Source organism: Babylonia areolata, chromosome 24, assembly GCF_041734735.1.
Source record: "Babylonia areolata isolate BAREFJ2019XMU chromosome 24, ASM4173473v1, whole genome shotgun sequence".
NCBI lineage: Eukaryota > Metazoa > Mollusca > Gastropoda > Neogastropoda > Buccinidae > Babylonia > Babylonia areolata.
The window spans coordinates 338180-480000 of record NC_134899.1 but is presented as its reverse complement, the minus strand read 5'-3'; the positions used below and the strand labels follow the sequence as shown (position 1 = coordinate 480000).

Below are 141821 nucleotides of genomic sequence, written 5' to 3'. Positions count from 1 at the left end.
CAACATGTCCAGGGCCAAGTTAAGGTGGAGGGTGGGATGGGGTGGGGGGTGGCAACATGTCCAGGGCCAAGTTAAGGTGGAGGGTGGGATTGGGCCAGGGAGAGCGTCGCTACACGGACTTCGCCATTTTTTTTTCATGCCTGTAAATGCATTTGTTTTCCTTTCAAAATGGATTTTTCTGAAGGATTTTGCTGGGTACAACCATTTTGTTGTCATGGGTTCTTTTACGTGCGCTAAATGCATGAAACACATGGGACCTCAGTTATTATCTCAACCCAATGACTAGCATCCAGACCACCAATCAAGGACAATTGGAGGGGAGAAAATATGCCGTGTGTGGGATTGATTCTCGCTCTTCCAATGCGGACATATCACCGATAGTCCACTACTCCACTGGGTCGGTTAGTATGTGACGTCAGCGGCTGTATGTGTCAGACGTAATGACCTCAGTGGCTGTATGTGTCAGACGTTATGACCTCAGTGGCTGTATGTGTCAGACGTTATGACCTCAGTGGTTGTGACGTCAGTGGCTGTATGTGTCAGACGTTATGACCTCAGCAGTTTGACTTGTGCTGATTATCTGTGGACTAACGAGTGTTGCCGGCTGTTCTGAGTGCACCTGTTCAGCTTCAATAGTTATCACACGGAAACAAAAACGTTCTGCCGAGAATAGAATAGAGTTCAGTCCAGACCAACACAACAGCACACAGTACCAAGCCAAGCCAACCGCCAATCGTGTTACCATGAGCACCACATTACCATGCACTGTCTGCAGGGAACTGCGCAATCTGCCAGCCGTCCTGCCCTTCAGACGCTACTGGAATTACAACAACTGGATCTATTCCCTGGCTTCTGACGTCACGGAGTACCTGCTGGGAGACACTTGGAAGGTACGTGATTCTGCACACAGTCACTTCAGTTATCACGTGTTTCTGCACACAGTCACTTCAGTTATCACGTGTTTACACAGTCACTTCAGTTATTACGTGTTTCTGCACACAGTCACTTCAGTTATCACGTGTTTCTGCACACAGTCACTTCAGTTATCACGTGTTTCTGCACACAGTCACTCCAGTTATCACGTGTTTCTCTACACAGTCACTTCAGTTATCACGTGTTTCTACACACAGTCACTTCAGTTATCACGTGTTTCTGTACATAGTCACTTCAGTTATCATGTGTTTCTCTACACAGTCACTTCAGTTACCAAGTGTTTCTGAACACAGCCACTTCAGTTAGCACGTGTTTCTGCACACAGTCACTTCAGTCATCACGTGTTCAGTTATCACGTGTTTCTGCACACAGTCACTTCAGTTATCATGTGTTTCTCTACAGTCACTTCAGTTATCACGTGTTTCTGCACATTTACTTCAGTTATCACGCGTTTTTCTACACAGTCACTTAAGTTATCACGTGTTTCTCTACAGTCACTTCAGTTTTCACGTGTTTCTGCACACAGTCACTTCAGTTATCATGCGTTTTTCTACACAGTCACTTAAGTTATCACGTGTTTCTCTACAGTCACTTCAGTTTTCACGTGTTTCTGCACACAGTCACTTCAGTTATCATGCGTTTTTCTACACAGTCACTTAAGTTATCACGTGTTTCTCTACAGTCACTTCAGTTTTCACGTGTTTCTGTACACAGTCACTTCAGTTATCACGTGTTTTCCTACACAGTCACTTCAGTTTTCACGTGTTTCTGCACATAATCAATTCAGTTTTCACGTGTTTCTGCACACAGTCACTTCAGTCATCACGTGTTCAGTTATCACGTGTTTCTGCACACAGTCACTTCAGTTATCACGTGTTTCTGCACACAGTCACTTCAATTATCACGTGTTTCTGCACACAGTCACTTCAGTTGTCACGTGTTTCTGCTCACAGTCACTTCAGTCATCACGTGTTCAGTTATCACGTGTTTCTGCGCACAGTCACTTCAATTATCACGTGTTTCTGCACACAGTCACTTCAGTTTTCACGTGGTTCTGTACACAGTCACTTCAGTTATCACGAGTTCAATTATCACTTGTTTCTGCACATTTACTTCAGTTATCACGCGTTTCTCTACACAGTCACTTCAGTTATCACGTGTTTTCCTACACAGTCACTTCAGTTATCAGGTGTTCAGTTATCGCGTTTCTCTACAGAGTCACTTCAGTTATCACATGTGTCTGCACACAGTCACTTCAGTTATCACGTGTTTCTCTACACAGTCACTTCAGTTTTCGCGTGTTTCTCTACACAGTCACTTCTGTTATCACGTGTTTCTGCTCACAGTCACTTCAGTTATCACGTGTTTCTCTACACAGTCACTTCAGTTATCGCGTGTTTCTCTATACAGTCACTTCAGTTATCACGTGTTCAGTTATCACGTGTTTGTCCTAAACTTTACTTCAGTTATTGCGTCACAACCACTGAGGTCATAACGTCTGACACATACAGCCACTGACGTCACAGTAACTTCACTTATTGCGTGTTTCTGCTAACCGTCACTTCAGCTATCATGTTTTTCTGCTAAAAGTCACTTCAGTTATCACGTGTTTCTGCACACAGTCATTTCAATTGTCACGTGTTTCTGCACACAGTCACTTCAGTTACCACGTGTTTCTGCACACACTCACTTCAGTTATCAAATGTTTCTGCACACACTCACTTCAGTTAGCACGTGTTTCTGCACACACTCACTTCAGTTATCACGTTTTTCTGCACACACTCACTTCAGTTATCACGTGTTTTTCCACACACTCACTTCAGTTATCACGTTTTTCTGCACACACTCACTTCAGTTATCACGTGTTTTTCCACACAGTTACTTCAGTTATCACGTGTTTTTGCACTCAGTCACTTCAGTTATCACGTGTTTCTGCACACACTCACTTCAGTTATCAAATGTTTCTGCACACACTCACTTCAGTTAGCACGTGTTTCTGCACACACTCACTTCAGTTATCACGTGTTTCTGCACACACTCACTTCAGTTAGCACGTGTTTCTGCACACACTCACTTCAGTTATCACGTGTTTCTGCACACACTCACTTCAGTTATCACGTGTTTCAGCACTCAGTCACTTCAGTAAGAGTAGGAGAAAAAAGGAGAAACCTTTAATTTTGTCACATTGTCTTTCAGAAACTGTTGAAGGAGCGACTTTTGGCACCACTGGGAATGGGGGACTCGGCCGTGCTGTGGGAGGACGTCAATGTGACGTCACCAAGGATGGCACGTCCCTACCAGAGAATCCGCGGCTCACAAATGGAGGTGGACAAAAGTCTTTTCGAGTGAGACATAGTTTTCTTCAACTGTCTGTCAGACATTGTAACTGTTCTTCAACTGTCTGTCAGACATTGTCACTGTACTTTTTCTTCAACTGCCTGTCAGACATTGTCACTATTCTTCAACTATCTGTCAGACATTGTCACTATTCTTCAACTGTCTGTCAGACATTGTCACTGTTCTTTTTCTTCAACTCTCTGTCAGACATTGTCACTGTTCTTTTTCTTCAACTGTCTGTCAGACATTGTCACTGTTCTTCAACTATCTGTCAGACATTGTCACTGTTCTTCAACTATCTGTCAGACATTGTCACTGTTCTTCAACTATCTGTCAGACATTGTCACTGTACTTTTTCTTCAACTGTCTGTCAGACATTGTCACTGTTCTTCAACTATCTGTCAGACATTATCACTGTTCTTCAACTGTCTGTCAGACATTGTCACTGTTCTTTTTCTTCAACTCTCTGTCAGACATTGTCACTGTTCTTTTTCTTCAACTGTGTCAGACATTGTCACTGTACTTTTTCTTCAACTGTCTGTCAGACATTGTCACTGTTCTTTTTCTTCAACTGTGTCAGACATTGTCACTGTTCTTTTTCTTCAACTGTCTGTCAGACATTGTCACTGTTCTTTTTCTTCAACTGTGTCAGACATTGTCACTGTTCTTTTTCTTCAACTGTCTGTCAGACATTGTCACTGTTCTTCGACTGTCTGTCAGATATTGTCACTGTTCTTTTTCTTCAACTGTCTTTCAGACATTGTCACTGTTCTTCAACTGTCTGTCAGACATTGTCACTGTTCTTTTTCTTCAACTCTCTGTCAGACATTGTCACTGTACTTTTTCTTCAACTGTCTGTCAGACATTGTCACTGTTCTTCAACTATCTGTCAGACATTGTCACTGTTCTTCAACTGTCTGTCAGACATTGTCACTGTTCTTTTTCTTCAACTCTCTGTCAGACATTGTCACTGTTCTTTTTCTTCAACTGTGTCAGACATTGTCACTGTACTTTTTCTTCAACTGTCTGTCAGACATTGTCACTGTTCTTTTTCTTCAACTGTGTCAGACATTGTCACTGTTCTTTTTCTTCAACTGTCTTTCAGACATTGTCACTGTTCTTCAACTGTCTGTCAGACATTGTCACTGTTCTTTTTCTTCAACTCTCTGTCAGACATTGTCACTGTTCTTTTTCTTCAACTGTCTGTCAGACATTGTCACTGTTCTTCAACTGTCTGTCAGACATAGTCACTGTTCTTCAACTGTCTGTCAGACATTGTCACTGTTCTTCAACTGTCTGTCAGACATTGTCACTGTTCTTCAACTGTCTGTCAGACATTGTCACCATTCTTCAACTATCTGTCAGACATTGTCACTGTTCTTCAACTGTCTGTCAGACATAGTCACCATTCTTCAACTATCTGTCAGACATTGTCACTGTTCTTCAACTGTCTGTCAGACATTGTCACTGTTCTTTTTCTTCAACTCTGTCAGACATTGTCACTGTTCTTTTTCTTCAACTGTCTGTCAGACATTGTCACTGTTCTTTTTCTTCAACTGTCTGTCAGACATTGTCACTGTTCTTCAACTGTCTGTCAGACATTGTCACTGTTCTTTTTCTTCAACTGTCTGTCAGACATTGTCACTGTTCTTCAACTGTCTGTCAGACATTGTCACTGTTCTTTTTCTTCAACTGTCTGTCAGACATTGTCACTGTTCTTCAACTGTCTGTCAGACATTGTCACTGTTCTTCAACTATCTGTCAGACATTGTCACTGTTCTTCAACTATCTGTCAGACATTGTCACTGTTCTTCAACTGTCTGTCAGACATTGTCACTGTTCTTCAATTGTCTGACAGACATTGTCACTGTTCTTTTTCTTCAACTATCTGTCAGACATTGTCACTGTTCTTTTTCTTGAACTGTCTGTCAGACATTGTCACTGTTCTTTTTCTTCAACTATCTGTCAGACATTGTCACTGTTCCTTTTCTTCAACTGTCTGTCAGACATTGTCACTGTTCTTCAACTGTCTGTCAGACATTGTCACTGTTCTTTTTCTTCAACTGTCTGTCAGACATTGTCACTGTTCTTCAACTGTCTGTCAGACATTGTCACTGTTCTTCAACTGTCTGTCAGACATTGTCACTGTTCTTCAACTATCTGTCAGACATTGTCACTGTTCTTCAACTGTCTGTCAGACATTGTCACTGTTCTTCAACTCTCTGTCAGACATTGTCACCATTCTTCAACTGTCTGTCGGACATTGTCACTGTTCTTTTTCTTCAACTCTCTGTCAGACATTGTCACTGTTCTTTTTCTTCAACTGTGTCAGACATTGTCACTGTTCTTTTTCTTCAACTGTCTGTCAGACATTGTCACTGTTCTTTTTCTTCAACTGTGTCAGACATTGTCACTGTTCTTTTTCTTCAACTCTCTGTCAGACATTGTCACTGTTCTTCAACTATCTGTCAGACATTGTCACTGTTCTTTTTCTTCAACTGTGTCAGACATTGTCACTGTTCTTTTTCTTCAACTCTCTGTCAGACATTGTCACTGTTCTTCAACTGTGTCAGACATTGTCACTGTTCTTTTTCTTCAACTCTCTGTCAGACATTGTCACTGTTCTTCAACTGTCTGTCAGACATTGTCACTGTTCTTTTTCTTCAACTCTCTGTCAGACATTGTCACTGTTCTTTTTCTTCAACTGTCTGTCAGACATTGTCACTGTTCTTCAACTGTCTGTCAGACATTGTCACTGTTCTTTTACTTCAACTGTCTGTCAGACATTGTCACTGTTCTTTTTCTTCAACTGTCTGTCAGACATTGTCACTGTTCTTTTTCTTCAACTGTCTGTCAGACATTGTCACTGTTCTTCAACTATCTGTCAGACATTGTCACTGTTCTTTTTCTTCAAGTGCCTGTCAGACATTGTCACTGTTCTTCAGAATTTACCCAGAGGACAACCCTTTCGTTGCCACGGGTTCTTTTTCAGTGCTCCAATAGGCCAAGTGCATGCCTCGGTTTATGGTCTCATCCAAATGACCAGCCATTCAGTTTGAGCTTCCATTCAAACTTTGGGAGAAGGGACGAGACCGGGACCCGAACCCCACGGACACTGTATTGGCAGATTAGCGTCTTACCCATTGTGCCACCTCCCTGCCTGGTGAACTGATGATACCCGAATGACATCCATGCTCGGTCTGAAGTGTCACCTGTCTTCATTTCTTTCCAGACCGCTTCTCGTCACTGCCAGCTGTTCCCTGAGGGGCGGGCCCTTTAACTGAACAATGACACACACTGCTGACAGCAAATCGACAGTCCTAGCACCTGGTGCCATGAATACTTCCTGCACTTTAATCTCACTGAAACTAAACAGCTAGTTGTTGTTTACAGTTTGAAAAAATCCTAGTACCGATGAAATGGTCATCAAGGGAGAGTTGTCGAACAGGTCAATACTATCAAGTACCTTGGGGGTAATTCTGGACAAGTTGTCGTGGAGTGAAACTGATCGTGTTGGACTTTTTAATATTTCACATACCAAAGACAAAAACACCTAAACATGATAATCGCCATCGTACTGCGGTTGTCATGTTGTCACTGCTGCTGTTGTCATTGCTGTGGTCGTCATGTTGCCATTGCTGCGGTCGTCATGTTGTTGTCACTGCTGTGGTTGTCATGTTGTCACGGTGTGGTTGCCATGTCTCAATGTGGATGTCATGTAACGATGCGATTATCACGTCATGTTGTTATGGTGCCATTGTCATGCCACTACTATGGTTGTCATGTTGCCTCGGTATGGGTGTCCTGTCAGTGATAATGAAGATGACAAAGTGTGAAAAGTGTGGGTGTCCTGTCAGTGAGTAGTGAAGATGACAAAGTGTGGGTGTCCTGTCAGTGATAGTGAAGATGACAGTGTAGGTGTCCTGTCAGTGATAGTGAAGATGACAAAGTGTGGGTGTCCTGTCAGTGATAGTGAAGATGACAAAGTGTGGGTGTCCTCTCAGTGATAGTGAAGATGACAAAGTGTGGGTGTCCTGTCAGTGATAGTGTAGATGACAAAGTGTGGGTGTCCTGTCAGTGAGTAGTGAAGATGACAAAGTGTGGGTGTCCTGTCAGTGATAGTGTAGATGACAAAGTGTGGGTGTCCTGTCAGTGAGTAGTGAAGATGACAAAGTGTGGGTGTCCTGTCAGTGATAGTGAAGATGACAAAGTGTGGGTGTCAAGTCAGTGATAGTGTAGATGACAAAGTGTGGGTGTCCTCTCAGTGATAGTGAAGATGACAGTATAGGTGTCCTGTCAGTGATAGTGAAGATGACAGTGTGGGTGTCCTGTCAGTGATAGTGAAGATGACATGTCAGTGATAGTGAGGATGACAGAGTGTGGGTGTCCTGTCAGTGATAGTGAAGATGACAGAGTGTGGGTGTCCTGTCAGTAATAGTGAAGATGACAGAGTGTGGGTGTCCTGTCAGTGATAGTGAAGATGACAGTGTGGGTGTCCTGTCAGTGATAGTGAAGATGACATGTCAGTGATAGTGAGGATGACAGAGTGTGGGTGTCCTGTCAGTGATAGTGAGGATGACAGAGTGTGGGTGTCCTGTCAGTGATAGTGAAGATGACAGAGTGTGGGTGTCCTGTCAGTGAGTAGTGAAGATGACAAAGTGTGGGTGTCCTGTCAGTGATAGTGAAGATGACAAAATGTGGGTGTCCTGTCAGTGAGTACTGAAGATGACAGAGTGTGGGTGTCCTGTCAGTGATAGTGAAGATGACAGAGTGTGGGTGTCCTGTCAGTGATAGTGAAGATGACAGAGTGTGGGTGTCCTGTCAGTGATAGTGAAGATGACAAAGTGTAGATGACAAAGTGTGGGTGTCCTGTCAGTGATAGTGAAGATGATAGAGTGTGGGTGTCCTGTCAGTGATAGTGAAGATGACAGAGTGTGGGTGTCCTGTCAGTGATAGTGAAGATGACAAAGTGTGGGTGTCCTGTCAGTGATAGTGAAGATGACAGAGTGTGGGTGTCCTGTCAGTGATAGTGAAGATGACAAAGTGTGGGTGTCCTGTCAGTGATAGTGTAGATGACAGAGTGTGGGTGTCCTGTCAGTGATAGTGTAGATGACAGAGTGTGGGTGTCCTGTCAGTGAGTAATGAAGATGACAGTGTAGGTGTCCTGTCAGTGATAGTGAAGATGACATGTCAGTGATAGTGAAGATGACAGAGTGTGGGTGTCCTGTCAGTGATAGTGAAGATGACAGAGTGTGGGTGTCCTGTCAGTGATAGTGAAGATGACAGAGTGTGGGTGTCCTGTCAGTGATAGTGAAGATGACAGAGTGTGGGTGTCCTGTCAGTAATAGTGAAGATGACAGAGTGTGGGTGTCCTGTCAGTGAGTAGTGAAGATGACAGAGTGTGGGTGTCCTGTCAGTGATAGTGTAGATGACAGAGTGTGGGTGTCCTGTCAGTGAGTAGTGAAGATGACAAAGTGTGGGTGTCCTGTCAGTGATAGTGAAGATGACAAAGTGTGGGTGTCCTGTCAGTGATAGTGTAGATGACAAAGTGTGGGTGTCCTGTCAGTGATAGTGAAGATGACAAAGTGTGGGTGTCGCTGACAGTTTACGGCAGGGCAAGGCGAGCGGCAGCCTGGCAGTGTCAGCAGACGACATGACTCGCTGGATGGACTTCCTGCTGTCTGGGGGCCTGCTGCCCTCTGGGGCCAGGCTCCTCGACTCGCAGCTCCTGCAGGACATGATGACGCCACACATCCCCGTGAAGGGGGGCTACAAGGACGTGCCTGTGGGGGACACCTTCTCTGGATATGGCTTTGGCTGGTTCCTCGGGACATATCGGGGTGAGCTATTGTGTGCGTGCGTGTGTGTGTGTTTGTGTGTGTGTGAACCGTGCAATAGCGTGTATCTCCTTTGGTGTGCCTGCAGGCTCTGTCCAAGGCCCCGCCGTGTTCGTTCTGTACACCTCTGACGTCAGTTTTGGTCATTCTGTTTTGAACATCTGTTTCTGACGTCAGTTTTGGTCGTTCTGTTTTGTACACCTCTTTCTGACGTCAGTTCTGGTCATTGTTTTGTACACCTCTTCATGACGTCAGTTCTGGTCATTCTGTGTTGTACATCTCTTCATGACGTCATTTCTGCGCATGGATGGTTAGTCTCCAAATAATTTGTAACTTTGTCTTTCATATAAAAACCGCGCTAATAGAGAGAAAAAAGGCGTTATCCAACTGAGTATTTATTACTGATATTCATTCTCAATACATCACTTCCTTGTATATTCTTACAAGGATCTGGTTAAAAACGTAGAATGAAATGACATTTACTGTGATATAAAATTCCAGATATGTCTCCTGAGCGACGAAGGGGCCCAGAAACTATCAGTTCATTCTGACGATGGTCAGTAGGTTGTTGGATGCTTTCTCCACATTTTTCGCACGGCCACGTTTTCCCTGCAATAATGAAGACTCACTTCCACTTCTTTTTCCTGTCCATCTGTGTGTGTGTGTGTGTGTGTGTGTGTGTGTGTGTGTGCTTGGGTGCATGCAGACCTATTATGACTGTATGTGTATGCGCGCAGATAAAGCCAAGGTGACCCACACGGGCGGCTGGTTCGGCTACGAGAGTATCGTGACGCTATTTCCGGATGACGACGTGGGTGTGTACGTCACCACGAACGGTCCGGGGACTGACGCCGGAAGTGACGCGTTCCGAGCCATTACCTACTTGCTGAGCGACATGGCCCTGGGTTACTCCCCCTGGCTAAACCAGACGACGGCCTGTGCCCTGGGGGCGGAGCGAGGCCGGGAGGAGAGACGGCGGAGCAAGGACAGGGGAGGTGACCCCGGGGACATGCAGGGGCAGGTCAGGAAGAAGGACGACAGGATCCAGCACCCTCACAGGATGACGGGCACCTACAGCAACCCGCTGTTCGGGGAAGTGGTCATCAGCCGCACGGCGGACCACTACGGGCTGGGGCTGAGCTTCCAGAGGCTGCAGGGCTTCCTGATGCCCGGCCTGACGGACTGGACCTTTGAGGTGATGTACACCGGCACCACCGCCTTCTACTCCCAGGCTGACTTTGACGTGGCCAGGTCCACGTTGTCCTTCAGCGACCTCCATACGACAGACGGACAGTACAGATCTCTGGTCCTGAGGGCACCGCCCCCCAACGATTTTGACAGGCTGAGGTTCACACGACTGGAGGAAAGCCGATAGAACCCATCGCGTGTCGTGTTGCTGCCGAAGGTGCTGTGTGTCTTGGAAATGGTAACTGATGACTCGGTTCTAGCTGAAGTGGAATATGAAAAATGAACCAAAACGTAGATCTTTGAGGTACCCATTTCTCCTAGCTGGAGCATTGTACAATGGGATCTGCTTGTTCTGTTCACAGTGTCAGGACACTCCAGCTGCTTTTAGACAGTCACTGATGGACTGACCCCAAAGTGACTACAGTTCTGTGTTCCCCTTACCCCCCTTTGCTGTTGGAAACTGGCTCCTTGTTGGAAACCAGTACCTGTTTTCCTGTGTTCTGATGGTGCCGATTGATACAGGGGCAAACCCCTTACCTTCTCTGCAAGCTCCTGGTCGGGAACCAGCACCTGCCATCACCACTCGGACCAGTGGCCTTGTTGCGACTGGACTTGAGAGGACCCAGTCAATGTTATCTCTGCTAGTCAGACCAATAAAGAATTGCATATGAAAGACTTGTCATTTTGCATCTCTCTCTCTCTCTGTATCTATCTCTATCTATCTGCAAACATACACCCAACATGCGGGGACGAGGCACAGACACAAGCTCTCAGCCAATGCTGACACTGAAGGTAAAATCATTTAATAAGCGCTGTCCAGTTTACATTGAAATCACGTGGTGGATAAAACCAAGAAGCAATTGTAATCACATATACACTTATACTGTGCATGGTAAGTTAATGCAACACGGACATCGTTACAATGACAAGCAACAGTCTGTTACCTGACTGATGGGGACTCGCTTTCACTCCACACACACACACACACACACACACACACACCACAGTGACTTATACACCCAGCGCACGCACGCACGCGCGCACACAGGAGAGGAAAAAAGGGGATATAATGCAGCATGCTGTGTGAAGGTGACGTCACGAAAACCATTTCCTGCTGGACACAATGGAAGGAGATATGACGCAGCATGTTGTGTGAAGGTGACGTCACGAAGACCATTTCCTGCTGGACACAATGGAAGGAGATATGACGCAGCATGTTGTGTGAAGGTGACGTCACGAACATCATTTCCTGCTGGGCACAATGGAAGGAGATATGACGCAGCATGCTGTGTGAAGGTGACGTCACGAAGACCATTTCCTGCTGGACACAATAGGAGATATGACGCAGCATGCTGTGTGAAGGTGACGTCACGAACATCATTTCCTGCTGGGCACAATGGAAGGAGATATGACGCAGCATGCTGTGTGAAGGTGACGTCACGAAGACCATTTCCTGCTTGGCACAATGGAAGGATACAGTATAACTCGGATATATGCAACTCGCTTAAAAGAAAACTCGGCTATATGCAAGCGATTTTGGGGGTCCCGGCTGAGAGCCTTCTTTTTTTCACTTGTAAAAACTCGGTTAAAAGCAACTCGCATATATGCAAATTCGCTTATATACAAGTACTTTTACGGTCCCACCCGCCCATTTAACTCGCTTAAATGCAAACAATGAAATCTTTATTCTGCACAGCACGATATACGACATTGACGTCATTTTGTGTTGCGTCAAATAATAGTACAGGTCACACCTACCTTCTGAGGGAGTAGTAATTAAAGTGTCGAGCGCAATAATAATAACACAACCCCCACAACAAGATAATATTCCATATGAAATTATTATCAATATGTAGCCTGACTGAGATAGTCAGCTCCATGGTTTTCATGTCCTGGAATCACTCTCACGGTGAAAGAATAAGGTTGTAGTTGCAAACAATCAAAAACAAAAAAACAACAACACACACACACACACACACAAAAGAGAGAGAACCCGGTTTAAATGTTAACTGCGCACGTCAAAAGTATGAACAGAGTTATTCCCCGTTTACAGGCTCGTATCAAAAGCTTCCGGCAGCAGAATCTGACAGACACGTGCTGGTGTGCTGGACGTCTTGCTCTTTATTTGAAAGGTACAACACCACTGCAGTGGCATTATAATCTCAACATATTATTAGCAAAACATATGATGCACGTGTATTTGTTAAATACTCATTCTCAGGTTTACAATGTGATGTTTTAGACGGGTCTTTTGCTTCCACGGCTCTCGATCAAATGTTAGGCACATTCCACTACAGCCCCATGCCAAAAATGTCGCAACTTTTAACATGGCGGCGATGTGGCTGAAACAAACGCTTTCAGATGTCAGCTTGAAAATGGCACTTTGCAAGTTACTTTTGGCTTCAAATCTAGTTAAAGGGAAAGTACTCTCATCTAGCTTTCTGCTTGTAGCAGACGTTTCTGCTGTCGTCTGGTAGATCAAGCGCAGATCTAATTTTGCGAAGATGGCGAAAGGCGACAGAAAAATGACAGTCGACGAGAAAAACCTTATCGCGAAGTTATTTCACGATGGTTTTCGGGCACAACGCATTGCGGACATTATAAACAGAAGCAAAGGTATATCATGTCTTTTGAAAGAAAATCGAGAAACAGGATCGGTGGAAAAGAGGAAAGCCGGAGGGAGGCCTCCAAAAATGAGAAAAAATGGCGCCCGAAAACTTGCTCGCTTTGTGTGTTATAACAAAATTCAAGCATTAAAGAATATCCTAGCCACTTTTAACTCGGGTATTGAGCAGGATGAACTTTGAGGAGTATATTGAAACCCTAGATAACCATTTGTGACCCTCTGTGTGCAAACTATTTGGCGCAAACCGATGGGTATTCAAGGAGGACAATGACAGCATTCACAAGTCACGGCAAACAGAAGAATAGAAACGGAGCAACAGCATTCCCATTCTGCTATGGCCAGTACAGTCCCCAGATCTAAGTCCAATCGAGAACATTTGGCTGCTTTTGAAAAACAGACTGAAAAGTCGCGTTCATCCTATCGGGTGTGTTGATGATCTGCGGCGTGAGCTACAAAGTGCGTGAGATCAAGTGCCTGTGGCATACGTACGCCGGTTGTTTGAGTCAATACCAAGACGTCTTCGACAAGTCCTGATTCAGAAGGGCCACATCACCAAATATTAGCCATTTCCATTCGCTGACTCAAGTAAGAGAGCATTTATTGCCATCCCGTCAGTGCACTCCACAGTGTAACGCGACTAAGAGTTGCGACATTTTTGGCATGGTGCTGTACATACCAGCATTCTACTTACATGCATTTACACACAAACACACACACACACACACACACACACACTTGGGTGACTTGGTATTTTACTGCGTTTCATGACTGGAGTCACAGACGGAAATGTAACATTCAAGATTGCCTCGGAGTTTTGTCTGCAGTGTGGATGTGCTATATATAGCGCACGCCCGAGGAGGGTGGGGAGAGAGAGAGAGAGAGAGAGAGTTTCAACTTGAGCTGTTGGGCTGTATAGTTTACATTTACATTTGTTTCAGTGAAATACCCAGTTTGAACATGGAGCGAAACACCCTCAGCATGAAACGGAAGATGGAATTGATTCACCAGTTTGAACAGTCTTCAGGAATGATCAAACATCAAAAGCTTGCAGACAACTTTGGCGTCTCTCTCAGTACTGTTTCCAGAACTCTTAAAGAAAAAGAAAAGATAAAGGACTCCTATTTCACTGGACAAATCAATCAGAAATCGAAGAGAGCAAGAGTTGCTTGGCACCCAGAAATTGAGAAGAAGCTGTTAGACTGGTTTGCCCAAACGCGTGCGTCTGGCGTCCCAGTGACAGGTCCAGCAATGATGGAGAGAGCACAGATAATTGCACATCAGCTAGGAGAAGAAGAGTGGAGGTGTACCTCAGGCTGGCTCCACCGCTTCAAGAAGCGTCACAACATTGAGTTCAAGAAAGTATCAGGAGAGAGCCAGTCAGTCGACAAACAGATCACCGAACAGTGGCTAGATGAAATTTTGAAACCTATTTTGATGAAATACACACCCCAGAACGTCTTCAATGCAGATGAAACGGCAGTTTTTTGGAGGGCAGTGCCTGATAAGACGCTTGCTTTTCGAGAAGACAAATGCAAAGGGAAAAAACGATCAAAAGAACGAATCACAGTATTGGTGTGTGCAAACGCAGACGGAACTGAAAAACTACCACTGCTCACCATAGGCAAGTTTAAACAACCCCGTTGTTTTAAACGCATACAAAAACTTCCAGTTGAGTATCGATCAAATGCGAATGCCTGGATGACTACAAAAATCTTCAAGCACTGGTTGCAAGAATTTGATCGGAAGATGGCATTGGAAAACCGCGAGGTTTTGCTTGTCATAGACAATTGCACAGCACACCCCAAACCAGAAACACTGTCGCTGAAAGAAACAGAAGTGATTTTTCTGCCACCCAACACTTCTGTTCTGCAGCCTCTTGACCAGGGCGTCATCAAAAACCTGAAGGTACATTACAGGTCACTGATTCTACTAAGTCTGATGAGTCACGTCGACTCCGGTGCCAGTGAAGAGTTCAGTGTCTCGCTTTTGGACGCCGTATGCATGCTGGAGACTGCCTGGAATAAAGTCCTTCCCACAACCATCATGAACTGTTTCCACAAAGCTGGATTCACGACCGAGAAGGACAACGTCACTGAAGGCGTCAAACAGTCAGAGACACCTGACAACACCACCGGCGAAATCTTGGCTGCAGACATTGAACCGTTGCTCGCACGACTGTACAGTGAGTATGCGATTTCTGCATTCGATTACGTGGACATTGACATGGACGTTGGCACAACTGAACCTCTTGCAACAGAAAATGTTCCACCATCGGCGTCATCAGGAGCAGGAACAGCGGATTGGGGAGGAACAGAATCAGATGATGACTGTGGAGACACACAGCCTCGTGTCTTGGAAAAAAATGCAAAAGCCGTGATGAAATCCATCAGGCTGTACTTGATGCAAACATCATGCACCGACAGTGTCGCAGAGTCTTTTCGTGTGTTTGCTGGTGAACTTGAAAAGAACATGGAATGCCAAAAGAAACAATCCACGATCACATCCTTTTTTGAAAAAGAACGTCGGAAAACCTACATGGGATGTGATGATGTGAAACCTGATGAGCGACACAATCCAGACAGTTTCAGTTTCAGTTTCAGTAGCTCAAGGAGGCGTCACTGCGTTCGGACAAAACCATATACGCTACACCACATCTGCCAAGCAGATGCCTGACCAGCAGCGTAACCCAACGCGCTTAGTCAGGCCTTGAGAAAAAACAACAACAAAAAAACAACAACGGGGGAATAAATAATAGATAAGCTTACATAAATAAATAAATAATAAATTATAATATAGAAAAAGGTAGTAGTAATAATAATAGTAATACTAATAAAATGATAATAAAAAAAATAAATAAATAAGACAACAATGGTGATAAATAAGCGAATAAATGTAAAACATGAAGACACACATTCACACATACACCCACACATGCATAACAGAAATGCACCAAACATGCAGTTTCACAGATATGAAAGCACAGTCAAATACATATAAACGTACATGAGCTCCAACACACACACACACACACATTACCTTGCACCCCCTCTACCCCCCTCCTCCACACACTCATTTCTAGTCTACGTATCGCAGCTTCCACGGCACACACACACACACACACACACAACACAAACACACAGAGATGAACACTTACTTGTACAAGCACACACACATACGCCCATATCTCCCACCCCCAACCCCACACACATATATACAAAGATGTATATATATATATATACACGTTCCAATATCATGTTGCTCCCACAGTGTAGGCATGCACACACTCACATACCTCATCCTCTACCCCACCTCCCTCCGCACTCCCACCTCCCCTCACACACACACACAAACACACGTACACAGATCTCTCCTGACACTTGTGTACACTTACACTCTCGCGCATTCACAAACGCACTCAAAAGCACAGACCCACACATACACACAAACACACACATACACATACCTCATCCTCTACCCCACCTCCCTCCGCACCCCCACCTCCCCCTCACACACACACACACACACACGCACGTGCACAGAACTCTACTGACACTTGTGTACACTTACACTCTCGCGCATGCACAAACGCACTCAAAAATACAGACCCACACATGCACACAAACACACACATACACACACGCACAGAGGCTGCCACTGATTGGCCGCAAGAGGGATGGGAAAAGATCTCTGATGCCAAGAACGTGGCGTCTAGTGTGTTGCTCAGTCTATTGTATTTGGAAAAGCCCACAGAGACTCTGTTCCGTTTTGAAGAAATTTGCGCAATGTTGGTTTGGAAATGATGCCGATATTTGTTTGATTTGCAAAGCATCGTGCTCTACCTTTCATGTTAGACTTGCGGCCGCTCCCTCTCTCTGCTTTTATTTCTTTGAGGCGATCGATGGTGTGATGGCCTTGTACCTGTTCTTTTTGGTATTCTTTGACTTTTCTGAGGATTTCCGATTTTCCTAGATGTAGGCCGCTCGTTGGTGTTGCGTTACCAGCAAGTCTGTCAGCTCGCTCATTTCCCTTAACACCTGCATGTCCCGGGCAGTATGACCATGTGAGTTTTTTAATCTGAAAGTTGCGCATTGCCTTATGCCACTCTGGGCTTCCCATTCCGTTTTCAATTTTCTGTATGAAGTTCATTGAGTAATCCAGACAGTGAACAGAAAAGCCCCCAGATGGACATGGAGGGAGACAGCGTACACAGTTACAGTTCTGAAGGACACACTGATGAAGATGATCGCTTTTTTCAGATGTGCTGAAGCAGTTCAGCTGAAGAAAACACCCTTCTGTCAGACGACCTTGAAGAAAACATCGAAGAAGATACTGAAGAGTATCGTCAGGATGACACACTTCTATCCGACAACCTTCAAGAAAATATCGAAGACGTCACTGAAGGGTATTGTCAGGATCATAGCTTGTACACAGGAAGCACAGAACGCTCTGAATGAACAAGTTCTGAAAATGAGAATCCACGTGATGTCGAAAGATCTGAACTGTTCCGACAGATCCAACATGAACTCAATGGTGCAAGTTTTGATAAAATACTTTGCACATCTGCCTTGTACAGTGATGTCGTGTCAAAGTATAAAATAACAGGTGATGCACATTTCTTTGAAGCAAGACGCCTTAACTTGGTTCCCGAAAGATTCACAACCACTGACGCCTCTGAAAATCTATGGGGATGGAAATTGCCTCCCTCGCTGTGCGTCAATGATGGCGTTTGGACATCAGGATAATCACGTCGAACTGAGGACAAGAATCGTCATGGAATTAGCACTGAACCTGGATACATACCTGGACGATGAATTTCTCAAGTCAGGCCATGAATGCGAGGACTACTTGCCAACAATCTATGCTATGTACAGTGGCAATCACTTCAGAGGCAAGCATGTGTCCAAAACGGAACTACGCGGAATGCTGTGCAAGGAGATTGAAGAAATTTCCAAACCAGCGTGGTATATATATAGGGCATATGGGAAATCCACGCCGTTGCAAGTATCCTGCAGCGGAAATTTCAGTCCATTTACCCATTGTATGGAGGGGCTACAGTACGAGAACATCTCCATCGCATGGTTGTGCCTAGACTGTCGACAGATGTGCCCGTGGAAGACATCCCCACCGCTCCAACAGCCATCATGTGGACATCCCTCGGCGGCACACAACAAACTCCGAAAGAATGGAAGATGAACCATTTTGTTGTGTGTGTGTGCCACAGGATGCCGTGTAGCATTCTTTGATGCGCTTCTGATCACCCTTTTTTTCGTCATTGTCTTTAAGTCTGCGTAAGAATGATGCGCCGGTTAAAAAAAAAAAAAGTGCATGATTGAAGAAATGAGAGAGAGAAAAAAAAAGTTTTCTTGATGATGCCAGCTAAGTAACGTTCCCCTTGTTTGTTTGTTTGTCCTTTTGGCCACAGTTTGTCCTTTTGGCCACAGTTTGTCCTTTTGGCTGGCCAGTTAAGTTCATCCTAAGTTTGTTGTTGTTATTGTTGTTGTTTTGTTTTCTTTACTTTTGTTCTGTTTTTGGTTTTTATTATTATAATTACTATTATTTGCGGGAATTTTTATTTTCCAATTGAACATGTGGATGAGAGAAATCTATTCAAACAAGTCTTGGGTTGCTAAATTCAGTAAAAATTATGCTTCTGTGGCAATGCAATTCATCAAAAATCATTTCTGTTCATTTAAATAGTGCTGATTCCAGAAACTTATTTTCTCCCCCCACACCTCCACCCCCCTTGTTTTAAGTTTTGTCCTGTTTTCATAATACGTTGTGCTTCCAGGTTGGTGCCATGATGTAACAGTATTATTGGAAGATTAATAGTTTTGTGTTGTGTTGCCGTGTGGTACAGTCAGTATCCAACAAATAATTTTCAGTTTATATAAAAGCAATATTTCTGTTCATTTTCTCGTTGGTGCTTGTGTGCGTGCATGCTCGCGCGCGTGCACGTGTGTGCGTGTGTGTGTGTGAGGGGATGCTTGAATGGATACACTGACACAAACTTTTGCCAAGTGGAACATTAACGCATCACAATAGATCCAACGAGTGCAAGGCTTTTTTTAAATTTATTTATTTATTTTTTTAACATCATGTATGCTGACAAACAACACTGTCGTTTACCATACAAAATAAAGCACAAAGTTTTTATGGCAACATGCAGTTTAGTGGAAGAGTTAAAAATGAAAAAAAAAAAATGAAAAAAAAAACTCGGATATATGCAAATTTATTTGCTTAGAAGCGAGTTTCGGATATATGCAAGTCTGACGCTCAGATTTGCATACAAGCGAGTTTTCGTATATATGCAACTCGGATATATGCAAGCGATTTTGCCGGTCCCGAGCACTTGCATATATCCGAGTTCCACTGTATATGACGCACCATGTTGTGTGAAGGTGACGTCACGAAGACCATTTCCTGCTGGGCACAATGGAAGGAGATATGACGCAGCATGTTGTGTGAAGGTGACGTCACGAACATCATTTCCTGCTGGGCACAATGGAAGGAGACATGACGCAGTATGCTGTGTGAAGGTGACGTCACGAAGACCATTTCCTGCTGGGCACAATGGAAGGAGGGAAGGGGGCCTTAAGACGAAACGGGCGAAGGGAAAAAGACATGACAAAGAAAGCTTCAAGAAGTGGAAGAAGCCAAAGAAGAAGAAAGTAGGAAAGAATGAAGAAAAATAGAAAAGAAAAAGGTTTACACCAGTGATTAGACAATAATAACAAGAACCACAAAGGCTGGACACAAAGATCAATCCCTTGGTGCCAAAACCGGTCATCTTCACACCAAAAACTGGTCATCTTCACACCAGTTTCACACCAAAAACTGGTCATCTTCACACCAAAACGACCATCAATGAGTACCAGTAAAGCAGAGAGAGAGAGAGAGAGAGAGAGATCCATTACTTGATGCAAGTAAAATAATCTTCACAAGGAGTCATCACAGGGTGAGCAACGCCTGAACTTGGTACAACACTGGAATGAACACGACACATCGTGGAAATGGAAATGTCAGTCCACACATACACACTGTATCATTGGATGCACACGGTTTGGTTTTCTTTTCACATCCAGTTATACCCGTGACTGACGTTTTAGCAAAAACCAAGCAGCTGAATAGACAATCCCGAAGAATATCGCATCAAGTCTTCTAGGAGTTAAATGAACTGTTTGTTACTCTTCCTTAATCAAAACGGGATAATCAATGAACAAAAAGATCTAACCAAATAACAACCCCTCCCCCCAAAAAAACAGTGTGGGTGCCAGGACGCAGCCCTGCTTCACTCCATTTACCACAGGGAATGGATCCGACATGTCAGTATTTTCCTATACTCTCGCCTGCATGCCATCGTGTAATGACGCAATCAGCTGGATTAGGCTCTCTGGGCAGCCGAACTTTAGGAGGATCTTCCACAGACCATGGAGGTTCACCGTGTCGAAGGCCTTAGTCAGGTCTACAAAGACTATGTGGAGCTCCTTGTTCTGTTCACGGCACTTCTCTTGCATCTGGCGTACAGCAAACACCATGTCACATGTTCCCCTGCCTGAGCGGAAGCCACACTGTGCTTCAGGGATGACTGTGTTGGAGACATGGTCAACCAGTTTGTTTAGTATGATGCGGGCGAAGATCTTGCCGGCGTATGTGCGTAATTGTGTGTGTGTGTTTGTGTGTGTGTGTGTGTGTGTGTGTGTGTGTGAAGTCAAGTTTTTATTTCATGATGGTAAACTGAATAAGTACAATTGCTTTTTTTATATTTTTTTTACATCAAGCCATCAATGAAAAAAAGGGAAAAAAAGAACAAAAATATATAGGAGAGAGAGAGAGAGAGAGAGAGAGAGAGGTTACTGACAGTAACAAACGACAAACACGGTCAGAATACAAGGGAAACGACAAACAGACCAGTTCACAGAACGCCAGTGCCTCCCCCCCAACTTGCAATCAAGATCGATGACACAGAGATCAAGTCAGTCGACAAGTTTTGCTACCTGGGCAGCACCCTATGCAGCAACGGAGCCCTTGATGCAGAAGTGACGGTGCGCATCGCTAAGGCCAGCTCCGCCTTTGGCAGACTCAACAACAGGCTGTGGAACAACAAAGGCATCAGGCTCAGCACCAAAATCAAAACCTACAGAGCTGTTGTGCTGACCACCTTGTTGTACTGCTGTGAAACATGGACGACGTATTGCCATCACATTCAACAACTTGAGCAGTTTCACCAGAGATGCCTACAAATGATCCTCGGCATAAAGCGGCAAGACAGGGTCTCCATCCTCCAGGTCCTAGAGAGGAGCGGCCTGCCCAGCATGGAAAGCCTGCTGATCCAGTACCAGCTACGCTGGACAGGACACGTTGTCTGCATGACAGACAGCAGGCTCCCGAAGATGGTCTTGTATGGCCAGCTGAAGGAAGGCCACCGCAAACTTGGAAGACCCTGCAAACGCTTCAAGGACACCTTGAAGACAAACCTCAAAGCCTGTGACATAGACATCGCTTCCTGGGAAACTGATGTCCTTGACCGCTCTCGCTGTAAGATGCTGTGCTCTAGTGGCATAAAGACGTTTGAAAACAAGAGAACGCTGGCCATTAAGGAGAAGCGTGAGCGAAGGAAGCACGGCTCAACTTCTGGAGATGTTTTCGCTTGCAACAACTGTGGGAAGTGCTGCGCATCCAGAATCGGCCTCTTCTCCCATATGAAGACACACACCGACAGATAAGCCTGCCTGCCTACCCATCCGTCGGTCCGACGGGAGACTCCATCATGGTGGTGTGGTGATGGTGGTGTGGTGGTAGTGTAGTGATGGTGTGGTGGTGGTGGTGTGGTGATGGTGTGGTGGTGATGGTGGTGGTGGTGGTGGTGTGGTGGTGATGGTGATGATGGTGTAGTGATGGTGTGATGATGGTGTGGTGATGGTAATAATAATAATTATTATATTTATATAGCGCTGAATGTTGTGCAGAGACAAATCAAAGTGCTTTTGCACCAGTCATTCAAACGCATGCATGACTCTAAAACTAGAGAAAGAAAGAAACAAACAAAAAACTGAAGACAAGGCAGAGGCAGGGAAGGGAGGCTATTTTGGGATGAGGTGGGTTTTAAGGTCAGACTTGAAGGAGCTGAGTGTGGAGACCTGACGAAGCGAAAGAGGAAGTTCATTCCAAATGCAAGGTCCAGAGACAGAGAAAGAACGGCGTCCAACAGTGGAGTGTTTGAATCTGGGTATTCGTAAACAGAGGGGATCCGAAGCCGATCGTAGAGAGTGAGATGGAGTGTAGAGGTGAAAGCAGCCACAGATATAGGAAGGGGCAGAGTTGTGAATGCATTTATAACATGGAGTGCTGATCCTGTATTTTATTATGTGTGAGACAGGGAGCCAATGGAGAGTTTTGTACGCACTGAAGGGACTGAATGGATGAAGCAGGCAAACCAGACAATAGAGTGTTACAGTAGTCAAGGTGAGAGAGAATGAGAGAAACGACAAGTCTAGATGTTGCGTCAGTGGATAGATATTTCCGAACGGAACTGATGCGCCGCAACTGACAGTAGCAGGATTGACATGTCTGACAAATAAATTTTTGCAATGGTGGTGGTGGTGATGGTGGTGGTGGTGGTGATGGTGTGGGGATGGTGTGGTGGTGTGGTGATGGTGGTGGTGGTGATGGTGTGTTGATGTGGTGGTGATGGTGTGGTGTGTTGGTGATGGTGGTGTGGTGATTGGTGTGGTGGTGGTGGTGTGGTGGTGATGGTGATTGTAGTGTGGTGTCGGTGTGGTGTGGTGGTGGTGTGGTGTTGGTGGTGGTGTGTGAAGATGGTGTTGGTGTGGTGTTGGTGTGTGAGATGGTGTCGGTGTTGTTGGTGTGGTGGTGTTGGTGTGGTACTGGTGCTGGTGGTGATGTGGTGTTGGTGGTACTGATGTTGGTGGTGGTGGTGGTGTGGTGTTGTTGGTGTGGTGGTGTTGGTGTGGTACTGGTGCTGGTGGTGATGTGGTGTTGGTGGTACTGATGTTGGTGGTGGTGGTGGTGTGGTGTTGGTGGTGGGGTGGTGCTGATGTTGGTGGTACTGGTGTTTGTGGTGGTGTAGTGTTGGTTTTGGTGGTACTGGTGTTGGTGGTGGTGTGGTGTTGGTGGTACCGGTGTTGGTGGTGGTGTGATAGTGATGTTGTTTTTGGTGTTGGTGGTGGTGTTGGTGGTGCTAGTGATGGTGGTGTTGGTGGTAACAGTGTTGGTGGTGGTGTGGTGTTGGTGGTACTGGCATTGGTGGTGGTGTTTGTGGTGTGGTGGTGATGGTGGTGGTGTGGTGGTGGTGTGATGGTGGTGGTGGTGAAGGTGTGGTGAAGGTGTGGTGGTGGTGTCGTGATGTTGATGGTGTTGTGGTGTGGTGATGGTGACGTTGATGATGGTGTGGTGGTGGTGGTGTGGTGGTGATGGTAATGGTGTAGTGGTGGTGGTGTGGTTATGGTGACGTTGATATTGATGGTGTGGTGATGGTGTGGTGGTGGTGGTGTGGTGATGGTAATGGTGTGGTGGTGGTGGCGTGGTGATGGTGGTGGTGTGGTGGTGATGGTGTGGTGGCGATGGTGTGGTGATGGTGGTGGTGTGGTGGTGATGGTGGTGGTGTGGTGGCGTGGTGATGGTGGTGCTGTGGTGGTGGTGCTGTGGTGGTGATGGTGATGGTAGTGTGGAGGTGGTGGTGTGGTGATAGTAGTGGTGGTGTGGTGGTTATGGTAATGGTGTGGTGGTTGTGTTGTGATGGTGGTGTGGTGTGATGATGGTGATGGTGTGGTGGTGGTGTTGCTGTGGTGGTGGTGATGGTGGTGGTGGTGGTGGTGTGGTGGTGGAGGATTCAGATCGCCATGTAGAAGATCCAGTAGAAGATGTTGAAGACCAGGAAGACACTGGGGAAGAGGACCCGGGACACTATGTCCAGTGTGTGGGCAGTGTGCCTGCTGACCGTCAGCTTGGGGAACAGCCGTTTCTTCCCTCTGTCCTTCTCCCCTCCATCGTTCTCCCCCTGCTGGGACATAACAAACTATGTCGCTGTTTGTCCTGACCTGTTGATAACAAACTATGTCGCTGTTTGTCCTGACCTGTTGATAACAATTATGTCACTGTTTGTCCTGACCTGTTGATAACAACTATGTCACTGTTTGTCCTGACCTGTTGATAACAACTATGTCACTGTTTGTCCTGACCTGTTGATAACAACTATGTCACTGTTTGTCCTGACCTGTTGATAACAATTATGTCACTGTTTGTCCTGACCTGTTGATAACAATTATGTCACTGTTTGTCCTGACCTGTTGATAACAACTATGTCACTGTTTGTCCTAACATGTTGATAACAACTATGTCACTGTTTGTCCTGACCTGTTGATAACAACTATGTCACTGTTTGTCCTGACCTGTTGATAACAACTATGTCACTGTTTGTCCTGACCTGTTGATAACAACTATGTCACTGTTTGTCCTAACATGTTGATAACAACTATGTCACTGTTTGTCCTGACCTGTTGATAACAATTATGTCACTGTTTGTCCTGACCTGTGGGAGCATCAGGATATTGGAACGTATATTATATATATATATATATCTTTGTATATATGTGTGTGGGGTTGGGGGTGGGAGATATGGGCGTGTGTGTGTGTGCTTGTACAAGTAAGTGTTCATCTGTGTGTGTGAGTGTGTGTGCGTGTGCGTGTTTGTGTCTGTGTGTGTGTGTGTGTGTGTGTGTGTGTGCCGTGGAAGCTGCGATACATAGACTAGAAACTCTGAGTGTGTGGAGGAGGGGGTAGAGGAGGTGCAGGGAAATTTGTGGTGTCTGTGTGTGTGTGTGTGTGTGTGTGTTGGAGCTCATGTACGTTTATATGTATTTGACTGTGCTTTCATATCTACGAAACTGCGTTTTGGGGGCATATCTGTTATGCATGTGTGGGTCTATGTGTTAATGTGTGTCTTCATGTTTTATATTTATTTGCTTATTTATCATCATTGTTGTCTTATTTATTTATTTATTTATTTATTATTATTATTATTTTATCATTATTTTCATTACTACTACCTTTTTTTTTCTTTTTTTTTTTTTCTCAAGGCCTGACTAAGCGCGTTTGGTTACGCTGCTGGTCAGGCATCTGCTTGGCAGATGTGGTGTAGCGTATATGGATTTGTCCGAACGCAATGACGCCTCCTTGAGCTACTGATACTGATACTGTTGATAACGACTATGTCACTGTTTGTCCTGACCTGTTGACCTGATAACAACTATGTCACTGTTTGTCCTGATCTGTTGACTTGATAACAACTATGTCACTGTTTGTCCTGACCTGTTGACTTGATAACAACTATGTCACTGTTTGTCCTGACCTGTTGACTTGATAACAACTATGTCACTGTTTGTCCTGACCTTTTGACTTGATAACAACTATGTCACTGTTTGTCCTGACCTGTTGACTTGATAACAACTATGTCATTGTTTGTCCTGACCTGTTGACTTGATAACAACTATGTCACTGTTTGTCCTGACCTGTTGATAACAACTATGTCACTGTTTGTCCTGACCTGTTGATAACAACTATGTCACTGTTTGTCCTGACCTTTTGACTTGATAACAACTATGTCACTGTTTGTCCTGACCTGTTGATAACAACTATGTCACTGTTTGTCCTGACCTGTTGACTTGATAACTATGTCACTGTTTGTCCTGACCTGTTGACTTGATAACAACTATGTCACTGTTTGTCCTGACCTGTTGACTGATAACAACTATGTCACTGTTTGTCCTGACCTTTTGACTTGATAACAACTATGTCACTGTTTGTCCTGACCTGTTGACTGATAACAACTATGTCACTGTTTGTCCTGACCTTTTGACTTGATAACAACTATGTCACTGTTTGTCCTGACCTTTTGACTTGATAACAACTATGTCACTGTTTGTCCTGACCTGTTGATAACAACTATGTCACTGTTTGTCCTGACCTGTTGACTTGATAACAACTATGTCACTGTTTGTCCTGACCTGTTGACTTGATAACAACTATGTCACTGTTTGTCCTGACCTGTTGACTTGATAACAACTATGTCACTGTTTGTCCTGACCTGTTGACTTGATAACAGCTTATATCACTTTGTGACCTGACCTGCTGATTTGATAACAACTTTCTGCCACTTTGTTGATTGTGCAGGTATATTTGTAACGCTGTATTGTGTGTGCGTCGAATGTATGTATGTATGTATTGTACGTACAAGTTTGTATGCGCATATACATGTTCATTGCGCATGATTGTGAGTTGAGGGCTGAGTGTGTTTCGTATGCGTGTGTGCGTGGACTGTAAAGCGCTTTGTGCAATGAGGAAAGCGCTGATAAATGTCCTGTCAATATTATTATTATCATTGTAACCTGAACTGGTGACTTGATATTAACTTTCTGTACACACACACACACACACACACACACACACATTAGGAAAAACAAATAAAACTGCACGCAGGAAAAAATACAAAAAAAAAAGGGCGGCGCTATGGTATATCGACGCGCTCTCCCTGGGGAGAGCAGCCCAAATTTCACACAGAAAAATCTGTCGTGATAAAAAGAAATACAAATACACACACACGCACGCACTCCTGAACCCTGACCAGCACCAAACCACCCCCACACTCACCTCCTGCTCGCTCTCTGGCCCGCCGCTCCCTGCTTCCCCCTCCACCCCCGGGCCAACCTGAAGCCACGTGCGCTTTGTCTGTCGCCGCCTCTCCACGCGCGCCAGCACGTTGACGTAAGCGAACTCTATGAGGGCGGAGAAGACGAAGATGAGGCACATGGCCATCCACACGTCCAACGCCTTGATATAGGACACCCGGGGTAGATCAGACCGCGCACTGACGCTCTGTGTCGTCATCGTCAGCACTGGGTGGGGGAACAGTGTTCAGCCACTTAGTTTGTGGAGAAATGGTGAACAACCAGTTAGTTTATGTCAGAACAGTGATCAGTCAGTTAGTTTGTGGAGAAATAGTGAACAGTTTATGTCAGAACAGTGATCAGTCAGCTAGTTTGTGGAGAAATAGTGAACAAACAGTTTATGTCAGAACAGTGATCAGCCAGTTAGTTTGTGGAGAAATAGTGAACAAACAGTTTATGTCAGAACAGTGATCAGCCAGTTAGTTTATGGCAGAACAGTGAACAGCTAGTTAGTTTGTGGGAGAACAGTGAACAACCAGTTTGTGGGAGAACAGTGATCAGCCAGTTTGTGGGAGAACAGTGATCAGCCAGTTTGTGGGAGAACAGTGATCAGCCAGTTAGTTTGTGGGAGAACAGTGATCAACCAGTTTGTGGGAGAACAGTGATCAGCCAGTTAGTTTGTGGGAGAACAGTGATCAGCCAGTTAGTTTGTGGGAGAACAGTGATCAACCAGTTAGTTTGTGGGAGAACAGTGATCAACCAGTTTGTGGGAGAACAGTGATCAACCAGTTAGTTTGTGGGAGAACAGTGATCAACCAGTTTGTGGGAGAACAGTGATCAACCAGTTTGTGGGAGAACAGTGATCAGCCAGTTTGTGGGAGAACAGTGATCAGCCAGTTTGTGGGAGAACAGTGATCAACCAGTTAGTTTGTGGGAGAACAGTGATCAGCCAGTTAGTTTGTGGGAGAACAGTGATCAGCCAGTTTGTGGGAGAACAGTGATCAGCCAGTTTGTGGGAGAACAGTGATCAACCAGTTAGTTTGTGGGAGAACAGTGATCAGCCAGTTTGTGGGAGAACAGTGATCAGCCAGTTTGTGGGAGAACAGTGATCAGCCAGTTAGTTTATGGGAGAACAGTGATCAGCCAGTTTGTGGGAGAACAGTGATCAGCCAGTTAGTTTGTGGGAGAACAGTGATCAGCCAGTTTGTGGGAGAACAGTGATCAGCCAGTTTGTGGGAGAACAGTGATCAGCCAGTTTGTGGGAGAACAGTGATCAACCAGTTAGTTTGTGGGAGAACAGTGATCAACCAGTTTGTGGGAGAACAGTGATCAGCCAGTTTGTGGGGGAACAGTGATCAGCCAGTTTGTGGGAGAACAGTGATCAACCAGTTAGTTTGTGGGAGAACAGTGATCAACCAGTTTGTGGGAGAACAGTGATCAGCCAGTTTGTGGGAGAACAGTGATCAGCCAGTTTGTGGGAGAACAGTGATAGTCAGTTTGTGGGAGAACAGTGATCAGCCAGTTTGTGGGAGAACAGTGATCAGCCAGTTAGTTTGTGGGAGAACAGTGATCAGCCAGTTTGTGGGAGAACAGTGATCAGCCAGTTTGTGGGAGAACAGTGATCAGCCAGTTAGTTTGTGGGGGAACAGTGATCAGTCAGTTTGTGGGAGAACAGTGATCAGCCAGTTAGTTTGTGGGAGAACAGTGATCAGCCAGTTTGTGGGAGAACAGTGATCAGCCAGTTAGTTTGTGGGAGAACAGTGATCAGTCAGTTTGTGGGAGAACAGTGATCAGCCAGTTTGTGGGAGAACAGTGATCAGTCAGTTTGTGGGAGAACAGTGATCAGCCAGTTTGTGGGAGAACAGTGATCAACCAGTTAGTTTGTGGGAGAACAGTGATCAACCAGTTAGTTTGTGGGAGAACAGTGATCAACCAGTTAGTTTGTGGGAGAACAGTGATCAACCAGTTAGTTTGTGGAGAAATAGTGAATAACCAGTTAGTTTATGTCAGAACAGTGATCAGCCAGTTAGTTTGTGGGAGAACAGGGATCAACCAGTTAGTTTGTGGGGGAACAGTGTGGGAAATCCCCCACCCCCACCCCACCCACACCCACATGCATACACATACACCCCCACTCCCTCCCCACCACCCCCACTGACCAGTCAGCAGCCCCAGGGAGATCCTGGCGGGCACAGCGTCAATGTCCAGCCAGAAGGACATCCCCAACACCCCTTCACCCTACACCCCCATCCCCACACACACTGACCAGTCAACAGCCCCAGGGAGATCCTGGCGGGCACAGCGTCAATGTCCAGCCAGAAGGACATCCCCAACACCCCTTCACCCTACACCCCCATCCCACACACACTGACCAGTCAACAGCCCCAGGGAAATCCTGGCGGGCACAGCGTCAATGTCCAGCCAGAAGGACATCCCCAACACCCCTTCACCCTACACCCCCCATCCCCACACACACTGACCAGTCAACAGCCCCAGGGAAATCCTGGCGGGCACAGCGTCAATGTCCAGCCAGAAGGACATCCCCAACACCCCTTCACCCTACACCCCCTACACCTCCCCCTCCCCCCACACACTGACCAGTCAGCAGCCCCAGGTAGATCCTGGCGGGCACAGCGTCAATGTCCAGCCAGAAGGACATCCCCCCACACCCCTTCACCCTACACCCCCCTCCCCCCACACACTGACCAGTCAGCAGCCCCAGGGAGATCCTAGCGGGCACGGCGTCAATGTCCAGCCAGAAGGACACCCAGGACAGGATGACCACCAGCAGTGAGGGGATGTACACCTGGGACATGAAGTACCCGTAGTTCCGCACCAGGGTGAACTCCACCCGGATACACGTGTAGTTGGCTGTCACACACATCGTCATCATCATCGTCAACGTCATCATCATAGTCAACATAAACATCACACAATACAACACAATGTGGAGTGGAAGTAAACAATGTGTGTATGACCAGTGTGTTTACAACTAAGCTGATGATGCTTTCATATACCGCTAGTTAATCCTTTGGCACGAGTGTGTGTGTGTGTGTGTGTGTGTGTGTGTGTGTGTTTCTGTATATAAATCTCTCTCTCTCTCTCTCTCTCTCTCTCTCTCTCTGGGGACGTGAACTGAGCGCTGATGTGCGCAAGTCGCACTTCAGTTTGTCTCGCAACTTTTACAAATTACAAAGTAATTCGTCTGATCTGTGCGTTAAGAATTTGCAAGGTCATCAGTAAAGTACTATGCCTTCGGCACCTCTAGTATTCCGGTCGTCATGTGGCTGCTTTGCTGCCACATTTCAAGTCTTCATGGCGAAGAGGGCCGCAAAAAAGTTGGCCCTGAGAATCGCCATGCTGTCACCCCGGTGCAGAGCAGACGGTGTTGTCCTTGGTTTGCTCCTCACTCTGATGCTTTGGGGCGGACTTCTTTTGTAATGCGGTGACGTGGAGAGAACCCCGGGCCCAGGTCGGACAGCGTGAAGCAGACCAGACTGGCCAGCAGCAGTGGACGATGGACCAGCACGGACCCAGGCAGCGGACAGGACGGCGCCGACAGCGGACAGACGACCTACCTACCTCTGAACAAGCCAGCCTGATGGACGTCATGACGATGCTGCACTCCATGAAATCGGACATGAACTGTAAGTTTGCTGACATGGAACAGGGAACCAGGGAGATCGGTGAACAAAATGCTACTCTTCAGCAGGGTGCAAAAGATCTTGTGGATGACAAGAAAATCAGAACTTGTTAAAGAAAAACTCTGAAAAACTCTGAATTGATGGCAAGTGTCAATGAACTAGAGAAGAAGACAGACAATTTAGAGGGGAGGTCAAAAAGGAACAGTTTGATTTTCTATGGCTTTTCCAGGGATCAAAATAAGACAAACGAGCAATGTGAGGGTAAAGCACATGACGTTATCACCGACCAGTTAGAGATAGGAAAGGACATTGTGTTTGATCGCGTTCACCGCTTGAGTGCTAAACCTGATTCCCCGGACACTGCACGTTGTTGTTTCTACAAGGACAAAGTGTAAACCTGATTCCCCGGACACTGCACGTTGTTGTTTGTACAAAGACAAAGTGTAAACCTGATTCCCCGGACACTGCACGTTGTTGTTTCTACAAGGACAAAGTGTAAACCTGATTCCCCGGACACTGCGCGTTGTTGTTTCTACAAAGACAAGGTTCTCGTCTTGAAGGCGAAAAACAAACTCAAGGGCAGCAATGTGTTCACTGGAGAAGATTTCTCCAACCGTGTTAGAGAGATCAGACGTAGGCTGTCACCTTTTCTGAAGAATGCCAGAGAGAACGGGAAGAAAGCCGTCATGATCTTTGACCATCTTGTCATTGACGGGAAAAAGTTCTTTCTGGAGGATTTTGAATCCAGTTCGGTTATGAGCTAGGAAATCGGCCGCCTCATTTCGAGACAGATTTTTCGCCGTGGCAATGATGGTGAAGGCGGTCGGACTGAATCGGCACCGGGTCGTATTTCATCCGCAACCGAGCACACGTTGTCAGATCAGTCTTGCGTGACCGAGCGGTCAACGTGCAACATGCACGGGATGAACGGATGTGTGTCAGGAACGAAACAGCATTTTCTTTTTTGACATGGAATGTCAATGACTTTCTGTCCAAACTTGTTGACCAAGATTTCATTTCATATCTTTTTGATTTTGATTTTGTTTGTTTAATTAAAACATTTATGGAAAGCTGTGAAATTAATGTCTTTAATGGATTTAAAGTTTTCAACTGATCAGCGGTGAAACTCTCCGAAAAAGGGAGAGGATTGGGAGGAACAGTGTGCCTGGTTAGAAATGAATTTATTCCCTTTGTTAAGAGTGTTGATGTAAACAAGTATGTTAATGTTTGTGCATTCACTATTGATAAAGCGTTGTTCCGGCTGGATAAATATGTGTTATATATGTGTTCTTATGTTCTTAAGGCTCGTCTTTTTGCACTTATTTTGATGTTGATAATGGTATCAGTTTGCTCGAGGAATGTTTGATTGATTGTACGATGACAAAAGATGTGCATATAATACTGTGTGGTGACCTGAACAGCAGAACTTCAAATATTTCTCAGGATTACTCTGGAAATAATATTATTGAAACGCAATGTAAAAGTCATTCTTACACTAATGAACGATGCTCCCAAGACAATTATTTGAACAACTATGGCAAATCTTTGTTGAACTTTTGCACTACATTGTGTATTCTGAATGGTTTATGTAAAGGTGACCTTCAAGGTCTGATTCAGGTTGTAGTGTGACTGATTATTTTATATTTTTTAATGATTTACTATCACTTGTTTTTGATTCGTGTGAACTGTGTGTGGATGAAAGAATTGATTCTGATCATATGCCTGTTATAACTCGTGCAATATTTCCAAATGTGAACAAAATAATTGTTAATGGTCTAGAAAGTGAAGGTTGGATGATAGAAAAGATAATATGGAACGATGATTGCGCAGACGTATTTCATGAAACGTTAAATAGTGAAGATATTCATAAAAAGTTAGATTGAGCTATAAATGTTATCGATACAGATATTGACAGTGCTTTGAGCTTGTTTAATGAGTGTATCAAAGAGAGTACTGAGTGTATGAAAAAGAATATATGTGTTAAAAAATGCAGACCACAAGATGATTGGTTGGACCAGGAATGTGTGTTAGCAAAATGAATGCACAAGATGATTGGTTGGACCAGGAATGTGTGTTAGCAAAATGAATGTCAGGAGGTTACTGAGAAGAAGTCGTAGATCATTAAAGAAAGAACACCAACAAGAATATGTAGTCGCCCGGCGTGAATATAAAAATGTACATAAGAGAAAAAGAAAACAGTTTAATGATACTTTGCTTGATAAACTTGTTTCATCTGTAAAGAATCAGAAAGAATTTTGGAGTACTGTACATAAGATTTCTTTTAAAAGGAAACAACCAATAAGTAATATCACAACTGACGAGTGGTTCCAGGATTTTAGATCCTTGTTAGAAACAGATATTAGTAACGAAATGAGCTATGAAGATTTGACTGATGACAACAGTACTGAATACATGAATCGTCCTATTTCAAAAGAGGAAGTTTTACTAGCTATGAAAAAAATTGAAACCTTGTAAAGCAGCGGGCCCAGATGGTATTGTTGGGGAACTACTAAAGAACTCAAATCATCAGATTGTAGATTTTTTCGTTAAATTATTTAATGCTCTTCTAGACAATGGTGGGTTTCCGGAAAACTGAACAGAATCGATATTTTGCCGTTGTTTAAGAAAGGTGATGCTAACAATCCAAACAATTACAGAGGTATTTCTCTTAGTGATGTAAGTAGTAAAATCTTTAGTTCTATCATTAACAGTAGATTGCAAGAGTGGATAGAAGAAAATAATATTACTGGTGAGTTCCAAGCAGGTTTTAAGAAAGGATATTGAACTGTGGACCATATGTTTACCCTATTAGCACTTGTCCAAAAACAATTTTCCTACAACCGCAAACTTGCTTTTTCTCTACACGACCATTCTGCTGTCATATTCTTGCTTAATATTGCAAAACCTACCAGAACCAAAAAATCCGTTACTCGTCGCAACCTGAATTCCATCAACATTAACACTTTTTCTTCTCAAGCTGCTGAACGCCTTTCCAAAATTTCTTCCCGCACCAATGTCTCTACACATTATATTACAACACTGTCCTCTCTCAACTGCTGGGTGAACATGCACCCTCCACTACCCGCATACTCCCTGATAGACCTTCCGCCCCGTGGTACACACAAGACATTCGACTTGCAAATCGCAAACGTCGCCAATTGGAACGGCGATGGCGATCAACAAGACTGAAAGTCCACAATCAAATCTTCCGAAAACAAATAAATAAAGTCAAACATATGATCTCATCAGCGAAGACAAACTTCTTTTCTTCTGAAGTTCTCGATGCCACATCCACTTAATCTCTTTACTCTATCATGTCAAATCTTCTCGGTACTGCAAAAAAGACTCTTCCTTCTGCCTACACTTTATCTGAACTCCCCAATGTCTTCTCTTTCTTTTTTGACAAAGTCCAGAATATTCTACCATCTTAGACCAAATGCCTTTCCAACCTACTCATCCTGATCCTCAATTCAATGACACTCCTCTCCATTCCTTTAATCCATTAACTGACAATAAAATCCTGTGAGCTCGATCCTGTACCAGCCTCTGTCTTTTCCCAGTGTGTCTCACAGCTTCTCCCCACAATCACCAACATTGTCAACTCATCCCTTCTCACTGGAACGTTTCCATCCACTTTCAAAACTGCAATCATCCGGCCTCTCCTGAAGAAATCCAACCTTGACGCAAACATTTTGAAAAACTATCGACCAGTTTCTAATCTTCCATTCCTGTCCAAACTCCTTGAAAAAGCTGTCCTGAAGCAGCTCAACAATCACCTTTGTTTCAACAATCTCATCCACCCATTTCAGTCTGCCTATCGTGCTGACCACAGCACCAAAACCACTCTCCTCCACATCCTGAATAACCTACTGCTAGCGTCCGACTCAGGACAGATCTCCCTTCTCACTCTTCTCGACTTGTCAGCCGCCTTTGACATGATAGACTATTCAACCCTTCTTTCCCGTCTTCATTTTACATTTGGTATCAACGGCACTGTTCTAAACTGGTTCAAATCTTATTTCACTGATCGATTCCAGTCTGTCATTTTGATAATTTCCAGTCTGAACCCGTTAAAATTGAACATGGAGTCCCACAGGGATCTGTTTAAGGCCCAGTGCTCTTCACACTGTACACTGCTCCTCTCGCTGAAATTATCAACCGCCATAATGTCAGTCATCATTCTTATGCTGATGACACTCAACTCCTGAAGAGTGATACGCCTGAAAAACTGTCGTCGCTCTTGCAAGAAACATCCAACTGCTTCCTGGATATTCAAAACCGGATGACTCTAAATAAGTTACAATTGAACGCGGACAAAACTGAAGCAATGATCATAGGAACTAAACAAAAACTCTTCCATCACAACTGATACAATCAAACTTGGCAGTACATCCATCCTTCTTTCCAGTTCAGTCAGGAACCTCGGCGTTGCCCTTGACAACACACTGTCCATGCAAAAATTTATCAGTCAGACATGTCAAACCTGCTACTGTCAACTGCGGCGCAACAGTTCCACCCGGAAATATCTGTCCATTGACGCAAATCTAGACTTGTCGTTTCTCTCATTCTCTCTCGCCTTGACTACTGTAACTTTCTATTGTCTGGTTTGCCTGCTTCATCCATTCAGTTCCTTCAGCGCATACAAAACTCTGCTGCCCGACTCGTCCTCAGAAAGAAAAGATCTGAGCACACCACTCCTCTTTTGCAACATCTCCACTGGCTCCCTGTCTCACATCGAATAAAGTACAAGATCAGCACTCTATGCTACAAATGTATTCACAAATCAGCCCCTTCCTATCTCTGTGGCTGCCTTCACCTCTACACACCATCTCGCTCACTACGATCAGCTTCGGATCCACTCCATTTACGCATACCCAGATTCAAACCCTCGACTGTTGGCCGCCGTTCTTTTTCTGTCTCTAGACCTTGCGATTGGAATGAACTTCCTCTTTCGCTTCGTCAAGTCTCCACACTCAGCTCTTTCAAGTTTGGCCTTAAAACCCACCTCTTCCCAAAATAGCCTCCCTTCCCTGCCTCTTCCTTGTCTTCAGTTTCTCCAGTTTTAGAGTTATGCGTGCGTGAGAATGACTGGTGCGAAAGCGCTTAGATTTGTCTATGCACAAGATTCAGCACTATATAAATACCATTATTATTATTATTAGTTTCCTTGCAAATATCTTGCCAGTAGGGCAAAAAATGCGTTGTTGTGTATTATGCGGAAGCTTCATATTCTTATAGCAATTCTTTTGAGCTATTTTTCAAACTATTTGATTCACAGGTTCAGCCAATTCTACAATATGGTTCCGAATTATGGAGGTTAGAGAAAGCTTCAGTTCACTGCGAGTCTGTTCATTTATTTGCAATTAAAAAGTATTTATGTGTAGATATGCGAACACCGAATGATCTAGTTTATGGTGAGACAGACAGATATCCCATATATGTAAATTATGTAGTTAGTTGTATTCGTTACTGGCTTAAGTTAATTCAGATGGATGCTTTTAGATTACCTTATAAAGCGTATAGAATGTTGTATGACTTGGATATGAATGGAAAGAAAAACTGGGTTTCAAATGTCTGCATTTGTTTGTATGAGAATGGTTTTGGTGATGTCTGGGAAAATCCAGGTGTTGGCAATATGAATGGTTTTATAAGTTTATTTCGTCAACGTTTGATTGATTGCAGGTGGCAGAACTGGAACCATCACATTAATACAAGTGAACGATTTAGTTTGTATAGAACATTCTGTTGTAATCATGATCTTAAATATTATTTGAAAATGAACATAGACAGTTGAAATATGTAACAACAAGATTTCGGTTTGGTATTTCTGACTTGAAAGTGCATCGGTCCATTGTGCAGAACGGCAAAAGAGGATGATGTACACTTTGTTCTCTGTTGTCCAAAACTTAATGAGATTAGAGTTAAATTTATCCATCCTAAGTATTACAGACATCCTAATTTGTTCAGACTGAGTTTATTGATGTCATGCACAAAACCTGATGCTATACGTAATCTTTCCTTGTTTTGTTTTTTTAATAAATAATTTATTTCATTTATTTATTTATCTATTTATTTATTTTATTTTCATTATTATTATTATTTATTCATTTTTAAAAAAAAATCATTATTATGTATTTATTTATTTATTTTATTTTATTTCATTTTATCTATTTATTTATTTATTTTTTTAAAATCATTTATTTATTTATTTTTCTCAAGGCCTGACAAAGCGCGTTGGGTTACGCTGCTGGTCAGGCATCTGCTTGGCAGATGTGGTGTAGCATATATGGATTTGTCCGAACGCAGTGACGCCTCTTTGAGCAACTGAAACTGAAGCTGAAACTCTTTGTTCTTGTACAAGGCGTACAGGTTCAGAGAAACACTCATTTCATAGTCGTATTTCCTTTGTTTATTTCTCAGCAAATTATGTTATTGTCTTTTGTTGCTGTTCAAATAAATACCTCTTCATGAGGGGCTATGGCCTATATGAATAAACCGTTCGTTCTCTCTCTCTCTCTCTCTCTCTCTCTCTCTCTCTCTCTCTCTCTGTGTGTGTGTGTGTGTGTGTGTGTGTGTGTGTGTGTGTGTGTATGTGTGTGTGTGTGTGTGTGTGTGTGTTCGTTCGTTTTTTACTTTGACGTCTTTTCACTGTAAGCGATATTAGACGAGGGTAGGAAAAAAATCGAGTGGGGTGGGGTGGGGGTGGAGGGGGGGGGGGGGAGAGAAATTTCTGTGTACGCATGCGAGTAAGTGAAATTGTGTGCGCGTGCGTGCGGTGTGTGTGTGTGTGTGTGTGTGTTACATATAGAAAATGATTGATTTAAGTTTTGTTATAAAAAAAAGCAAAACAAAAAAAAGTAAAAAAAGAGCATAACAATATAACATATTTCCAATGAAAAACTAACAACTATAACAGCGAACCAACTGGACTATTTAACAAGGAGCTGAAAAAGTCATACATAATCAACGGACTGCTGAAGATTGTCAACACTGAAGATGATTTCAGTTTAGGGGTGTGAGACTTAACATATCGCAAGTTGGTATATGATCGGCTGTTACGTGAGCACCACATTGCAAGAAACATTACTGACATATTTGGTCTTAAAACAATTCATTTTCCATCTGCAGATTTGAGAAATGATTTGCCTCGTATGAAAATCATTATGGTAATGTTTTCCCATGAAACCATACATTTTCTGTATATTCCTATGTAACTCCAAGTTACCGGTGTGTTTTTCTTCAAGCTGAAATTTTGACCATTGGACTTTTTCTACCATGGTGTAACATTCCTGTAGTGAAAGTGAAATATTTAAATCTCCTTCATGGAACTTCAAGCTCCTTTTTTAGCCAAAATGTCAACTTTTTCATAAAAGTAAAAGCCGCAATGAGAAGGAATCCAGCAAAAGGTTATGTAAGAGCCTCTTAGTAAGAGTTCGTGAATCAAATGGTAGATTTCAATAATGAGTTCATACCTAACCGTTTCTTTTATAAGTTCAATACCATAAAGAACTGATTTAGAATCAACACAAAACAGAATCTGAAATATAGTTTTCGGAAAGGATACCATGAAATTTAACGCCATTAGAATTGCTGTGAGTTCAGCTCTGAAGATGGACTTATTTTCTCCAAGATGAAATGAGTTTTGAAAGTTAAGGTCTGGAATAACGAAAGCAGCACCAGCTCTATCATTTACAACAGAGCCGTCTGTAAATATATTTAGATGATTAAGGTATTTCTCTTCCAAATGAATTCGTACTTGCGATGTAAGTAGATTTATGTTGTCATCTTTGGTCAGATCAGTATGATCGATATCAAATTGCGCTCTTTGGAGTTCCCATACAGGTGTAGGTGGTGATACCACATACCTTTTAGCAAAATGTGGGGTTTTATTCACGCCGGAATTTGTTAAAATATTTGACGTGTATGTTCCCAGTGTGGTATGAGAGGATATAGATCTAACTCTCTTTGGAAAATCGCGGTCGGATTTGAGAGTTATTTCTGATTCCAAATCATTAAATTTTTCATCCGTTAAACTTCTCAAGACAAATTTACTATACGCAAGTTCCCTTTGATCCTCCAATGGTAATACTCCCGCTGCACTGTACGTTTTCTTACTGGAAGCATGGACTGGTGTGTGTGTGTGTGTGTGTGTGCAACATTCACAAAGTCATGCTGACCCAGGACATTTGTTCCCACATTGTGCAAAAGAGAAGGTGGCATGACATTGAGCGAGTTGAGAGGGCTGCCATGTGTGTGGTGATTTCCATCCGGACAGTTTCAGTTTCAGTTTCACTTTCTCAAGGAGGCGTCACTGCGTTCGGACAAATCCATACACGCTACACCACATCTGTTGAGCAGATGCCTGACCAGCAGCATAACCCAACGCGCTTAGTCAGGCCTTGAGTGCATGCTTACATATTTGTGTACCTATGAAAGTGGATTTCATTTTACGTAATTTCGCCAGAGGACAACACTCTCGTTGCCATGGGTTCTTTTTCAGTCCGGACAGCTTTTGATCACTGGTGACTGGCGTTATTCTCATGACAGCACTGTGCCACGTCCCAGTCTGCAGTTCTCAAACACTGCCGACAGCCTGACCAGTGACACACTCCACTTCTGCTTTTGACGCCACTAACATGGACTGCATGGCAACCGTTCCCCTGTGTCCGGTTTTCTTTGTGGAGGAGGAAGGTGGCAGCAGTGATCAAACAGGTGTCAGATCCCGCTTCTACTGACAACAATGTATTCTTTAGTGATCACACACACACACACACACACACACACACAAATCCACAAACACACACACAACACACACAAATCCACAAACACACACACACACATACACACACACACACACACCACACACATCCACACACTTGCACGTGCGCACACATTCCCCTGTCAATATTTTGGCTCTCACCTCCAATGTAGACTTTGGTACAGTCCATGGTTTCATATTTCGTCAGTTGGAACTGGGGCAAGAACATGTTCCGTCTCCTTTGCACCGGGTCTGTCAGCCAGTAGAAGACCACGTTCTCTGTGGAGTAGCTGTCTGCAAGAGAACAGATGACTGACGTCACTGAAAGGAGTAGCTGTCTGGTAGAGAACAGATGACTGACGTCACTGAAAGGAGTAGCTGTCTGCTAGAGAACCCGCCTCACCAGTCCCGCAAGGGAGCGGTGGGAGTGCCGGTTTAGTCACCGGCAACCCGACCCTGAACAGGTTGTACTGGGTTACAGGTTACCAGTAGCAGATCTAATGACTGACCTGACAATAGAGAACCCTGCTAGAGAACAGATGACTGACGTCACTGAAAGGAGTAACTGTTTGCAAGAGAACAGATCACTGACGTCACTGAAATGTGTAGCTGTCTGCTAGAAAACAGATGACTGACGTCACTGAAAGGTGTTGCTGTCTGCTAGATAACAGATGACTGACGTCACTGAAAGGAGTAGCTGTCTGCAAGAGAACAGATGACTGACGTCACTGAAAGGTGTAGCTGTCTGCTAGAGAACAGATGACTGACGTCACTGAAAGGAGTAGCTGTCTGCTAGATAACAGATGACTGACGTCACTGAAAGGAGTAGCTGTCTGCAAGAGAACAGATGACTGACGTCACTGAAAGGAGTAGCTGTCTGCTAGATAACAGATGACTGACGTCACTGAAAGGAGTAGCTGTCTGCAAGAGAACAGATGACTGACGTCACTGAAAGGTGTAGCTGTCTGCTAGAGAACAGATGACTGACGTCACTAAAAGGAGTAGCTGTCTCCTGGTGTGTGTCCATCGAGATCGATGATGACCATCTTTGTCATCCAGCTGGGGGATGGGGGGAGGGTGGTGGTGGTGGTGGTGGGGGGGGGGGGGGGGGTGCTCATGAATCTATCTGTGAATGCGCAGATGGCTGAATAGTCCAATCTGCGCACAAAGTGTTCGCTGACAGTTGGGGCAGACAAAGACAGGCATATCATTGTCAGGGAGCTTGTTTGCCCGTGACTTTCTGGCCTGCCTCTTCTGAACAGCTGCAGCAGTCCTGTTGGCCTCGCACAACTTGGCGCCTTTGTGCACAGCAGTGCGCCATTTGTCACGGTCCACTGGAGAGTCCTCCCATGAAGCGCTTCTTCTGACCTCCGTGTGATCTCTTCCCTTGTTGCAGCTCGCCATAGAAGAGCCTTTGGGCAGCCGATGGTCTGGCATGCGCACCACGTGTCCAGCCCAGCGAAGCTGGGACTGCATCAGGATGGTGAAGATGCTGGGAAGGGTGGCTTTTCCAAGCACCTCCGTGTCTGGGGTCCTGTCTTGCCACTTGATGTTCAGTAGCTTCCTGAGGCATGTTGTGTGGAAGTGGTTCAGCTTCTTGGCGTGTCGTTGGTACACTGTCCAAGTTTTGCAGGCGTACAGTAGTGTGGGGAGAACTACTGCTCTGTAGACCTTTAGCTTGGTCTCAAGACCAATGCCTCTTCTGTTCCAGACATTTGCATAGGGTCTACTAACGGTTGTGCTTGCTCTTGCAATCCTGACGTTCACTTCATCGTCGATGGTCGCATTTCGTGACAGTGTGCTGCCAAGGTATGTGAGCCGCTCCACCGCACCGAGTCTCTGACTGTTGACTGTGATGTTGGGCTCAACGTGGGGTTTCCCTGGGGCTGGCTGATGGAGAAATTCAGTTTTCCTTGTGCTGATGGTAAGGCCGAAGTTCCTGCTGGCAGTGGCAAACTTGTCGACGCTGAGTTGCATGTCAGCTTCAGATCCAGTGTTGAGGGCACAATCATCAGTAAACAAAAAGTCTCTGATGATGTCTGTGTGGCCTTCGTTTTTGCTTGAAGCCTTCTGAGGCTTGCCATCTGTTCGGTACTTTAGGCCGATTCCAACATCGCCATCTCTGAAGGCATCAGTAAGCATTGCAGAGAACATGAGGCTGAACAGTGTTGGAGCCAGGATACAGCCTTGCTTGACACCATTTGTGACAGGAAAAGGAGCAGATGTTTCGCCATTGTCCTGGACTCGAGCCTGCATGCCTTCATGGAATTGGCTGACCAAGAAAATAAATTTCCGAAGGCATCCAGACTTGGCCATGATCTTCCACAGTCCCTCTCTACTCACGGTGTCGAAGGCCTTAGTGAGGTCCACATAGGTGGAGAACAGATCAGCATTTTGCTCCTGACATTTCTCTTGCAGCTGCCTTGCAGCAAACACCATGTCAGTGGTTCCGCGCTCTTTCCGGAATCCACACTGGCTCTCAAGCAAATGACCTTGGTCAAGGTGTGCTGTGAGGCGGTTAAGTAGGATCCTGGCAAGTATCTTGCCTGCGATGGAGAGCAAGGAAATGCCCCGATGGTTATCACAGGCTTGCCGGTTCCCCTTTCGCTTGTACAAGTGAATGATAGATGCATCTTTGAAATCCTGGGGGATCGTCTCTTCTTTCCACATGAGTGAGTACAGCTGATGAAGCTTCTCAGTCAGCACAGTGCCTCCATCCTTGTAGACCTCTAATGGTATGGAGTCTGAGCCAGGTGCTTTGCCACTGGATAGCAGACGGATTGCTTTCTGGGTCTCAAGAAGTGTTGGCGGATTGTCCAGTGCTTCGTTGGTGGGGACTTGTGGGAGACGGTCTATGGCTTCATCATTTATGGAGGAAGGGCGATTTAAGACACTGTTGAAGTGCTCAGCCCAGCGTTCGAGAATTTTCTCCTTCTTGGTGATCAAGGTATTCCCATCTGCACTGAGGAGGGGGGATGATCCTGAGGATGTGGGGCCGTAGACTTCTTTAAAGGCATCATAGAACCTCTTCATATCGTGCCTGTCAGCATATCCCTGGATCTCATCAGCTTTGTCACTCAGCCACTTATCCTGCAAATGACGTAACTTCTGCTGAACAGTCCTGTGGATGGCATTGTACACATCCCTTTTTGATGTGGACTTTGGGTTGCTCAGGTAGGCTTGATGCAGACTGCGTTTCTCATCCATAAGCTGCTTGATTTCATCACAGTTTTCATAAAACCAGTCTTTGTGCTTTCTGGTCATGGGTCCCAGGGTCTCTGAAGCTGTACTATAGATCAGCTCGCGCAGGGTCCTCCAGTCAGACTCCACATTCTGGTTATCCAGAGAGGCGGATTCTAGACGATCTTCCAGCAGCTCCACAAAGGTCTGTTTGATGGTGATGTTTTTCAGCTTAGCGATGTTAAGCCGTTTTGGAGCCTTCTGACCTTGGGGGCGTCTCTTGGGTTGGATTCGAATATTCAGCTTCGAGACTACAAGGCGATGGTCTGTCCAACACTCGGCGCCGCACATGGTCTTTGTCACACGTACATCTTGCCTATCCCTTTTCCTGACGATGACGTAATCGATGAGATGCCAATGCTTTGAGCGAGGGTGCATCCATGACGTCCTGTTACGGGTAGGGAGGCAGAAAACTGTGTTGGTTATCAGCAGTTCGTGCTCTGCACAGGTCTGAAGGAAAAGCCAACTCTAGCATTGAAGTCCCCAAAAACGATGAGCAGTGTTGGGGCTACTTGGTGAAGAACGTGTTGCTGACACAGACGCCATGATGGCAGTAGAGCTGCAGCAGTCACTGCCCGTTCTGCTTCATCTGCCCACTGTCAGACTGACCCAGACACGGGGGACAGGTGGACATCTGCCCAGTGCCAGACTGACCCAGACAGGTGGACATCTGCCCAGTGCCAGACTGACTCAGACAGGTGGACATCTGCCCAGTGCCAGACTGACCCAGACAGGTGGACATCTGCCCAGTGCCAGACTGACCCAGATAGGTGGACATCTGCCCAGTGCCAGACTGACCCAGACAGGTGGACATCTTCCCAGTGCCAGACTGACCCAGACAGGTGGACATCTTCCCAGTGCCAGACTGAACTGACCCAGACATGGGGGACAGGTGGACATCTTCCCAGTGCCAGACTGACCCAGACAGGTGGACATCTTCCCAGTGCCAGACTGACCCAGATAGGTGGACATCTTCCCAGTGCCAGACTGACCCAGACAGGTTGACATCTTCCCAGTGCCAGACTGACCCAGACAGGTGGACATCTTCCCAGTGCCAGACTGACCCAGACAGGTGGACATCTTCCCAGTGCCAGACTGACCCAGACAGGTGGACATCTTCCCAGTGCCAGACTGACCCAGACAGGTGGACATCTTCCCACTGTCAGACTGACCCAGACATGGGGGACATCTTCCCAGTGCCAGACTGACCCAGACAGGTGGATATCTGCCCACTGTCAGACTGACCCAGACATGGGGGACAGGTGGACATCTTCCCAGTGCCAGACTGACCCAGACAGGTGGACATCTTCCCAGTGCCAGACTGACCCAGACAGGTGGATATCTGCCCACTGTCAGACTGACTGCCCAGTGCCAGACTGACCCAGACAGGTGGACATCTGCCCAGTGCCAGACTGACCCAGATAGGTGGACATCTGCCCAGTGCCAGACTGACCCAGACAGGTGGACATCTTCCCAGTGCCAGACTGACCCAGACAGGTGGACATCTTCCCAGTGCCAGACTGACCCATTCAGGTGGATCAGCACCCACTCTGACACTGAAGTCACCAAGGGTAAACAGTGGCTTTCTGACACACTCTGTACCAGTCATACTTCAATGTGCCATCTTGCAGTCCCAAGCCTGTCGTATATCGCAACAACTCCAATTTCCGTGATCAGTGTTTTTCAACCATTGTCCTTGCACAATTTTCATAATTCTTATCATTGCCGTACTTCCATTACGTCTGGTTCACACACACACACACACACACACACACACACACACACACATGCACTTTGTGATTTCTCATTATGTGATAATATAATATACTTAACACACAAAGCGAAAGACAGAGATACACACACAGACAGAAACAGACAGAGATAGACACACAGACAGAAAGGGAGACAGAGATACAGAGACACAGACAGAAATAGAGATACACACAAACAGAGAAAGGGAGACAGAGCGATACACATACAGACAGAAACAGAGATACAGACACACAGACAGAAAGGGAGACAGAGAAATACAGACACACAGACAGAAACAGAGAGATACAGGCACACAGACAGAAAGGGAGAGAGATACAGACACACAGACAGAAAAGTAGACAGAGATACAGGCACACAGACAGAAAGGGAGACAGAGATACAGACACACAGACAGAAACGCAGACAGAGGAACAGAGAAGGAGGGACAGACCAAGAAAGAGACAGACAGCTGACACAGCTTTCCATGCTGATTTAGCTGACCTGAGAGACAGAGACAGACATAGAAACGGACGGACAAGACAGACACAGAAACAGACGGACAAACAGACGGAGACAGAGACAGACAGAGAAACAGACGGAGACAGACAGAAGAACAGACAGAGACAGAGAAACAGACGGAGACACAGAGGAACACACGGAGATAGAGAAACACAGAGGAACAGACGAAGACAGAGAAACAAATAGCGATAGAGAAACAGGTGGAGACAGACAGAGGAACAGATGGAGACAGAGGAACAGGCAGAGACAGACAGAGGAACAGACAGAGACAGAGAAACACAGAGGAACAGACGGAGACAGACAGACAAACAGACGGAGACAGAGGAAAAGACGGAGTCAGAGGAACAGACGGAGACAGAGGAACAGACGGAGGAACAGACGGAGACAGACAGAGGAACAGACGGAGACAGAGGAACAGACGAAGACAGAGAAACAGACGGAGACAGACAAAGAAACAGACGGAGACGAGAAACAGACGGAGACAGACAGAGGAACAGAGAAACAGATGGAGGCAGACAGAGGAACAGACGGAGACAGAGGAACAGACAGAGACAGAGGAACAGATGGAGACAGACAGACAAACAGACGGAGACATAGGTAGACAGACTCACAGCTCTCCATGTTGATGTTGCAGACCTGAGAGTCAAAGGGATATTTCCACAGGTTCATGTCACAGGTCAGCTTCATGGAGATTCTGAACAAACGGCGAGAAAAAAAAGGATAAAAAAAGCACGCTAAAAGAAACACTGGCAGAACTGATCTTTTTAAACACGATTTTGTAAGGGTCAACCTTTGTTGTCGTGAGTTCTTTTATACGTGCTAAGTGCATGCTACACATGGGACATCGGTTTATCATCTCATCTGAATCGTGGCCGACGCTTTGGATTTTTGTTTTTGTGCGACAGACAAAGACAAGCCATGCAAATGTTATCCATTTCTCCGAAACAAATCTCAAATGTTAATCCATTTCTCCCTTCAAAATAAAATTTGAAATGACACTTTATTCTGTGTCAGCGTGCATCTATTTTCTTTGACAAAGCAAATGAAAATGGGTAACTGCCAAGAAAAGCAAATGAAAATGGGTAACCGCCATGTCACCAAGGCACTGTAGCAAATCACATGAAGACGTTTCAATGTCAGCATGCCTTCAAAACAATGTTACATTAAAACGTTTCCATGTCAGCATGCCTTCAAAACAATGTTACATTAAAACGTTTCCATGTCAGCATTCCTTCAAAACAATGATACATTAAAACGTTTCAATGTCAGCATCTCTTCAAAACAATGTTACATTAAAACGTTTCCATGTCAGCATGCCTTCAAAACAATATTACATTAAGAAGTTATGTGTCAGGTCAGGTCATTAGATCTGCTACTGGTAACCTGTAATCCAGTACAACCTGTTCAAGGTCGGGGTGCCGGCGACTAAACCGGCACTCCCACCGCTCCCTTGCGGGACTGGTGAGGTGGGTGGCTAGACACCCTTATGGAATTAAAAACGAGATCCATAAAAGGGCGTCGGCTCAGGAGAGCCTCTGACGGCCATCTAGCTCCACCGTGCTGTGTGTATGCCACACGCAGTTGGCCCCCGGGGTGTGTCTACCCATGCATACGAAGTCTGGATCCGGCAGAATCTGCGGAAGAAACCTATCGGTTCAACGGAGAGGAAGGCGGTTAAAGCAACGCACTGTGGAGTGCAAAGAGCAAGATGAGACACCGAAAGGATATCTTGGTCATCCACTGCATCCGTGCTCATCCTCCAGTTGTCTCGACTTAGTCTTGCCACTGGAAATTGGTGAACCCGGACGAGAGAGTGGGGTCGACGTTGCGCAACTCCTCTTCACTTTAAACAAACTCATTGCGCAAGTCATCAGTCATCCTTTGTGACCTTTCATCCTTCATCCTTTCATCATCCCCAAGTCCTGTGGCGACAGGCGAGCCACGAAACGACAGGTGTGGGTACACTGGCAGTCGCAGCCACAGACCTGCATGCATGCGGCTCAGGCCATAGGGTCGTTCTTCATCGACAGGAGCAGCGATGGAGCTCGACAGCCGTCTGAGCGTCTGAGCAGCCCTCTTTAGGAATGCACTGCTCACCTCCCTGGCATGAGGAAGGGGCTAGAAAAGGTGCCCTAAAAATTGCCTGCTTCATATCACCCTGGCCAGCATACCGCGGCTGGCGGGGACCCTACATCAGCAGTCGAAACAAAGAGAAAGGAAAGAAAAAAATAAGGATCGTTCCTCTCACCATTGGTGCTTGGAACATACGGACTCCCTGGACAGAGATGATGCGGACAGACCCCAAAGGAGAACGGCACTAGCTGCATCCGAACTCGCCAGATACAACATCGACATCGCAGTCTTGAGTGAGACTCGGCTTGCAGGCGAAGGCGAGCTCAATGAACGGGGATCTGGTTACACCTTCTTCTGGAGTGGACGAGGAAGCGAAGAGCGACGTGAGGCTGGCGCTGGTTTTGCAGTAAAAACAGCACTTGTCAGCAAGCTAGCTGGAATCCCAAAGGGAGTCAACGATAGGCTTATGACCATGAAACTCCCACTGGCATCTGGCCAGAAGCACCTCACCATTGTCAGTGCCTACGCCCCAACTATGACCAACCCGGATGAAGTGAAGGCGAAGTTCTACGAAGACCTTCACTCTGTCATTGCTGCTATCCCGAAAGCAGACACGCTCATCATTCTTGGGGACTTCAATGCTAGAGTTGGCTTTGACTACATCTCCTGGGATGGAGTGATTGGAAAGCACGGTGTGGGCCACTGCAACCCAAATGGATTGCTTTTGCTTCAGACCTGTGCAGAGCACGAACTGCTGATAACCAACACAGTTTTCTGCCTCCCTACCCGTAACAGGACGTCATGGATGCACCCTCGCTCAAAGCATTGGCATCTCATTGATTACGTCATCGTCAGGAAAAGGGATAGGCAAGATGTACGTGTGACAAAGACCATGTGCGGCGCCGAGTGTTGGACAGACCATCGCCTTGTAGTCTCGAAGCTGAATATTCGAATCCAACCCAAGAGACGTCCCCAAGGCCAGAAGGCTCCAAAACGGCTTAACATCGCTAAGCTGAAAAACATCACCATCAAACAGACCTTTGTGGAGCTGCTGGAAGATCGTCTGGAATCCGCCTCTCTGGATAACCAGAATGTGGAGTCTGACTGGAGGACCCTGCGCGAGCTGATCTATAGTACAGCTTCAGAGACCCTGGGACCCATGACCAGAAAACACAAAGACTGGTTTGATGAAAACTGCGATGAAATCAAGCAGCTTCTGGATGAGAAACGCCGTCTGTATCAAGCCTACCTGAGCAACCCAAAGTCCACATAAAAAAAGGATGCGTACAATGCCATCCACAGGACTGTTCAGCAAAAGTTACGTCAGATGCAGGATAAGTGGCTGAGTGACAAAGCTGATGAGATCCAGGGATATGCTGACAGGCACGATATGAAGAGGTTCTATGATGTCAGCATTCCTTCAAAACAATGATACATTAAAACGTTTCAATCTCAGCATTCCTTCAAAACAATGTTACATTAAAACGTTTCAATGTTGGCATCCCTTCAAAACAACGTTACATTAAAATGTTTCAATGTCGGCATCCCTTCAAAACAATGTTACATTAAAGATTTCAGTGTCTGGGTCCCTTACAAACAAGGACGTTGAATCGTTTCCATTCTTGGACATTCAAAACTGGATGACTCTAAATAAGTTACAATCGAACGCGGACAAAACTGAAGCAATGATCATGGGAACTAAACAAAAACTGTCTTCCATTACAACTGACACAATCAAACTTGGCAGTACATCCATCCCTCTTTCCAGTTCAGTCAGGAACCTCGGCGTTGTCCTTGACAACACACTCTCCATGCAAAAATTTATCAGTCAGACATGTCAATCCTGCTGCTGTTGTCAATTGCGGCGCATCAGTTCCATCCGGAAATATCTGTCCATTGACGCAACATCTAGACTTGTCGTTTCTCTCATTCTCTCTTGCCCTGACTACTGTAACTCTTTATTGTCTGATTTGCCTGCTTCATCCATTCAGTCCCTTTCAGCGCATACAAAGCTCTGCTGCCCGACTCGTCCTCAGAAAGAAAAGATCTGAGCACACCACTCCTCTTTTGCAACATCTTCACTGACTCCCTGTCTCACACAGAATAAAGTACAAGATTAGCACTCTATGTTATAAATTTTTACCCCTTTTACCTTTTCTATCCAAAATTTTATTTTACAATTTTTACAAAATCTGTGGCACGCAGATTACAATTATGTTCCTTTTTACATGTATGTATTTTAAGTGAAAACTGCTGTCATCTCAGCCGTTTAATCATGTGTGTGTCTGTGCATGGGTGTTAGTGTGAGTGTTGGAGTGTAATAGTTGTAGTATTGATAGTATGCTACTTTGTGAGTTTTTATGCATTGTGTGCGTGTGTGTTTTTTCGTTGGTTTTTTTTTCTTTTCTTTTTTTAAAAATAATATTAATGATTTTGTTTTATGTTTCTACTACTTTTTATATGCTTTCTTGTTTCACTTTAGGTACTGGATTGTAAAGTGCTTAGAACTTGCTTATGCTTGTATTATAGCGCTATATAAAAATAAAATATTATTATTATTATTATAAATGTATTCACAAATCTGCCCCTTCCTATTTCTGCGGCTGCCTTCACCTCTACACTCCATCTCGCTCTCTACGATTGGCTTCGGATCCACTCTGTTTACGCATACCCAGATTCAAACACTCCACTGTTGGCCGCTGTTCTTTCTCTGTCTCTAGACCTTGTAATTGGAATGAACTTCCTCTTTCGCTTCGTCAGGTCTCCACACTCAGCTCCTTCAAGTCTGGCCTTAAAACCCACCTCTTCCCAAAATAGCCTCCCTTCCCTGCCTCTCCATGTCTTCGTTTTTTTTGGTTTTTTTTCCCCCAGTTTTAGAGTTATGCATGCGTGTGAATGACTGGTGCGAAAGCACACTGATTTGTCTCTTCACAAGATTCAGCGCTATATAAATACCATTATTATTATTATTGGAGTCCTTTATAAACAAGGACATTGAATCGTTTCGATGTCAGAGGCCCTTCAAAACACTGTTAAACTTAAGGCACTGCATACGAAAAAGGCTACGCTATCTATTAAAAATACAGTCATGTTTGAAAAATAAAATTACAGGCAGACATACTTACTATTACACCTGAATACCAATTCGATAATCAGTCCTTCACGTAACCTTATGCTTATCAGTGCAAGTGATGAAAGAAAAAGATATAGATGAAACCTCTTTCCGTGAAAATGTTCATAATGTTAGCGATATTTAAGTAAATGGAAATAGGATTAAAAAATACAAAATTGGTTTGCAATACAGTATCTATTTCATGTGACGTTTACTGCTATAGAATGCGATACCAAGATTTCAGTGCTCCACGTGCACGAGTGATGCTGTTCATATTGTTGTGTTGATGGTTTCGTATCACACACTGTCCTCAAATTTAAAAAAAAAGAAAAAGAAAAAAGAAACACTAGCAGTAGCAATCGACCTTGAAGATGCATACAATAAAGTCCACTTTGCGCACCTCATGGAGCTGCTACTAAGGTATGGAGTAAGTTTGACCCTGACAAGATGGATAGCAGCAGCGCTTCAGGAAAGAACCGTCGTCCTACACCTCGTAGATAGATGTCTGCAACTTCTAAACTATCCATGGGACTGCCACAAGGGTCTCCGCACTCTCCTGTCCTGTACAATGTCTACACGAAGGGCCTTGCAGACTTAAACAACAATGGAATAGCTCGGGTTCTCACTCTTGCGGATGATTGCCTGCTCTTCAAAACTTCGAATGATGCTCAAGAAAGAACCAAAGCCGTCCACAAACAATATTGCTCAATGGTGCAAAGACACAAGATCTTCCATCAATCCAGCGAAAGCCCAAACGTTGCTGTGCACCCTCAACAACAGAACCGCGAGCAAATCACCACCACCTCTGTCATTCGACGGGATTCAGATCGAGAAAACCGAATGCTACCTAGGAATACAGTATCAGTATCAGTATCAGTAGCTCAAGGAGGCGTCACTACGTTCGGACAAATCCATATACGCTACACCACATCTGCCAAGCAGATGCCTGACCAGCAGTGTAACCCAACGCGCTTAGGCCTTGAGGGAAAAAAAAAAAAAGGTGAATAAATGATAGGTAAGCTTACACAAATAAATAAATAAATAATAAATAATAACTATAATGAAAAAAAAAGAAGATAAATAAGCAAATAGATGTAAAACATGAAGACACACATTCACATATACACCCACACATGCATAACAGATATGCACCGAACATGCAGTTTCACAGATATGAAAGCACAGTCAAATACATATAAACGTACATGAGCTCCAACACACACACACACACACCACACACATTACCCTGCACCTCCTCTACCCCCCTCCTCTACACACTCATTTCTAGTCTACGTATCACAGCTTCCATGGCACACATACACACACACACACACACACACACACAGATGAACACTTACTTGTACAAGCGCACACACATATGCCCATATCTCCACACACATATGTACAAAGATATATATATATATATATACGTTCCAATATCCTGTTGCTCCCACAGTGTAGGCATGCATACACTCACATACCTCATCCTCTACCCCACCTCCCTCCGCACCCCCACCTCCCCCCCACACACACACACACACACACACACACACACGTGCACAGAACTCTACTGACACTTGTGTACACTTACACTCTCGCGCATGCACAAACGCACTAAAAAATACAGACCCACACATGCACACAAACACACACATACACACACGCACAGAGGCTGCCACTGATTGGCCGCAAGAGGGATGGGAAAAGATCTCTGATGCCAAGAACGTGGCGTCTAGTGTGTTGCTCAGTCTATTGTATTTGGAAAAGCCCACAGAGACTCTGTTCCGTTTTGAAGAAATTTGCGCAATGTTGGTTTGGAAATGATGCCGATATTTGTTTGATTAGCAAAGCACCGTGCTCTACCTTTCATGTTAGACTTACGGCCACTCCCTCTCTCTGCTTTTATTTCTTTGAGGCGATCGATGGTGTGATGGCCTTGTACCTGTTCTTTTTGATATTCTTTGACTTTTCTGAGGATTTCCGATTTTCCTAGATGTAGGCTGCTCGTTGGTGTTGCGTTACCAGCAAGTCTGTCAGCTCGCTCATTTCCCTTAACACCTGCATGTCCCGGGCAGTATGACCATGTGAGTTTTTTAATCTGAAAGCTGCGCATTGCCTTATGCCACTCTGGGCTTCCCATTCCGTTTTCAATTTTCTGTATGAGGTTCATTGAGTCGGTTATTGAGTCATTGAGTAGGAATACAGTTCGACAGGATGCTGACCTTCAGAAAACATACGGAAAATACCGTTCTCAAATGCAAAAAGGGCACTTTCAGTCTTAAAAGCAATGGCAACCAAAGGTATTGAACAATGCCACCTGTTCCTGCTATACCAATCACTCGTCCTCAGTGTGATCGACTACGGACTTGGGCTAACAACACCATCTCAAAGCAACCTCCTAAAATTAGAAAGAGTTCAAAATGAAGCTATGAGGCTGATCCTTGGAACAACAAAAGACACGTCCACGGAAACCATGCGATACCTGCTTGACTTCAGTGCAGGCCAGAAACAAGTTAGAACAGGTTAAGACCTACTTCCAAGCATTAGAAAACCCTCAAAACCCACTGCATGACGCAGTCAAAGAACCAAAAGGCAGCCGTCTAGGATGAGGAAGAACATGGATGGGGCAAGCAGAAGACACAATCCAGCTAGTATGCCGACTACAAGACCTGAAAGAAACACAAGAATGGGAGAAAAAACCCAAAAACCTCAACCATCTATTCAACACAGCCATTTCACCCACTCTAGGAAGACATTGTCGGGAATGGCCAGAGGGCAAAACTGATGCGGAAGTGAAGCTACTCATCGAAGAAAACAGTAAAGAAGAGGATATCAGATGGCTCAGTCACCAAAGACCAATCTGATTGGGGATTCACTGCGAAACAAAATGGAAAAACAATTAGAGAAGAGAATGCTGCCTACAAAGTCACAACCTCCAGCCTAATGATGGAAGCTGAAGCTCTGACACATGCCCTCCAGTGGCTATCGTCTATCCATATGCCCGGAAACCAACATGCCATGATTCTAACTGACTCAATGAACCTCATACAGAAAATTGAAAATGGAATAGGAAGCCCAGAGTGGCATAAGGCAATGCGCAACTTTCAGATTAAAAAAACTTACATGGTCATACTGCCCGGGACATGCAGGTGTTAAAGGAAATGAGCGAGCTGACAGACTTGCTGGTAACGCAACAATAACGAGCGGCCTACATCTAGGAAAATCGGAAATCCTCAGAAAAGTCAAAGAATATCAAAAAGAACAGGTACAAGGCCATTACACTATCGATCGCCTCAAAGAGATAAAGGCAGAGAGAGAGAGCGGCCATAAGTCTAGCATGAAAGGTAGAGCACGTTGCTTTGCAAATCAAACAAATATCGGCATCATTTCCAAACCAACATTGCGCAAATTTCTTCAAAACGGAACAGAGTCTCTGTGGGCTTTTCCAAATACAATAGACTGAGCAACACACTAGACGTCACGTTCTTGGCATCAGAGATCTTTTCCCATCCCTCTTGCGGCCAATCAGTGGCAGCCTCTGTGCGTGTGTTTGTGGAGAGGATGAGGTATGTGTGTGTATGCATGCCTACACTGTGGAAGCAACGGCATATTGGAACGTGCGGGTGTGCATATGTATCTCTTTGTATATAGAATAGAATAGAATAGAATACTTTTTATTGTCATAAAACCTTAAAGTTTATAAGACACAATGAAACATAAACATGAGCATATTAAGAAGAGAAACATTCATGAACAAATTTCGCCAGCCTTGGCTGTATTTCTGTTAGAAGGATCAATTCACTAGGCTTTGCATTTGGACGACATATATCGATTAGGAATCTGTGTCTGTAAGTATTGTACTTTACACAATTGTCTAGAAGGTGAATCTCATCTTCTAAACTGTTACAAGTATCACACAGTCTTTGTTCTTTCGGTGTATTTTTATATCTTCCCTGTTCGATTTGTAAGTCATGGGCGCTGATTCGTAACATGGTCAGTGCATTCCTGTGTTGTGTATTTGCTGTATTCTTTAAATACGGTTCAATTTTATAATTTGTCACAGCGTTCTTGTAAAATGCTAATTTAGATGAACTGTCATGTTTCTGTTTCCAAAATTTTATATATTCATTTTCAAGCTTCTTGGATACAGCATGCTTTAATCTTTTAACACTAAAAGTGAACTGATTTTTCCAAACATGATCTAATCCAGTGCTAGTTAATACATTTCTTATGAAAAGTAGCCACTGAACATTTTCATTTGTTTGACGATACATGCAGTTATATGTTGTGTATACAAGTGAATTTTGAGGAAGCTCTAATATGTGTATCCAATAGCCAATAACTTGACATATTATTTTTAGGCTAATAGGAAATCTTCCTAATTCTCCTAAAACGGGGAGAACCATTGCTCTTTTATGTACACCAAGTAACTGCTTACAAAACTTGACATGAAGTCTTTCATGTGGAAATTTGTTGAAAAGACAATTACTGAATAATTCGAATAAATTAAACGATACATTTCCTGTAACATCATATGGGAACCAAACTTCTGCTCCATATGTTGAAATAGGCGTTATCAAAGTATCATATAACTGACACATGATATCTATATTCATATTTGTATTACGAAATGTTCTGAGTAGGACATGTAGAGCCTTATTTGCTTGATTTTTAAGATGACCTTGTGCTTGACTTAAGTTGCCATTTCTATGAAATATAACCCCTAAATATTTATATTCTTCTGCTGTTTCAATTATGTCCTCTCCGCATTTAAAATGTAGGGGTATTTTAGGGGCAGTTTTTGAAAAAACGATTACTTTTGTCTTTTCTCTATTTAAACGTAAGCCCCATTGACTGCAGTAAGAGTGTAAAATGTTAAGCTTTTGTTGCAAGCCGTCTTTAGATAATGATAAAATAACTAAATCATCTGCATATAAAAGACATGGGATTCTAGTAGATGAAGTGTTGTGAATTGTTGGGGAGTTCATATCTGTCATATCTGTGGTGATATCATTTTTGAAAATATTGAATAGAGTTGGGCTGAGTGTATTTCCCTGATGTACCCCTTTTCGAATAATAAATTCTCTGCTGAAATGATCTTGTGATTTTGCGTAGATTTTAGCGTTCGTATACATATTTTTTATGATATTAAAACATTTACCTTTTATTCCTATCCGGTGTAGCTTCAGCATCATTGCATCATGCCAAACACTGTCGAACGCTTTTTGAAAATCTACAAAACAACCATATAGTCGACTGTTTTTTCTTTTTATTATCTCATCTACTAGCTTTTTTAAAACAAAGATTTGATCAGTGGTTCTATAGTTTTTTCGAAATCCGGCTTGTTCTTTGATCAAAACGTCGTTAGTCTCCAGATATTTAATCATTTTTGTATTCAGGATTGTGCAGAATACTTTACCTAATGTATTAGTCAGTGTAATCCCCCGATAGTTATTTGGGTTCATTGGGTTGCCGCTTTTATATAAAGGGATACTGATACCAGTTTTCCAATTGTCTGGATATGTACCTGTTGTATATATTATATTATATAGCTTTTGCATGACAGGTAACAGAACCGGAAGACTGCTTTTGATCATCTCATTTGTAATTGCGTCCCTTCCTGGCGATGTTTTGTTTTTTTGACTTAGGCATGCCTTTCGTATTTCTTCTTCAGTAATTTCTTTATTGAAACTTAATGTATTACCATCATCTAACATTTCAGTGTTTTCAAGTTCATTTTGAACTTTTGTTTTTTGCTCGTCATTTATTTCCACGTCTTTTCCAATTAAATTTTCTAAATGATAAATCCATTTTGAAACATTTAATTGATGTTTACATACGTTCTGTTCTCCCATTGCCTGTAAAGTTTTAATTGTTTTCCATGCTGACTTTGGATCTTTATTGAGCGCCTCGTTTAATTCTTTCACTAAGAGATTTTTATATGAATGTTTCTTTTGCTTTACCAGTCTGTTGTATATCTTGCGTTTAGCAAAATATTTTTGACGTAAAGACTGATTGTATGGCTGCCTATTTAACGCATTCAAAATTGATTTAATGTCTCTCCTGTGTTGATAACAGTCTCTGTCAAACCATTTTTTATTTCTTCGGCGTTTTTGCTTATGAAATCTACATTCTGTTCTTAGACTAACATTCGCAGCTGACGTCATTATTTGTGTGAATTCATTAACAACGTCATTCACTTCGATATCATTAACGATAAATTGATTAACAGTTTGACTGCTCAGTTTGTTATATATATTATGTATTTGTTCCTGTATCCATGGTAAACCTAAAGCTTTGACATATGCTGCTGATGAATATTGATCCCAATTGTATTTTTTATCAATATAGTTTTGTTTAAATGTATTTTTAAGTAAACTTCTATCATGAGATTTATCTACTATATTTTGTTTTTGTCTCCATAATCCAGTCATAAATAATTTTAATTCTAGTTGGCAATGATCAGAAAATCTTGTAAGAGGGTGAACTTTCATGTGCAATATTTCCTGACAAATTGCCTTAGAGCAAATAAAATAATCTACAACACTGCTACCATGCTGATTATAGCATGTGAAACGCCCATGAAGATCACCCAGTGTTCTTCCATTAAGGATGCACAGATCATTGTCAATGCACATTGATATCAATCTTCTGCCAGTTCTTTGTATCAAAGAGTCCATGGAATTTCTATCACACTCTGTGTCAAATGAATAAGTACGTGGTAAATTACATACATTGTTATCAGAATCCATCTTAATGTAATCAGTAACTTGCGCAGTTCGTGCATTAAAATCACCACACAATATAACATTTCCTTTTAGTGTTGATTGTTCCACGCTGTCCTCTATCTTGTCCCATATGCTCGCGGTGTTGTCCCGACCAAATGACGATGTTTGTGGTGGGATATATACACATCCAATGTAAATATCATTGTCATTGTTGGTCCCAGGTATCATTAACCATACTAGATCACTGTTACTATATGGTAGAATTTTGACGTATATATGTGTGTGGGGTTGGGGGTGGGGGATATGGGCGTATGTGTGTGTGCTTGTACAAGTAAGTGTGCCTCTGGATGTGTGTGTGTGTGTGTGTGTGTGTGTGTGTGTGTGTGTGTGTGTGTGTTGTGTGTGTGCCGTGGAAGCTGCGATACGTAGCCTAGAAACGAGTGTGTGGAGGGGGGTAGAGGGGTGCAGGGTAATATGTGTGTGTGTGTGTGTGTGTGTGTGTGTGTGTGTGTGTGTGTGTTGGGGATCATGTACGTTTATGTGTATTTGACTGTGCTTTCATATCTGTGAAACTGCATGTTTGGTACATATCTGTTATGCATATGTGTGTGTGTGTGTGAATGTGTGTCTGTTTTTTTGTTTTTTTTTAATAATTATTTTAATTTATTTATCTATTTATTTTATTTTCATTATTATTATAATAATAATTATTATTTATTTATTTTTTAAAATTATATCATTTTTTTTTTCATTTTATTTATTTATTTATTTATTTCATTTTATATATTTATTCATTATTTATTCATTTATTTTATTTTATTTTTCCTCAAGGCCTGACAAAGCGCGTTGGGTTACGCTGCTGGTCAGGCATCTGCTTGGCAGATGTGGTGTAGCGTATATGGATTTGTCCGAACGCAGTGACGCCTCCTTGAGCTACTGAAACTGTCCTCAAATAAAGCTCTCAAAATAACTGTTAAAATAAAGCTGAACTTCTCTCTCGCTCTCTCTCTGTGTGTCTGTTTGCTTGTCTGTCTCTTTCTCTCTGTCTATATCTATCTCTTTCATACACGCTGACAAGCACACAAAAAATGCCAAACGAAGCTAGCTAACTAACAAATGAGAGCATGCATACTATATTTTCATGGAGTGATTACAAAAAAGAGGACAAGGACACCAGTGAGATAAAAGGTAAATGACAGACGTCACCAGAGCTGCATACAGTACACTGTGCCGTGAACTATCGGTTAATAACATCAGTGTTCAAGTGTTTTACCCCACATAACAGGGATACAGTACAGCTATGTGCCGTGAACTGTCGGTTGATAACATCAATGTTCAAGTGTTTTACCCCACAGAACAGGGATACAGTACAGCTATGTGCCGTGAACTATCGGTTGATAACATCAATGTTCAAGTGTTTGAGCCCAGATAACAGGGATACAGTACAGCTATGTGCCGTGAACTGTCGGTTGATAACATCAAAGTTCAAGTGTTTGAGCCCAGATAACAGGGATACACTACAGCTATGTGCCGTGAACTATCGGTTGATAACATCAATGTTCAAGTGTTTGAGCCCAGATGACAGGGATACAGTACAGCTATGTGCCGTGAACTATCGGTTGATAACATCAATGTTCAAGTCTTTTACCCCACATAACAGGGATACAGTACAGCTATGTGCCGTGAACTGTCGGTTGATAACATCAATGTTCAAGTGTTTGAGCCCAGATGACAGGGATACAGTACAGCTATGTGCCGTGAACTATCGGTTGATAACATCAATGTTCAAGTCTTTTAGCCCCACATAACAGGGATACAGTACAGCTATGTGCCGTGAACTGTCGGTTGATAACATCAATGTTCAAGTGTTTGAGCCCAGATGACAGGGATACAGTACAGCTATGTGCCGTGAACTATCGGTTGATAACATCAATGTTCAAGTGTTTGAGCCCAGATAACAGGGATACAGTACAGCTATGTGCCGTGAACTATCGGTTGATAACATCAATGTTCAAGTGTTTGAGCCCAGATGACAGGGATACAGTACAGCTATGTGCCGTGAACTATCGGTTGATAACATCAATGTTCAAGTTTTGAGCCCAGATACAGGATACAGTACAGCTATGTGCCGTGAACTGTCGGTTGATAACATCAATGTTCAAGTGTTTGAGCCCAGATAACAGGGATACACTACAGCTATGTGCCGTGAACTGTCGGTTGATAACATCAATGTTCATGTGTTTTACCCCACATAACAGGGATACAGTACAGCTATGTGCCGTGAACTATGGGTTGATAACATCAATGTTCAAGTGTTTGAGCCCAGATGACAGTGAGAGAATGGAGAGGTTTATCAACTCCTGTATCCAAGGGCTGAAAACGGTGGGTGTGACGTCAAGAGGAGGAACAATTACACACACAAACCTTTACACTGCTGTTCTAGATATAGTACTCATTTTGACCTCTTCTTGCTTTCAAAGGAAAGTGTGACTTTGTGATATCACTTGGTACCATACCACTGCACAGGAAAGTGTGACTTACGACGATCAGGTGGCACCATACCTTAGCAAAGGATAGGGTAAACAACAACAACAGACACACATAACCCCCCAAAACAAACAAAACAACAACAACAACAACTAACTCACCGCATACTGTAAAGCACCTGACCGTCAGGGTAAATGTTCATGAGCTTGTTGGGCACGGTGACGTCATGGAAGTGGGCCGTCTTCTCATTGGTGAAGTAGAGGTCAGGAACCCAGATACTATCCATAACGCGTGTGTCCAGCTCCAGCGCCCGGACGCCTTCCAAAGGCGGGTACACCAGCCTGGAGTCGTTCCACGTTTGGCGGAGGAAGATGCACAGCGAGTAGTCCTGGGGGGTGGGAGGGGGGAGGTCCGTTGGGGGGGGGGGGGAGGGAGGGGGGGGGCATGAATTCAACAAGTGACAGGGTCAGAAAAGAAACAAGCATAACGACTCGAGCAACAACAGACATGCTGTATTAACTACACATGATGCTTGTAATCCAGACAGAAACCATCAGCATAATCAGTCAGTGTAATAACAAACATGCTGTATTAGCTACACGTCATGCTTGTAATGCAGACAGAAACCATCAGCATAATCAGTCAGTGTAATAACAAACATGCTGTATTAGCTACACGTCATGCTTGTAATCCAGACAGAAACCATCAGCATAATCAGTCAGTGTAATAACAAACATGCTGTATTAGCTACACGTCATGCTTGTAATCCAGACAGAAACCATCACATAATCAGTCAGTGTAATAACAAACATGCTGTATTAGCTACACGTCATGCTTGTAATCCAGACAGAAACCATCAGCATAATCAGTCAAAATCATATTAATAATTTATTATTTTTCATATAGTGCTGAATCTTGTGCAGAGACAAATCAAATCGCTTTCGCACAAGTCATTCACACCCATGCATAACTCTAAAACTGGGAGAAAAAAAACAAGAAAAAAAACCCCGAAGACAAGGAAGAAGCAGGGAAGGGAGGCTATTTTGGGAAGAGTTGGGTTTTAAGGCCAGACTTGAAAGAACTGAGTGTGGAGACCTGACGAAGCAAAATAGGAAGTTCATTCCAATTACACGGTCCAGAGACAGAAAGAACAGCAGCCGACAGTCGAGTGTTTGAATCTGGGTATGCGTAAACAGAGTGGATTCGAAGCCGATCGTTGAGAGCGAGATGCAGTGTAGAGGTGAAGGCAGTCACAGAGATATGAAGGGGCAGATTTGTGAATACATTTATATTGCTAATCTTGTACTTTATTCTGTGTGAGACAGGGAGCCAGTGGAGATGTTGCAAAAGAGGAGTGATGTGCTCAGATCTTTTCTTTCTGAGGACGAGTCGGGCAGCAGAGTTTTGTATGCACTGAAGGGACTGAATAGGCAAACCAGACAATAGAGAGTTACAATAGTCAAGGCGAGAGAGAATGAGAGAAACGACAAGTCTAGATGTTGCGTCAGCGGACAGATATTTCCGGACGGAACTGATGCGCCGCAATTGACAGTAACAGGATTGACATGTCTGACTGATAAATTTTTGCATGGACAGTGTGTTGTCAAGGACAACGCCGAGGTTCTTGACTGAAATGGATGAGGGATGGATGTGCTGCCAAGTTTGATTGTGTCAGTTGTGATGGAAGACAGTTTTTGTTTAGTTCCTATAATCACTGCTTCAGTTTTGTCTGCGTTCAATTGTACTTATTTAGAGTCATCCAGTTTTGTATGTCCAGGAAGCAGTTGGATGTTTCTTGCAAGAGCGAGGACAATTTTTCAGGGGTATCACTCTTCTGGAGTTGAGTGTCATCAGCATAGGAATGATGACTGACATTATGGCAGTTGATAATTTCAGCGAGAGGAGCAGTGTACAGTGGAACAACAGACATGCTGTATTAGCTACACATGATGCTTGTAATCCAGACAGAAACCATCACATAATCAGTCAGTGTAACAACAGACATGCTGTATTAGCTACACGACATGCTTGTAATCCAGACAGAAACAATCAAAATAATCAGTCAGTGTATTTACAATTTACAGTCTCTGTGGGCTTTTCCAAATACAATAGACTGAGCAACACACTAGACGCCACGTTCTTGGCATCAGAGATCTTTTCCCATCCCTCTTGCGGCCAATCAGTGGCAGCCTCTGTGCGTGTGTGTATGTGTGTGCATGTGTGGGTCTGTATTTTTGAGTGCGTTTGTGCATGCGCGAGAGTGTAAGTGTACACAAGTGTCAGTAGAGTTCTGTGCACGTGCGTGCGTGCGTGCGTGCGTGCGTGCGTGCGTGTGTGTGTGTGTGTGTGTGTGTGTGTGTGTGTGAGGGGGAGGTGGGTGTGTGGGGGGAGGTTGGGTAGAGGATGAGGTATGTGAGTGTATGCATGCCTACACTGTGGGAGCAACAGGATATTGGAACGTATATATATATATATATATATATATATATATATATATATATATATATATATGATATATATATATATATATATATATATATATATATATATCTTTGTATATATGTGTGTAGAGATATGGGTATACGTGTGTGTGCTTGTACAAGTAAGTGTTCATCTGTGTGTGTGTGTGTGTGTGTGTGTGTGTGTGTGTGTGTGCCGTAGAAGCTGCGATACGTAGACTAGAAATGAGTGTGTGGAGGAGGGGGGTAGAGGAGGTGCAGGGTAATGTGTGTGGTGTGTGTGTGTGTGTGTGTTGGAGCTCATATACGTTTGTGTGTGTTTGGCTGTGCTTTCGTATCTGTGAAGCTGCATGTTCGGTGTGTATCTGTTGTGCATGTGTGGGTGTATGTGTGGGTGTGTGTCTTCACGTTTTGCATCTGTTTGCTTATTTGTCATCATTGTTGTCTTATTTATTTAATCATTTATTATTGTTATTAATTTTTGTTATTATTATTATTATTACTACTACTACCTTTTTTTTTTTAACATTATAGCTATTATTTATTTATTTATTTATTTATTTGTGTAAGCTTATCTATTATTTATTCACTTTTTTTTTCCTCAAGGCCTGACTAAGCGTGTTGGGTTACGCTGCTGGTCAGGCATCTGCTTGGCAGATGTGGTGCAGCGTATATGGATTTGTCCGAACGCAGTGACGCCTCCTTGAGCTACTGAAACTGAAACTTACAATTTTCAAAACAATCTTCTTTTTTTTCTTTTTTTTAAAAAGCAAACAATAGTTTCAATAGCTGAAATAAAAGTAATTACAAAAGAGCAGAATTCACGACTCAAGCATTCAACAAATTGGCAGTGGGTATAATTATGTCTGCATTTACTCCCCCCCACCGCCCCTCCCCCCTCAACACACATACTCACACTTACATACACTCACACACATACACACGAACACTCACTCACACCACACACACACATGCACACAAACACGCGCACGCACGCATACTCACTCACACACACCACACACACACACACACACATATATATATATATTTTACACACGCGCGCACGCACGAATACACACACACACACACACACACACACACACACACACACACACACACAGGCACACTCACACACAGACACACACTTACCATAGATACTTCACTGATGGAGTTAAAACTCAATATGAAGATCTGAACACCAACTTTTGTAGGATAACCTGGACAAAGGTGGTGACCTTACAATACAATACAATGCAATATAGTACTATACAATACAAATAAACACATCTTTATTAATCCATTACATAAATTCTAAACGGTTTTATCGGACGATGTCACAGAACAAAAAGGTCAAATTCATGGTAGCACCGTAATCTGACCAGTTTTCTGCATTCTCAAACTGTTTGCTTTTCAAGGTGGTGTGGTGGTGCGTATGCACAGCAGTCAACATAGACGCATCTTTGAAACAGAAACAGTAATTAATCCAAATGTTCCTGAAAACACTGTAATTCACTGAGCCAGATGCTGAAGTAACTCTAGTAATCTGATTGATCTATGAAGTCAATACTGCTATATCAGAGACAGGGACACTATCTTCGAAGTCAGTACTACTACATGAGAAACAGGGACACTATCTACTCTACATCAGAGACAGGGACACTATCCACGAGGTCAATACTGCTACATCAGAGACAGGGACACTATCCACGAGGTCAATACTGCTACATCAGAGGTAGAGACACTATCCACGAGGTCAGTACTGCTACATCAGAGGCAGGGACACTATCCACGAGGTCAGTACTGCTACATCAGAGACAGGGACACTATCCACGAGGTCAATACTGCTACATCAGAGACAGGGACACTATCCACTAGGTCAGTACTGCTACATCAGACAGGGACACTATCCACGAGGTCAATACTGCTACATCAGAGACAGGGACACTATCCACGAGGTCAGTACTGCTACATCAGAGACAGGGACACTATCCACGAGGTCAATACTGCTACATCAGAGACAGGGACACTATCCACGAGGTCAGCACTGCTACATCAGAGACAGGGACACTATCCACGAGGTCAATACTACTACATCAGAGACAGGGACACTATCCACGAGGTCAATACTGCTACATCAGAGACAGGGACACTATCCACGAGGTCAATACTGCTACATCAGAGACAGGGACACTATCCACGAGGTCAATACTGCTACATCAGAGACAGGGACACTATCCACGAGGTCAATACTGCTACATCAGAGACAGGGACACTATCTACTAGGTCAGCACTGCTACATCAGAGACAGGGACACTATCCACGAGGTCAATACTGCTACATCAGAGACAGGGACACTATCCACGAGGTCAATACTGCTACATCAGAGGTAGAGACACTATCCACGAGGTCAGTACTGCTACATCAGAGACAGGGACACTATCCACTAGGTCAGTACTGCTACATCAGAGACAGGGACACTATCCACGAGGTCAATATTACTACATCAGAGGTAGAGACACTATCCACGAGGTCAATACTGCTACATCAGAGACAGGGACACTATCCACGAGGTCAATATTACTACATCAGAGGTAGAGACACTATCCACGAGGTCAATACTGCTACATCAGAGACAGGGACACTATCCACTAGGTCAGTACTGCTACATCAGAGACAGGGACACTATCCACTAGGTCAGTACTGCTACATCAGAGACAGGGACACTATCCACGAGGTCAATACTGCTACATCAGAGGTAGAGACACTATCCACTAGGTCAATACTGCTACATCAGAGACAGGGACACTATCCACGAGGTCAATACTACTACATCAGAGGCAGGGACACTATCCACGAGGTCAATACTGCTACATCAGAGACAGGGACACTATCCACGAGGTCAGTACTGCTACATCAGAGACAGGGACACTATCCACGAGGTCAGCACTGCTACATCAGAGACAGGGACACTATCCACGAGGTCAATACTACTACATCAGAGGTAGAGACACTATCCACTAGGTCAGTACTGCTACATCAGAGACAGGGACACTATCCACGAGGTCAATACTGCTACATCAGAGACAGGGACACTATCCACGAGGTCAGTACTGCTACATCAGAGACAGGGACACTAGCTACGAGGTGAGTACTACTACATCAGAGACATGGATATTCCTTTTATTCTTTCATATCGCTTGGTGTTCTCTTTCTGTCCCTTTCACACACACACACACACACACACACACACACACACACGAGAGCCACCATGTCTGTTGGCCTGTGCCTTTGGAGACAAGGAAATCAAACTGCACGTGACTAAATATTTATATCACGTTTTACGTTGATGGAAGAGACAGTGCGTGTGCAAGGCTGGCCTCACGTTCCTGTCTCCCTGAATTAAAACAAAACAAAAAAAACAACAAAAAAAACACACACACAAAAACACACACACACACACTAACACTTCACTGAATAAACTGGAGAAAAAAAACACGTAACTGAATCAACTGGAGAAAACGTCACTGAATCAACTGAAAAAACAACACCACTTCACTGAATCAACTTGGAAATCAAGAGAGGCAAGGCCTTTAAGACTCACTTGTGACACGCGCTGTATCTAGTAATAATAATAATAATAGTAATAATGATGGTATTTACATAGCACTGAATCTTGTGGCTTGTGCAGAGACAAATCTAAGCGCTTTCGCACCAGTCAATCACACGTATGCATAACTCTAAAACTGAAGAAACTGAAGACAAGGAAGAGGTAGGGGAGGGAGGCTATCTTGTGAAGAGGTGGATTTTAAGGCCAGACTTGAAAGAGCTGAGTGTGGAGACCTGATACAAGGTCCAGAGACAGAGAAAGAACGGCATCCAACAGTGGAGTGTTTGAATCTGGGTATGCGTAAACAGAGTGGATTCGAAGCCGATCGTAGAGAGCGAGATGGACTGTAGAGGTGAAGGCAGCCACAAAGATAGGAAGGGGCAGATTTGTGAATACATTTATAACATAGAGTGCAGATCTTATACTTTATTCTGTGTGAGACAGGGAGCCAATGGAGATGTTGCAAAATAGGAGTGATGTGCTCAGATCTTTTCTTTCTGTGGACGAGTCGGGCAGCAGAGTTTTGTATGCGCTGAAGGAACTGAATGGATGAAGCAGGCAAATCAGACAATAGGGAGTTACAGTAGTCAAGGTGAGAGAGAAAGAGAGAAACGACAAGTCTAGATGTTGCGTCAGTGGACAGATATTTCCGAATGGAACTGATGCGTCGCACGTGACAGTAGCAGGATTGACATGTCTGACTGATAAATTTTTGAATGAACAGTGTGTTCCTGACTGAGCTGGAAAGAGGGATGGATGTACTGCCAAGTTTGATTTTGTCAGCTGTGATGGAAGAGAGTTTTTGTTTAGTTCCTATGATCACTGCTTCGGTTTTGTCTGCGTTCAATTGTAACTTATTTTGAGTCATCCAGTTTTGAATGTCTAGGAAGCATTCAGATGTTTCTTGTAAGAGCAATGAAAATTTTTCAGGGGTATCACTCTTCTGAAGCTGAGTGTCATCAGCATAGGAATGATGACTAACATTGTGGTGTTTGATAATTTCAGCAAGAGGAGCAGTGTACAGTGTGAAGAGAACTGGGCCTAAAACAGATCCCTGTGGGACTCCGTGTTTGATTTTAACAGGTTCAGACTGGACATTATCGACGATGACAGACTGGAATCGATCAGTGAGATAAGATTTCAACCAGATGAGAACAGTACCGTTGATGCCATATGTAAAATGAAGACGGGAAAGGATTGAATGGTTCTATTGTGTCAAAGGCGGGAGTGAGAAGGGATTTTTTTTTCCTGAGTCGGACGCTAGCAGTAGATTGTTCAGGATGTGAAGGAGAGTGGTTTCAGTGCTGTGGTCAGCATGATATGCAGACTGAAAAGGGTGAAGGAGATTGTTGAAATAAAGGTGGTTGTTGAGCTGCTTCAGGACAGATTTTTCAAGGAGTTTGGACAGGAAAAGAAGGTTAGAAACTGGTCGATAATTTTTCAAAATAATTATTTGTATCAAGGTTGGGTTTCTTCAGAAGTGGCCGAACGATTGCAGTTTTGAAAGTGGATGGAAACGTTCCAGTAAGAAGGGATCAGTTGACAATATTGGTGATTGTGGGGAGAAGCTGTGAGACACACTGGGAAAAGACAGAGGCTGGTATAGAATCAAGTTCACAGGATTTTAATGTAATTTCTTTCAGGATTTCATTCACTTCTGTTTCAGTCAATGGATTGAAGGAATGGAGTGGAGAGCTATTGAATTGAGGATTAGGAATAGCAGGTTGGAAAGACATCTGGTCCAAGCTCATAGGAATATTTTGGTCTTTGTCGAAAAAGAAAGAAGAGAAGACATTGGGGAGTTCAGATAAAGTGTAGGCAGAATAAAGAGGAGTCTTTTTTGCAGAACCGAGAAGATTTGATATGATAAAGAGATTTGGTGGATGTGGCATCGAGAACTTGAGAAGAAAAGAAGTTTGTCTTCGCTGTTGAGATCATATGTTTGACTTTATTTATTTGTTTTCGGAAGATCTGATTGTGGACTTTAGGTTTTGTTGCTCGCCATCCTTTCCAACTGGCGACGTTTGCATTTTGCAAGTCGAGTGTCTTGTGTGTACCATAGGGCGGAAGGCCTATCAGGCAGCATGCTGGTAGTGGGGGGTACATGTTCATCTAGCAGTTCAGAGAGAACAGTATTGTATGTGTGGATATGTCGGTACAGGAAGAAATTTTGGAAAGACGTTCAGCAGCTTGAGAAGAAAAAGTGTTGATGCTGATGGATTTTAGGTTGCGACAAGTAACGGATTTTTTGGTTCTGGTAGGTTTTGAAATATTAAGCGAGAATACAACAGCAGAATGGTCAGAAGAAAGTTCGTCAGTTACAGTCGCTGACGCAATCATGGCATCAGAGTCACGTGCGATGAGCCAGTCCAACGTATGGCCAGATCTGTGTGTTGGTTCTGTGACGAACTGAGAGAGAGAATGATCGGACAGAGATTGACATAGGCGTTTGACATCAGTGGAGGTTTGGTTGTCGAAATGAAAGTCGAAATCTCCGAGGATGATAAGTTTGCCAGAACGAAGGTTGTAGTGATCAAGTAGTGTTCGGAACTCATTGTGAAACAGAGAAGATTATGAGTGTTTTAGAATTGAATTGAACTGAACTGATTGACTGACTGAGGACACTGAGAGTGACTTCGAGCATTTCAAAAGTATCATGTGGAAAGGCGTGGTTATGGGAGAAGGAAAGGAAAGACTCCAAGATGTCTCTGTAGACGATGGCAATGCCACCTCCACGAGACAGTTGAGGAAGTGACTTGGTTTTGTTTTCAGGGGGGGCAGTTGTTTCAGTTTGGGTTCATGACCTGGTGATTTTAGGCAGATTTCTGTAAGAAATAATAATAATCTTAATAATAATAATAATGGATACTTATATAGCACACTATCCAGAAATCTGCTATAGGTGCTTTACAAAAACACTTTTGTTAACATAAAAGATTACATCTATGTTACATACACACACCAAAATGTGACTACACACACACACACACACACACACACACACACACACACACACTGCATACATACATTTTAACATACATGTGTATCAAACAGCTACCCTAACACATACGCACACATAGGCAGGCACAAACTTACATAAACACACGCACACACAATACACATTCATATACATGCATGTAGTTATGTACACATACACATGTATACACACAATCAAGCACAGCTAACGCAAAGGAAGTGGACCTGCCACAACTGAACTTATTGCTGAGGGAAAAGGTGAGTTTTGAGACGAGATTTAAAAGATGCGAGGGAATCAGAATGACGGAGGCTATCAGGGAGCTTGTTCCACGTCTTTGGCGATTGAAAAGAAAACGATCTGTGTCCATAGGTCTTACTTATGACGTGAGGTATCCTGAGAAGTCGAGTATCAGAGGAAGAACGGAGCTGGCGAGACGGGATATAGATATGGAGGAGTTCAGAAAGATACTTAGGGCCAGATCCGTTGACTGCAGAAAAGGTCAGAGTGGATAGCTTATAGTCTATTCGATCAGAAACAGGCAACCAGTGGAGAGACTGAAGGAGAGGAGAAACATGGTCAAATTTAGAAGCTATGCAAATGAGTCTGGCAGCGTTATTCTGAATTCGTTGGAGTCTAACAGATATTTGGGAAGGCCGGCCAAACGAGAGTTGCAGTAATCCAATCTTGAGAGAACCAGAGAGCATACAAATGTCTTGGTTGCATCGGTTGAGAGATAGTGGCGGATAGAACTGATTCTACGCAGTTCCAAATAGGCAACTTTACAGAGATTCGAAATGTACTATTGGAAGGAAACAGACTGGTCTAGGATTACACCGAGAGTGTGAACAGAAGGAGAAAGTGAAACAAGTGTGCTACTGATCAGAACAGAGTCAGGAAAGGAAGGATGTTGACGAAACTTCTTTGGACAGATTATCATAAATTCAGTCTTACTATCATTTAGTTGCAGCTTGTTGAGAGTCATCCAGTCCTTTAGGCCAGCAATGCACTCCTGTGTTTGAGTCACTAGTGCATCAAATTCAGCTATGGAAGCCGACTGATAAAGTTGTGTGTCATCAGCAAAGCTCTCATGCGACATCGCATGATGACTGATGACATCCGACACAGGAGCCGCATACAGCACAAAAAGAACAGGACCTAGGACGGACCCCTGTGGGACACCGTATTTTAAGGCAGATACTCTAGAGTACCATTTACACACACTTTCTGTGTACGATCTGACAGGTAAGACGTGAACCATGCTAGCGCCAGTGCAGTGTCACGAATACCAAAGGAAGTTTTAAGTCTGTTCAAGAGTACAGAGTGGTCGATAGTGTCAAAAGCTGCTGACAAATCTAAGAGAGCGAGAACAGATATCGTATCCTCATCAAATCCCAAAAGCAAATCATTCACTATTCTAAGAAGGGCCGTTTCGCAACTATGACCACGTCTATAAGCTGACTGGTGGGATTTAAGTAAACCATTTTGTTCCAGATGAGCTGAGAGCTGAGACAATATGATCTTTTCTAGCAGTTTTGATAAAACTGACAGATTAGAGACAGGTCGATAATTTTTCAAACAATTATGATCCAAAGATGGTTTCTTGATGAGTGGACGTACAACAGCAGATTTGAAGCTTTCAGGGAAACAACCAGACAGCAAGGAAGAATTGATGACATGAGTAATATGTGGCAGCAGAACATCAATACATTCAACGAACAAAGAAGACGGGACAGGGTCAAGCTCACAGGATTTCGGACAAGCGCTCAGACACACTTTCTTCACAAAATCTTCAGTAACTGGTTGGAAACAATGTAAAACAGGACCACTGTATTCACATTCTTTAACGGGTGAAGAAGGAGACACAACAGAGTCAAGCTTCTCACGAATGCATGATATTTTGCTGGTGAAGAAGTCAGAAAACTTTTGAGGAAGTTCCTGCGCCGAAAATGTTGTAGGGAGAAGAGTGTTTTTCATTTTACCTAGTAGATTGTTCGTGGCGTTGAAAAGCTGTTTGGCTGTGGTGCATGCAAGGATTTTAGAAGAGTAGAACTTTGACTTTGCCCGGTCAACAATGTTTGTTACACTATTCCTGGCTGTCTGAAAAATGTCCCCCTACTGACGGTCAAACTAGTGGCACGCCAGTGCCTCTCAGCTCTCCTTCTCTCCCGCTTGGCCTCCAACAGCTCTGGTCCCACAGTGTTGTACTCGGCGGGGGACGATTGGAGATCAGGCGCAGAGTCGACGGGGCGTGCCTATCGAGTACAGCGCGTAGGGCAGTGGATAGCTGGTCAACAGTCGTCTCAAAAGGGATATTAGTCAGCAGGTCAGCTTTAAATAAGTCTAAGTCAATTGAGGTTAGTGTGCGCACCTCCCACGGGGCGTGGGAGGTTTGGTGGGATTCAGTTGACACGTCACACTGTGATGGTAAGAGGACAGGGTGTGATCGACGGTGGTAGACTTCAGGAGGCAGTCCTCATTTCTGTGCAACACCCAATCGACGATGTGACCACAATTGTGTGTGTTCAAGTAATTTAGAGGTATAAAACTGTGTGGGTGAATCAAAATGACAATAAGTAGGAAGCCTGGTAAACTGTTAGCATATTCTAAGAAGTCCGTAAACTGTTCCATGAACATCGTATCAGAAAGTTTGTTTTTCTTGTTTGGTGGCGGACGGTAGAGGCAGAACACATTGAGGTGGGAATGTGGCAGCGACAGTGAAAGCTGGGCCAGTTCAAATGAGGCATGGTTGAAGGGGAAGGCAGTTGTGTACGTTGTGTGTGGAAGCAGCCTGTCTGACACAACGAAGGCGATTCCTCCCCCGCAAGTTGTTGTAACACGAGGGAAGGAGGTGGTAGTGTAGCCAGGGGGAGCGAGATCTCGACACTTAGCTTCATCCCCTGTACTGCGAAGCCAAGTTTCTGTGATACACATGACGTCGAAGCTGATCGAAAGCAGATGTTCGTTGATCGCTGAGCGTTTGAGGCCAGGACAAACTGATATCAAAGTTATTTCAAAAATATAATCAGAAATATGGTCAGTCTTTTGATCAGGGCAGACAGACTGAGCATTGAACAGGCAGGCATGAAAGAGATCAGAAGCAGGCTGAGAGAAATTTGATGGTGAATCAGGTGAGTCAGACAGACAGGCAACGGAAGGAGACAGTGGTGACTGAGCAGTGGAGGGCAGTGGGAAGGCAGAGAAAGGTCCGGGAGTTGAGACAGGTGTGGGAGGAGTAGAAGCAGAACAGAGTCAATCACGGGAGATACACCACAGTTTGGAAAAGTGTCAGAGAGGACAGTGTCACGGGAAGTAAAGGAGTCATCTTTAACATGAATGTTGAAGTTGTCAGTGAAAGTCACAGCAACAGCAAGGCTGACATCGGAGACAGGACGATCAGCACGGGGGACAGGGCCCCACAAACGGAAGTCTGCCCGCTCTGGTTCCTCTCTTCGTCTTTGGTAAGACGATGCCGAGTCTGATGATGCGTTGAGTCGTGTCATCGCGAAGTGAGTGTAGCTACACCCATGACATAGTTGACAGCAACGCTACAATGTTATTGACGTTTGCCATGGTGACAGTGGCACAACGAGAGCAGAGGTCAGACGGTACGAGAGAGGGTTGGGTACGTGAAAAACGTGCCACACGGCGGACAGTGTCGTTGGCAGGGCGAAAATGGTCCCTGACACGACGATTAGGGTCAGGTGAGCAGCATTCATTCGTCAGTTTGTAAATAAAAACACAAACATGAAGAATATGAAATGTCAAACAATTCGAAAAGTAAGCAAAAACGACAAAGACTGTTCCGACCTTCCGAGTCCTTGAAATACAGCGCACACACATATATAAAAAAAAAATGCCCAAATCAGAATAAGATAAACACAAGAACAGGCACAAAAACGCAGAGACCAACAGAGTGCAGGCAGTGGGCGCAACGGCAGGTAACTCAAAATCTAGTAAAGGAATCATGAGAAGAAGAAAAAAGAGACAGAAAGATTAAAATGGGTCCTGTGTTAAATACTAGTAGCTTTGAAAAAACAAGAAAACAAACAAACAACAAAAAACAACACAAAAACAAACAAACAAGCAAAAAACCAACTGGCCTGCTAGTGAAGCACGGATGTTCTGAGCAGAAACAAGTAATCAAATCCCGTACGCTGCGCAGCATCTGACGTCACTCTACCAATTTTTATATTTACAGCTACTGGTCATTTGTAGCGCGACGCGATAAAAATATGATTGTATTTGAGGTAATAACACAATTTAAATAATGTTTTCCTGACATATCTCGATAATATAAGACATTCTTTTAATTCGGCCATAAAGGAGACGTTGACATCAGGCACACAGCAAAATGTATAGATCTGCTAAAACCAGTCCAACAACAGGCTGACCGAAACTGAAAGAAACGTTTGATTCCATTTTTCCTTTAGGTTCAGTTTCAACGTAAGAATATTCACACGCAGTAAACACGTCAATGGTGTAGTTAGTGTTACTGTATGTGTTCTGTCCAGACATTGCACTTCTTTTATTGTACTTGAGAACAAGAAAAATGATGTCATGACGTCTTTTTACCAAGTATAGCCTACGTTTTGGCATCTGGTTCAGTTTTCAGTTTCAGTAGCTCAAGGAGGCGTCACTGCGTTCGGACAAATCCATATACGCTACACCACATCTGCCAAGCAGATGCCTGACCAGCAGCGTAACCCAACGCGCTAAAGTCAGGCCTTGAGGGGAAAAAAAAGGTGAATAAATAATAGATAAACTTCCACAAATAAATGAATAAATAAATAAATAAGTAAATAATAACTATAAAAACAAAACAAAAAAACAACAATAATAAATAAATTAATAAATAAGATAACAATGATGATAAATAAGCAAATAGATGTAAAACATGAAGACACACATTCACATATACACCCACACATGCATAACAGATATGCACCGAACATGCAGTTTCACAGATATGAAAGCAGTCAAATACATATAAACGTACATCAGCTCCAACACACACACACACACACACACACACACACACATTACCCTGCACCTCCTCTACCCCCCTCCTCCACACACTCATTTCTAGTCTACGTATCGCAGCTTCCACGGCACACACACACACACACACACACACACACACACACTCACACACACACACACACACACACTTACTTGTACAAGCACACACACACATGCCCGTATCTCCACACACATATATACAAAGATATATATATATATATATATATATATATATATATATATATATATATATATATACGTTCCAATATCCTGTTGCTCCCACAGTGTAGGCATGCATACACTCACATACCTCATCCTCTGCCCCACCTCCCCCTGCATCCCCACCTCCCCCTCACACACACACACACACTCACGTGCACAGAACTCTACTAACATTTGTGTACACTTACACTCTCGCGCATGCACAGACGCACTCAAAAAATACAGACCCACACATGCACACAAACACACACATACACACACGCACAGAGGCTGCCACTGATTGGCCGCAAGAGGGATGGGAAAAGATCTCTGATGCCAAGAACGTGGCGTCTAGTGTGTTGCTCAGTCTATTGTATTTGGAAAAGCCCACAGAGACTCTGTTCCGTTTTGAAGAAATTTGCGCAATGTTGGTTTGGAAATTGTGCCGATATTTGTTTGATTTGCAAAGCATCGTGCTCTACCTTTCATGTTAGACTTACGGCCACTCCCTCTCTCTGCTTTTATTTCTTTGAGGCGATTGATGGTGTGATGGCCTTGTACCTGTTCTTTTTGATATTCTTTGACTTTTCTGAAGATTTCCGATTTTCCTAGATGTAGGCTGCTCGTTGGTGTTGCGTTACCAGCAAGTCTGTCAGCTCGCTCATTTCCCTTAACGCCTGCATGTCCCGGGCAGTATGACCATGTGAGTTTTTTAATCTGAAAGTTACGCATTGCCTTATGCCACTCTGGGCTTCCCATTCCGTTTTCAATTTTCTGTATGAGGTTCATTGAGTCGGTTAGAATCATGGCATGTTGGTTTCGGGCGTATGGATGGACGATAGCCACTGGAGGGCATGTGTCACAGCTTCAACTTCCATTGTTAGGCTGGAGGTTGTGACTTTGTAGGCAGCATTCTCTTCCCTAACTGTTTTTCCATTTTGTTTCGCAGTGAATCCCCAACCGGATTGGTCTTTGGTGACTGAGCCATCTGTGTATATGATGATGTCCTCTTCTTTACTGTTTTCTTCTATGAGTAGCTTCACTTCCACATCAGTTTTGCCCTCTGGCCATTCCCCGACAATGTCTTCCTAGAGTGCGTGAAATGGCTGTGTTGAATAGATGGTTGAGGTTTTCGGGGTTTTTCTCCCATTCTTTTGTTTCTTTCAGGTCTTGTAGTCGGCATACTAGCTGGATTGTGTCTTCTGCTTGCCCCATCCATGATCTTCCTCGTTCTAGGCGGCTGCCTTTTGGTTCTTTGACTGCGTCATGCAGTGGGTTTTGAGGGTTTTCTGATGCTTTGAAGTAGGTCTTGACCTGTTCTAACTTGTTTCTGGCCTGCACTGAAGGAAGGTCAAGCAGGTATCGCATGGTTTCTGTGGGCGTGTCTTTTGTTGTTCCAAGGATCAGCCTCATAGCTTCATTTTGAACTCTTTCTAATTTTAGGAGGTTGCTTTGAGACGGTGTTGTTAGCCCAAGTCCGTAGTCGATCACACTGAGGACGAGTGATTGGTATAGCAGGAACAGGTGGCGTTGTTCAATACCTTTGGTTGCCATTGCTTTTAAGACTGAAAGGCCCTTTTTGTATTTGAGAACAGTATTTTCCGTATGTTTTCTGAAGGTCAGCATCCTGTCGAAGTGTATTCCTAGGTAGCGTAGGCATTCAGTTTTCTTGATCTGAATCCCATCGAGTGACACAGAAGGTGGTGATTTGCTCGCGGTTCTGTTGTTGAGGGTGCACAGCAACGTTTGGGCTTTCGCTGGATTGATGGAAGATCCTGTGTCTTTGCACCATTGAGCAATATTGTTTAGTTGTTTCTGGACGGCTTTAGTTCTTTCCTGAGCATCTTTCGAAGTTTTGAAGACCAGGCCATCATCCGCAAGAGTAAGCACCCGAGCTATTCCATTGTTGTTTAAGTCTGCAAGGCCCTTCGTGTAGACATTGTACAGGACAGGAGAAAGCAGAGACCCTTGTGGCAGTCCCATGGATAGTTTAGAAGGCGCAGACATCCAATCTCCGAGGCGTAGGACGACGGTTCTTTCCTGAAGCGCTGCTGCTATCCATCTTGTCAGTGTCAAACTTACTCCATACCTTAGTAGCAGCTCCATGAGGTGCGCAAACTGGACCTTATTGTAGGCATCTTCAAGATCGATTGCTACTGCTAGTGTTTCTTCTTTTCTTTGAAATCCTTCATACACCTCATATGCAAAAGCAGCTGCGTTTTCCCAAGTGGACTTGCCTGTTCTGTAACCACCTTGATCTGAAGGGAGAATGTGCCTATGTTCAAGATCCCTTGCAAGTTTCCTGGCTATCATGCGTTCCATGAGCTTTCCGGCAATGTTTTGCATGGTTAGGATCTGGAAGCCGCTTACCTGATGATGGTCCTTTCCTGGTTTTGGTATGGGTTTTAAGAAGCTGTGTGTCCAGTCCTCTGGCACATGTCCATTGTGGAAACTGTTTTGATATAGATTGAAAAGGTTGCTTCTGTCTTCTTCCGATAGTTCCTTGATGTCCGAGTAGCGAACTTTGTCTAGGCCAGGAGCTGATTCTTTCTTGCATTTAGCTATTGCTTCGTTTAGATCATCTATTGTCAAGTCATCATCAGGTCCAGTCTGCATAAGGGTTTGGTTTAACTCAACATATTTCTTTTTCTCATCTAAGTTTCTTTGATCGCTCTGTTGTATGAAACGTTTGAGCAGGGCGGATCCTTTTTCTTCGTTTGTCTTAAGCTTGGTTCCGTCAGTGTCTACCATGTCTGGGGGGGTTGTTGTGCACGTTTTCCCTTCCATGCGACGATAGAATTGCCAGAACTCTGTCAATGTTGAGTCATAACTGAGTGCCTCGCAAAACTGTTTCCACTTGTCATTTTTGGCCTCTTGAGCAATGATTTCAAACTGTTTAGTTTTTCTTTCATTTTTGTTTCAATATCTTTGTCCAGAGATGGTTTTGTTCTTCCTTTTTGCCAAAGTTTGACAGCCGCATGTTTTTCTATCCAGGCTCTCTCTGTGTCGGTATTCCACCATGGGGGCTGAATAGTTTGCATCCTGTTCGGTGCCGTTCTTTTGTTTCTTCTGCGTCTTAATTTTTCAATGATGGTTGTCTCTTTGGTTTCATACTGAAATGGATCACGCGGTTTCATACAGGGTTTATCTGACAGTTTCTGTAGACTGAACACTACCGGGAGGTGGTCACTGCCTTGGTGTGGAAGTGTCTCTGCATTCATTTCTGCTCTGAATTTTGGAGATGTTAGAGCGATGTCGATCACACTGTCACTGTCCCCTTGTCTTGTTCCAAGGCGAGTTGGGGATGTGGTTGTTAATGGGCTAAGAAGAATTTCCCCTATCATTCCTTCAAGTGCGAGTCCTTGTGGGTTGGTGTTCCGCTGGTCCCATAGCTTCGATCTTGCATTGAGGTCTCCACAGATAATGACTGAGTCTCCAAGTTCGTTCTCTATTTCCTCTAAAAAGGCCCAATCCTCTTTTGTTGTGCAGGTTCCTGGGTGAACATAGGCATTGATGAGCACGATGCTTTTGTGAATTCCGTCAGGTTTTTCGAGACGCACCCCCACTAGTTCACATGAATTGCTACACCATTTCTCTAGATTTATGGTGGAAACTTTGTTTTTTAGGTTTTTGTTCAGTATGATTGCTACTCCTCTTCCTTCATTCCTTTGAAAGACTGTGAATTTCTCAAAATGTATTGGTCTGTCTGCACTTGTCCTGGTCTCTTGGAGACATAAAATGTCAAAATCATATGCCAATTTCTCAATTGTTGAGATTCTCATTCTCGCGCTGGAACAATTCCAACTGCCGATTCTAAAGAATTTCTTTGACAGCCGCTCTGCTTTTGTCATTCTGCTACCTAAGCACAATCTTTTCCCACCTCTTTTGCCACGCCTGTTTTGGCATCTGGGAAGTGGTAAATGGCGATTTCGGATTCCAGAGTGAGCCTCAACGAAACAAACCGTTAACGATCCGGAAATATGGCTTAATTCAGGAGACTTACAACCTATCATTGGTTTGACTGTGAAGATTTTTTCCTACTATGTTTAAGCCTGATTTAGTATTGGCAGACAGAGTAATTCCAGAGAAAATGGCAGTGTTAAAGTTCACTACGGACACACAGACAAAGACACACAACCGAACAGTGGGTTATAACATAGACTTGTTTTGTTTACACAAGTGAGTCAATAATAAACAACATGAAAGTCAGATAACTGACCAACCAATTAATCACTGAACCAGCCAATAATACAGTCACCAAGATGCATAATGAACAATATAAAAGATAACTGACCGACCAAATGATCACTCAACCAGCCAGTTATGCAGTCAACTAAAGATGTACAATGAACAACATAAAAGTGAGATAACTGGCCAACCAATGAATCACTCAACCAGCCAGTTATGCAGTCAACCAAAGATGTACAATGAACAACATAAAAGTGAGATAACTGGCCAACCAATGAATCACTCAACCAGCCAGTTACGCAGTCAACCAAAGATGTACAATGAACAACATAAAAGTGAGATAACTGGCCAACCAATGAATCACTCAACCAGCCAGTTATACAGTCAACTAAAGATGTACAATGAACAACATAAAAGTGAGATAACTGGCCAACCAATGAATCACTCAACCAGCCAGTTATGCAGTCAACTAAAGATGTACAATGAAACACATAAAAGTGAGATAACTGGCCAACCAATGAATCACTCAACCAGCCAGTTATGCAGTCAACTAAAGATGTACAATGAAAAACATAAAAGTGAGATAACTGGCCAACCAATGAATCACTCAACCAGCCAGTTATGCAGTCAACCAAAGATGTACAATGAACAACATAAAAGTGAGATAACTGGCCAACCAATGAATCACTCAACCAGCCAGTTATGCAGTCAACCAAAGATGTACAATGAACAACATAAAAGTGAGATAACTGGCCAACCAATGAATCACTCAACCAGCCAGTTATGCAGTCAACCAAAGATGTACAATGAACAACATAAAAGTGAGACAACTGGCCAACCAATGAATCACTCAACCAGCCAGTTATGCAGTCAACCAAAGATGTACAATGAACAACATAAAAGTGAGACAACTGGCCAACCAATGAATCACTCAACCAGCCACGTATGCAGTCAAATAAAGATGTACAATGAACAAATTTTGTTTCGGGACAATAATAATAATTATACTAGTATTTATATATCGCTGAATCTTGTGCAGAGACAAATCTAAGTGCTTTCACACCAGTCATGCACACACATGCATATCTCTAAAACTGAATAAACTGAAGACAAGGAAGAGGTAGGGTAGGGAGGCTATCTTGTGAAGAGGTGGGTTTTAAGGCCAGACTTGATAGTGCTGAGTGCAGAGACCTGATGAAGCGAAAGAGGAAGTTCATTCCAATTACAAGGTCCAGAGACAGAGAAAGAACAGCGTCCAACAGTGGAGTGTTTTAATCAGGGGACGCGTAAACAGAGTGGATCCAAAGCCGATCGTAGAGAGCGAGATGGTGTGTGGTGAAGGCAGCCACAAAGATAGGAAGGGGCAGATTAATTTAAGAAAACATCTATAACATAGAGTGCTGATCTTATGATCTTATACTTTATTCTGTGTGAGACAAGGAGCCAATGGAGATGTTGCAAAATAGGAGTGATGTGCTCAGATCTTTTCTTTCTGTGGACGAGTCAGGCAGCAGAGTTTTGTATGCGCTGAAGGGACTGAATGGATGAAGCAGGCAAACCAGACAATAGGGAGTTACAATAGTCAAGGCGAGATAGAATGAGAGAAACGACAAGTCTGGATGTTGCGTCGGTGGACAGATATTTCCGAATGGAACTGATGCGTTGCCGGATTGACAGTAACAGTGACTACACGTATAGTCAGGTGGACCTGAGTGAATGCGGTAGTGTGACAGAAACAAGCAAAAAAGATGTTTTCAATATCCCAGAGTTTGGTACTCTCTTTCTCCTCTCTCCCTGCTTTGCCCTCTTTCACTCTCATTCTTAAACCATCCCATCTCCATCTTCCCCCCACCTCCTCTCTCTCTCTCTGCCCCCATCTTTGCAAGCTGTCAGCACTCACCGTCCTCAAAGTTGGGGGACATCGCGGCGTCGTGCCTGGACACCAGGTCTTGAACTATCCGTTGCCTGTCAAGACAGACATGACACGTGCACGTCACACATTCACTGTTCACACTGCTGGTCACTGCTTCACGTGTACTACACTTATACTACACACAAAGTCCCCCCCCCCCCCCCCCAAACTCCCCCCCCCCCCCCGCCCCCCCACCGGCTCCACCCAATCTTACGAAAAGTGTTAAAACGTTTGACCAGATTTTATCACTATTGATCATTTGGGCATTATATGTACAATCCTGAGGCCTCAAGGAACATGTAGCCATCAATGGAACATGTCATAGCCAATCTGAGGCCTCAAGGAACATGTAGCCATCCTGAGGCCTCAAGAAACATGTTGTAGCCATCCTGAAGCCTCAAGGAACATGTCACAGATATCCAGGGACCTCATATCAAGGAACATGTCATAGCCATCCTGAGGCCTCAAGGAACATGTCACAGCCATCCTGAGGCCTCAAGAAACATGTCTGTAGCTGTGCACCCAAGTGGTATATAAGGGTATGGTACAAAATAACTAATGATGATTTAAAGGATAGACAAGAATCCCCACACACAGGCCAGGAACATATAGAGGCCAGTCACAAAAGGGTTTTTCTGTTATCTTATTTACAATAGTTATAAGAAAATAAGAATAAATAAAGAGAAGAAGATGAGATAAAACAGTGCAGTGATACGTAGCGAGATGTCAGCCTCTGGGACAATGCACACACATACACACTGCGTGCGAAACATCAAGAGAGAAAGAGAGCGGCTGTGGTCAGAAGACTGACCAGGTAGAAACTGACCACTCATCACCTACTCCGTCTCTTTATGCAAGTTAAGCGGACTGCAAAGACAATCGCATGTGCTGAAAAGCAGATGGGCCCAAATCAGGCCAAATCTGAGAAGAACTGTGTTTCTTACAAAGTGTTCAGTAATAGATTTCTAAATAATTCTTGAACCAATTTACACTGGATAAGTCACAAAAGAAAGGGCTCAACACCTACTTTCTATTTAGTATAAAATGAAGTGTTGATTATTTACGATGAATATATAATCTTAATTTAAGTCACCTGAAAAGGGTCAATTTTAGTGAGCTCATCGCGGAAACTTACAAACTGCATTAGATCAATTTAACGCAGGCAACCATAAATGAAATAGATTTAAAGATGGAATTGCGACGATTCTGCTAGTATATAATACTTGTAGTTTACTGATCCGACAAAAAAGATATTATTTAAATATGGTGGAGCAGAAACACAGATTCCAGCTCAGCCAACAGTGTACCCTGACACTGGCCAAGCAGTGAGTGTGTGGCGAGAAGGACAAAATGACGTAAGCTCAGCATCAGTTGAAATCTTTACACTGATGAACGATTAAAATCAAATATGCTTCTAACTGATTAAAGTGTGTGTGTGTGTAGGCACAACAAATATAATATTGCAGTGAACGATACAGAGACTTGATTTGATAGATGGTTGGAGCCTTTGTCTAAAAGGGGATCTGCATTCAAACCGGGAATGGCGTCACACATTCTGCGCGGGTCGTTGTAGACTGGCAAGTTAGTTGCGAAAACAGCGGCTTCTATAGCTGATGTGTGAAGCAAGTTTTGAAGCAAGCAGAGCGCTTGGTTACATGTCATAGACATCCAGGGATTCATATCAAGGTTTTCAGTTTCTGTTTCAGTAGCTCAAGGAGGCGTCACTGCGTTCGGACAAATCCATATCCGCTACACCACATCTGCCAAGCAGATGCCTGACCAGTAGCATAACCCAACGTGCTTAGTCAGGCCTTGAGAAAAAAAAGTAAATGAATGATAGATAAATACATAAAAAAGAACTACTACTAATAATAATATGTATAAGGCGCAAAAACTTGATGAAATCAAGTATAAGTGTACAAAAAAATAAATAAATAAAAATTAATTAATTAATTAATTAATTAATTAATTAATTAATTAATAATAATAATAATAATTAAAAAGAAATAATTAAATTCTAAAAAAATTATTTAAAAAATTATAATGATAATAATAACTATTAAAATTTAAAACAATAAAAAAGACAACAATGATGATAAATAAGCAAATAAATGTAAAAAATGCAGACAGACATTCACACATACACACACATTATGCATAACAGATATGCACCAAACATGCAGTTTCACAGATATGAAAGCACAGTCAAGTACACAAAAACGTACATGAGCCCCAACACACACACACACACACACACACATTACCCTGCACCCCCTCTACCCCCCTCCTCCACACACTCACTTCTAGGCTACGTATCGCAGCTTCCACAGCACACACACACACACACACACACACACACACACACACAGAGGCACACTTACTTGTACGAGCACACACACACATACGCCCATATCCCCCACCCCCAACCCCACACACATATATACAAAGATATATACGAGGGTCATTCAATAAATAAGATGAATTTTTCGGTATAAGGACTTCTAATACAGATAGAAGCTTACTTTTTTCTTTTTCTTTTTTTTCTTTTTTTTTTTTCTTTTTTACTTCTTTTTCACATGGATTTAATTTGTTTTGCAGATTAAAAAAAACTTTGAGAGTTTTGGCGATTAACAAAGATGGCCGACCAAGAAGCATGCTCCAGGATTGAACAGCGGTCAGTTATCAAGTGTTTGGTTGCTGAAGGGTGCAAACCAGTTGAAATTCATAGGAGAATGTCAACTGTGTATGGTGCCACATGTTTCAGCCGAAAAAATGTCTACAAGTGGGCTAAATTGTTTAAAGAAGGACGGAGCAGTGTTGAGGATGAAGACAGGCCTGGAAGGCCTACAGAAGTGAGGTCTCCTGAGGTGATCGAATCAGCCAATGACCTCATTCAGTCTGACAGAAGGGTGACAGTAGATGACATTGCAAGGACTTTGAGCTTATCTGTTGGGACAGCACACAAAATTGTCCATGATGACCTTGGCTACTCGAAGGTCAGCTGCCGGTGGGTGCCAAAGATGCAAGGCCTCACACAGCAGCCCGAACGGTGCAGACCATCAACGAGCTGGGCTGGGAACTGCTCCCTCATCCCCCTTACAGCCCAGACCTTGCCCCTTCAGACTTTCACCTGTTTGGTCCCTTGAAAGCGTTCACGAGAGGCACGAAGTTTGAAAGTGACGATGAAGTCAAAAGTGTTGTGAGCGACTGGCTGAGACATCAGTCCAAAGATTTTTACGCTGAGGGAATACGGAAGCTTGTGCACAGATGGGAAAAGTGTGTGACAGTGCTGGGAGACTACGTTGAAAAAAAAAGAAAAAAGTAAGCTTCTATCTGTATTAGAAGTCCTGACACTTGTGTACACTTACACCCTCGCGCATGCACAAACGCACACCAACAGACAGACCCACACATACACACAAACACACACGCACAGAGGCTGCCACTGATTGGCCACAAGAGGGATGGGAAAAGATCTCTGATGCCAAGAACGTGGCGTCTAGTGTGTTGCTCAGTCTATTGTATTTGGAAAAGCCCACAGAGACTCTGTTCCGTTTTGAAGAAATTTGCGCAATGTTCGTTTGGAAATGATGCCGATATTTGTTTGATTTGCAAAGCATCATGCTCTACCTATCACGCTAGACTTACGGCGCTCCCTCTCTCTGCCTTTATTTCTTTGAGGCGATCGATGGTGTGATGACCTTGTACCTGTTCTTTTGGATAGTCTTTAACTTTTCTGAGGATTTCCGATTTTCCTAGGTGTGGGCCGCTCGTTGTTGTTGCGTTACCAGCAAGTCTGTCAACTCGCTCATTTCCCTTAACACCTGCATGTTCCTGGCTGTATGACCATGTAAGTTTTTTAATCTGAAAGTTGCGCATTGCCTTATGCCACTCTGGGCTTCCCATTCCATTTTCAATTTTCTGTATGAGGTTCATTGAGTCGGTTAGAATCATGGCATGTTGGTTTCCGGGCGTATGGATAGACGATAGCCACTGGAGGGCATGTGTCAGAGCTTCAGCTTCCATCGTTAGGCTGGAGGTTGTGACTTTGTAGGCAGCATTCTCTTCCCTAATTGTTTTTCCATTTTGTTTTGCAGTGAATCCCCAACTGGATTGCTCTTTGGTGACTGAGCCTTCTGTGTATATGATGATGTCCTCTTCTTTACTGTTTTCTTCTATGAGTCGCTTCACTTCCGCATCAGTTTTGCCCTCTGTCCATTCTCGACAATGTCTTTCTAGAGTGGGTGAAATGGCTGTTTTGAATAGATGGTTGAGGTTTACGGGGTTTTTTTCCCCATTCTTTTGTTTCTTTCAGGTCTTGTAGTCGGCATACTAGCTGGATTGTGTCTTCTGCTTGCCCCATCCATGATCTTCCTCGTCCTAGACGGCTGCCTTTTGGTTCTTTGACTGCGTCATGCAGTGGGTTTTCAGGGTTTTCTAATGCTTTGAAGTTGGTCTTAACCTGTCCTAACTTGTTTCTGGCCTGCACTGAAGGAAGGTCAAGCAGGCATCGCATGGTTTCTGTGGGCGTGTCTTTTGTTGTTCCAAGGATCACCCTCATAGCTTCATTTTGAACTCTTTCTAATTTTAGGAGGTTGCTTTGATATGGTGTTGTTAGCCCAAGTCCGTAGTCGATCACACTGAGGACGAGTGATTGATATAGCAGAAACAGGTGGCGTTGTTCAATACATTTGGTTACCATTGCTTTTACGACTGAAAGGCTCTTTTTGCATTTAAGAAAAGTATTTTCCGTATGTTTTCTGAAGGTCAGCATCCTGTCGAAGTGTATTCCTAGGTAGCGTAGGCATTCCGTTTTCTCGATCTGAATCCCATCGAATGACACAGGTGGTGGTGATTTGCTCGCGGTTCTGTTGTTGAGGGTGCACAGCAACGTTTGGGCTTTCGCTGGATTGATGGAAGATCCTGTGTCTTTGTACCATTGAGCAATATTGTTTAGTTTCTGGACGGCTTTAGTTCTTTCCTGAGCATCTTTAGAAGTTTTGAAGACCAGGCCATCATCCGCAAAAGTAAGCACCCGAGCTATTCCATTGTTGTTTAAGTCATATCAAGGAACATGTCATAGCCATCCTGAGGCCTCAAGGAACATGTCATAGCCATCAATGGAACGTCATAGCCATAGTGAGCCTCTCTAAACATGTCATGGCCATCCAAAAGCCCCAAGGAACATGTCATAGCCATCCAGAAGCCCCAAGGAACATGTCATAGCCATCCAGAGGCCCCAAGGAACGTCATAACTACCCAGAGGCCCCAAGGAACGTGTCATAACTACCCAGAGGCCCCAAGGAACGTGTCATAGCTACTCAGAGGCCCCAAGGAACGTCTCACAGCCATCCAGAAGCCCCAAGGAACGTGTCATAACTACCCAGAGGCCCCAAGGAACGTGTCATAGCCACCCAGAGGCCCCAAGGAACGTATCATAGCTACCCAGAGGCCCCAAGGAACGTGTCAAGGCCCCAAGGAACGTGTCATAACTACCCAGAGGCCCCAAGGAACGTGTCATAGCTACCCAGAAGCCTCAAGAAACATGTCATCAACTAGTGTGCTCGTCTTGACCTTTTCATTTGAAAACTGAAATGTGAATCACTAAAAAGTGGATTTCCCCTGTATCGTGGGGTTCAGGAAGGAAGGCCAGATTGAAGTGACACCAATGTCAGCTGGGCTGTGAGAGTCACTAAAAGTTACATCCCACCGGCCCTGGGAATTCAAATGATTTGATCATTTGTGCATTGTGGCTTTTGACTGGAAGACATGACATGCAAATCGTTACGGAAATGGACAACTCTCTACATGTGTGTGTACTTCTGTCTGTTTATCTGCCTGATTGTCTGTATGCCTCTATCTGTATGTCCGTCTCTCTGTCTGCTTGTATCTGTATCTATATGTGTCTCTGCTTGTCGATTTGTTTGTTTGCCTGTCTGACTATCCCCCATTTTTCGCTAATGCCACAAACCACCCACCCCTCACACACAAGCACACACATACACGAACACGCACAAGCACATACACACAGAGAGACACATACTCACACACAGACACATCTCCACCCTCAAATACACCTTTCACCCCACCCCCCACCCCCCGCACCCCATCCTCCACACACAAGATGAGGGAGCAAGGCTGAGTGCTGCACAGATCACAGATCAGAGTCAATCGAAGCATACATTGCAGCACTCAGAAAGCTGGCAAAAACGTGTAACTTTGATAAACTTGAAGAAAGACTTATCAGGGATCAAGTGGTTGTAGGAGTAAGAGAAGAAGGTTTGAGACAAAACCTCTTGGAAGACAAACAACTGACATTAGATAAGTGCATGTCAATTGGAAGGGCATATGAAAGTTCCAAACAACAGCTGCAGTCAATGTCAGGTGAAGGAAATTTGTCACAAGTGCAACGCCTGTTCAGAAAGAAACAAGGAAACAGCATGAACTCAAACCAGAGTGAAAAACGTCAACAGCAAAATTCTCCAAGAAAATGCACAAGATGTGGAAAATACCCATCACATAGTCGGCAAGAATGCCCAGCTAAGGAAGCAGAATGCAGAAAATGCAACAGGAAAGGTCATTATGCAGTCATGTGCAGAACAAAGGTGGATGTGAAATATCTTGAAGATGAAGATGGCAAAATACTTGGCACAGTCACAGAAGAATCAGCAGTGTGTGGTGCTGTGCAGGTTACTACCAAGACACAGTCATTCTGTAAATTTAAGAATAGACACTGGTGCATATGTGGCAGTAGTACCTGATAAGTTCTTCAAGAAGAACTCGCCACTGATACAGAAGACTGACAAGAAATTGTTTGGGCCTGGCCAGAACAAAATCAACGTGATTGGCAGAGTCCATGCTACCTTAGCAGTAGGTAAAACATCATCAGAGCAAGAACTCTATGTGGTAGGTGATATGAAGGAGCCACTTTTGGGAAGGCCTGCAATTGAAGCACTGAAACTGATTAAAAGGGTCAACTCCGTAGACAAAGACCATGAATACAAGCAAGAATTCCCAGAGCTGTTTACAGGCCTAGGGAGAATGAAGAATGTCTACACAATCAGACTGCAAGAAAATGCTCAACCATTTGCAATCTCAACACCCCGCAGACTACCCCTTCCCATGAAAGAAAAAGTTCAAGAAGAACTGAAGAAATTGGAGGAACAGGATATCATCCGCCCAGTGGAGACACCCACTGACTGGTGCGCACCAATCGTAGCAGTACCAAAATCAAATGGGAAAGTGCGACTGTGCATCGACTTCACAAAGCTCAATGAAAGAGTGCGTCGAGAGAACTTTCCACTACCCACAACAGATGAACTGTTAGCCCAACTGGATGGTGCCACAATGTTCACTAAATTGGACTGCAACAGTGGATTTCACCAAATACCACTTCACCCAGACAGTCAGGAGCTAACTACCTTCATTACACCGTTCGGGCGATACTGTTACAAACGTCTGCCGTTTGGTATCAGCTCAGAACCAGAGGTTTTTCACCGAGAGATGACACGCATCCTCAAAGGAATACCTGGAGTCATCTGCGACATGGACGATGTTCTTGTCTTCGGGAGAAATATGCAAGAACACGATGATCGACTGAAGCTTGTTCTACAGAAGTCGAAGGAAGATGGTGTCACACTCAATGAGAAATGCAAGTTCTCACAGGACTCAGTGAAATTCCTGGGCCACATGATCTCCAAGGAAGGAATCCAGATGGATCTGGAAAAAGAGCAAACCATTTCCAACTTCCCAAAACCAGCAAACATATCAGAATTGCGCCGGTTCCTGGGAATGGTGCAACCATGTTGGAAAATTTGCATCGCACCTGGCTGACACAACAAAACCACTGAGAGATCTGCTCAAAAAAGAGACGGATTGGATTTGAGAAAGCCTTCCAAACAGTGAAAAAGCAGCTGAGCTCAACGCCGGTGCTTGCACACTACAGTCCAGACAAGCCAACAAAATTCTCAGTAGATGCATCATCATACGGATTAGGTGGCGTACTACTTCAGAAAGAAGAAAATGACTGGAAGCCAGTATTCTACGCCTCAAGATCTCTCACACCAACTGAACAAAGGTACGCGCAAGTGGAAAAAGAAGCCTTGGCAGTGACTTGGAACTGTGAAAAATTTCAAGACTACCTGTTAGGACTGTCAAAATTCACAGTTGAAACAGACCACAAACCACTGTTGGCACTGTTGAAAACCAAGATGCTTGATGAACTGACCCCAAGGATACTGAGGTTCCACATGTGCCTGATGCAGTTTTCATACAACGTGATCTATACTGCAGGAAAAACCTGTTGACAGCAGACACACTGTCAAGGGCTCCTGAATCTGAACCAGCTGAACAGGAAACCTTAATGGAAGACGAGACAAACACCTTTGTTAAAAATTAAAATTAAAAATATTGCTTAGAGCCCAGCCGACCATGAAGGCCATATCAGGGCTATCCACCATTCAAAGTCTGATCACCGCAGATGGGCCACCCCAATGTTTTCAGCTTTCTACTGCACTGTGATCACTCCATGATAAAAATTTCACAACTTTTGTATTAAGCATATACTATATTAAATACTATTAAAAATATTTATTTCTTTTAAATATTGCAATATTGTCCACGGAGGGACATCACGGAACAACGTTCTCAATGAATCTGCTGTAAAAAAAACCCGTCGTGTGTCATAAAAGTCCCAACAATCAATCAGAATATGTTGCACAGTGAGTGGTTCATCACACGGAATACACCAAGGAGCCTCTTCTCCTTTCAGGAGGTAGGAATGTGTGATGTATGTATGACCTGTATGAAGTCGGCACAGCACTGTCATTTCTTTTCGATTCACCACAGCCATAGGAAGAGTCTCTTGAAGATTTGGTCGTATTTTAAATAATTTGTTATCTATTTGTTCATTCCATTCTTTCTGCCAGAGATCTTTAGTATACTGATGAACTTTGGGTTTAAAATCAGTAAAAGGAATATAAAACTTACATTGTTTCTCTCTAACAGCACTCTTAGCCAGATTATCTGCTATTTCGTTCCCTTGAATGCCCACATGACCGGGCACCCAAGCCAGCACGATTACAAAACCATTTCTTTTAAGATGGGTAAACAAACTGAAGAATTCTCGAAGTTTGGGATGATCAATATTACGATGAGCTATTGCCTCCAGAGAAGAAAGCGAGTCAGAAAAAACAACAAATTTACGATTAGATGATTGCAATATAGCATTTAAAGCTAGATTTAAAGCAGTTAGCTCTGCAGTAAAAACCTGTTGACCGCAGACACACTGTCAAGGGCTCCTGAATCTGAACCAGCTGAACAGGAAACCTTAATGGAAGACGAGACAAACACCTTTGTTGGTGCTCTCATCGACAGAATTCCTGCAAGTGATGCAAGGCTGGAAGAGGTTAGAAAGAAGCAATGCTCTGACAAAATCTGCAGTCAAGTCATGAACTTTTGCAAATTAGATCACTGGCCTGAAACAGCGATAAAGGATGTCAATCTGCGACAATACTGGTTTGTACACCAGGATTTGACAGTTCAGCAAGGCCTGTTGCTGTTCCAGAGTCGTCTGGTGATACCGGCTGAGCTGCAAGAAGAAATGCTTCAGAGACTTCACCAAGGACATCAAGGAGTGGTGAAATGCAGGGCATTAGCTCAAAGTTGTGTGTGGTGGCCAGGACTCTCAAAGAAAATCGAAGAAGTCGTTGGTACCTGTGCAACATGTGAGAAAGAAAGAAAACTTCCACCAGAACCTCTACAGCCAACCAAGACCCCAGACTACCCATGGCAGAAGATAGCTATGGACTTGTTTGAACTGAATGGACACGCGTATCTCATAGTAGTTGACTACTATTCTCGGTGGATAGAGACTGTGCACCTGAAGCAGACTACATCAGTAGCTGTCATTGAACACTGCAAATCCATCTTTGCAAGATTTGGAATTCCAGAAATAGTTCTATCCGACAACGGTCCACAGTTCAACTCGCGAGAATTCCTGAAATTCTCACAGGACTACACCTTCACTCATCTGACTAGTAGTCCCTATAGTTCAAACTGTGAAAAATCTCCTAAGGAAGTCTACTGACCCTTACATTGCCCTTCTTAACTACCGTACAACTCCTCTTCAAAATGGCTACAGACCGGCAGAACTGATGATGAGCCGAAAACTCAGAAACTGTGTGCCTACAATGCCCAGTCAACACATTCCCTTCAAACCAGAAGTTGAGAATTTCAGGATGATGGATGAACAATTCAGGAACCAGCAGAACCATGATCTGCGACATAGAGTGAAAGAAACCCCACAACTCTCAAATGGACAACCTGTGTGGGTGAAGACTTCAACAACCAAAGAAGCAGTTGTGGCCAAAAACGTTACACCTCGGTCTGTTGTTGTTCAGACTGAACAAGATCCTCAGCGCAGAAACCGCACTCAACTTCGTCGAAGAAGTTGGAACCAGAAAGCAACGCAGCCTGCAACGCCGAGAGCAACAGCAATTCTTCCACAGCAAAACCTGGAGACTCGCGTTGAAATGAACAGTGAAGAGCTTGCTGAAGAAAGGACTACCCCACAACTCCATCAACCAGAGGGGAGGCCTGACAACCTGCCCTTGGAACTGAAGGGTCAAAAGACAATATACACAAAGTCAGGACGAAAAGTGAAAACGCCTCAAAGACTTGATTTTTGAATAACAGAAGGATCAAAAGACAATGTAAACAAAGTCAGGACGAAAAGTGAATTGAGTTCAATTGTTGAAGTTTAGAGATAAGTGTTTCTGCTAAACAGGTTTTAGAATTTGCCAAAGACTAATGGAAAAACAAACAATGCTTGTGGATGTTTAAAAGCAAAGTTAAATCTAATGCATGCTTTCTGCTAAGAAAGGGAGATGTAGAGTTATATCCCTTCCTGGCTCATGCGCAGGGTTACTTAGTTATGAAGACAACCGTCAACAAAGACCTGGGGAGTCTGCTCTGGCCGCTCACGGACATTACAGGAATGGAGTGAAACCTGACCCAGCCAAGTTTGCAGTACTCATGGATATGGCTGACCCAAAGAACGTTACTGAATTGCAAATAATGTTGGGCCTGATCAACTTCTTGTGCAGATATGTCCCAGGTCTGTCCTCGATGCTGCGTCCAGTCACCCAGCTGTTGGAGAAAGACTGGGCATGGACGTGGGATGAACTACAGCATGAAGCCCTACACAAGGTGAAGACTACACTGACTTCTGCACCGGGCCTTGCTTTCTTCAACCTCACTAAACCAACAACAGTCAGCAGCGACGCCAGCAGTTACGGCATCGGCGGAGTTCTACTCCAGGAACATGATGGAGTCTGAAGACCTGTAGCCTACTGCTCACGCACCCTGACCCCAGCAGAACGCTCATACCCACAAATAGAAAAAGAGTGCTTGGCTGCCATCTGGTCTTGCGAGAAGTTCTGAAGGTACCTCGTAGGTCTTGAACCCTTCACACCCCAAACTGATCACAAACCCCTGATCCCTTTGATGAACACAAAGGACCTTCAAGGCACACCCTTGCGTTGCCAATGTCTCCTCATGAGGCTGATGAGGTTTCACCCTCATGCAGTTTATGCCCCCGGCAAAGATCTAGTGATAGCGGACACCTTGTCCCGCAGCCCCACACCTCATGAGTCTCAGCAAGATGACTTTCAGCAAGTTCGACAAGACATCAAAGCTCACATCGACCTCGTTGGTGAGTACTTTTCAGAAGAGCCCTTGTCCTTTTGGTGTGTACTTTTTAAAAGAGCTTTTGTCCTTTTGGTGAGTACTTTTCAGAAGAGCTCTTGTCCTTTTGGTGAGTACTTTTCAGAAAAGTCCTTTTGGTGAGTACTTTTTCAAAGAGCTCTTGTCCTTTTGGTGTGTACTTTTTCAAAGAGCTCTTGTCCTTTTGGTGAGTACTTTTTCAAAGAGCTCTTGTCCTTTTGGTGTGTACTTTTTAAAAGAGCCACACGAAGTGACAGACAACATACACAGATGTACAGCCACATGAAGTGACAGACAACATACACAGATGTACAGCCACACGAAGTGACAGACAGCACACAGATCTACAGCCACATGAAGTGATACACAACGCACACAGATGTACAGCCACACGAAGTGATAGACAACGCACAGATCTACAGCTACACGAAGTGACAGACAAAACACACAGATCTACAGCCACATGAAGTAATAGACAACACACAGATGTACAGCCACATGTAGTGACAGACAGCACACAGATGTACAGCCACATGTAGTGACAGACAGCACACAGATGTACAGCCACATGAAGTGACAGACAGCACACAGATGTACAGCCACATGTAGTGACAGACAGCACACAGATGTACAGCCACATGTAGTGACAGACAGCACACAGATGTACAGCCACATGTAGTGACAGACAGCACACAGATGTACAGCCACATGAAGTGACAGACAGCACACAGATGTACAGCCACATGTAGTGACAGACAGCACACAGATGTACAGCCACATGAAGTGACAGACAGCACACAGATGTACAGCCACATGAAGTGACAGACAGCACACAGATGTACAGCCACATGAAGTGACAGACAGCACATAGATGTACAGCCACATGTAGTGACAGATCAGTTAGCCACATGTAGTGACAGATCAGTTAGCCACATGTAGTGACAGATCAGTTATGTGTACAACACACAACACGTCAGGAGATAAAGCGGCTCCTACAGAGAACCATGGGGGTGGGGGTGGAGCGAAAAAACAAGCAATGAGAACGAAATACAATTTCAGTGCTTGACGAGAGAGATGGAGTAAGCATGCACATGTTTTTACATTCAGCCCTCAGGGCTGAGGGACGTTGCTGAAGTACTGACGTGACTTCCCGTCACACTTGCAGAAAAACTGCACATACACTCAAAATAACATCAACATATGCTAATGGATATGTGTGAGGATTCAACTCATAATGAAGATATCATATGTTAGATTCAAATAAATAAATAAATAACCTCCCAGCCAGTAAAATAACACACACTCATAAAACAAAGAACACACACACACACACACACACACACATGCGCGCGCGCGTACACAGAACAGTCTGCATTTCGGTATAAATGCCAATGAAATAAATGGCAAAATACAACACTCTCTCTCTCTGTCTGTCTTCATGACACAATTTCAGTCAACCGACCATTTGCGTATATGGATATGTGTGTGGGGGTGGGGGTGGGGGGTGGGCGCTTGAGGGTAATGGGAAGAATGTAGGAGGTGTGGATGAACGTCTGTGCCATATCTATGTTCTGTCTGAGAAATTCCAGCTTTTTGTTTGTGCCATATCTATGTTCTGTCTGAGAAATTCCAGCTTTTTGTCTGTGCCATATCTATGTTCTGTCTGAGAAATTCCAGCTTTTTGTTTGTGCCATATCTATGCTCTGAGAAATTCCAGCTTTTTGTTTGTGCCATATCTATGTTCTGTCAGAAATTCCAGCTTTTTGTTTATTTACCTATCTATTCATTTACCCATTCATTAACCTTTTTCAATTGGTGCCAGGCCCTTTAGTTTTTGTAGCTCCACTCCATCTCATGACACCGATGTTACTTCTCTCTCTCCCTGTCTGTCTCTCTGCCTCTCTCTGTGATTGTCTCTCCGTCTCTCCCTCCCCTTCCCACAGTGACAGTGATCACGTGTCATCTGACATGTCAACACGCATGCCGGGGTCCTCTCTCTTTAATGATTATAACTGTCCTCAATTGCTGCCACCTGTTCTGTCCCCTGGACTGAAATTATGTAGTGTAGTAAGAGAGAGGGAGAGAGAGAGTACGCGCGCGCGCGCGTGCGTGCGTCTGTGTGTGTGTGTGTGTGTGTGTGTGTGTGTGTGTGCGCGCGCGCGCGCGCATTAAATGTGGTTAACATTTTACCAACTTAAAACCTTGAAAATGTTCAGGTCTGGAACTTGCTTTTGTCTGTGTGTGAGGCAGGTGAAGCGAATGAGGGGAATGGGAGAGGTTGGGGGTGGGGGGCAGTCAGGTACAGCGGACTGTACACACAGAACCAGTCCGAGAAACATGCAGACATAGAGCTGACATGGAAGACTGACGCTGGTACAGACAAACAGACATAGAGCTGACATGGAAGACTGACGCTGGTACAGACAAACAGACATGGAGTTGACATGGAAGGCGCACGTAGATACAGAAAGACAGACATAGAGCTGCCATGGAAGGTTGACGTTGGTACAGAAAGACAGACAGAGCTGCCATGGAAGGTTGACGGTGGTACAGATAGACATAGAGCTGCCATGGAAGGTTGACGTTGGTACAGAAAGACAGACATGGAGCTGACATGGAAGGTTGACGTTGGTACAGAAAGACAGACATAGAGCTGCCATGGAAGGTTGACGTTGGTACAGAAAGACAGACATAGAGCTGCCATGGAAGGTTGACGTTGGTACAGAAAGACAGACAGAGCTGCCATGGAAGGTTGACGGTGGTACAGATAGACATAGAGCTGCCATGGAAGGTTGACGTTGGTACAGAAAGACAGACATGGAGCTGACATGGAAGGTTGACGTTGGTACAGAAAGACAGACATGGAGCTGACATGGAAGGCGCACGTAGATACAGACAGGAAGACATAGAGCTGCCATGGAAGGTTGACGTTGGTACAGAAAGACAGACAGACAGACATAGAGCTGCCATGGAAGGTTGCCGTTGGTACAGAAAGACAGACATAGAGCTGCCCTGGAAGGTTGACGTTGGTACAGAAAGACAGACATAGAGCTGCCCTGGAAGGTTGCCGTTGGTACAGAAAGACAGACATAGAGCTGCCATGGAAGGTTGACGTTGGTACAGAAAGACAGACAGACAGACAGACAGACAGACATAGAGCTGCCATGGAAGGTTGACGTTGGTACAGAAAGACAGACATAGAGCTGCCCTGGAAGGTTGACGTTGGTACAGAAAGACAGACAGACAGACAGACATAGAGCTGCCCTGGAAGGTTGACGTTGGTACAGAAAGACAGACATAGAGCTGCCCTGGAAGGTTGCCGTTGGTACAGAAAGACAGACATAGAGCTGCCATGGAAGGTTGACGTTGGTACAGAAAGACAGACAGACAGACAGACATAGAGCTGCCATGGAAGGTTGCCGTTGGTACAGAAAGACAGACAGACAGACATAGAGCTGACATGGAAGGTTGACGCTGGTACAGAAAGACAGACAGACAGACACAGAGCTGACATGGAAGGTTGACGCTGGTACAGAAAGACAGACAGGCAGACATAGAGCTGCCATGGAAGACTGACGCTGGTACAGAAAGACAGACAGGCAGACATAGAGCTGCCATGGAAGGTTGACGTTGGTACAGAAAGACAGACAGACAGACATAGAGCTGCCATGGAAGGTTGACGTTGGTACAGAAAGACAGACAGAGAGCTGCCATGGAAGACTGACGTTGGTACAGAAAGACAGACAGAGAGCTGCCATGGAAGACTGACGTTGGTACAGAAAGACAGACAGAGAGCTGCCATGGAAGGTTGACGTTGGTACAGAAAGACAGACAGAGAGCTGCCATGGAAGGCTGACGTTGGTACAGAAAGACAGACACAGAGCTGCCATGGAAGGTTGACGTTGGTACAGACAGACAGACAAGCAGACATAGAGCTGACATGGAAGGTTGACGTTGGTACAGACAGACAGACAGACAGGCAGACATAGAGCTGACATGGAAGGTTGACGTTGGTACAGACAGACAGACAAGCAGACATAGAGCTGACATGGAAGGTTGACGTTGGTACAGACAGACATAGAGTTCACATGGAAGGCGTGACTAAGCGCGTTGGGTTACGCTGCTGGTCAGGCATCTGCTTGGCAGATGTGGTGTAGCGTATATGGATTTGTCCGAACGCAGTGACGCCTCCTTGAGCTACTGAAACTGAAACTGAAACATGGAAGGCGGACGTTTGTGCAGGCACACAGACAGATATAGAGCTGACATGGAAGGCGGACGTTGGTACAGACCTACATAGAGGTGACATGGAAGGAGGACGTTGGTACAGACCTACAGACAGAGACAGAGACATAGACAGAGATACAGACAGACAGAGACAGGTAGATATAGACAAACTGACAGAGAGAGATATATAGACTGACAGAGACAGAGAGATATAGACACACAGAAAGAGATCAAATAAAATAAAATTATATTAATTCATTAATGTTAAGTTAGCATCTACTTCCAGTCAATGTCCACTTGTGACATGCACTTACTAAACAATTGAATCAAAACACACACAAAAACAATTGCAAAACAAAAGTCATGTGTACCTCCCAACATAGAAATATAGACCACATAAAGTTGTGTTGGATTTCACATTGGTTTTTTGACTCACTTGTGTAAACAAAGTGAGTCTATGTTCTAACCCTGTGTTCGGTTGTCCGTGTGTGTGTGTGTGTCCGTGGTAAACTTTAACATTGACATTTTCTCTGCAAATACTTTGTCAGTTGACACCAAATTAGGCATAAAAATAGGAAAAAATCACTTCTTTCCAGTCATCTTGTTTAAAACAATATTGCACCTCTGGGATGGGCACAAAAATATTTAAAATGACGCCTAATTATATGCAAACTGCATTTACTGTTGTTGTTTTTTTCTCTCTCTAAACTTGGCACTTTGATCTGATATTCTGACAAAACAAAAAGAGCAGTCATTATTATCATTTTTTGTTCAAACAGGAACTTCTTTTGCTGAGCATGGAAGTTATATTTATTTTGCAAACGTTTTGGTGCAGATAGTAAAAAAGGGAAATTACTCTGTAATTAATGCTATGGGACTTAATTTACTTTAAACTGATCTTTCTCATCTAACATTACATTTTGAAATTATACTCAATACATAAAAAGCTTGTGTGTTTTACTCTGTGTACAGGGCTTTCACAATGTTCATTCGCCCAAGTGGTCTTTTTCAGAAAATATTAAAATCAATACGACGAGTGGATTTTACAGATCTGTTGGCTGAGCCCTGAAGGTCATGGGCAAAAATCAACTGCGTACACATATTTATACACATTCAAAGTGCGTGCTCATATTCTTCGCGAACGCGAACGACCCCATTTTGTTTCAAGTTGTTGACCTGCCCGTTCAATCCTATATTCAATGGACAATACACGATAACATGTGATGGAAAGTTGGAGAAGGAGACTATTAAATATTTATTCAGAGAAAGATTTGTGAACGCCTCATCACTTACTGGATTATGCCCCAAACTGCCATAAAAATATCCACAGAATCAGTCGGAATTCACAGTTAAAAATTGTAAACCATGCGAGTTAATACCCTTGAACTGATCACGATGAAACGAAAAAATTTCCGGTCTTGACTTTTCTCAAAATGAAGCCCTTTTCACTTCTTACGACGTTTAGAAGTACTTGTACTTGGCTCTACATGTTATTAGTTTAACAAAATACTAAATTTTCATATCAACTTTAAAACTATAAAACCAGAATGAACATAAAAGAGAAACTGAATCGACCATGTCGTACTACATTCCCGGCGGGTGTAACTAAACTTGTACATCTATCTATATCTAGTGAAAACGGCTAAATGTTGCAGTGTGATTGCAGTGATAGCCATTAAAAAAGATTTTTTTATTGCCCTTAAAGATTTTTTGATAGCACAAGATACACCAGAATAATATGATTTAAACAACGTTCTCACTGCGAATACCGAATAACGCAATTGATTTATTGCCCCCCTTTTTTTTTTTAAACGCGAAGCTTTATAATAAATACAGAACACATTTTAACGATTGGATTTTTTTAAAGTGCATCACAAGTGAGTCTTGAAGGCCTTGCTTCTCTTGTTTTTATTGCCCTTAAAGATTTTTTTAATGCCCAAGATACACCAGAATAGTATGATTTAAACAGCGTTTTCACTGCAAATACGGCAATTGATTTATCGCCCTTTTAAAAAAGTATGTTCAAATATTAAATTTTAGAACGTGAGTTAACGAGCCACGATAGTGTAATGGGTAAGACAGTTTCTTCTCACCCGAACACGTGGGGTTCGAATCTGGTTGGGGCTTTTTTTTTTTTAACCTGAAGCTTTATAATAAATACAGAACACATTTTAACGATTAGATTTTTTATTTATTTATTTTTTAATTTTATTATAAAGTGTATCACAAGTGAGTCTTGAAGGCATTGCCTCTCTTGTTTCACTTATTTTTTTCAAAATTAAAGTCACAAAGGAAAAAAAAATCATTTCTAAATCGCACTTGCTTTTGTTTAAATGAAAAAGGAAATGCACCTAAGTGTACCAATATACACACACAGACACACACACAAGATAGGTTATTAAGTTAATGTAACTTGTATAAATATATAAGATGTAACTGAACTTTTTGTTAAACTATTATGTAATGCATTATAAGCTTAATCATAGAGAAAAGAATTAATACAGTGTGAAAAAACTCAATATGGCTATTAACAATGTGTCTGTCTGCTTTATGATTAAAATTAGTATTAGAAAAAATGACATTCACAACATTCTCATCATATCACAGATTTTGGTGATAACCCTGATTCAGTAAGACCCAACACACACACACACACACACACACACACATATATATATATATATATATGAAAGTCAAAATTCAAATGATAAATATAGTTCAGTTGCACTGTATACATGTATTTATATAAATACATAAGATGTAACTGAACAGTGAGCTTTTTACTATGTATGAAAAAAAAACCCTGTTAATTACTGAATTATAAGTTTATAATTGTTGAGAAAAAGTGTAATACAGTGTGAAAAAATAAATATAGATATTAACAATGTGCATACCTATTTGTTTCAAATGATTGTTCAAACTTAAATTTGCTTTTTGTTTAGTCAAAAAGGATCCAAGTTCATATAAGAAATAAAGTTCAGTTACATTCCATACACAAGATGGTTCAACCCCCACCCGGAATGGATCAGTCAGGCCATGGAATGTTTCCCAGCAGCCTGAAATAAGTTATGTAAACTGCTATCAGTCATACTATAAATTATTATTGTCACAGAACCTGACACACACGCACACATAGACACTCACAGATACACACATGTGAATATAACAAACACTTCTTTCATTTAATAAATATCTATGTATCCTCATGTATAAAGATTTTTTTCTTGTAATCTCTCTCTCTCTCTCTCTCATGCACCTCTAATTCAGTAAATAATTCCACATTTGAATCTATTTTGTGCTCAAAACATGTGTACACAAACTACATAATATTACAAATTGTATTACAGTAATGTCACTATACTGGAACAAATCCCACTTCTCTCCCACCCCACACTAGCACCTACTACAGCAAAGTAGTTGGCACAATACTGAACATTTCCAAGGCAATTACTATAATTGCCAATGGTTCAAACCTATGGAGTGGATTAGTCAGGCCAAGGTCTGTTTCCCAGCAGTCTAAAATCAGTTATGGAGACTGCTATCAGTCATACTATATCATTGTTACAGAGCCTAACACACACACACACACACATATATATATGAACACAAACTTTCATTTATCATATATTTATTATTCTCATGAATAAAGAATTTTATCTTATAATCTCTGTCTTTCTCATACACATCTAATTTAGTAACACATTCCACATTTGAATCTATTTTGTGCTCAAAACATAAGCGTGTACACAAACTACATAATATTATAAATTGTATTACAGTAATGTCACTATACTGGAACAAATCTCACTTCTCTCCCACCCCACACTTGCACGTACTAAACCAAAGTATCCTACAGAATTCTGAACATTTTCAAGGCAATTGATATTACTGCCAATGGTTCAAACCCCTGGAATGAGTTAAGCCAAGGTCTGTTTCCCAGCAGTCGAAAATCATTTATGTAGACTGCTATCAGTCATACCATATCATTGTTACAGAGCCTAAAACACACACACACACACACACACACACACACACACACACACACATCAACACAACAAACAACTTTTATTTATCATGTATCTATTATCCTCATGAATAAAGAATTTTCTCTAGTTATCTCTCTCCCTCTCTCTGCCGTACACATCTAATTTAGTAAATACATTCCACATTTGAAACTATTTTGTGCCAAAACATGTGTACACAAACATCATAATATAACAAATTGTATTACTGTTATGTCACTATAGATTCTCTCTCTCTCTCTCTCTCTCTCTCTCTCTCTCTCTCTGTGTGTGTGTGTGTGTGTGTGTGTGTGCGTGTGTGTGTGTGTGTGAGGAGTCTGAAGAAATTCAATACCAAAGTTCAAATTCACAAGACATGTCATAGTATTCAGATCTATATTAAATTGTATGATATGAATATTGATTCAACCCACACATGTTCTGATCTTGATTATAAAGATGATATCAAGTTGACAGGATCTGTTGTTTAGGATGGCTTCGTTTCAAAGGAGTGTGACACTGTGTTGTCTAGCCTTGTGTATTTTTCTTAGTGCAGGGGTAGTCTGCTGATTCAGAAACTGAGCCAGTTGGGAGTTGTCAGACTGGTCCGTTTTGAGGGTGGATGCCTGACTTCAGTGGTTGCTGTCTCTGCCGTTCTTCTTCTTCTTTCCCTTCTCTACTGCCTTCATGTGTTGTCAAACACAGTGTGTAACAAGCATCGTCTGCTACAAGCTTGACACACATCAGTCCCAGGGTAAATGACGCCCCATTTTACCATCTAATTTTATAGTTTTAAAGTTGATATGAAAATTGAGTATTTTGTTAAACTAATAACATGTAGAGCCAAGTACGAGTACTTCTAAACGTCCTATGAATTGAAAAGGACTTAATTTTGAGAAAAGTCAAGAATGGAAATTTTCACGTTTCATCAAGGGTATTAACTCTCATGGTTTTTTATTTTTAACTGACAAAGAATAGTGGTGATTCCGATTGATTTTGTTGATATTTTTATGGCAGTTTGGGGCATAATCCAGTAAGTGATGAGGCGTTCACAAATCTTTCTCTGAACATTTAACGGTCTCCTCCAACTTTCCATCACATGTTATCGTGTATTGTCGATTGAATATAGGATTGAACGGGCAGGTCATCAACTTGAAACAAAAGGTCGCCCTTCGCAGCGCGAGGAATATGAGCACGCGCTTTGAATGTGTATAAATATGTGTACGCAATTGATTTTTGCCCATGACCTTCAGGGCTCGGCCAATAGATCTATAAAGTGCACTCGTAGTATTGATTTTTAGTATTTTCCGAAAAAGACCACTTGGGCAAATGAACATAGTGAAAGCCCTGTACACAGAGTGAAACACACAAGCTTTTTATGTATTGAGCATAATTTCAAAATGTAATGTTTAAGATGAGAAAGATCAGTTTAAAGCAAATTAACCCCCCTTGCATTACAGATTAATTTCCCTGTTTTTACTATCTGCACCAAAGACTTGCAAAATAAATATAACTTCCATGCTTAGCAAAAGAAGTTCCTGTTTGAACAAAAAATGATAAAAATGACTGCTCTTGTTGTGTCAGAATACCAGATCAAAGTGCCACGTTTAGAGAATAATATATATATATATATATATATATATATATATATTTAACAGTAAATTCAGTTTGCATATATTTTGGCCTCTTTTTAAAAAATTTTTGTGCCCATCCCAGAGGTGCAATATTGTTTTAAACAAGATGACTGGAAAGAACTGAATTTTTCCTATTTTTATGCCAAACTTGATGTCAACTGACAAAATATTTGCAGAGAAAATGGCAATGTTAAAGTTTACCACGGACACACACACACACACACAGACAACCGAACACCGGGTTAAAACATAGACTCAATTTGTTTACACAAGCGAGTCAAAAAAAGTAAACAGAGACAGATACAGACAGACAGACACAGGGAGATATAGAGAAACAGAGACAGAGAGATATCTATATAGACATACAGAGACATATCTATAAAGACAGATATCTATATAGACAGACAGACATACTGATATTGACAAACAGAAGCTGCGGCACATGAACAAGCACACACAGTCGCACACCGCGTGTGACTGAAAATCTCATTGACAGATAAACAGAGGCACACAGAAACAAAGACACACACAGACCCAAACACACCCATCCACCCCCACAGATGCAAACAGACACGGACACCAACAAGAACACTGCCACTCACCGTTCCTTACCGGATACTTTCTCACTGACCCCCGCCGTGGTGACGTCATCAGTGTTCCGAGCACACACACCGGATATCCGGTCGTCCCCCAACACCAGCACAACCAATGAAAGACAAGTGAGAATCAAGAACCGGTATCCACGGCAAGATGACGACCAAGAGAAGATGGCCATTGTGTCAGCCACCTTGTGTTCGACAGTTGATGGAGAGATGGTTCTGGCTTGGTGAGGGTTGACAGGCACTGGCCGAGGTCAGCTAATGACCTTCTGAAAGAGAAAGAGGGGTGAGTGTGAGAGATGGTGCTGGCTTGGTGAGGGTTGACAGGCGCTGGAAGGACAGTGGAGTCTGGGTTGAAATCCTGCTCTCGTCTTTTCTCCCAAGTTTGACTGGAAAATCAAACTGAGCGTATTCTTATACGGATGAGATGATAAACCGAGGTCCCGTGTGCAGCACACACTTGGCGCATTGAAAAATAACCCACTGGAACGAGAATGTGGTCCTCTGGCAAATTCTGTAGAAGAAATCCACTCTGATTGGTACAAAAAATTATGTACGCATGCACTCAAGCCCTGACTAAGCGCGTTAGGTTATGCTGCTGGTCAGGCATCTGCCTAGCAGATGTGATAAAGCGCATATGGATTTATCCGCAGTGACGCCTCCTTAAGAAAGTGAAACAAACAGGTGCTGACCAAGGTCTGGCAATGAGCCTCATGAAAGCAGGGTGAGAGGAGAGAGTCTGGCAATGACCCTCATGAAAAGAACAGGGTGAGAGGAGAGAGTCTGGCAATGACCCTCATGAAAAGAACAGGGTGAGAGGAGAGTCTGACAATGACCCTCATAAAGAGCAGGGTGAGAGGAGAGTCTGACAATGACCCTCATAAAGAGCAGGGTGAGAGGAGAGTCTGACAATGACCCTCATAAAGAGCAGGGTGAGAGGAGAGAGTCTGGCAATGACCCTCATGAAAAGAACAGGGTGAGAGGAGAGAGTCTGACAATGACCCTCATAAAGAGCAGGGTGAGAGGAGAGTCTGACAATGACCCTCATAAAGAGCAGGGTGAGAGGAGAGAGTCTGACAATGACCCTCATGAAAAGAACAGGGTGAGAGGAGAGAGTCTGGCAATGACCCTCATGAAAAGAACAGGGTGAGAGGAGAGAGTCTGACAATGACCCTCATAAAGAGCAGGGTGAGAGGAGAGTCTGGCAATGACCCTCATGAAAAGAACAGGGTGAGAGGAGAGAGTCTGACAATGACCCTCATGAAAAGAACAGGGTGAGAGGAGAGAGTATGGCAATGACCCTCATGAAAAGAACACAGTGGGAGGAGAGACTCTGGCAATGACCCTCATGAAAAAGAACAGGGTGAGAGGTTTGAGTCTGACAATGACCCTCATGAAGAGAGCAGGGTGAGAGGAGAGAGTCTGGCAATGATCCTCATGAAGAGAGCACGGTGAGAGGTGAGAGTCTGGCAATGACCCTCATGAAGAAAGCAGGGTGAGGGATGGAAGTCTCTGGACAGCGTGTCCGAGGCCACGTTGTTTGAGCCTGGATGTCACTCCACGGTCACGTATCACTATATTCACTCAGAACGTGCACCAATAGACAGACAAAACTAGGTATAACGTTCCCTCTTTATAATTCAAACAATGTATCTAAATATTTCAACTCATTCCATGCACACACATTCTTTCAGAAAAGTTAATCTTGAAAGAAATACTCTAATAAATAAAAATTGGCAATGAACCAATCAATCTCTATTCCTCTTTTGGCCGTCACTCTAAGTGGCTTTGCTTTCCAACCTCCTGACCCCACTTCCTTTTGGCCACAACAAGTGGCAAGATTCCCGACTGGACCCCTCCAGCCTCAGTAAATGAGCTCTCAGCTCCAAGGACCTCCTACGGACCCAGGGCAGGTAGGAAGCGCTGAGGTTCCACCTGAAACACTCAGCACCCTGCCATAAACTTCCTATCCAAAATATCAAGAGAGTACTCTCAAAGAAGATTCCACGAATGGAAATCTTGGCACAATACAAAAATATACAAATCTGTACTCACTTGGATTCCGGTTTCTTTCAACACACTGTGGCTACAAACGATCCGTGAAAATAGTAAGGCTTTGAATATTTGATTCGCGATAAACAATCATAAATGAAAAAGTAAATAATTCGAATAAATAAAACAATTTCAGTTTTTAGTTATCTATCCCGCGAGGATCGTTTGCAGAAAATAGGTATGTTTACTTACAAGGCCACATCACTGGTACCCGGACCAACAGGATGCCAACAAGAGGCAACAAGAGGCAGCAGAGCCAACAAGAGGCATCAGAGCCAACAAGAGGCAGCAAGAGGCAACAAGAGGCAGCAGAGCCAACAAGAGGCATCAGAGCCAACAAGAGGCAGCAAGAGGCCACAAGAGGCAGCAGAGCCAACAAGAGGCATCAGAGCCAACAAGAGGCAGCAAGAGGCCACAAGAGGCAGCAAGAGGCAACAAGAGGCAGCAGAGCCAACAAGAGGCAGCAAGAGGCAACAAGAGGCAGCAAGAGGCAACAAGAGGCAGCAGAGCCAACAAGAGGCAGCAAGAGGCCACAAGAGGCAACAGAGCCAACAAGAGGCATCAGAGCCAACAAGAGGCAGCAAGAGGCAACAAGAGGCAGCAGAGCCAACAAGAGGCAGCAAGAGGCCACAAGAGGCAGCAAGAGGCCACAAGAGGCAGCAAGAGGCCACAAGAGGCAACAGAGCCAACAAGAGGCATCAGAGCCAACAAGAGGCAGCAAGAGGCAACAAGAGGCAGCAGAGCCAACAAGAGGCAGCAAGAGGCCACAAGAGGCAGCAGAGCCAACAAGAGGCAGCAAGAGGCAACAAGAGGCAGCAAGAGGCCACAAGAGGCAACAGAGCCAACAAGAGGCATCAGAGCCAACAAGAGGCAGCAAGAGGCCACAAGAGGCAACAGAGCCAACAAGAGGCAACAGAGCCAACAAGAGGCAGCAAGAGGCCACAAGAGGCAGCAGAGCCAACAAGAGGCAGCAAGAGGCAACAAGAGGCAGCAGAGCCAACAAGAGGCATCAGAGCCAACAAGAGGCAGCAAGAGGCCACAAGAGGCAGCAGAGCCAACAAGAGGCATCAGAGCCAACAAGAGGCAGCAAGAGGCAACAAGAGGCAGCAGAGCCAACAAGAGGCATCAGAAGGCCACAAGAGGCAACAGAGCCAACAAGAGGCAGCAAGAGGAAAGAAGAGGCAGCAGAGCCAATAAGAGGCAGCAAGAGGCAACAAGAGGCAGCAGAGCCAACAAGAGGCAGCAAGAGGCAGCCCCCAGCTGCATGGGTCTGCAGCTCAGAAAGGAATGACACTGAAACTAGGTCACAATTTTCCATTTCAAAATAAAAGTTCATTCCTGAACTGTTTTTACAAAACGCGCAGCCAATCAAGACCAAGGCTAAATCGCTGTCTCACCAAACTACCCAGAGTGGTACACATGTGCTACTGACCAATAAATCACTGTCTCAAAAGAATACCTCAGCGCTTCCACACTTCCTGACACTGGACGATACGGAATCGTGCAGCCGTAGGCAGCTAACTTCAGTCGCCATTCTTGAATTTTCTGATTCTTTATTTTTGTACGCCTACGATTGTCATACATGAAAGCAACAGAACGCTGGTAAGTGATGAGTTTAAAGTGTTGACGAGAAAGGAGATGGTACAATTTCCTCAGTGCTTCAATGACAGCAGTTGCTTCTTTTTCAACGGCAGGATAATGGCGTTCTCCGATTTGCAAGGTACGTGACATGAAGGCAACAGGTCTACCATCTTGACTGAGAGTTGCTGAAATGGCGGTATCTGACGCATCACACTCAACAATTAAAGGTTTGTTCTCGTAGAAGGAGCAGATCATGGCCTTCAACAGTTCTTCAAAGAATCAAAGTCTCAAGCTTCAGCTGTCACAGGGAATGATTCAACATTCTGTGAAGGCTGTATTTTGTCTGAAAAATATGGAACCCATTTTGCATAGTATGCAAACATTCCAAGCACTCTGCGATGAGACTTCAAACAAGTTGGTGGGGACAGTTCTTGAAGATGTCGTTCAGGATCTGGCTGTATGGTGCCACTGCCAACAAGATAGCCAAGAATGTTGATGGAAGACGAAGACAGGATGGACTTTTCCTCATTCAATGTGAGTCTTTACCTTGTGACGACTTCCAGGAACTTTGACACATTTCTGTCATGCTCCTCTTGAGCAACTGTAATGTTATCAATGTATGGAAATATATCTGTTAGTCCGTCCTCTTCCACGAGTTTGTCCATCGCCCTCTGAAAAGCTGCTACATCATTTGTCACACCAAATGGTATTCTACAGAACTGGTAGAGCTTGCCATTGGCTTTAAAAGCAGTGTACCTTTTGTCTGATTCTTTTATTTTAATTTGATGATAAGCACTTTTCAGATCAAAGCTAGAAAAGACCGTGTATTGAGCCAGGTCATTCACTAAATTATCAATCCGAGGAAGTGGATATGCATGAAACTCCGTGAACAGGTTGATCGTCTGAGAATAGTCTATACACATTCTTTTCTTGTCGCGATTGAGTTCATCTTTGGAGACAACCTGTGCTTACCATGGAGAAGTACTTGGCCCTATAATGCCTTCATCCAGGAGTCGTCTGACCAGAGGAAATAAAAGACTGATCATCTTTGCTGAAATGTCGGGATTTCGATGCAACAGGCTTGCAGTTTGGTTTTATATTGTTGAAGAGTGATGGTTCTTCAACTGATGTTGCTGAGAGTGCACATGTAGCATCTTGCCTGTTAATCTTCCGATAAGACTTTGAGCCACCATACTCACTGATCAGACTGTTGTGTTGTGCCTGGAAATCCTGTCCAAGAATGACACCTGTGCAAAGATTTCTCAAAACATACAAACCCGTGTCGTGGTAAGTATGATTTTGCAATTCAAGGTCCACAACAAGTCCGGAGATATCAGTCTTCAATGTAAACTGTGCCACTGAAATGCTCTTTGTTACTGGAATCATCTTCAAGTGAAGAGGAGAAGCAGCTGTCTCACTGATGAAGCTGTCAGAACTACCTGTATCAATGAGGACCATCAAAGACTGATTACCTATTTTTGCTAAAGTAGTCGCACCAGTCAGTCCAACAGGAGGATGACAATGAACAGAACACAGTGCAGAAAAATGTACAGCAGCAGAAGTTTTTAGACTGACAGACTTTTACAAAATGTCCATTCTTTCCACAATAATCGCATGTTGAATGACGAGCAGGACAATTTTTCCTGTTATGAAAATTTGCACCACAAAAGAAACATTGCCGATTTCCATTCCTGGATGTTGCAGCAGAATGTGCTTACAAACTGTCTTGCTTTATACTACCATGTGCATATTCTCCAATGAGAATTGTATCAGGAGAAGAGGCCTCAGCACTGAAATGAGTTGTGAAGGAGACACTGGACTTTGTGATGAGTAAACATCAGAATTCCGCTGGACCTGATCCAGTACACTGGCTTGATCAAAGGCAGCTTTCAGATCAAGGAGATTTGTTCTCCAACAAACGCTGTCTGATGACTGGAGATGTCAGACCATTGAACAGTGCATCGTGAATCATCTGTTTACAATACTGTTCAGCTGAGACTGACTTGAAATTACTGTCCTTGCTAATTTTCTACTGTCAATTGCGGTGCATCAGTTCCATCCGGAAATATCTGTCCACTGACGCAACATCTAGACTTGTCGTTTCTCTCATTCTCTCTCGCCTTGACCACTGTAACTCTTTATTGCCTGGTTTGCCTGCTTCATCCATTCAGTCCCTTCAGCGCATACAAAACACTGCTGCCCGACTCGTCCTCAGAAAGAAAAGATCTGAGCACATTACTCCTTTTTTGCAACATCTCCACTGGCTCCCTGTCTCACACAGAATAAAGTACAAGATCAGCACTCTATGTTATAAATGTATTCACAAAATCTGCCCCTTCCTATCTCTGGCTGCCTTCACCTCTACACACCATCTCGCTCACTACGATCGGCTTCGAATCCACTCTGTTTACGCATTCCCAGATTCAAACACTCAACTGTTGGCCGCTGTTCTTTCTCTGTCTCTGGACCTTGCAATTGGACTGAACTTCCTCTTTCGCTTCGTCGAGTCTCCACACTCAGCTCTTTCAAGTCTGGCCTTAAAACCCACCTCTTCCCAAAATAGCCTCCCTTCCCTGCCTCTCCCTTGTCTTCAGTTTCTCCAGTTTTAGAGTTATGCATGCGTGTGAAGGACTGGTGCGAAAGCGCTTTGATTTGTCTCTGCACAAGATTCAGCGCTATATAAATACCATTATTAGTATTATTATTATCATTATTTATTAAGTTTCTTCAGGTCTTGCAAGAATTCGTCTAAAGACTCACTGGCATGCTGTTTGCGTGTTGCTAGAATATGAAGAGCAAAAATTTCATTGGGAGTCTTCACTTAGAGCTCTTGCAGAGTCTGAATAGCTGATTCAAAGTCACGGCATTCTTCTATGTACTCATACTTCTGCAGAAACGAAATTAACAAGTGTTCTATGCTTGCCAGGCACATGTGGTTTACATTCATCATAAAGTTCAGAAAAGTTCGACAACAGTGTTTCCATTGCTTCACTGAAGCAGGATGCACCCTTCCACTGGCTAAGAGGAGACAACCTGACAAAATCCCCAATCCCACGGCTTTCATACAGTACCAATGGGATGAATGGCTGTTGGGTTAAACAGTCACTAACTGTATGCAGTCTGGCCTTAGGGCGACACCAGGCTGACGGACTCCACACAGATGGACATCCATTGCCCTTCCCTGATAAGAGGCTCTGTCAGGGCGACCGAATTTTTTCCCTCACCACATAGAACACCCTTCTATGGATACCAACAAAACCCTGTCTCGCGTGCACCTCGGGGATCAGCTGCATAGCACGAGACATAAATTCAGATCCCCAAAACCCCAAAACAGGCGTGGCAAAAGAGGTGGGAAAAGATTGTGCTTAGGTAGCAGAAGGACAAAAGCAGAGCGGCTGTCAAAGAAATTCTTTTGAATCGGCAGTTGGAATTGTTCCAGTGCGAGAATGAGAATCTCAACAATTGAGAAATTGGCATATGATTTTGACATTTTATGTCTCCAAGAGACCAGGACAAGTGCAGACAGACATATACATTTTGAGAATTTCACAGTCTTTCAAAGGAATGAAGGAAGAGGAGTAGCAATCATACTGAACAAAAACCTAAAAAGCAAAGTTTCCACCATAAATCTAGAGAAATGGTGTAGCAACTCATGTGAACTAGTGGGGGTGCGCCTCGAAAAACCTGACGGAATTCACAAAAGCATCGTGCTCATCAATGCCTATGTTCACCCAGGAACCTGCACAACAAAAGAGGATTGGGCCTTTTTAGAGGAAATAGAGAACGAACTTGGAGACTCAGTCATTATCTGTGGAGACCTCAATGCAAGATCGAAGCTATGGGACCAGCGGAACACCAACCCACAAGGACTCGCACTTGAAGGAATGATAGGGGAAAATCTTCTCAGCCCATTAACAACCACATCCCCAACTCGCCTTGGAACAAGACAAGGGGACAGTGACAGTGTGATTGACATCGCTCTAACATCTCCAAAATTCAGAGCAGAAATGAATACAGAGACGCTTCCACACCAAGGCAGTGACCACCTCCTGGTAGTTTTCAGTCTACAGAAACTGTCAGATAAACGCTGCATGAAACCGCGTGATCCATTTCAGTATGAAACCAAAGAGACAATCGTCATCGAAAAATTAAGACGCAGAAGAAACAAAAGAACGGCACTGAACAGGATGCAAACGATTCAGCCCCCATGGTGGAATACCGACACAGAGAGAGCCTGGATAGAAAAACATGCGGCTGTCAAACTTTGGCAAAAAGAAAGAACAAAACCATCTCCAGACAAAGATATTGAAACAAAAATGAAAGAAAAAACTAAACAGTTTGAAATCATTGCTCAAGAGGCCAAAAATGACAAGTGGAAACAGTTTTGCGAGGCACTCAGTTATGACTCAACATTGACAGAGTTCTGGCAATTTTATCGTCGCATGGAAGGGAAAACGTGCACAACAACAACCCCAGACATGGTAGACACTGACGGAACCAAGCTTAAGACAAACGAAGAAAAAGGATCCGCCCTGCTCAAACGTTTCATACAACAGAGCGATCAAAGAAACTTAGATGAGAAAAAGAAATATGTTGAGGAGTTAAACCAAACCCTTATGCAGACTGGACCTGATGATGACTTGACAACAGATGATCTAAACGAAGCAATAGCTAAATGCAAGAAAGAATCAGCTCCTGGCCCAGACAAAGTTCGCTACTCGGACATCAAGGAACTATCGGAAGAAGACAGAAGCAACCTTTTCAATCTATATCAAAACAGTTTCCACAATGGACATGTGCCGGAGGACTGGACACACAGCTTCTTAAAACCCATACCAAAACCAGGAAAGGACCATCATCAGGTAAGCGGCTACCGGATCCTAACCATGCAAAACATTGCCGGAAAGCTCATGGAACGCATGATAGCCAGGAAACTTGCAAGGGATCTTGAACACAGGCACATTCTCCCTTCAAATCAAGGTGGTTACAGAACAGGCAAGTCCACATGGGAAAACGCAGCTGCTTTTGCATATGAGGTGTATGAAGGATTTCAAAGAAAAGAAGAAACACTAGCAGTAGCAATCGATCTTGAAGATGCCTACAATAAGGTCCAGTTTGCGCACCTCATGGAGCTGCTACTAAGGTATGGAGTAAGTTTGACACTGACAAGATGGATAGCAGCAGCGCTTCAGGAAAGAACCGTCGTCCTACGCCTCGGAGATTGGATGTCTGCACCTTCTAAACTATCCATGGGACTGCCACAAGGGTCTCCGCTTTCTCCTGTCCTCTACAATGTCTACACGAAGGGCCTTGCAGACTTAAACAACAATGGAATAGCTCGGGTGCTTACTCTTGCGGATGATGGCCTGGTCTTCAAAACTTCGAAAGATGCTCAGGAAAGAACTAAAGCTGTCCAGAAACAACTAAACAATATTGCTCAATGGTGCAAAGACACAGGATCTTCCATCAATCCAGCGAAAGCCCAAACGTTGCTGTGCACCCTCAACAACAGAACCGCGAGCAAATCACCACCTTCTGTGTCACTCGATGGGATTCAGATCGAGAAAACTGAATGCCTACGCTACCTAGGAATACACTTCGACAGGATGCTGACCTTCAGAAAACATACGCAAAATACTGTTCTCAAATGCAAAAAGGGCCTTTCAGTCTTAAAAGCAATGGCAACCAAAGGAATTGAACAACGCCACCTCTTCCTGCTATACCAATCACTCGTCCTCAGTGTGATCGACTACGGACTTGGGCTAACAACACCGTCTCAAAGCAACCTCCTAAAATTAGAAAGAGTCCAAAATGAAGCTATGAGGGTGATCCTTGGAACAACAAAAGACACGCCCACAGAAACCATGCGATACCTGCTTGACCTTCCTTCAGTGCAGACCAGAAACAAGTTAGAACAGGTCAAGACCTACTTCAAAGCATTAGAAAACCCTCAAAACCCACTGCATGACGCAGTCAAAGAACCAAAAGGCAGCCGCCTAGGACGAGGAAGATCATGGATGGGGCAAGCAGAAGACACAATCCAGCTAGTATGCCGACTACAAGACCTGAAAGAAACAAAAGAATGGGAGAAAAACCCCGAAAACCTCAACCATCTATTCAACACAGCCATTTCACCCACTCTCGGAAGACATTGTCGGGAATGGCCAGAAGGCAAAACTGATGCGGAAGTGAAACTACTCATAGAAGAAAACAGTAAAGAAGAGGACATCATCATATACATAGATGGCTCAGTCACCAAAGACCAATCCGGTTGGGGATTCACTGCGAAACAAAATGGAAAAACAGTTAGGGAAGAGAATGCTGCCTACAAAGTCACAACCTCCAGCCTAACGATGGAAGTTGAAGCTGCGACACATGCCCTCCAGTGGCTATCGTCCATCCATACGCCCGGAAACCAACATGCCATGATTCTAACCGACTCAATGAACCTCATACAGAAAATTGAAAACGGAATGGGAAGCCCAGAGTGGCATAAGGCAATGCGCAACTTTCAGATTAAAAAACTCACATGGTCATACTGCCCGGGACATGCAGCTGTTAAGGGAAATGAGCGAGCTGACAGACTTGCTGGTAACGCAACACCAACGAGCGGCCTACATCTAGTAAAATCGGAAATCCTCAGAAAAATCAAAGAATACCAAAACGAACAGGTACAAGGCCATCACACCATCGATCGCCTCAAAGAAATAAAAGCAGAGAGAGGGAGCGGCCGCAAGTCTAACATGAAAGGTAGAGCACGATGCTTTGCAAATCAAATATCGGCATCATTTCCAAACGAACATTGCGCAAATTTCTTCAAAACGGAACAGAGTCTCTGTGGGCCTTTCCAAATACAATAGACTGTGTGGGTCTGTGCTTTTGAGTGCGTTTGTGAATGCGCGAGAGTGTAAGTGTACACAAGTGTCAGGAGAGATCTGTGTACGTGTGTGTGTGTGTGTGTGTGTGTGTGTGTGTGTGTGTGTGTGTGTGTGTGTGAGGAGGTGGGAGTGCGGGGGGAGGTGGGGTAGAGTATGAGGTATGTGAGTATATGCATGCCTACACTGTGGGAGCAACAGGATATTGGAACGTATATATATATATATATGTGTGTGTGTGTGTGTGTGTGTATCTTTATATATATGTGTGTGGGGTTGGGGGTGGGAGATATGGGCGTATGTGTGTGTGCTTGTACAAGTAAGTGTTCATCTCTGTGAGTGTGTGTTTGTGTGTGTGAGTGTGTGTGTGTGTGTGTGTGTGTGTGTGTGTGTGTGTGCCGTGGAAGCTGCGATACGTAGACTAGAAATGAGTGTGTGGAGGAGGGGGGTAGAGGAGGTGCAAGGTAATGTGTGTGTGTGTGTGTGTGTGTGTGTGTTGGAGCTCATGTACGTTTATATGTATTTGACTGTGCTTTCATATCTGTGAAACTGCATGTTTGGTGGATTTCTGTTGTGCATGTGTGGGTGTGTGTGTGAATGTGTGTCTTCATGTTTTACATTTATTCGCTTATTTATCACCATTGTTGTCTTATTTATTTATTTATTTATTTTATTTTATTATTATTATTATTTTTTTTTTTAATCATTTTATTAGTATTACTATTATTATTACTACTACCTTTTTCTATATTATAATTATTATTCATTTATTTATTTATGTAAGCTTATCTATTATTTATTCCCCTGTTTTTTTGTGTTTTTTTTGTTTTTTTTGTTTTGTTTTTTCTCAAGGCCTGACTAAGCGCGTTGGGTTACGCTGCTGGTCAGGCATCTGCTTGGCAGATGTGGTGTAGCGTATATGGTTTGTCCGAACGCAGTGACGCCTCCTTGAGCAACTGAAACTGAAACTGAAACTGAAGCAGGAGAACTCGGATCGAGGTCTAATATTACAGGTTTCAGCAGAGTCGGAATCTTCTCCATGATTTTGATGACGTGAATTTGTTATTTACGTGAATTTGTTTATTTATTTGTTATTTAGTCGGTTAAATTGTCGTATTTTCGGAACTCGGTCTTAGTCTTTAACAGGCTAAATAAAATGTCCACCACTGACAGGAAGTGACGAAACAGTGAAAACCGCAAACAAGCGAAACGAAAGTATAAAGTCAATTACATAGAGCAAATATTACAACAGAGAGCAGGTGAGGGGTGAGAGTCTGGCAATGACCCTCATGACGACAGCAGGTGAGGGTGAGAGTCTGGCAATGACCCTCATGACGACAGCAGGTGAGGGTGAGAGTCTGGCAATGGCCCTCATGACGACAGCAGGTGAGGGTGAGAGTCTGGCAATGACCCTCATGACGACAGCAGGTGAGGGTGAGAGTCTGGCAATGACCCTCATGACGACAGCAGGTGAGGGTGAGAGTCTGGCAATGAGCCTCATGACGACAGCAGGTGAGGGTGAGAGTCTGGCAATGACCCTCATGAAGAGAGCAGAGTGAGAGGTGAGAGTCTGGCAATGACCCTCATGAAGAGAGCAGAGTGAGAGGTGAGAGTCTGGCAATGAGCCTCATGAAGAGATCAGGTGAGGGGTGAGAGTCTGGCAATGACCCTCATGAAGAGATCAGGTGAGGGGTGAGAGTCTGGCAATGACCCTCATGAAGAGATCAGGTGAGGGGTGAGAGTCTGGCAATGAGCCTCATGAAGAAAGCAGGGTGAGAGTCGAGTCTGGCAATGACCCTCATGAAGAAAGCAGATGATGGGTGAGTGTGAAAGCCCTTCCTGGCAGACACATGGATAACGGACAAGGCCTGGTCTTCGGCACGCGGGTTCACCTGCTTCTTTGTTGTGTTTATGAAGATGGTGATGATAATGATGAAGGTGATGGGCGCAATAGCCGTGTGGTAAAAGCGTTGTACTTTCAATCTGAGGGTCCCGGGTTCCAATCTCGGCGCATGGTGGATAATGGGTGGAGAATTTTCCGATCTCCCAGGTCAACATATGTGCAGGCCTGCTTGTGCAAGCAGAAGTTCAAATACGCACGTTAATGATCCTGTAATCCATGTCAGCGTTCGGTGGGTTATGGAAACAAGAATACACCCGAAAGCGGAGTATGGCTGCCTACATGTCGGGGTAAAAACAGTCATATATGTAAAAGCCCACTTGTGTACATACGAGTGAAGAGGAGGTTGCAGCCCACGAACGAAGAAGAAGAAGAATGATAATGATGATGATGATGATACTTGTATTGATCTATTTCTGCGTATGTATTTGCCGGTTAAGTTGTCTGTTTGTTTCTCCCATTCTCCATTTCTGTCTGTCTGTCTGTCTGTCTGTCTGTCTCTTCTGCTTTTTTGCTCGTCATGTATTTTCTCTCCTTTCACATGTTCCTCTTTAGGGCGAGAAAAAAAAGTTTCCACTTTCTTATCAATTTACAAATGTCTCTGTGTGTGTCTTAGTCCTTGTCTCCCCACCCCTGCTCTCTCTATCTGTCTCAGTCCTTGTCTCCCCCTGCCCCCTCTCTCTCTCTGTCTCAGTCCTTGTCTCCCCCCCCCTTCTCTCTCTCTCTCTTTCTGTTTCAGTCCTTGCCTCCCCCTCCCCTCTCTCTCTCTCTCAGTCCTTGTCTCCCCCCCCTCCAACCCCGCGCCCCACCCCCTCTCTCTATCTGTGACTGGCAAAGTGATGAAAGACTCCATCCAAATAAGTTGAAATTTGTAAATTTTAGGAAGTCATTAGAGAAACACTGAAAGGATTATGACACATATGATATGACATGAAAAGAAGGTCAACAATCAAAACTAGCTCATTAAAAAGCTGACCAGGACAACGAGGCAAGCGAGTCTGCATGAACTCAGCCACGCAAACAGACGTCCCAGGCCCACCTACCTTCTCATAAGTAATCAAAATGGTCCAATCTGCCCCAATGCGACTCACGACGAATGCCGCACACTCCCCAAAAGCAGCAAAATGGGTCAACAGAGTAAAACCGGTCGATGATATCTACAAGAACATATGACGTCAATGTCGCGACAGACGTAACTCCAGGGAACTCAAATGACGTCTGGATCTGGATCTAGATGCATATGTCGCAGGAGCCAATCATCGGCTATAAACGCGACGGAACAGGGAGAGCGCAAAAATAGAATCACAGAATCACAGAAATGTTTGGCTTTTGGCTAAAAGCCTTTTGCCCTCATAATCAGTGTCCATTTTTGTGCATTTGGATCACTTGTTGTGAACAGACCCTTGTTTAAATCAGACATAGTGTATACTACATTTATCTACAGCTCAATAAAGATTTAACACTGTGGAAAATACATGGTCCTTAAACTTTTTGTAAATGTGATTTTGAAGGCGTTTACCGATGGTGCATTGATGGTGTCATAGGAAAGGTTATTCCACAGATTTATGATACGGTTAGTAAAAAAAAACTTGAGGAACTGGTTAGTTACGAAATTAGTTTTGTTTATTTTGAAGTTGTGCCCTCGAGTTTTATCGTAGTTAGCCATAGTGAACAAGGAAGAGGTGGTGCAAGGATCATAAATATTTTGCATGATCTTGTATACTTCAATGAGATCACCTCTTAATCTTCTAAACTCTAGGCTAGGCATATGAAAAAGAGCCAGGCGCTCCTCATAACTAAGATCTCGAATACTATTACTAATTATACACTTGGTAAATCTGCGTTGAACACCTTCAATCATATTTATGTGCTTAAATGGTAAGGGCACCATATTGAGTTTCCATATTCAATAATAGGTCTAACCAGAGCTTTGAACAATGGAATCATAATTTCGGGAAATTTATTAGTTATAGTTCTCACAAGAAGACTAGAAATTTGATTTCCCTTTTTCACTATATTATTTATATGTGCCTCAAAGCTTAGTTCCGGATCCATCGTGACCCCTAAATCCTTTTCGGCAATTGTACTATCCAATGTTCGAGTTACCCCCTTTTCCTGTATCGTGTACTGATACTGTGGATTATTCTTTCCAAGGTGCAGAACTTTGCATTTCTCGCTGTTAAATTGCAGGAGCCAAGTATTTGTCCATTTAACTAGATTATGTATGCACATTTGTAAGTGATCTCTATCTTCTATATTTCGGATGGCAGAGTAAGCCTTGGTGTCGTCTGCAAAGATTTTTACTTTTCAATCTACCTCACCAGGCATATCATTTATAAAGTATATGAACAAGGTTGGACCAAGAACACTGCCTTGTGGTACACCACTAGTTACCCTAATCTTTGATGATTTACTACTATTTACACTTACAAACTGTGATCTTCCATTTAGAAAGTCTCTGATCCACGATAGTAGCTTACCTTTTATCCCATAGCCTCCCAGCTTATTTGTGAGTCTATGATGGGGAACTGTATCGAAAGCTTTCCTTAGATCAAGGTAGACTGCGTCGACTGGTACCCTCTCATCTAGCATGACTAACCAATCCTGTGATGTAACAAATAGTTGTGTAACACACGAGCGCCCCCTGGTAAATCCAATCTGTTCTCTAGATAACAGATCATGTTTGGTTAAATGTTGGCAGAGAGCGTCTCGAATAAAACCCTCAAAAACTTTACAGACAACTGATGTTAGGCTGATTGGACGATAGTTACCTGCAGAATTCTTGTTACCTTTCTTAAAAATAGGTCGTACTTCTGCTTCTTTCCAAGCTTTTGGTATTGCACCCTTTTCTTGTCTTCTATCAAACAAGATCGTGGGTGAGCAATAACTTCAGCAAGCTCTTTTAATACTCGTGGGTGAATCTTGTCAAGTCCTGGGGACCTTCATGGGTTTAGGCTCTTTAGAGCTTTTTTCATCTGTTCAATTGTGACCTCCACGTTGGAAATTTCTGTAACCTCTGTCTTGCATGAAAACTCTGGAACATTTACGTTGCTCTCCTCGGTGAAAACACTAGCAAAAAATCTGTTTAGCACAGTTGCTTTTTCTGAGTCATTTTGTGTTAAGGTACCATCTTCCTTTTAATAGATTAGCAATTGATTCTCTTGGCAGAGTTTTACTTGCAGCATAACGGAAGAATCCTTTTGGATTATGCTTAGACTCTTTAGCTAATTTAGTTTCCTTAGCTTTCACGTTTTTTCTTGACTCCCATGTTACTTGGTTTCTAGCACATACATACATTTTATAGTTCTCATTTGTGGGATATTTCTTGTATTTTTTAAAGGCTCTGCGCTTTTGATGAATTTTATCTAAAAGTGACTGGGGAATGGGGTCTCGTCTTTGTTTATTGGAGGGTCCTTGTTTGAATGATTTTTTTTTTTTTTTTGGATACGTTTGTTCATGGACTTTATTATTACATCATGAATAAGTTCCCAGGTTTCATCCACAGATGTCTCATTTGTCAAAAGGTCATCCCAGTTAATCTCACCTACGTAATGCTTCATACCTTCGTAATCTCCTTTATCCAGTTGATATTTCACGGAGTGACCAGATGGCTGTTCCCACCTGATCTGAACATCAAAGTAGAGGGCAGAATGGTGGCTCTTCCCTAGACGGGGCCAGTAATCCAGAGTGTAGACATTTTCATATGAGTTAGTAAATAATAGATCTAGCACATTGGGTTTTTGTAAATCTCTATAATGAGTGGGCTCGGAAGTCATTTGTACAATGTAATTTTGTTGTACACAATCCAAAAATTTCGTAGCTGGATGGTTCTCATTTTTACAACTTACCACCACATTGACCTAAACAGTCTTTCCTACAGGTTCAGGTCTCAATGAGTAGCCACAACAGGTATCTACAGGTTTAAAAACTGGTTAAAATCTCTTCTGCTGTCTAGATGCTTAGGAGGCAGGCGATGTTAATCTGCCAAGTGCTGATGTAAATGTGCTGGCAGAGCCTGCTCTGACGATGTCCTCCTCCAGATGGTTCCAGTCCATCACTGTCCACACGAAGAAGGAATGTGCATACTGTTCTGTGTTACTGATAGGTAGCTGGAAGCCACGAATGCTTCTGACCACGCGGCGTTCGACGATGTTGGAGACTTCGAAGTCCTCATTATTTGGGAGGTCGTATCCGTCTGCGGCCAGCACGCACAGGGGTCAGGAAGTTTTGGGGAGAATGGCGGGGATGAGATCTCCAGCTATCTTATACACCAGGCCTAGCTGTGCCTGTCTGCGACGATCAGCCAGTGGGGGGAGATTCAAATCCCGCAGCATTCGGCTTACACAACCTGGTTCTCTGGTCCTGTAGTCCTTTGTGATGAAGCGTGCTGCCTGTCTCTGTACCCTCTCCAACTTCTCGATGTCCTGTTGGTAGTATGGGTCCCACACTGTTACTGCATATTCTAGTCTGGATCTCACTAGTGCGAAGTACTCCAGGCGCCTACACTCTTTTGGGCAATTCCGGAGATTCCGGCGTGAGAAGCCCACTGTTGATCCAATTTTAGGTCATCTGAGATGAGCACTCCTGGGTACTGATTTTGCTGAACCTGTTTCAAGAAGACTTCATTGAGGGCTGTGCATATAGGTTGACTTGCTCCGGGAGGACAGGATGTAACATTTCTGTGCATTGAAGCGCATCCCCCATCTCTTGGCCCAGTCCTCAAGGTGTCTCACCAAGAAGAAGACCTACCACCTGTTGCCTCTTCACGATTCAGTCCTCTTATGAGTGCAGCATAGGAGACTAGGCCGGTCCTACGGATTTGTTGCCGTGCCGCAAAAGACCTACAATATAGAAGACCTTCACCAACAACTTGTGGTTCGTCCGTCGTAATCGACGAGGACCATCTAGTCATCCTGGGGGTGGGTGGGTTGGGCTCTGTGGGTGCGCAGATGACTGGTCAGGCCAATCCGCGCCCGGAAGGTTCTGACGCAGTGTGGACAGGGGATGGTGGCGGCTGTCAGGGGCTTGCTGGCACTGCTTTTCCTGGCCTGTCTGCGTTGCTGTGCTGCAGCGATTCTGTTGGCCTCACAGGATTTGGCGCCTTTGTGGACAGCTGAACGCCACTTTGGTCTGTCCATTGCATTCAGCTCCCATGTGTCGTTGCTGATGTTGAAGGCCTTTAGAGAAGCTTTCAGAGTGTCTTTGAAGCGCTTCTTTTGGCCTCCATGGGAGCGCTTGCCATGTTGGAGTTCGCTGTACAGCAGTTTCTTGTGGAGCCGGTGGTCTGGCATCCGAACTACATGGCCTGCCCAGCGCAGCTGGGCCTGCATCAAGATGGTGTAGATGCTGGGCAAGTTTGCACGAGTTTGCACCTCTGTGTCAGGGATCTTCTCTTGCCACTTTATGCCGAGAAGTTCTCTGAGGCTGGTGGTGTGGAAGTGGTTCAGCTTTTTGGCGTGGCGTTTGTAGACCGTCCATGATTCACATCCATAGAGCAGTGTGGTGAGAACTATGGCCTTGTATACTTTGAGCTTCGTCTCCAGGGTGATGCCTCTCCTGTTCCAAACGTTCTTATGGAGTCTGCCGAAGGCAGCGCTGGCTTTGGCGAGTCTGGCATTCACCTCGTCGTCGATGACAACTGTGCGAGAGAGTGTACTGCCCAGGTATGTGAACTTGTCCACCGCGTTCAGTCGTTGCCCGTTGATGAAGATGTTTGGTTCAACGTAAGGCTTTCCTGGAGCTGGCTGGTGCATCACCTCCGTCTTCTTTGTGAGGCCAAAGTTGTCACAGGCAGCAGAGAACTTGTCGACGCTGTGTTGCATGTCCGCTTCGGAGGCAGCGTTGAGAGCGCAGTCATCAGCAAACAGGAAGTCGTTGACGGTGTCTGTCCTCACCTTGGTTTTTGTTTGAAGCCTCCTGAGGTTGAAGAGTGAGCCATCTGTGCGGTACCTGATGCCAATGCCTACGTCAGCGTCTCTGAAGGCATCTGTCAGCATGGCTGAAAACATGAGACTGAACAGGGTGGGGGCAAGAACACACCCTTGCTTGACTCCTTTGGAGACAGGGAATGCTCTGAAGTCTCTCCGTTGTCTTGGACTCGGGCCAGCATCCCATCGTGTAGTTGCTGTATGATGGTGATGAACTTTCTGGGACATCCGTACTTCGCCATGATTCTCCAAAGGCCATCTCTGCTAACAGTATCGAAGGCCTTGGTCAGATCGACATAGGTGGAGTAAAGGTCGGCGTTCTGTTCCTGACGCTTCTCCTGGAGCTGCCCTGCAGCAAACACCATGTCGATAGTCCCGCGTTCTTTCCGGAAGCCACACTGGCTCTCTGGTAGGAGACCTTGCTCAAGGTGCGCTATGAGACAGTTGAGTAGCACTCTGGCCAGAGTCTTGCCTGCGATGGACAGCAGGGATATTCAACGATGGTTCTTTTGCACTTGTACAGATGTATGATGGAAGCGTCTTTGAAGTCCTGTGGAACTGCCTCATGCTGCCAGATGAGCTGGAATAGCTGATGAAGCTTCTCAGTCAGCGCCATACCACCTTCTTTGGAGACCTCAGCTGGAATGGAGTCTGAGCCAGGGGTTTTGCCATTGGATAGCAGACGGATAGCTTTCTGAGTCTCCTCCAAAGTTGGAACGGCATCCAACGACTCACTGACTGGCACCTGGGGGAGTCGGTCGATGGCTTCATCATTGATGGTGGAAGGGCGGTTCAGTACGCTGTCAAAGTGTTCAGCCCATCTCTCAAGGATCCCGTCCTTGTCAGTGATTAGGGTAGAACCATCAGCACTGAGGAGTGGAGCAGATCCGGAGGTGGTGGGACCGTAGACTTCTTTCAGGCCGTTATAGAAGTTCTTCATGTCGTTCCTGTCTGCAAAGCCCTGGATCTCATCAGCTTTGTTGCTCAACCAGGAATCCTGCATCTGCCGCAGCTTCAGCTGGATGGTGCTGCATGCGCTCTTCAGTATGTCTTTCTTTGACTGTGACTTGGGATTTTCAATGTGGGCTCTGTAGGCTTGGCGTTTGTCTTCCAGCAGCTGCTTGATCTCAGTGCAGTTCTCATCAAACCAGTCTTTGTGCTTCCTGGCAGAAGGCCCCAGGCACTCCATGGCAGTGTTGTACACCGTCTCATGCAGCAGTGCGCCCCATGCTGGTTGTCCAGCACGGTGGACTCAAGGCGTTCCTCCAGGGTGTCAGCAAAGCTCTGCTTGATGTTGCATAGCTCCAGCTTGTTGACATTCAGGCGTTTGGGTGCTTTCATGCCCTGAGGCCGTCTCTTGGGCTGAATGCTGAAGTTGAGTTTTGAGACGATAAGGCGGTGGTCTGTCCAGCACTCAGCGCCGCACATGGCCCTTGTGACTCGTACATCCTGCCTGTCCCTCTTCCTGACGATGACAAAGTCGATGAGATGCCAATGCCCAGAGCGAGGATGGATCCATGACGTTCTATTACGGGTAGGGAGGCAGAAGAGGGTGTTTGTGATAAGAAGGTCGTGCTCGGCACATGTGTGAAGAAGTAGTTGACCATTGCTGTTACAGTTGCCAACCCCATGCTTCCCAATCACGCCTTCCCAGGAGGTGCTGTCACAGCCAACTCTCGCGTTAAAGTCACCAAGAATGATGAGTTTGTCTGCGTTGGGAACAGTGGTGATGACAGCGTTCAGGTCCTCGTAGAACTTGTCCTTGATCTCATCCGGGTTGGTCATGGTGGGCGCGTAGGCGCTGACAATGGTGGTATACTTCTTCCCGTTGCATAAAGGGAATTTCATCGTCATCAGGCGATCGTTCACTCCTTTCGGGGGGGCAGACAGCTTGCCAACGAGGGTTGTCTTCACTGCAAAGCCAACTCCAGTCTCACGTCTCTCTTCAGGTCCGCGACCACTCCAAAAGAAGGTGTAGCCTGCGCCTCGCTCACAGAGTTCGCCTTCTGCCAGTCTGGTCTCACTTAATGCCAGCACCAAAACAGCGAGCAGACCTCTCGACGGCATTGTACTGCACTGCGGTGTCAACAACTTGAACATGAACTTGAAAAAAATGAGTGTTTTAGTTCAAACTGGCTTTACACGGTCCATAACTTTACTACTAGTACTGTGGCATGCGTGAGTAACACATTGCCCACATACTAGCAGAGACATACTGGATCATTGACAGTTGGGCTGCCTCTCCAATAAGCGTCAAGCCTGCTCTTGAAGCTGGTTACTGATGGGGCTGTGACCACGTCCTCAGGCAGGCTATTCCAGATGCTCACGACTCACTGGGAGAAGTAACAGCTGCGTCCTTTGAGCCTGCACCGTCCCTTTGCCAGGTCAGGCACTGACCCTTGGTGTCACGACTGGCGCTTTACTTGAGGCGAGGTCTGTCTGCATCATACAAGCCATGTAGATACTTGTCAACATCAATCATGTCATCTCGTTTCTTTCAGTGCCCCAAGGCTTGGTAGTTGCAGGTAGGTCAGTCTTTCATTGTATGGTTTGTCTTTGATGCAGGCCAACAGCTTATTGGCTCTACGCTTGACATCCTCAATTTCAGCGCACAATCTTGTGGTGAGGCTGCCAGACCGAATGCCCATACTCCAGAACAGGTCGCACGAGGCTTTTGTATAGCTCTGGGCTTAGGAAATCGAACGTGCGCCGAATTATTCCCACCACTTGGTTTGCGTTTTCTGTTGTTATCCAGACGTGTTCCTTGAAGCACAGGTCCTTGTCGAAAGGACTTGAGAAAGGAAGGCGCCCGGACAGTGAGCAAAACGTTTGTTGAAGTATTAACATCTGTTCACAAAATTCACCCTGTAGCACGCATCATCGTTAATAAAGGAGCACAAGTGAAACACCCAGAACTGGAAATCGAACGGCAGCTGCTAAATGCTGTTATTTCCAGCGATCTATTCGATTTAGAGGGTGTGTCGATGGTCTCCCACGACAATCTCCACCCCAGCATCCTCCAGGGCAGCATCCACCCCACACGGAAAGGCTTCAGCACTCTGGCCGTGAACCTTGCGCGCCACGTGCGACAGCTGTTTTGGACAAAACCCAAGAGAACAGCCAGGACCAGGCAACAACCCCACAGGGCAGCCCCGCTCCAGCACCAGGGACCTCCACGGTTTCCTGGACCAAGAGACGATTGGTGAAACATATTTGACGTGTTGAGAGGGTGTTACTGAGAAATGACAGGCATAGAATAACCATAGTCATCAGTTCAGAATATATTCCTTACTGTAAACTTTACTGTGTCCATAACAATAGTGTAAATAACAAATTATGTTATCATGTTCTTTAATCTACTCGACACCCACAAAAACATAACTTCATCCTAAACTTACAACAGGGTACATGATCATAAATATAAACACAGAGATGTCAGTGATCACACATGTCATGTTGAACAAGACACAGACACTCAGATATCAGTGACCAGGCACGTCATGTTGAACAAGACACAGACACTCAGATGTCAGTGTCCAGATACGTCATGTTGAACAAGACACAGACACTCAGATGTCAGTGTCCAGACACGTCATGTTGAACAAGACACAGACACTCAGATGTCAGTGACCAGACACGTCATGTTGAACAAGACACAGACACTCAGATGTCAGTGACCAGGCACGTCATGTTGAACAAGACACAGACACACAGATGTCAGTGACCAGGCACGTCATGTTGAACAAGACACAGATGTCAGTGACCAGGCACGTCATGTTGAACAAGACACAGATGTAAGTGTCCAGACACGTCATGTTGAACACGACACAGACACTCAGATGTCAGTGACCAGACACGTCATGTTGAACAAGACACAAATGTCAGTGACCAGACACGTCATGTTGAACAAGACACAGATGTCAGTGACCAGACACGTCATGTTGAACAAGACACAGATGTCAGTGACCAGACACGTCATGTTGAACAAGACACAGATGTCAGTGACCAGACACGTCATGTTGAACACGACACAGATGTAAGTGACCAGACACGTCATGTTGAACACGACACAGATGTAAGTGTCCAGACACGTCATGTTGAACACGACACAGATGTAAGTGTCCAGACACGTCATGTTGAACACAACACAGATGTAAGTGTCCAGACACGTCATGTTGAACACGACACAGATGTAAGTGTCCAGACACGTCATGTTGAACACGACACAGATGTAAGTGTCCAGACACGTCATGTTGAACACGACACAGATGTAAGTGTCCAGACACGTCATGTTGAACACGACACAGATGTAAGTGACCAGACACGTCATGTTGAACACGACACATGTGTGAGTGACCAGACACGTCATGTTGAACAAGACACAGATGTCAGTGACCAGACACGTCATGTTGAACAAGACACAGATGTCAGTGACCAGACACGTCATGTTGAACAAGACACAGACACACAGATGTCAGTGACCAGACACGTCATGTTGAACAAGACATAGATGTCAGTGACCAGCCACGTCATGATGAATAAGACAGATGTCAGAGAACAGATACGTCATGCTGAACAAAACACAGATGGCAGTGACCAGACACGTCATGTTGAACAAGACACAGATGTCAGTGACCAGACACGTCATGTTGAACAAGACACAGATGTCAGTGACCAGACACGTCATGTTGAACAAGACACAGATGTCAGTGACCAGACACGTCATGCTGAACAAAACACAGATGGCAGTGACCAGACACGTCATGTTGAACAAGACACAGATGTCAGTGACCAGACACGTCATGTTGAACAAGACACAGATGTCAGTGACCAGACACGTCATGCTGAACAAGACACAGATGTCAGTGACCAGACACGTCATGCTGAACAAGACACAGATGGCAGTGACCAGACACGTCATGTTGAACAAGACACAGACACACAGATGTCAGTGACCAGACACGTCATGTTGAACAAGACACAGATGTCAGTGACCAGACACGTCATGTTGAACAAGACACAGACACACAGATGTCATTGTGACATTTGGTTGGCTCTCCCAGAATACCATGCCTTGTACAGTGACGTCAATTCTTTGTTTGTTTGTTGTTGTTGTTTTTACACTGGCTGTTCGTTAATGATCCGTTCACACAAGAACTTGATTTATCATCAGAAAGACGAGAACCCAGACCTAAAATTCAAGATGGAGAGGATAGGACTGGGGTGGGATGTATGTGTTGTGCACGATTTGGATGGATGTGTAATCTGATTGTTTATTTATGTAGCCACCCTCGCCCTCTGACACAATCAGTACAAGTAGTGACCACTTCATGCCTCGCTGACGCCGCTTGTGGCACTCACTGACCATGCAGGGGTTGGTGGGGGTGGAAACGGGAAACCCCAAAGGATTCCATGCAGCGGCCTGGTTGGTACGGCTTGTTGTGGGACTCACTGAACGTGCAGGGGTGGGGGGTGGGGGGTGGGGGTGGAAACGGGAAACCCCAAAGGATTCCATGCAGCTACCGACACAGAAGGCCTACGATGGCTGAGGGATGCTGTTGCCAGAGAAATGGGAAAGATCAGATATGCCAAATAATCCTGAAGAAAAATGTTTCGAGTTCTAAGTTCTGAGTTCTGAGTTCTGCCTCTCAAGATCTCTCTCCCAACGTCGTTGTCTCTCTGTCCCTCACACTTGATGCCACACTGTGAAAGATGAGACCAGGGATTCAACTGCAGAACACCATCACTCTTGCTACACAAAATATATGACGATCATTGGCATCGTGTGATTTGTTGCATTTTCTCAACATTGTAGCTTCCCACTTTTTCTTGCATTGTAACATTCTGCATTAAACCATTCATTCTTTAGCTTATTTTTACTCATACAAACTCTTTGTTTCATAGAATCCGCGGCCATTTTCACACAATCATTAAACATTTCAAGTGCATCATTCACATTCACTTCAAGCAAGTCTGATGCATAACATTTGTAAATATACAGCATCTGAATTCATATGAATAAAAAAAGATCGATTGCATATTCATTTTTCCACACAAATTTTTCAGTGTATTCTTTCTTGTTCAGATCACCATTTTTGCAAACATTAAATTCACGTTTGTTTATGTGAAACTCTAAGAAGCACTTGGAAACAGTTGGAATATATGAAATCAAAAAGATCACAAGATGCAACAAAATAATCGTTGACACTGCTTCCATAGTCACATATGTAAGTCACATGACCAGCCCTACCACAGATTCACCAGAGATGCCTACGAAAGATCCTCGGCATTAAGTGGCAAGACAGGGTCTCCAACCTCCAGGTCCTAGAGAGGAGCGGCCTGCCCAGCATCGAAAGCTTGCTGATCCAGTGCCAGCTACACTGGACAGGACACGGTGTCCACATGACAGACAGCAGGATCTCGAAGATGCTACTGTATGGCCAGCTGAAGGAAGGCCACCGCAAACTTGGAAGACCCAGCAAGCGCTTCAAGGACACCTTGAAGGCAAACCTCAAAGTCTGTGACATAGACATCGCTTCCTGGGAAACTGATGCCCTTGACTGCTCTCGCTGGAGGATGCTGTGCTCTAGTGGCACAAAGACGTTTGAAAACAAGAAAAACGCTGGCCATTATGTGTGTGTGTGTGTGTGTGTGTGTGTGTGTGTGTGTGTGTGTGTGTGTGTGTGTGTGTGTGTATTTGTATTTGTATTTGTATTTGTATTTGTTTTTATCACAACAGATTTCTCTGTGAAATTCGGGCTGCTCTCTCCCAGGGAGAGCGCGTCGCTACTCATGTCATCAATTCTTCCTTACTGTCTGGTTGTTTCCCTGAAAGCTTCAAATCTGCTGTTGCCCGTCCACTCATCAAGAAACCATCGTTGGATCATAATTGTTTGAAAAATTATCGACCTGTCTCTAATCTGTCATTTTTATCAAAACTGCTAGAAAAGATCATATTGTCTCAGCTCTTAGCTCATCTGGAACAAAATGGTTTACTTAATTCCCACCAGTCAGCTTATAGACGTGGTCATAGTTGCGAAACAGCCCTTCTTAGAATAGTGAATGATTTGCTTTCGGGATTTGATGAGGATAAGATATCTGTTCTCGCTCTCTTAGATTTGTCAGCAGCTTTTGACACTATCGACCACTCTATCCTCTTGAACAGACTTAAAACTTCCTTTGGTATTCGTGAGACTGCACTAGCATGGATCACGTCTTACCTGTCAGATCGTACACAGGAAGCGTGTGAAAATGGTAGATACTCTAGAGTATCTGCCTTGAAATATGGTGTCCCACAAGGGTCCGTCCTAGGTCCTGTTCTTTTCGTGCTGTATGCGGCTCCTGTGTCGGATGTCATCAGTCATCATGCGATGTCGCATGAGAGCTTTGCTGATGACACACAACTTTATCAGTCGGCTTCCATAGCTGAATTTGATGCACTGGTGACTCAAACACAGGAGTGCATTGCTGGCCTAAAGGACTGGATGACTCTCAACAAGCTGCAATTAAATGATGATAAGACTGAATTTATGATAACCTGTCCAAAGATGTTTCGTCAACATCCTTCCTTTTCCTGACTCTGTTCTGATCAATAGCACACCTGTTTCACTTTCTCCCTCTGTTCGCAGTCTTGGTGTAATCCTGGACCAGTCTCTTTCCTTCCAACTGCACATTTCGAATATCTGTAAAGTTGCCTATTTGGAACTGCGTAGAATCAGCTCTATCCGCCACTATCTCTCAACCGATGCAACCGAGACACTTGTATGCTCTCTGGTTCTCTCAAGATTGGATTACTGCAACTCTCTTTTGGCCGGCCTTCCCAAATATCTGTTAGACAGACTCCAACGAATTCAGAATAACGCTGCCAGACTCATTTGCAGAGCTTCTAAATTTGACCATGTTTCTCCTCTCCTTCAGTCTCTCCACTGGTTGCCTGTTTCTGATCAAATAGACTATAAGCTGTCCACTCTGACCTTTTCTGCAGTCAACGGATCTGGCCCCAAGTATCTTTCTGAACTCATCCATATCTATACCCCGTCTCCCCAGCTCCGTTCTTCCTCTGATACTCGACTTCTCAGGATACCTCACGTCAGAAGTAAGACCTATGGACACAGATCGTTTTCTTTTCAATCACCAAAGACGTGGAACAAGCTCCCTGATAACCTCCGTCATTCTGATTCCCTCGCATTTTTTAAATCTCGTCTCAAAACTCACCTTTTCCCTCAGCAATAAGTTCAATTGTTGCAGGTCCACTTCCTTTTCGTTAGCTGTGCTTGACTATGTGTGTATACATATGTATGTGTACATAACTACATGCATGTATATGAATGTGTATTGTGTATGCGTGTGTTTATGTAAGTTTGTGCCTGCCTATGTGTGCGTATGTGTTAGGGTAGCTGTTAGATACACATGTATGTTAAAATGTATGTATGCAGTGTGTGTGTGTGTGTGTGTGTGCGTGCGTGCGTGCGTGCGTGCGTGCGTGTGTGTGTGTGTGTGTGTGTGTGTGTGTGTGTGTGTGTGTGTAGTCACATTTGGTGTGTGTATGTAACATAGATATAATGTTTTATGTTAACGAAAGCGTTTTTGTAAAGCACCTTGAGCAGATTTCTGGATAGTGTACTATATAAGTATCCATTATTATTATTATTATTATTATTATTATTATATACACACATATATATAATCTTTCACCAATACATTTATCTATCTAGCTATCTAAATAAATAAATAGATATATGTTTATCTATATATCTATACACACATACACACACACACACACAGAGAGAGAGAGAGAGAGAGAGAGAGAGAGAGAGAGAGAGAGAGAGAAATGACAAATGACAAATGTTTTATTGAGGGTAAAATGGATAAGCTGGAAGCTTCTTTACACCATGCCCTCACACACGCATACACACACATTGTAATAAATGAAATAAGTATGAATAATAAATGACACAGAACAAACCAAATAGATAATAATAGTTACATAAATGGATGAATCAAAGACTACAATTACGGAAACATGAAAATCATACAAAACATTACCACATGAAAATCTTCAAACACACACGTGTGTGCACACACATGCATCATACACATAATCACGAACACACAAGTACACAGAGATACACTCGCATACTTACACTCGCCGATTTTCCTTGCTTACACACTGTTGGAGAACAATTAATCAAAGTACGCTGGCTTACTAGGATCTCATCATATGCTTTGATTTTGCTGGTACTAATTACATTTGTTGCATCAGATATTTTTGATACGATTTTTTGAAAGATGCTACAGTAGATCTATTTCTAAGATACTCGGGGATTTCATTCCACAGTTTACCACCAGAATAAGTGAGAGAGAGAGAGAGAGAGAGAGAGAGAGAGAGAGAGAGAGACAGAGACAGAGACTGGGTGTGATGAATGACACAGTGGGTGTGACTGTCAGGGTGTGATGAATGACACAGTGGGTGTGACTGTCAGGGGTGTGATGAATGACACAGTGGGTGTGGCTGTCAGGGTGTGATGAATGACACAGTGGGTGTGATGAATGACACAGTGGGTGTGACTGTCAGAGGTGTGATGAATGACACAGTGGGTGTGGCTGTCAGGGTGTGATGAATGACACAGTGGGTGTGGCTGTCAGGGTGTGATGAATGACACAGTGGGTGTGACTGAGGGTGTGATGAATGACACAGTGGGTGTGGCTGTCAGGGGTGTGATGAATGACACAGTGGGTGTGATGAATGACACAGTGGGTGTGACTGAGGGTGTGATGAATGACACAGTGGGTGTGACTGAGGGTGTGATGAATGACACAGTGGGTGTGGCTGTCAGGGGTGTGATGAATGACACAGTGGGTGTGACTGTCAGGGGTGTGATGAATGATAGTGGGTGTGGCTGTCAGGGGTGTGATGAATGACACAGTGGGTGTGGCTGTCAGGGTGTGATGAATGACACAGTGGGTGTGATGAATGACACAGTGGGTGTGACTGAGGGTGTGATGAATGACACAGTGGGTGTGACTGTCAGGGGTGTGATGAATGATAGTGGGTGTGGCTGTCAGGGGTGTGATGAATGACACAGTGGGTGTGGCTGTCAGGGGTGTGATGAATGACACAGTGGGTGTGGCTGTCAGGGTGTGATGAATGACACAGTGGGTGTGACTGTCAGGGGTGTGATGAATGACACAGTGGGTGTGGCTGTCAGGAGTGTGATGAATGACACAGTGGGTGTGACTGTCAGGGGTGTGATGAATGACACAGTGGGTGTGGCTGTCAGGGTGTGATGAATGACACAGTGGGTGTGGCTGTCAGGGTGTGATGAATGACACAGTGGGTGTGACTGAGGGTGTGATGAATGACACAGTGGGTGTGACTGAGGGTGTGATGAATGACACAGTGGGTGTGACTGAGGGTGTGATGAATGACACAGTGGGTGTGGCTGTCAGGGTGTGATGAATGACACAGTGGGTGTGACTAAGGGTGTGATGAATGACACAGTGGGTGTGACTGTCAAGGTGTGATGAATGACACAGTGGGTGTGACTGAGGGTGTGATGAATGACACAGTGGGTGTGGCTGTCAGGGGTGTGATGAATGACACAATGGGTGTGACTATCAGGGTGTGATGAATGATACAGTGGGTGTGACTGTCAGGATGTGATGAATGACACAGTGGGTGTGACTGAGGGTGTGATGAATGACACAGTGGGTGTGGCTGTCAGGGGTGTGATGAATGACACAGTGGGTGTGACTGTCAGGGGTGTGATGAATGATACAGTGGGTGTGACTGTCAGAGGTGTGATGAATGACACAGTGGGTGTGACTGAGGGTGTGATGAATGATACAGTGGGTGTGGCTGTCAGGGGTGTGATAAATGACACAGTGGGTGTGACTGTCTGGGGTGTGATTAATGACAGAGTGTGTGTGACTGGGTCAGGGATCTGTATGGATGTACACAGTGGATGTGACTGGGTCAGGGATCTGTATGGATGTACACAGTGGATGTGACTGGGTCAGGGATCTGTATGGATGTACACAGTGGATGTGACTGGGTCAGGGATGTGCATGGATGTACACAGTGAATGTGACTGGGTCAGGGATCTGCATGGATGTACACAGTGGATGTGACTGGGTCAGGGATCTGCTTGGATGTACACAGTGAATGTGACTGGGTCAGGGATCTGCATGGCTGTACACAACATATTTGACTGGGTCAGGGATCTGCTTGGATGTACACAGTAAATATGACTGTGTCAGGGATCTGTATATATGTACACAGTGGATGTGGATGTGGATGAATGACACAGTGCGTGCGACTGTCAGGGGTGTGATGAACGAAACAGTGTGTGTGACTGGGTCAAGGATCTGTATGGATGTACACAGTGGATGTGACTGGGTCAGGGATCTGTATGGATGTACACAGTGGATGTAACTGTGTCAGGGATTTGCATGGATGTACACAGTGTGTGTGTGACTGGGTAAGGGATCTGCATGGATGTAAACAGTGACTGTGACTGTGTTAGGGATCTGTATGGATGTATGCAGTGGATGTGACTGTGTCAGGGATCTGTATCGATGTACACAGTGGATGTGATTGAGTCAGGGATCCGTATGGATGTACACAGTGGATGTGACTGTGTCAGGAATCAGCGTGGATGTACACAGTGGATGTGACTAGGTCAGGGATCTGTATGGATGTACACAGTGGATGTGACTAGGTCAGTGATCTGTATGGCTGTACACGATGGATATGACTGGGTCATGGATCTCTATGGATGTAAACAGTTTGTGTGACTGGGTCAGGGATGAGCATGCATGTACACAGTGAATATGACTGGGTCAGGGATCTGCATGGCTGTACACAGCATATGTGACTGGGTCAGGGATCTGCTTGGATGTACACAGTGAATGTGACTGTGTCAGGGATCTGTATATATGTACACAGTGGATGTGACTGGGTTACGGATCTGTATGGATGTACACAGTGGGTGAGACTGTGTCAGGGATCTGCATGGATGTACACAGTGGGTGTGACTGGGTCAGGGATCAGCATGGATGTACATAGTAGGTGTGACTGGGTCAGGGATCTGCATGGATGAACACAGTGGGTGTGACTGTGTCAGGGATATGCACGGATGTACACAGTGTGTGACTGGGTCAGGGATCTGTATGGGTGTAAACGGTTTGTATGACTGGGTCAGGGATCTGTATGGTGTACACAGTGGGTGTGACTGGGTCAGGGGTCTGTATGGATGTACACAGTGGATGTGACTGGGTAAGGGATCTGTATGGGTGTACACAATGGGTGTGACTGTGTCAGGGATCTGCATGGATGTACACAGTGGATGTGACTGGGTCAGGGATCTGCTTGGATGTACACAGTGTGTGTGAATGGGTCAGGGATCTGTATGGATGTACACTGTGGATGTGATTGCGTCAGGGATCTGCTTGGATGTGCACAGTGTGTGTGACTGGGTCAGTGATCTGTATGGATGTAGACAGTGGATGTGACTGTGTTAGGGATCTGTATGGATGTACACAGTGGATGTGACTGGGTCATGGATCTGTATGGATGTACACTGTGTGTGTGACTGGGTCAGGGATCTGTATGGATGTAGACATTGGATGTGACTGTGTCAGGGATCTGTATGAATGTACACAGTGGATGTGACTGTGTCAGGGATCTGTATGGATGTACAGTTTGTGTGACTGTGTTAGGGATCTGTATGGTGTACACAGTGGGTGTGACTGGGTCAGGGATATGTATGGATGTACGCAGTGGATGTGACTGGGTCAGGGATCTGTATGGATGTACGCAGTGGATGTGACTGGGTCAGGGATCAGTATGGATGTACACAGTGGGTGTGACTGGGTCAGGGATCTGTATGGATGTACGCAGTGGATGTGACTGGGTCAGGGATCTGTATGGATGTACACAGTGGATGTGACTGGGTCAGGGATCTGTATGGATGTACGCAGTGGATGTGACTGTGTTAGGGATCTGTATGGTGTACACAGTGGGTGTGACTGGGTCAGGGATATGTATGGATGTACGCAGTGGATGTGACTGGGTCAGGGATCTGTATGGATGTACACATGTATGGATGACTTGTCGTCGTCGTTGTTTTCGTCGTTTTATCGTTGATGTTATTGACACAGAAACAAACCGACACGTCAGTGTGCGAAGAATATATATTTTATTGAAAACAGATACACAAGTAAGTTGAAAAGGTCCACTGCAGCCAAGCCACCTGTGCTCAGTCATGATGTTTTCCAACACACAAGGCCGGATGATGAACGAGTGGTGTTTGAGCGTCTGATACCAGTCACACTGTTCCAGTAACGGCCGAGATCACTACATCAGTGCAATGTGCATCAGTACATTTACCCCACAAGTACACAAGTACTTTCACTTCAAATGCAAATAGTCCTTCCACTTCTCACCCAGTCTGTCGATGGTATTCTGAAGCCTTTTGGCATTGTCTTCCACGTTGCTATCTATACATCTATATCTATCTATCTATCTATACATCTATATCTATCTATCTATCTATCTATCTATCTATATATATATATAGATAGATAGATATAGAGATATAATAATAATAATAATTTCGGGCTGCTTCACCCTGTTTTCGGGAGTTGCTCATGATTGATACAGGCACCTGTTTCGTCACCACCGTGACTGCGGCGTTTTTAACGTGCACACCTCATTGCATGCGTGTTCACACGCGCGAACAGTGTTAAGGCACTCGGATGTCTGGTTATGATCCTTGTAACCATGTCAAATCACAACTAAGCCTCTTTTTTATTTTATTTTTTTAAATATTGTAATTGTAAGTGATAAGGTCTGTTTATTATTCATAAACGTGTAAATGCACCAGCAGTCCTGTTTAACTTTGAGTTTATGATTGGTAAGTGATGAGTCACTACTGCAGATCTGTCTATTAATAGTACTAGTACTGCTGTTGCTGCTAGTGCTACTACCACCACTATTACTACCAATAATAATAATAATGATGATGATGATAATCTAAACACCTGAAGTCAGGTCTAGTGGAATTCAAGTATTGAACCTTTCGTTTGCTGATATGAGCTCATGAAACACAGAGACATTAATAATAATAATTGTATTTGTGTATTTCTATTTGTGTTTCTTTTTATCACAATAGATTTCTCTGTGTGAAATTCGGGCTGCTCTCCCCAGGGAGAGCGCGTCGCTACACTACAGCGCCACCCATTTTTTGGTATTTTTTCCCGCGTGCAGTTTTTATTTGTTTTTCCTATCGAAGTGGATTTTTCTACAGAATTTTGCTAGGAACAACCCTTTTGTTGCCGTGGGTTCTTTTACGTGCACTAAGTGCATGCTGCACACGGGACCTCGGTTTATCGTTTGATCCGAATGACTAGCGTCCAGACCACCACTCAAGGTCTAGTGGAGGGGGAGAAAATATCAGCCGTGATTCGAACCAGCGCGGTCACATTCTCTCGCTTCCTAGGCGGACGCGTCACCTCTAGGCCATCACTCCACTAATAATGGTATATATATATATATATATATATATATATATATATATATATATATATATATCGCGGGATCTTGTAGTATAATGGAATATAACAGCATCATGTTGGACTTCATCTATAACGTTAATTCACACCAAATCCTGCTAAAATGATTCATAGCATGAAATCATATCAAATCAGGTTGCTTATCTATAACGTTAACTCAGACAAATTCTGTTAATGATTCATAAGAAAAAATCATATCACATCACGTTGCACTTTATCTGCAACACAAATCAGACCAATTCTGTGAATGATTCATAAGAAGAAATCATATCACATCACGTTGCACTTTATCTGCAACACAAATCAGACAAATTCTGTGAATGATTCATAAGAAGAAGTCATATCACATCATGTTTGCAGCAATTTATCTATAATGTTAACTCAGACAAATTCTGTGAATTATTCATAAGAAGAAGTCATATCACATCATGTTTACAGCAATTTATCTATAACGTTAACTCAGACCAATTCTGTTAATGGTTCAAAAGAAGGAATCATACCACATCGTGTTGCACTTTAACTGTAACACAAACCAGACCAATCCTGTGAATGAGCCAAAGAAGGAAGCGACCCAATTCCAGTTTCTGACAGCCCAGGTTCACAGGGTTCGTTTCAGGGCTCATTACTCTTCGCTTCATCCAGTTGCAGCAGTACTCGTAATGTGTAATGGCATGGTGTCACCAGGTTCACAAAATGGAAATCAACAGCTGTGTCGCACAAAATTCTCAGTCGACGTCACATTCATCATGAACATTTTCTGCTGTTTTTCAGTTCACTGACCTACACAGACATGTCTTTAATTTCCCTGACCTACACAGATATGTCTTTCTGTTCTCTGACCTATATATGTGTCTTTCTGTTCACTTACCTACATGGATACGTCTTTCAGTTCCTTGACCTACATAGATATCTTTTTCAGTTCCCTCACCGACACAGATGTCTTTCTATTTCCTGACCAACAAATATGTTGTTTTTTTCTGCTTCCTTTCCTACGTAGATATGTATTTCAGTTCTTTGACCTATAAATGTGTTTTCCTATGCGTGTCTTCTATTTCTGACCTGATTTCTCTTTCTGTTCCTTGACCTACATACGTATGTCTTTCTGTTCCTTGACCTACATACGTATGTCTTTCTGTTCCTTGACCTACATACGTATGTCTTTCTGTTCCTTGACCTACACACATATGTATATATAAGTCTTTCAGTTCCCTGACCTACATATGTGTCTTTCTGTTCCTAGACATCTATCTATCTATCTTTCAGTTCCCTGACTTACATACGTCTGTCTTTCTGTTTCTTCACACACACACACACACACACACATATATATATATATATATATCTGTGTGTGTGTGTGTGTGTGTGTCTTTCAGTTCCCTGACCTACATACGTATGTCTTTCTGTTCCTTGACCTATACATATAAATGTCTTTCACTTCCCTGACATATATATATATATATATATATATATATATATATATATACAGGTGTTAAGGGCCGAAACACTTGACTGAGGGGGGCTTCTTCTCTGAAGACCTTGCACTGTCCAGCTCTCCCTAGAGTTTCTTATCACTGAGACATGGGTAAGCCACTGATTTTCAGGAACAGTCTGAATGACGTTCGGGAAAGACCGAGTGACAGTGGGAAAGACAGACTCTCGGGTTCCGTGGGTTGGCAGCCCACCTTACCCTTAATCAACTGCTATGAGTTGTTCAAAGATGAGATGCTCCCAGGATTCACCGAAATGGGGAGAGAATGATGAATCCATCGGCGCCAACAGAATCACGACTGGAAACGGTAAACGGACTACGATTTCAGAACTGATGGAATTCCCACGTGTCTGTGGGCGGAAATTCTCCACTGAGCATGGCATGAAGATCCACAGGACCAAATGCTCAGCAGCGCACTGCACCAGCAGGTAAGGCATCGGAAAACCAAGGACAGGATTCAAACCACAGTGCCAAGGACATCCACACTGATATTTCAGACGAATCATTTGTACAAGATCTTGAAGCCAAACGCCAGAAACTAAACTTGCCATCTGCAAGTGCAAAACGGAATGGGAAGATTTGGACCAGAAAATAGTTCGAAAACTTGATGCGCTGATAGGAAAGAGCACCTTGGAACACAAGTTAGTCACCTACGGAGATAGTGTGTACGCACTCTGTCGGCAGACCTATGAAGTGAAAGAACCAAAGACAAGAACACCTCCTAAAAAATCCAGGCGACAACGAGAAATGGACAACACCCGAAATGTAAAATGAAAGGTCAAGAAAACGATGAAGACAGCTTCAGAAATTGAGAAGTAGGGCCTACAGAAACTTTGGAAAGACCTGCTGTACAAGAAATGTCCTGAAGTCCTTGAGCGGCTCCACAGTGTGATAAGATCAGCATGGAGGAACCTGAAGATCAGCGACCAGTGGATGATAGCTGATGGCGTGTACATCCCGAAAGAGCAGAATTCAAGTACCATCAGCCAGTTCAGACCAATATCGCTTCTGAATGTCACAGGAAAAGTCTTCTTCTCTGCCCTGTCTGCAAGACTGACAAAATACCTTATAGAAAATGAGTACCTGGATGTGTCAGTCCAGAAAGGTGGCATCTCAGGAGCTCCTGGTTGTGTAGAACATGCCACAATGATTTGGGGTGCAATCCAAATAGCAAAGACAGAGAAAAAGAACCTTGACGTGGTATGGCTGGATCTGGCCAATGCGTACGGGTCAGTTCCTCATGAGGTGATCCAACTGGCTCTCGAGATGCACCATGTACTAACGAACATCAGGAAATGCTGAAGAAGTACTTCCATGGCTTCTCAATGTGGTTCACCACCAAATTGGATCAACCTGGAAGTGGGCATAGCCATGGGCTGTGCAGTTTCTCCAATCCTGTTCGTGCTGGCAATGGAAGTGATCTTGAAGGCCTCAATGAAGAGAACGGATCCAACAGACATCGGTAACGGATGCCAGATACCTCCTTTGAAAGCCTCCTTCATGGATGACACAACAGTCCTTTCAACAAAAGAGGATGACACCCGTGAAATATTGAAGCGGCTGAACGAGCTAGTTGCCTCAGCCAGGATGAACTTCACACGAAAGAAATCAAGGAGCCTCTCACTGCGTAAAGGAAAGGTAGCTGAAACGGTCACATTCACTGTAGCCAACCAAGCCATTCCAACGGTGTCAGATGAACCAGTCAAGAGCCTTGGAAGTTGGTATGACAAGTCCCTGAAAGTCACAAAAAGAGGAAAGGAAACCAAGCAGATAGCAGAAGGCCGGCATATCATAGACCAGTGTCGCCTTCCTGGCAAATACAAAGTGTGGTGCCTACAGTCTATGCTGATACCAAAGCTCCTGTGGCCTCTCCTGGTATATGATATCAGCTGTAGCACAGTCGAGTCAACTGAGGAAAAGATCAACAAGTACACGCAAATGGCTTGGTGTCCCACCTGGTCTCACTGATGTGGCACTCTACTGTCGCCAAGCAAAGCTGAGGCGACCTCTGAAGTCCCTTGTCGAAGAATAGAAGGTAGGGAAGGCAAGACTTCTCAGCATGCTCGAAGACTCAGGAGACAGTATTGTGAGATCCAACCAACCCAAGCTGAAGACTGGCAGAAAGTTGAAAGTCTGGGAGGCAGTCAGTGCAGCAAAAGAAAGCTTTAAGACGAAGGAAATAATAGGACACACCCAAACCAACAGACAAGGCCTGGGATTGACAAAGATGGAATGGTGGTCCAAGGCAAGGGGGAAAGCAAAAAGAGACATGATCATACAGGAGATCAAGAAGGAAGAGGAAGATAAAAGAGTCGAGAAGGCAGTCCAGCAAGGCCAGCAGGGGCAATGGGCAACATGGGAAAATGCACTTTAAAGGAGCCTCAGCTGGAGCGACATGTGGAACATGGCCCCTCTGAGGATCAGCTTCTTGCTAAGATCTGTGTACGACCTCCTTCCTTCGAATACAAACTTGGTGAAATGGGGGAAAGCAGATGACCCCGTGTGCCCACTCTGCCGTGGCAAACAAACAGTGGAACATGTCCTCAGCTCATGCAAAGCGACGTTGAGCCAAGGACGGTACACACTGAGGCACAGCTAAGTGCTAAAAGAAATTGCACACGTGGTGAGCACTGTCCAAGGAGCACCAACCCCACCAGAAGTTCGAGTAAAGTTCCGCTCTGCAGACGGCAATAACGTCTGGCCAGGAGCAGCATCCAAAGTTTCCAAAGCATGGAAACGTGGGCTGCTTGATGGTGCCGAAGATTGGGAATGCACAGCTGACCTACTAGAGGGGAAGAAACACCCGGAAATCATCAGCAAGAGCGGCATGAGACCTGACATAGTACTCCACTACATGACAAAGAAACAAGCGATTCTGATTGAGCTCGCTGTGCCATACAAAAGCAGAATGGAGGAAGCCCACATCTACAAGACCGAGAAGTATGCTAGTCTAACCAGCAGCCTGAGAGAATCTTGCTTCCAAGCCAAAGTTCTCGCCATAGAGATTAGTGCAAGAGGGTTTGTGGTCGCATCTGCCCACAGCCTCATGAAACAGCTGTCGACTTCTGGCAGAGATAATACATGGGCTCTCAAAGCAATGGCAGAAGCAGCAGAAAAGAGTTCCATCCGGATCTAGTCGAGGAGGAATGAAGGATTAAATTTCCCTACTCAAACGAGGCGTACGATGGCTCAGTGGTTAAAATGTCTGCCAGAAAAGGTGACTCAGTCCTGAAGTGGCGACCACCCTGGAAGCGCGGGTTCGAACCTGTTAAGGACCAGGAAAAAAAAGAAAAGGCGGCAATACAAGGGCATCCAGGAGTCATGACCTGGGTGCGGTCCCTTTCGATGTAAGGTGTTAAGGGCCCAAACACTTGACTTAGGGGTCTCATTTGTGTGTGTGTGTGTGTGTGTGTGTGTGTGTGTGTGTGTGTGTGTGTGTGTTTACTGATCTCTCTTTCGATTCCATGTCCTGCAAATTTCTGTCCATTCCCTGATGTACCTTTGTCTTTCTGTTCCCTTGCCTACATATATTTTTCCACATCCCGACCTTCATAAATTTTTCTATTTCCTTACCTACACGTCTTTCTGTTCCTTGACCCAAATATGTCTTTCTGTTCCTTGACCTAAATATGTCTTTCTGATCCTTGACCTACATACATCTTTCTATTCCCTGACCTGCATTTCTTTCTGTTCCTTGACCCAAATATGTCTTTCTGTTCCTTGGCCTACACACACACACACACATATATATATGTATATATATATATATCTATCCTGACTTACACATGCCTGTTTCCTGACCTACATATGTCTTTCTGTTTCCTGACCTACATAGATATAGCTTTCTGTTTCCTGACCTACACAGATATGTCTTTCCGCTTCCAAGACCTACATATATATGTCTCTGTTCCTTGACATACGTAAATATGTCTTTCTGTTTCCTGACCTGCATAGCTATGTCTGTTTCTTGACCTGCATAGATATGTGTTTCTTGACCTGCATAGATATGTGTTTCTGTTTCCTCACCTGCATAGATATGTGTTTCTTGACCTGCATAGATATGTCTTTCTGTTTCCTCACCTGCATAGATATGTCTGTTTCTTGGCCTGCATAGATATGTCTTTCTGTTTCCTGACCTGCATATATATGTCTGTTTCTTGACCTGCATAGATATGTCTGTTCTTGACCTGCATAGATATGTCTTTCTGTTTCCTGACCTGCATAGATATGTCTGTTTCTTGACCTGCATAGATATGTCTGTTCTTGACCTGTATAGATATGTCTGTTTCTTGACCTGCATAGATATGTCTTTCTGTTTCCTGACCTGCATAGATATGTCTTTCTGTTTCCTGACCTGCATAGATATGTCTGTTTCTTGACCTGCATAGATATGTCTGTTTCTTGACCTGCATAGATATGTCTTTCTGTTTCCTGACCGACGTATGTCCTTATGTTCCTTGACGTACACATACATATTACAGAAACACAGAGAGAAACAAACCATATATAAAAAGTGTTTAGTTTATAATCAAAACTTAGACATGTTCTGTGACGTTAATATTTTGATTATACATCTCTGATTACATATGGGAAAAGTATAACAAAAAAGCAAGAGAAAATCAGTTTTGCCCCCCACCCCACCCCACCCCACCCTGTGTGTGTGTGTGTGTGTGTGTGTGTGTGTGTGTGTGTGTCTGTGTCTGTGTGATGTTGTTTCAACATATACTGAACTTGTTCTTTTTAGTCGTGGAACTTTTGATGCCTTTTGATAGGGTGTAAACAAACGTTACTTTACACCCTCATTGTACTATATTGTGCACCAAAGAAACGTCACTTTGGAAACAAACAACCCGACAATACGTTTTGTCATCAAACATACACAGTTGAAAACGAAAAAAACAAACACCAAAAACAACCTCTGGGTAATTAAGGAATGAAATTGTGCATGTGAGAAACAGCACCACCTCTCTCCTGTGATCAGAGGTGGGTGAACTCCCGTTGGGTAGCGGGGTGCTGAAAGACATGGGCCTGGTTTTCTGGAGTGTATCCCAGGTTCACCGTGCCCTCCATGCCGTCACCTGGGCTGTAAGTCACGTGGGGGGCATGAGCAGCTTGCCCCGCCCTCTCCCGCTCCAAGTCCTCCAGGGTTCGCTCCCCGAAGTCCTGAGGCCTCAGCTGGTGTGGTTGCAGTTTGTAGGGCCGGCACAACAAGACAAGGGCCTGGGGACACAGACATAGCCACAGAGTGAGGCACAGAGACAGACAGAGAGACAGAGAGTGAGACACAGAGACAGACAGAGAGTGAGACACAGAGACAGACAGAGAGAGGTACACAGAGACAGACAGACAGACAGACAGAGAGTGAGACACACAGACAGACACACACAGAGAAAGGGATAGCTGGTGTGGCTGCAGTTTGTTGGGAAGGCACATCAACACCAGGACCTGGGGGCACAGACATGGAGACACAGAGTGAGACACAGAGACAGACAGACAGACAGACAGTGAGACACAGAGAGTGAGACAGACAGAGAGAGAGGGAGAGAGAGTTAGAGAGGGGGGGGAGAGACAGAGGCAGAGACAGAGGCCGAACCAGAAGAAAAAACTGTACACAGAAACACACATCCAACAGAAAGTAAAACAAAACTGTACACAGAAACACACATCCAACAGAAAGTAAAACAAAGATGTACACAGAAACACACATCCAACAGAAAGTAAAACAAAACTGTACACAGAAACACACATCCAGCAGAAAGTAAAACAAAACTGTACACAGAAACACACATCCAGCAGAAAGTAAAAGAAAGATGTACACAGAAACACACATCCAACAGAAAGTAAAACAAAACTGTACACAGAAACACACATCCAACAGAAAGTAAAACAAAGATGTACACAGAAACACACATCCAACAGAAAGTAAAACAAAACTGTACACAGAAACACACATCCAGCA

At 44.0% G+C, this 141821-nt stretch overlaps 2 protein-coding genes and 1 pseudogene across 3 annotated transcripts in view; 1 reads left to right on the top strand and 2 right to left on the bottom strand.

Annotated features, from left to right (window-relative positions):
- The window catches only part of LOC143298877 (uncharacterized), a 17883-nt gene extending 6915 nt beyond the window's left edge, over positions 1-10968 (top strand). The window contains exons 4-7 of the mRNA XM_076611881.1: positions 776-890; positions 3130-3278; positions 8875-9110; positions 9845-10968. Coding sequence (XP_076467996.1) covers positions 776-890; positions 3130-3278; positions 8875-9110; positions 9845-10482 — 1138 coding nt within the window. The 3' untranslated portion in view covers positions 10483-10968. The remainder of the gene's footprint in view (positions 1-775; positions 891-3129; positions 3279-8874; positions 9111-9844) is intronic.
- Positions 10969-23770: 12802 nt separating this feature from the next.
- On the bottom strand, positions 23771-84800 carry LOC143299126 (glycine receptor subunit alpha-2-like). Its single transcript, XM_076612255.1, has 9 exons — positions 84694-84800; positions 79268-79332; positions 62525-62592; positions 59078-59304; positions 45128-45210; positions 39168-39299; positions 29310-29474; positions 26587-26831; positions 23771-23938 (listed from the first exon to the last, which is right to left on the bottom strand). Exons 1-9 carry the CDS (start codon positions 84798-84800, stop codon positions 23771-23773), a joined length of 1260 nt encoding a protein of 419 aa, XP_076468370.1.
- Positions 84801-132981: 48181 nt separating this feature from the next.
- Positions 132982-141821, bottom strand: part of LOC143298967 (sodium- and chloride-dependent GABA transporter 2-like) — a 91815-nt pseudogene continuing 82975 nt past the window's right edge. Inside the window, exon 14 of the transcript XR_013057449.1 lies at positions 132982-141082. The product of XR_013057449.1 is annotated as a sodium- and chloride-dependent GABA transporter 2-like (transcript). The remainder of the gene's footprint in view (positions 141083-141821) is intronic.

Coding starts and splice junctions, on each gene's coding strand:
- LOC143299126 (XM_076612255.1), bottom strand. CDS start 84,800: ATGACACGTTCCTTGGGGCCTCTGGGTAGTTATGACACGTTCCTTGGG. Junction 39,300..45,127: donor CAACATCAACATGGAGAGCT/GTGAGTCTGTCT, acceptor GTTCTCTTGCAG/ACAGCTACTCCACAGAGAAC. Junction 29,475..39,167: donor TACCAAAGTCTACATTGGAG/GTGAGAGCCAAA, acceptor TGTGTGTGACAG/CCAACTACACGTGTATCCGG.